This window comes from Pelodiscus sinensis, chromosome 6, assembly GCF_049634645.1.
Source record: "Pelodiscus sinensis isolate JC-2024 chromosome 6, ASM4963464v1, whole genome shotgun sequence".
NCBI classification, from domain to species: Eukaryota; Metazoa; Chordata; order Testudines; family Trionychidae; genus Pelodiscus; species Pelodiscus sinensis.
The window spans coordinates 35,419,469-35,563,647 of NC_134716.1; the positions used below are offsets into that span (position 1 = coordinate 35,419,469).

General features: G+C 40.9%; 1 protein-coding gene and 1 long non-coding RNA gene across 2 annotated transcripts; one reads left to right on the forward strand and one right to left on the reverse strand.

The window, feature by feature from the left end:
- Positions 1-1,846: 1,846 nt before the first annotated feature.
- Positions 1,847-118,708, reverse strand: TRPM6 (transient receptor potential cation channel subfamily M member 6). Its single transcript, XM_075931717.1, has 39 exons — positions 118,659-118,708; positions 111,477-111,556; positions 110,828-110,866; positions 104,724-104,904; positions 98,674-98,887; positions 96,122-96,246; positions 94,546-94,717; positions 92,505-92,679; positions 89,094-89,217; positions 85,792-85,864; positions 85,568-85,668; positions 78,007-78,141; positions 74,138-74,191; positions 71,670-71,810; positions 68,377-68,514; positions 66,758-67,038; positions 63,907-64,135; positions 63,581-63,736; positions 58,009-58,149; positions 56,269-56,397; positions 52,490-52,741; positions 48,906-49,080; positions 48,107-48,221; positions 45,862-46,061; positions 41,489-41,621; positions 38,478-39,634; positions 38,204-38,316; positions 36,103-36,226; positions 34,862-34,959; positions 31,622-31,680; positions 29,446-29,471; positions 27,219-27,269; positions 23,844-23,909; positions 20,920-21,206; positions 20,582-20,664; positions 18,553-18,758; positions 16,313-16,364; positions 6,114-6,220; positions 1,847-4,773 (listed from the first exon to the last, which is right to left on the reverse strand). Exons 1-39 carry the CDS (start codon positions 118,659-118,661, stop codon positions 4,649-4,651), a joined length of 6,120 nt encoding a protein of 2,039 aa, XP_075787832.1. The 5' UTR covers positions 118,662-118,708; the 3' UTR covers positions 1,847-4,648.
- Positions 40,168-44,142, forward strand: LOC142829845 (uncharacterized). Its single transcript, XR_012904688.1, has 3 exons — positions 40,168-40,252; positions 41,458-41,613; positions 43,863-44,142. It is a non-coding gene; the product is annotated as an uncharacterized LOC142829845 (long non-coding RNA).
- Positions 118,709-144,179: the final 25,471 nt, after the last annotated feature.

Sequence of the window (144,179 nt, forward strand, 5' to 3'; positions counted from 1 at the left end):
TGTTGTGTCTGTATGTTATTTGCACTGGTGTTGCAGAGGCTAGCAACCCCACTTCATTCACATGGGCTGCCCACAATGTCTCTGGGACATCTGAGAGGTCCAGGAGGGGTGTATGTCCTGAGGTCTCATCAGATTCCTCTGAGAGTAGTAATGCCATCAAATTTGGAGCCTGATAGGGGGGGAAGGTCAACAAATATCCCTTCCTCTCTACAGAGAAGGTTTGCACCCAATTTACACAACAAGTCATGTCCCATAAGGTTTACAAGAGAACAGGGAGATAACAGGAAAGAATGTTCAGCTGACAAGGGTCCAAAGCGGGTGGGGGTGCAGATGGCACATCTGGGGAATCAAGCTGTTTCTTTAGAGTAGCCAATTCTTGCTGCAGCTTTTCAATAGAATCTTTTTTGCTAGCCATAATGCTCTGATTTTTTTTTTTACTGCCACATCCTCCCAGAGACACCAATATTCCATCTGGTTAGGATGTTTTTCCTCGAGGAAAACTCTAAGATAAGCAAGCTTTTGTAAGTCAAAGTTCTAGTTGCCATTTATTCTGGGAATTCCCCTGAGTATAGCCATTCCAAATGCTCAATAATTCCTTAAGTCTCCTTAGTTTCAAACCTGCAGGCAATACCTAGCTGACTGATCATCTGAGACAAGGGAGTCCCAGGCTGTGAGAAACCTTTCCCCTCAGTAGGAGACAGACTTGAGGGAGCAATCTTATCCATGTTAGCACTGTCTTGTCCAAGGACAGCACAGGAGCCCAACAGTACTACCCTCTCCAAGGATAGCACAGGCGTCCAGCAACACTACCCTCTCCAAGGATAGTGTGGGAGTCCACACAAACTGTCAGCTTCACTCACACTCCTTATGTGCCGGGGGAAACCGCCCTTGCTTTCAGCAGCTGTGCAGTGACACTGACAGCACTGGTGCGGCTGCGGTCCCACTCCGGACTTCACTCACTCAAAACCATGTGCTTGGACTCGCCACCAATCAGTCAGCAACAACAACAACAACAAAATCCAACCCCTATTTGGCTATACCCAGTGTTTTCATTTTAAGTTTCCCTCAAGCCTCTTAACAAAAAATTTTAAGTAAAAGATGACTCTTACCGCCAGCCGGTCCAGCTGGTGACGAGAACAGGGAGGCGGACTGGGGGATTTTAAATGGATCCCTTACCCTCCAGATGCGCGCTGTAGTCCGTTCCCATTCCCCGTCATCAGCCTTTCCAACTGGAGTTCCAAGCCATCCCACTTCTGACACCAAATTGAGGGGGAAATCTCGCTCCTCTGGGGTACAGAGCCCCCAGAAGGGTTCGAGGCCGGAGGTCAAATCAGTGAGGCAGGAAAGAAACTTAGAAGAGAAAACTTTATGATGCATGCATGCAGGCTGTCACTTCCAAGAGTGAAGCAGCAGCCCTGACAGACAGATTCAGGTATCCTTTATACAGAATGCTTAGACAGCTCAGTTGTGGATTGTTCTTCTTTAACATATCAAAGTCTCAGCAGAAGTACTCTGAGACTTCTGTTCACCCCAGGAGTGCTAGAAGTAAGTTTTTACAGTACACAAAGCCACATGAGAACTTGAGTGGAGGAGTCTACAAGGCAAACTGTGACAAAGATAAGGGTTTACATGACAAATTGTGACAGACTAGGAGTCTCCATGAACTTGAGATGGGAGGCATTGTAAGGGTCTTGATTAGAGCTAATTTGATTTCTCTCTGTTACAGGGAGAGAGGTCTGGAAAACTTTTAACCCTTACAGCAGTTTTCTTTAGAGAGTTTTGATTTCCTGCACAGTCCCCCCTTTAGACACAATTGGAGTTATTTGATTTTTCTCCCACAGGCTACATGCTAGAGTCTGGTGGAAAAGCATTTATTTGTAACATGTTTGGATAGGGAACAAATAAGCCAATGCCAGGTAGGTACACCAATAGCTTTGCCTGTGGCTTTCACACTACATTCAAATATTGTGCCCCGCCACAAGTGATTTCTGCTCTTTTGACAACAACAAAAAGCCCCCTGTTTATCTCTACCTTTGAACAGTGGGGAAGAAAAGGTTAAGCCACACTGAGCCTCCTTAGAGAGAGTTCATACGTCCAAGCTCCTCTCCCCATTCCTTGTACTTTCACAGAAGTCTGGTGTTCAAGCCCCTGGCTTAACAAGGCTTTTCAGATGAGGACCACTTCCTCATTCTGGACAGGTTAAGCAGCATTCTGTTCCCCTTTATTTATTTGAAAACCGGACCCCTTACTCCATTCATCTGAAGAAGTGGGCTGCGCCCACAAAAGCTCATGACACCATTTACATTTTTGTTAAGTCTCTAAGGTGCTGCAAGACTATTCATTGTTTTTTAAAGTTTTTTCCAGTTACAGACTAACTCAGCTACCCCTTTGAAAACCTTTTATTCATACAGTAAAGATAATACTGATAACACTTCACTACCCCTGCTTTCAGTACTAAAGCAATTTGTAATCCAACACCAGTCTAAATTGATCACTTTGAGGAGCACCACTATTTGTTGGATATCTAGGCAGAATGGATGTGTCTAAGTAAATGCAGTTTGCTCCTGAAATCTCTCCATCTCCCTGCTAACTTGTAAGGCAGAACTCTTTCAGACCCTGCTAGCATCTACATATACATTATCTAACTGCAAAATTCTTGTAAAGGTGAGGCCCAATGCTGCTCTAAGTGAAATTAATGGGAGTTTTGCCATTAACTGCAATGGCAGCATGGTCAAGCCCCAATTAATAAAAAACACTAGATTCCAGGGTGAAATCTTGAACCTATTGAAGTCAATGGTAAAAGTCCTTTTGATTTCAGTGGAGCTAGAATATTATCCAAAGTATGCTATGCACTGAACTATAATGGTCTGCTACAGTGCATATTTTAAAAGATATGCTGCACAGGAAACACATTACTGGAGCAATCATGTGGTATTTCAATATTGTGCCACAGAGTAAACTAGAGTGTCTTTGTTCACAGCTCCCAGACATTCGAAGTCTCATGGAGACTTCTGCAATGAGTGGTTCACCAGCTATAAAAAATAGATAGTGTAGAGAAAAACATTTGTAAGAGTTGTTATTTTGAAGTTTCCTGTCCGTTGAAGTTTAACATTTTGGCATTCCTAGTACCAGCCATTTAGAAAAAAGAAATCAATTAATGCAAGATTTGGGATTTGACTGAAGAGTTGCTAAAAGTTTTAGGTAGTGCAACACTGATGTCACTACAGCCCCAATCCTGCCAAGACATTCATCCTTGTACCTGCTGAGAGTAGCTCCATTGGAATCACAGTGCACAATTTAAGCATATGCATAAGTCTTTGATCTAACACTGGATCTCAGTAGAAAAGAGTGTAAAGAAAGTGTATCTCTACACCTATTCAATCATACTTCAGGAGAAAAACCAAGTACCTACAATATTCCACAAAACGCCCAAGTGAGCGTAATTTTATATTATTCATTAGGCCTTTTCAATTTTCTAGTGTATCTTAAAACTTAAAGATTTGAGACTTTCTGTTCCAAATTACTGACGTTTTTCAAGAAAGACAAAATCCTAGTTAAAAATTGAAACATTTTCATGAGTATGGTGATTGTGCAGCTAATGAATTCACCTTTTGGAAATTGGAAAGAGGGGCAGTTTCGTTACATTTTTCACTCTAATAGGATTTTGGGATATGAAAAGAATGCAGGAATAGGCCCTTCTTCCACAGTGCAGTCCCCTCCCAAACACTCAGAATGGGGACTCTTGTTTATGTGACTCAAACACATGAGCCCAGATATCGAGAAGTACTTCAGCACTTAAATCCTGCGGGATTTAGGCACCTACATACATTGAAGGTTCTTTCTCTCTGTTTTCAGATGGCCTTTCACGTCATCCAGCTTGTACTACAGAATCACCAAAATATTTTTCCAGTTTTCTCCACACAGAACACAGGAGGGCCACATATACAGCTATAAAATTATACATATGCATACATGCTTTGTTTTACTGAAAACAGGAATCACGTAAAGTAGCAGAGAAATAAGCATCCTATAATTCCTAATTGGGAAAATACATCTTTTAAAAAATAAACATCATTCAGCTTCATACTATATTTCCAGCTAAGGCACTGAAGTATAAATGAACTTTGTTAGCAGGTGAGGCAGCTCCTTGGTCCAGGCTCTTTACTGAGCTGCACTGGAATCAAGTAAAAAAAAACAACAGCAGTGCACTGAGGTGTGTAACTAAGAATTTCCTTTGGAAAACATGTGTCCCACTTGCCCATAGGATATTAAGCGATGGAGCAATTTCACTCTTATGCATTTCTGGGTATGTCTATAATTTAATCAAAGGGAGTGATTGTAGCTTGAGGAGATATACACTCTCCATCTTATCTGGGTGCCAGAATGGTAAACCTATAGTAATGTGGGCTTTCCCCATGAATAACTAGCCAAGGTTCGAGGCAGGCTCATGCAAGCCACATTGAAACTCCTGCTGTCACCGTTTCACTCTTCTGGGACCTGCTAGCTCACAAATGTCTGTTCAACCCACGGTCATACCCTGTGGGTACAGTATAGCTATACCCTACATTTTGTTCTTAGACTGACAGGTGACAAAACTAAGTAAGGAGTGTTTTCAAGGGCTCTAAAGGCCAGACGCCATCCTACTTGCTCATAAACGGGTATAATTTTCCAGAGGCTTGTCTTCAGTAGCAACAGCACTTCTTGCTCCTGCTTGTGTCTCCCCTTTGACAGCTGGATCGAGCCTTGCAGGAGTGTAGTCATTTCTTTTCATATCTGTGGGGGGAAACAAATTCAGTGACATGGGCAAGAGCCAGATTCTGAAGATGAGAGTAAGGGGCATATTAACCCTAGGTTGTGCAGTGGGGAGTGGAAGATGCTGCACTGACCAGAGGCTTCCTAGGAGAGGTCAGAGAAGAATGGGAGGAGATGCACTAGAGTAGGACCCATGGAAAGACAGAAGCAGGTAGGGAATGTGCACACATGTATTCTCCACTGTTCTGCCTTATTAGTCAATCATTGGCAAGCCTTGCCCCTTTCTCCCCCATCCCACCATCCATTGGCCACAAAGGCAAGCGATCTTAAAGGTATTATTATAACTCCTAGAATCATAGAACCATAGAACTGGAAGAGACCTCAGAAGGTCATCAAGTCCAGCCCCCTGCTCTAGGCAGGACCAATCCCAACTAAATCAACCTGGCCAGGGCTTTGTCAAGCCGAGACTTAAACACCTCTAGGGATGGAGGTGATTCAGAATTAGGCAGCTATTGAAAACAAAGTACTTTTCATTAGAAAAAAAATACAGAGATAGCAATTCTCTCTTTCACCTGACATCATATGACACTTTTCACCCACAACTGCAATTATTTTTGACACTCTGAGCCCTGTAAAACTGCATCATATTGAAAAACTGATCAGATCTGCATTACACTGAAAAGTATATTTCTAACAACTATCATTTATGTGATGGATGGTTCCAAATAAGTGGAAAAGCAAAAGCTGTGATGTAGAGAGCCAGGTTTGAAGTCAACATCTGCAAGAAGAGAAAGACTCATGGAGATCTCTCTGGGGGCTGATGCATTGCTGATTTTTATGGAGTTCCTCAGATACTTATTTAAACACTTAAAACGATTGCTTGGGAACTGTACTGATCCCAATAAATATCTATTATTTCACATGGAGAAGAAAATAATTTAATGTGTGTTTTAATGGTAAGTGTTTACATTATGAACTCCAGACCACTGACTGACAGCTTCTAATTTAAAAGCAATGGCAAGACCAAAAAAAAAAAAGGGAGGGGAAAGTAGAATGCCGATCAGTGCAATGCAGCTTCACCTGTACGTAGACAGGGAGCTCCAGATCATCAGCTTTACTTTAAAAAAAAAAAAAAAAAAAAAAAAAAAAGATAACTTGATACTTCATGATAACTCACTAGAGCTCTAAGTAAATACCTATTCTTAGTCATTTCAGGACCTTCATTATTTTGCAGTTAGAAAGGTGGACATAGTCTGGAAATAGGATATGATATTGCCAATATGTCACCCATACCAGTTTCTCCAGGACACTGTTCTTAAGATGAATTTACTTAGGAAAATATAAAATTCCACAGCACATACCAGGAAGTTTCAGCTTCCTGCAGCAGGAGTTACAACGGTGCTTTGCAATGAAGTTTTTAATTGCATGTTCCCCTAGGTTTGCTGGTCCAAACACCATCCCTCCAGATCTGGAAGGAACAATAGAAAATCAGTGAGCTCATAGTTAAAGGAAGGATGTTCTTTATGTGTTATCCCTGGGAATTCTACTCTTTAGAATGAAGTGACCACTGAGAAAAAGGGCGAAAAAGGTGAAATTAAATAGAACTTTGGCCTGATTTAGGAACACATCAGCTTAACAAATACAGTTTCAGCATTTGCAAACAAAAAGAGGTTTCCTAAAATAAGCCAAGCTCTGTTTACACCAACACCTGTTAGAAGTCTAGGACTGTTAAGAATACAGTTCATTGCTGGTAAACAAGGCTCTTTAATTATCTGCTTCCAACTGTACTCGTTTCTTTATTTCTTCACTTTCTGGGCAATTCGGTAGTGTAACCAAATTCAAATGTGGTAACACACCCCATAGTCTACATGAAGCTGACAAAATAACAAATAGAAGTAAGATAAATCAGACATGTATTAGAAGAACTGCATAATTATAACAGATTCTTAATGTAGTCTGAAAGATCAGTGTTCATTAATTTTAATATTTCTCCACCATTATTCTCAAGGATTTAATTGACATGCTAGACATCACGGAACAGAGCACAGAGGGAACACTTCCAAAGAAACTTTATGAAAGCTAATATTTTATTTTAATGACATGCAGTGTGGAAACAACACATTTTAAAAATCTGAAATCAATTATAGCTGAGAAAAGCAGACCTGAAAAAAAAGAATCTGACTCTCACAAATCTCTACTCTCCACACAAAAACATATCAATCATATCCACAGAAAGCAGCTTTCAAAAAAGAGCATGGACAAAAATTGACTTTTCCCATATATATAATGAATCCCCATTTCCCCTGGAGAGAAATACAGTGGGTGTGATAGAAACATGCCAAACTTAGAATGGAAGGCCTGATAACTTGGTGTCTGGCTGATGAGCAATGACTGTTCCCTGGTTCATTCAATGGAAATAACTAAACTAGAACGAATTCTAGTGACCTCTATGGTTCCTTAGTGCCCCAGAAATAGAGTAAACGCTGAGTAGTATTAAAGTGCCATCAAAGCATTTTAAACAACATGACTCTTGGTCATCATTTCTGGCTCTTTGTCCAACCTGGTAAAGTGCCAACAAGCTACAGTCATACACACTCTTCTAAGTAAAGGAGCATGTCTGTGCTAGTGCAGTGTGACTCTGTTCCCGCCCTCTCCCCAGTGCCTAAACCACAAAAAGACTGAGGAATCTGATGCTGCCTCATCAAGTTATACAAGTTAATGCTTTTGGATCTGGAAACCCTATAGTCAATCCATGTAGATGAGCTGTCCAGCAACATGACTGGGAAGCCCAGTTCTGGCCAAGTGTACTAGAAAAGGGTTTTTGGCCCTTCAGAGACATGACAATGAGTCTCTTGAGAAGACAGATAAGCCCGTTTGCTGTTGGTGCCCCCAGCCACCTGCCTGTAGTGAGAGTTCTAACTCTGACTGCCTTTCACCACCACCATCTTCTTTGTCATATCTTTTTATATCCTCCTGTGGCATGATTTTCTTACTACAGTCCTATATGTCAGCTCTCTCCAGATGTAAATTATACCAGGCTGACGCTGCTCATCCTTATCTACTAACTCAAACCTTAAACCCCTATTTACAGCACCTCTGAATCATTTCTGCTGTGCTTGCTCATGCATAGCCTAGTGCTGTTGGCAGTGAAAAATGTGACATCATGTCAACAGTACAAGGAGGCACTATTCATCAGAGAATGCCTCCCAGAGCTCTGGTGTGCAGGAAAACACATGAGACTGCAGGGACTGAAACAGTGTCTGGGACACTGACCCTGTATTTTCCTGGCACTGAGTATCAGCAATTGCTATTTTGGGTTGGAATCCAAACTATACCAATTTTCACACTGCACACTCCATGTACAGCACATGGGTCACATTCTTGGCTGGCTTTGAGAAGTTTAGCTCTATTTGAGTCAATGAAGTTATGCTGATTTATAGCAGCTAAAGATCTGACCCTGGGTTTAGTCCATTAACTACCCTGTCTAAATATTTCTGTACTTTTCATCACTGAACTAGTGTACAGAAAACTATAGTATTCTTGTGAGAAATTGCAGCATATCATCATAAGGGAGCAGGCATTGAAATCCCCCACACAAATTACTTAAAACTAAGCCCTGTAATCAATGGAAACTAAAGAAACAACATATTATAATTATTATGATTTTGGTAGTACTAAATATGCATCAGCCCCATCTGTCAGATGTCATCCACTCTTTTCTGGGTATCTAAGAGAACGTAAGCTCAAAGACATGCCTTTGTGTCTTGCAAGCAACTTTTCAAGCAGTGCACAATTTTTGGAGAAATAAGGTATCATAAATGAAAACCTAAAATAAATCCGGATATTGCTGAAACTTTTCCCTGGTGGGTGAGCGGAGGAGAACATTAAGAGTGTATTTTAAAGTTTGGGTGGGGTTTTTTTTAAAGAAAGAGATCTCTGAAATAATTACTTTGCACAAGTATATTGTTGGCTGCATACAGACTCCATCTATGGCTTCATTGTCATATTCTCTCAGATCACCAAGTCAAAACAATACTTTTTTTTTTTTTTGCATTTCTTAAGATTTCTAGTAACACGTGAAAAGCAAACTGATTTTTTTCCTTCATTAATCAGTGTCTGTTCTAACTTATCTTTAGCTAGCACATCGGATACCTGTCTATTTCTGGAGATGAAAGCACAAACCAAAAAGATTTTATTCATTCTTTAAATACAAAGTATATACTTCATTTTTATTAATCTGGTTGTAATGCTCTAAGTGCCCATTAGTAAAAGAAAGTTTTTACTCTTCATAACTGGAGTTCTTCAAGATGTGTGGTTCCTATCTGTTTTTACCCTTATGGGTGTGTATACATGCATTATATGTGCCTGAGACCACAATATCTATTGGTCCATGTCCTTGCTCATCTCATGCTCTGTGTTGAATGTATAATGGGAAGCAGGGCCAGCTTTAGGAAGTGCGGGGCCCGATTTGCGGGGACGGGGCCATGCACGCACAGCGCACCCGGGGCACAGCGCACACACCACGCAACTGGGAGCGGGGCCCTCTTAGGCCCCCTCTTAGGCCCAGAGCCCGATTCAGGGGAATCAGGGGAATCGGCCTAAAGCCGGCCCTGATGGGAAGGATGGACCAATGTCTCTTCAGTTCCTTTTATTACTACAAATCACACATGATCTTTACGACAGGGGAAGGAGGGTACAAAGAATTCCATATATAAAGAATAAGTAACTTCCCCGTCTCCTTTGATTGTTGGTCCCTATGTCTATTCCATGGTAGGTAACTGACAAGTAGTACTTAAAGAGAAGGAGGGTGTGATGATGAAGGAAATAGAGTTGTTTGTAGAACCATTGTTTCATTCCACGATGGCAACAAACAGCCTCGGTAACACTCTGGTCTGTTTGTGATTCTTCCAGTTACATACATTGACCACTACTGTACACAAGGAAATGGAACTCATTCCTCCCTGTTCACATAGAATACAGTTGTCATATTGTCTGACGATATGGGACATTGTAAGATTGGATTAATGGTAAGATGATTCTCCAGCTGCTCTGAGTTCCACAAGACTGAGAAGCATTCTGGTTCCAGGGCATCCAAGTGTCCCATGCTATGTGACGGTCCATGTGAGTCCTCCAACCTAATAAGCAGACAGCTGTGATTATTGTCCTATTCGTGTAGACAGGGGATAGGAAAGAAATGCCCATGCATACTTCTGCAGAATCTTTCCATCGAATCAGAGAGGCCCTTATCTTATTGGATATTGTCACTGCAGTGTTCCTGCTGTGTTTGCTCTGTTTACATGCTGCTCAAAACCAAGCGTACAGACAGTGAAAGTGGACAAATAGCATTACATAAGTAGCTGTGTTATGTGACCCTAGGAGAATAAGGCAAATCCAAACCAATGTGCAAGGATTATGCACAACCTGCATAGAAAAACTATGGTAGGCATCCACAAAAGGGGATATCAGAACTGGATGAAGATGGCATCAACATTAATTTGTCGTTCCCCATCATCCTATCAAAAGAATCTTTTGTCTGGGAAGGGAGGCTGGGTTATTCCAGTAGAGCTGGATGGGGTAGGGTATCTTGATTTCTACACTTTCTGACATTTGTGAGGTGGCTCGTACCAAGAACTGAAGGTAGAAGGATGTCATCTGCTGCTATGGTTGCTTATGGTACTGCCTCTTCAGGGCTGGTTTATGATGGGCAATCACTTATTGCTGAGTACGATCATCTTCCATGGGAGTTATGGATCCTCTGGTGGCTAATAAGGCTGATCCTTGAACCACAAGTTCTAGTACAGTGAGGAGAGATGTTTTCAGGTTCAGCAGTTTGACTCCTGTTTGAACTTTGAAAGGTTCACTCTGGGAGCCAGTGCTGCTCAAAAAAGTCAGTTTCATGTTGTCATAAAGCAACTTCAGGACACTGATGTATTTATCAAGACATCCAATCTTCAAAAGTACAGCACAGAGCGGCTCATTAAGACAAAGGCTTTAGATCAATAAAAGCCATGTACAATGGTCAATTTTGCTCACGACCCTTCTCTTGCAGCTGCCATGCAATGAAGATCATATCCACAGTTCTGAGACATGGTCGGAAGCCACTCTGTGACTCTGGTAAAATTTCTTCTGACAGGGCAGCAAACGGGTTGCAAGGACCCATGCCAGAACTTTGCCTGCAACAGCACGGAGAGAGATACCATGATAGTTTCCACAGTCCACTTTATCCCCCTTTTTAAAAGAGGGTAACAATCAAGGCATCCCTCATTTCACTGGGTATCACGTGCTTTATCCAGATTTTAAGGATAAACAGGCTAAGCTTCTGAATTAACTTTGGTCCACCCTCTTTAAAGATTTTAGTGGGAATCCCATCTACACCTGCTGCCATGTTGTTCTTCATCTGCTTGATGGCACTGAATACTTCATACAAATTGAAAAGGTTTCTGAGCTCATCCCTAGAAGGTCGTTGGGGGATTTGCTCAAGACCTTCATCTGCAACCATAGAATTATGATTAAGATCTTCAAAATGTTCTTTCCAGCAAAAATTAATGGCTTCAGCTGGTTCCAATGTTCCTCAATTTCTTCCAGAAACTCTGATGGAAACTTTTCTTCTATGGCTTCTTCAAAGTAGTTACGCTTAATGGGTTTCTTCAGATCTTGAACCGTTTTTGGTGCCTGATCTGCTACTTTTACAGCCTCCATTGGGAGTCAATCTTAATTTTCGAAAAAGGGTGTTTCTGATGATAAGTCCATGGTCAGCACTCTTGGTAAGAAGCAGGATTCCATGTGAATTTCTTTTGCCAACTCCTTCTTTCCTGATTGTTCCTTTCCACAGGTCTGAGTCTCATCCAACACATGCATTGAAATCCCCCAGAAGAATAATCTTATCTTCTTTAGAGGTCTTCGATAAAATGGTTTCCAACTGAGAGTAGAAATCTTCCTTTAAATCCTCATCGGCATCCATTGTTGGTGCATAGGCTCTCACAATAGTTACCTGTTAGTTTTTGGAATTGGAAATGTCATAAGCCACTCATTGATGCCTGCTGGCAGCCCAGAGATGCACCTTATGAGTTTGTTCCTTATAGCAAAGCCTACTCCATACAACTGAGGTTCATCTAAAGATTTTCCCTTCCAGAAATAGGTATATTCTCCTTTCTCCTCCCTCCCCTGCCCTTCATCAACTCTTCTAGTTTCAGACAAGGCAGCAATATTGATGCTAAACCAATTCAATTCAAGAGCAATGATAGTTGTACATCACTCTGGTTGGTCACAGCCTGAGTTGTCCATCAGGGTATGTATATTCCAATTTCCAAAGTTGACAAATTTCTCACATTTTTCACTGCTGGGATGGTAATCCTGCAGCTATCCAGCCAGGAGAAACGTAAGAACATAAGAATGGCCATACTAGGTCAGACCAAAGGTCTATCCAGCCTAGTACCCTGTATGCCAACAGTGATCAATGCCAGGTGCCCCAGAGGGAGTGAACTGAACAGGTAATGATCAAGCGATCTCTCTCCTGCCATTCATCTCCACCCTCTGACAAACAGAGGTTAGGGACACTATTCCTTACCTAGTCTGGCTAATAGCCATTAATGAACTTAACCTTCATGAATTTATCTAGTTCTCTTTTAAACTCTGGTATAGTCCTAGCCTTCACAACCTCCTCAGGCAAGGAGTTCCACAAGTTGACTATGCACTGTGTGAAGAACTTCCTTTTATTTGTTTTAAACCTGCTGCCCATTAATTTTATTTGGTGTCCCCTACTTCTTATATTATGGGAAAAGAGACAAGGCTATTTTTAGAGCACATTTTTTGTCCCTACTGAGCGGAATAGGTCTTAAAGAGGACTGCTCAATCGTGGGTACAGCAGCCAAAATGCTCAACCTGCCTCAATCCTTGAGCAAGATGACTGAATCACACACCCACCGCTTTTGTGTCAGTCAGGGTATGTCTACACTACCACCCTAGTTTGAACTAGGTTGGTTAATGTAGGCAACCGGAGTTGCAAATGAAGCCCGGGATTTGAATTTCCCAGGCTTCATTTGCATGTACGAGAAGTACAGGTAGTTTGGAATAGGAAGCATAATCCAAACTACCTAGTTCGTGCCGCGTGCAGCCGCGGGCACAGAGTCCGAACTAGCGGACATTTAAAAATGGCGGCGCCCGGCAACATGCAAATGAAGCCCGGGAAATTCAAATCCCTGGCTTCATTTGCAACTCCGGTTGCCTACATTAACCACCCTAGTTCGAACTAGGGTGGTAGTGTAGACATACCCTCTGTGACTAGAAACTTCCATGGATCCCATTGTCCTACTTCTGTTGCCATTTGCCAATCGCCACTGGACTTTTGACTTGTGCAGGTGTTTTCCCCAAAACTGGAAGATGCCTGTGCAGGCCTTCTTTTAAAGTGGGGAGAATGGTGCACAACAGTCACCACACTGTCCTTGACAGAGGGTTTGAAACCAATGGCATGGACACCATGATGATTGGAAATCCTCTGTCTGCTGCAGCCTTCATCTGCCTTCACAGCTGCTGTAACATTACACAACAGTTTCAACTTTATTGTGCAGTTATCCTCCATCTGGTCTGCCGCTGAAGACACCTGTCTGGAACCTCGCCTTGGACCTTTCTGCCATGGGAATGTACTAATGGAGTACGTGACTCCAGGCAGCATCACTCTTGGGAATCATTGGAACACGCAAGCTTCTCTACCACTACAAGGTGTTGATCCATGGAGAGGGGGCTGATGAATACATACCCAGGGAACAGAGAGTTGCCGCTCTAAAGTCCTCTAGTGAATGGAAAGATTTCTCATTAAAAAGACTGACTTCACTGAAAGGCAAGCCTGTATAGTTTGCTATACTTCCCTGAGGAGCCCAGCAGAATGCTGCCAAGATTCCTGGTTCATCGTTATAGCAGTCACCATGGATTTCAAACCACTGAGCATTGAACACTGCTTGTAACAAGGTTCCTGCAGCTAATCTGACCTCATCAATAAAGGCTTGAAATTGAGCCCTTTTCTTCTGGGATAATTGGTGTTTGCAGTCCAAGAACGAGGAATAGTTCAAAAAAGGCCTGGTAGTTAGAAATTCTGAATTGAAGGCTGGGGGACACCATATTTCCCAAAAGGTCAAAATATATGGCTCCCTAATCAGCTGAGGTGGCCCTTGGACATTTCCATGACCACTTGGATAAACAAGGAGTTCAAGGAAGCATGGGAAAACAACACTTCTGTTCCCTTTTTGATCACGCACTAGAGTTTTTCTGCCATCCTTGCAGAAAGGGGCACAGAAAGCTGACATTTCCCATACAGTTTTTGCTGGTTCCAGTATGGCTTCATTCACTGGGAGCGCTACCGACTGGATCCTATAGTCTGTAGAAGGCCCAGAAGCTTGGATTCCTGAACTTCCTTTAGGGGATGTGCAGCTCATCTACCCCTCTCTGGACTAGTTCCTGGAATTGTCTATAATCATCGGGACAACACAGTGAGACTGAAGCAACCAATTCCTCCATCTCTGCCTCCTCTGGCTCAGGAATTTCCATTTGGCTTCTGGTAGGAGAAGGATGGCAAGACTTTCTGTTGACTCATACAGACTCTGGATACTGTGAATATGGGCCAGTATGAGTAAGGCCAGTATGAGGGGTCAAAAGTAGATTATCTTGTATTTGTTATAAACACCTAGCACATTTTTGCAATAATACATATATAGTATCAATAATCATATAACTACTTACTAATATTGTGCATTTTTAATTAATTATTAATGTTATTGATAATACAAATAGTATTATTAATAATAATGGTTTTGGAAACAGGAGATCAAGTTTTTAATCCTAGTTCTGGAATTGACCTGTTTTGTGTCTAGGACATGTCGTTTAATGTCTCTGAACTTCGGTTTCTCCTTTCATGAAACTGGGTTAGTGATACATACCTCTTACATAGATTATTGTAACATCTAACTGCAGGCAAGATTTGATACAACACTCTGAGATCCATACAAACAGAGTCTTCTGTCTGTGTGAAGCCTCACTGACCTGGAGCCTCCAGCTGAATTAAGAGTTTGTCCACTCAAACACCCAGTTCAGAGGAACCTAGAGTGTGAATCTACTCTTGAATTGGCCTGTTGCACACTAAGGATACGTCTAAACAGCAGTGTTATTTCAGAATAACTGACGTTATTCTGAAATAACAAAGTGTGCGTCTACATAGCAAGCCATTATTTTGAAATAACGACGAGCTGGAAGACTTCTTACTCCAACTTCTGTAACTCTCATTTCATAAGCAGTATGGGAATTTGAAGGAAGAGTGTTCTTCCTTCGCCTTCCTGCTGTGTAGACAGTGCCAAAAGCCAAATTAAGCTATTTTGACTTCAGCTACACAATAGACATAGCTGAAATTGCATATTATAGTTTGACCTTTGCCCTGTAGTGTAGACATGCCCTACGAGAGTGGCAAGCTAGTCTGATGTAGCTTCATGCTCTGACTTGCAGCAGAGTAACAGGCATGTAGACAAGTCCTAACTTTCAGCATCTTCTGTGGACTCTTTGTGATCAATCGTCAATTACACTACATTTATTTATCTCTTTATTTAGAAACCTCTCTCCTGTATTGAGGCATCGTACTTGGCAGGGCACAAATACATAATGGAAAACATCGGACAGTCCTGTGATACCTTTGGCTATGTCCAAACTACTAGGTTATTTTGAAAAGTTATTTTGAAATAATAATTCCCAAAATAAGTATTTTAAAATAAGCTTATTCTTCTTCACAAGCAGGAGTTATTTCAAAATAACAAGCCCATTATTTTGAAACAACAGGCTTGGTAGTTTGGAGGCTCACCTTGTTCTTTTGAAACAAAGGTAGTTATTTTGAAATAACTCCCCAGTGTAGACATGCCCTAACTGTCCCTGAAGACTCTAACAGTACATACGTATGCTCTGATCTACTCCACCTTGAAACACAAGTAGATTAAAGTAAACTAACAAACTTGTGAGCATGTTGGCCGAACCCACATGGAGAGTCAGTATGCAGTATATTCACACCACAGCTTGCTGTGAATTAAACATTTGTGTAGACATGCCCCGAGTTTAAAAGTGTAAAGCCAGAAGGGACTACCAGATCATCTAGTGTGATTTCCTGTATACCCCTAGCCAGAAGTACTAGCCAGCCACTTGTAAATCAAATCTAGCAACAAAAATTATACTTAAGTACCACAAAATGCCAGGAAACAAAACTACTGTCTCCCCCCAAATGGATCAGAGATATCGTATATAAAGTGTTGCATACATAAAAAGAGTCCTGTTGTGAAGCTAGGAATCTTGCATGCCCAGCCCCTTCCCCGTTGTCCTATAATTATCCAGTTGGAACTCCACCATCTGGGAAAGAAACAAAACTACTATGTTCGAATCAGGTATTTAACTCCTGACTACAATAAAAAAGTGAAAGCTCTCACTGTGAATGTAACTGTCCATGTAACTATACCATTAGCTGTAGATCATCTGAAATGAATTACAAATGCACCAAATGTATTAGAAATGACATCTAATAAAATGACAAACTTACTGCTTGCCTTCAGGTTTAATAACAGATGGATCAGTAAGGTCTTCCCCCACACCTACAGTAAATTAGAGAGAATGTTACAAGCAAAAACTTTTTAAAATGTCATGAAATCATAACCAATCTCCATATCAATTTCCTTTGTAGAGTCTAAATGTATACTTTTGGAAAAAATAAAAAGTTGCAGCTATTTGTTAGCAAATGACAGCTAATTGTTCTCATTTCATTCCTCATATTACATGCTCTTAGATTTATCAATGAATAGACTAGAAAATTACCCAAATGGCTCTATACTATGAAACCATGGAAAGAGTTGCCCAAACTATTCTAACTACAGTAAAATGAGGCCAAATTCTGAGTCCTGTACTCATGTTGAATAGCACCTTAGTTCACTATTAAAACCCTACTGATCAATAGGGCTATTCATGTTGAAAGGTACTATTCAAAGTGAGTAAAGGTATCAGAGTATGTCCCCTTATTTAGCCATTGCGCTGTGAGAATTCTGGGATCCATTCTATCCTGACCTTCTGGTGGGGGTTACAGTAAAGTTAGATAGGTAGCTCCTATCAGTGCTAATAGGCATTTTGCAGTAAATCAATGGAAGAACTGGTTCCTTTGTGTTAAATTCCTCTCCCCAAACTAATGCCTCACTGGGGCTTATGGGATTCTATTTTAAAAATCATTGGCTTCTAATGTACAGGAAAACATCCACTAACATTCACATCCAATTATTTTAACTCCTATGGTCCATTAGTGATGAACTCATGTTCTGCAATGGATACAGGTAAATAGTTATATATAGTGTAAGAGATTTTACACACACTCTCTCTCTCTCTCCCTTTAGTTGCAGGTTTCCAACAGATAGGCTGTTCTGCCAGGAATTCCATCAGGACACTGATCAGAGAGCACTCTGATTATTCTGATTAGAGAGCTCCAGTTTAGGGACAGCTAATCTATTATGGACAAATTGAACACTGGCTCGCACCTAACTCAGACCTTTTCTGAGGTTCAAAAGAATTTTGTGCTGTAAATAATTCTATGTGTTTTCACACTTCTGTTTCCTGGTTAGGGATGGAAATGAATACCCCAGTTCTGCAAAGATTTATGCACACGCTTTCCGTTTTCATCTGAAAGTCAGTGGTACTGGTCCATCAATTTTAAAAATAAGGGAGGATGTGTGGTTCGGTTCCATTATGGGTGTGTCTAGACTGCACCCTTCTGTCAGAATAAGCTACACAATTTGCGCTCTGCAAATTGAGTAGCTTATTCTGAGTCAAAGTCGAAAGAGTTTATTTTGAAATTTGGTGCTGTGTAGACCGCGCACTATTCCAACAAATTCCTTAATCCTCATGGAATGAGGGTTACAGGGACGCCGGAATAGCGAACCCTCTATTTCGGGAAATAACAGGCACTTTTAAAGATGCGGTGTTGCTATTTCGGGATACTTCCCAAAACTACTACCCTATATTGTAGCAAAGATACACAGATTTCCTAATTTGCAGATCAAAACCAATGAAGGCAAGCATGGACTTAATGGTTTGTTTTGCTTGACAGGGAAGTCTTACTGTAATTCACCACTTCTGTAAAATATAAACATGATAAACTTATGTCTGGCAGTATATATTGCCCTTGACAAGAATGAGAACCCAGTGATATTTAAACTGCTTGATGGATGGTGTTCATTTTCTGAACATTGTCAAATGATTATTTTAAAATACAGCACATTCCACTATACACATTCATTGTATTGTGATTATGCCACACTCTGCTCTTTTGACTCTGTAAATCATGCTCAGAACTGCAACTTAATTAAACTATTTACAGTTTTATTCATGAAAAAATATAAATAGCTGATACCTGTTTTCAAAGATCTGAGGTGAATGATGTGTGTTTGTCACAAATATTTAACATTCTTACTCAACATCAACATGTGAAGTGTTTTTTATACAGCCAATTGAAATGTTACCATGCATTATTTTAGTTCCTGGTCTTGTACACCTAAACTAGATATATAGGGCTAGATATCATTCTCATTTACAACTATATACATTCAGAGTAACACCAATGATGTCTCTGGAGTTGCTCAGGATTGACATGAATAGAATAGAATAGAATAGAATAGAATAGAATAGAATAGAATAGAATAGAATAGAATAGAATTTGTCTCTCTTTTGCCAAGTCAAATTTAATGTTGTTTTCTTAGTGGCAGCTCTAAAATATATAATAAACTGCATTTTGGCAGTCACCTTGCAAATCCAGAACAAGGAGCTCCCCTCGGGTATACTCGTAGGTCCAATGAGAGAAGGCCAACATCATCTCTTCCAGCAAATTGCTGGGGATTATCTCATCCCCGTTGTTGTTGTTATATTTGCGGAATTCACCCGTCATGTATTTCTCAATGGTCAGCCACTGATTGGCTGAATGGCAATATATTAAGAAAACCTCCAGAAACCTGTGGGTAAAAATGCTGACAGTCAAAAGCTGGCAGAGTGATGAGTGTCCTCACAATAAGATTACAATTATTTCAGAGCAAAGCAGATATACTGAAAAGTTTGAGACCACTCCACCACTTACAAATTTCACACCTCTCAGAAAAATCTCAACAGCAGAAGGTAGCAAATGGTAGGTAGCAGGAAGTCATTCCTGAGAGATATAATATACTGGAGTCAATATTTCAGAGAATGATCTCAAAACAAAGCCCTAATATAAAAAAAAAGTGTCAGCAGACAGGAAGAGTACTCTAAGGAAAGCAGGGAATGCTATTGTTATTCTAGATCTGCCTTCTCCTGAGTACATAGCTAATCTCTATAGCTATATCTAGCTACAAGTTAAAGGTGCTAGCTCTGTTTACATACACATACTTACAGTAGCTCCCATTGATCTAGCGCAACTATAAATAGCTGCATAAGCATGGATAGTGGCAGTCAGAGCTTCTAACAGGGTGGGGGGGAACAAAGAAGGCAGTTGCCCTGGAGCCCAACGCTTGGAGTCCCAGGCCCTTTAAATTGCCACCAGACCCTGTAAAGTTCTGAGTAAAAGAAATGTTATTGAAAGCACTCAGTAGCAAAGTATGGTCCATTTTACTAAATGAATATGGGTCTATGGTGATGTTAAAATAGAAGTGATTTTTTACATGCGCTCTTTCTTCAGCCCCTGAAAACCATAGTTTGCAAACCTGAAAATATTTTCCACTCACACAACACTAAAGCAGCCCTATCGCAGAGCAGCGTGCTCAGAAAATTAGAAGACTGCCTGTTGTCTCACAAACACTTTGCTTTCGAGTTTGCTTAGTAGAGGCCTTTTCCAAAGCCCATTGAAACCAATGGCCGTATTTCCAATTATTTTTCAACGGACTTTGGATCAGGCCCTTCTTTCAGAAGAACTTCTTCAGCATAAACAAGTAACAGATACTACTTCTAGAAAAATTCTGCAATTTTTCTAATTCATATATATCTATTTGATTTATTTGTCTCCCTTTAATTAGTGCCTGGTATAAGCTTTATGCACTTTATAAAGGTTAAAAGCATGGACACAATTTCTTCTAGATTGACACCTCACCAATCTGCCCAAGTTAATGCATACCTTCAAATCCTTTATATGTCCTAAAAATGTTTTGGTTTTTTTGCACATGAAAGCTCATATTATATATATTTATGTTAGTTTCTAAGGTGCCACAGGACCACTTGTTTTTTTACCCACCCAGTTAAATATTATTAACCTACCCTCTCCTAAAAATGACACAGAGAAGAAAACAGACCTTGAAAGACAGTAAAAATGGCCATTTTTCCAGAAAAACAATACTTGCATCTACACTGCCATTGAGTTCTTTCAACAAAGTGGAAAGAACGGAGGGATTTTTCTGACGGCGGTAAACCTCATTCTATGAGGAAGAACCTTTTTCCGAAAAGGAAGAAGAGGGCGTTCTTTCAAAAGAAGAGGCCTCCAGGAAATAACACAGGTGCCCTGATGGCCACTCGGTCCAGACTAATCACAACTGAAATGCGAGATAGTGTCCAATCAATGTGGATGCTATATTTCAAAAAAGTACATTGCTTCATCCTTGTGCTTTTGCTGTGTGGACGCTCTCTTTCTAAATAAGCTTTTCCGGAAGATCTCTTCTAGAAAAGAAGCCTGCAGTCTAGACGTAGCCACAGAAACAGACTAAGTTCCCTAGTTGAGAGGTGCCCCTGAAAAACTCCTGCATCCAGCACTCAACAATTGCAAAAGGTTGTATTTAGAATTTAGTACCGCACTCTTGAAAGGCAGTTTGCCTACCTTGGGGAATATGGAATGCTCTGTGGCTTCACTTGGTTGAAGGTATAGATCAGCTTCTGAGCAGCCCTTTGCTGTTGTATTTCCTAAATAAAAAACAAATTTACAAGTATTGCTTTAACATAAGAAAGGCCGGAATATATAAGGAAAGGGAATCTTCCTTCCTAATCATTAATAGGAAATGGATTTTTTTCAAGCCCCTCTCTCCAAAAAGATAACAATAATTAAACAGTGGGTCACTCCAGGCTGGCGGTGTTTACATGTAGCAAATCTATAGGCTAGAAGGTCTGTATATACCTGCCAAACTGGACTGGACAGTTTCCCTCCAGGTTTAGACTCACCCTCAGGCAAAGATGTAGCACTGTGCCTTCCTGAAAGATTGTCTGCCACGTCCTAACCACCTCAGGAAGAAAAGACTTCACAATGAAGATTTGTCCCAGCTTCAATATATTATTCTCAGACCAGGTACACATGACCTTCATGGCTCTACGGAGGCCTCCATCCATCTCCTCTTGGGACAAGACTTGGATCAGCGCAGCCATCCCACGCTGTGACCAGGATGACATGCTTTTATCTAGGTTCAAAGGCGAGCTCTCTTCTAGCCTATAGATTGTCACCTCCTCTCCAGCTGAAGTCAAAAGAAGTTTTATTTATCAAGATCACAGACCATAGCAACATCATTTTAAAACATTACATTTCTTCCCCTACCATTGCATAGAACTTTCTCACTTGACCGTACCTAGTCATTTGGGTTTCCACTTCACTACCTGAAAAAAAAACCCCTGTATTTCTGAAATATCATCCATGTTTTCTGTTGATTACCAAAAGTCACATTCAACCCTGTTCACAGGGCCAGCTCGAGAGCTATACATTCCTTAAATGACATTGTCTCTCTACTTTGAGGACATACATAGTACAGAGTTTGTATGGCCTTCTTCACTGGGATGAATTCTAGCCTTCACACATGCTTCAACACATACAAACCATGTTGATTTAAACCAGTGGATCTTATCAAACATAGCTGTGATCATTTTCTTTTCTTTAGTGGCTTTTCCCAGTAGCAGCAAGTTCATTGGATTTTTTGGATGATTGGGTCTAATTGTTGTTTTTAAACACCAATCCCTGGTCTATAATTGGTTTTTAAACACCAATCCCTGGTCTATAATTGGTTACACTGAAATTAAAATCAAAATATGCTGAGACTTTTCTCTCCTGCTCTTTGTCTGTATTTATATAAAAGAAGAATCTTTAGCAAGATTTTTTTTATCTTCCAGAAAACAATTAAGATCAATACTACTCATAGCATTTTTCCCTTTTGATCTTGCTTGCCATTAGGAGGTAACACCTTTATCTTCTTGACAACTATAAATGCTAATGGCTGGATTTTGCCACTCTGACACACACTGAGTAGCACTTTGCTCATGACAGTCCCATTGATTTTGGCTGGGTTATTGGAGAAATCAGAGGCTAAACAACAGGAGCAAGAGAAGCAGAATTTGGCTCAAACTAGCACATACATGGTGGGAATCAATGAGTTATCTGAATTGAGAAAAGACAGTAAATTTCCTAAAATATTTAGGGTTCTGTTTTAATATAAACTAGGTGATGAGAAGTAATTAAGACAAATAATCATAGCATTTATTATTTTAAATTAAATGAAGTTTACTATTTTAAATTAAGAATTTGACCTTCCTATCTCTATTGCACAAAATTTCAGTCTCCCACTCAACAGCATCATTTTGCATGCAAAAAGCATCAAGTAAGATTCAGCTCACTCACTCTTCTACACTGTCTCACTATGTAGTTGTGGTGGTATTCTGCCTTTGACCTGTAGTCAGGGGGAAATTATTCATTATTATCTTCCAGAAGCTAATATAATAGGCCAGAGTTTTAAAACCTGCCTTCCCTTTTTGTGTCTGAGATTATTTGCAGAAGCAGTTGCTATAATATAGACATACAAAGTACCCAATCTCAGAATATCTTCAGGTACTTAATATCTTGCATTGTCTGTACACACAAATAATTACAGGTGCTACTAAGTGAGGTTAAGTATGAGCCAGACTGAAAATCTGGCCCACTGTGTACAAATGTTCAAGTTAATAGATTAATGACCAGAATTATTGATAAAATAATTAAACATTTACAGGTACTATTTCTATGTCTTAAGTTCATTTGATACAACATCCAGTGAACATAGTCTGCACTAATGGTCCCAAGATACTAGAGGTCTGATTCGCCACTTCATTACACAGACTTGATATCAGCTGAATCAATTTAAGAGAGTGGAGTTTCAGGCCCTAAGTTTTATCATAAGATGTAGCAATGTCTCAGGGCTGATTACTGTAGAAAGCTGTGCTATTTTTTTAATAAAACCGGAACTGCTAATAAATGGACAAAAATAAAAATCCTTCAAATTATGAATCAATCAGTTTTATTGTTTGGAATTCTCTCCACACAAAATAACTTGACAAGCAGAGGATTAAAAACTTTATAATCAAAGCCATATAAATAATGGGTGAGGGAGAAGTCAAGTGGAAAGGGGCAATAGTAAGAGACACATGAGCTGACACAGTAGATTTCAGTCTCAGAGCACCCTGCACAGGAGAGTCTAGTCTCAAAGTGACATGGAAGAAGGACCTGGATCTACAAAGGAACTTAAGCTTTGCAGCACTCAACAATGCAACGCTTAACTTCCAGGCATCTAGAAAGTCACTGGAATTACACTGCAAACCACAAAGCCTGAGGCCATGTCTTCACTAAATGAAAGATTGAAGCTACCACGATTGATCTTCCAGAGTTCGATTTAGTCTGTCTAGTTAAGACTCACTAAATCAAACTCAGAGGATGCCCATCAGCAGCCAGTACTCCCACTTCTGTGAGGAGTTAGGAAATCCAGTCAGGAGCATTTGTTCCCGTTGGCTTTCTCTGCTGTGGGGACGGCAAGGAAATTCAAAGCAAGATACATTGACTCCAGCAACATAATTCACCTAACTGGAGTTGTGTATCTTGATTTGACTTTCCTTTTTAGTGTAGACATGACCTGAAATAGGCACCTGGGCTCCCTATACAACAAGTGGGGAGCGATATGGGCCTAAAAAAGAAATCCATAATAACCAGTATGATAAGTGTTCCTTTCAGAAAATAAATGTAAGTTAGATCTGCCTAGATTAATCCAACCTAAGAGGTTTCTTAACCACATTCTTTAAAAATAATCCATGCTGTAATTATAATAATTTCAAAACACAGGAGAGAAAATGGCACTCACCAAAGAACTGGACTGGTGTAAATGGTATAGTATGAGCAAGCCTCATTAGGTTGTTCCTTTCAACAGCTGCAGACAAAACAGACAGTTTTGGGCTAGCATTGACCTGGTTGATTTTCAGAGATATTTGATGGTGCTTTATTGTAATATTACAAAACAAGTACATTTTGTGGTGGCCAGCCTTTTCTCTGTATGTGTATATGGCCTTCAGCACTATAACATGTGTGCAACAACCAAATATTTATGGATTTATCCTCGCAGAATCTAAGCGTCAGAGAGGTCCAGTTAGCCAGAGTTTAGAGATGTGTGAGCTGAGGCAAGGAAAGATTTACCCAAAGTCATCCAGGAAGTCTGTGGTAAAATCCTGAACTGAACCCACATTCGCAGAGTCCCACCCACTGCTGCAGACACATCTATTCTCCAAGGCTGCCAAAATAATTGCTGGTCCCCTTGGGAAGCTGAGGGAGTGGTTTCATGCCCTCAGAAGAGGCAGGACCTCTGGTGGAAGGGGCGGGGTTGGAAGCTAGCATCACCAAACCAGCCCTTCAGGAATGCCTGGCCTGTACTGCCAGTGGCCCAAGGTTCCTGCCACTGCCAGTTCCATAGTAGCAGTGGCAGTCCCTCACCTCAGTTGGTGACCCTGCATCCTAGCATTACAAATAAAATACAAAATAACACAGAAGCCTCTGGAAACATCTTATTTTACTCAGCATACAATGGAACCGATTCTAGATTGCATTGAAAAACATCATCTAATTAAATGATATGCACAAATAGACACTGAGGCAGATTTGTCACTGGCATTCAAGTAGAGCTGTGCCTGTCCCTGGAATGAAAATATTGGCTGCTATTCACTGTAACTACAGCACAATCTCTGAACTTCACGTAGCTGTACACTTGCTTCTGTCTTCCTCAAGGGTTCTGGTGAAAAGGTCTAAGGTAGCGTGGTCTACAGGGACATCTGCTGGTAGGTTCTAGATTATTCTCACCAGAAAGTACAGAAACCTGTAGCTTTGTAAGTCTATGCACAATCTAATTTTAGAAATAAAACAGCATAGTGGGCAATCACAGTATCCAGAAGATTTATTCCCTACCAGACCTCCAATGTGTTCATAAGTATATAAACAGAATTTGAGTCCAGTACAAGTTAATTGAAGAAATCCACTCCAGCAGGCAAGAAGAAAGGGAGAAAGTGCAATTAATACTATATTTCATCAAGATTGGAGGGAACAGCTATGAACAAACTATTGCCCCTCTCTTTTCTGGGAAGAATAGCTCAGTTCCTTAAGATTTCATCAATTGTGAAAATAAGTGTTTAATTGTCAGGGCCTATTTTTTTCTTTATCATCATTTGCCAACAAATATCTGAAATGGCCTCACTATATTGCTAGATATGAAATGAATAGACAGCTTGCAGTGGGGTGGAATGCTACAAAGCGGGAACCACAGAAGATGACAGACAAAGACAGTTTTACAGATTCATGGAGTCTGTTGTGCCAAACCCCAAAGAGCCACACAGCTACATAGGGGCAGGCCCGTGGACCACGCGGACTCCAAAACTGGGCCTTTGCTTGCTAGCAGTTCTTGTCTCTCTCTGTGGCTCCCTGCAGTCAGTGTAGTCAACAGTGGAAAATTTGTTCTTTACCCTTTCAGGATGCAATGATCTGAGTAAATATTTGTCATGACACCAGGCAGCCTTTTCAAAGCAAGGTAACAATTTATTAGTCACTTGACATATAGACTCTGAAAGCCCTTAGGACAGGAAAGGTTAAGAAGTAGTCTATATAGTCTAAAGCCAGGGATCCCTTGAGCCATGCTGCTGTAGTAACCATCTCTGCCTCCTTTCTGTCTGTTTCATTGCCTTCAGTCCAGGTGAGAGACCTGTATCCAGGGAGCCAACAGCCATACTGGGCCACTGAGAAGGGGTGCGGGGGGGAAATGACTCTGTGCTCCAGAAAGGAGCAAGGTTGAGGGCCGTAGGGACAGAGCTGAAGGCAGCTGGCCCTTAGCACTACCAGGACTGCAGCATCCTCCCGCCCCACCCCGCCCCGAGCTGCCTGGAGCACACTGTTCAGCACCCCACCTCCTCAGGCAGCCCTAAGAGCTGTCCATAACCCACCTGCATGGCACTCCAGCAGCAATTTAAAGGGTTCTGGGCTCTGGCCACTGCCACTACAGTTGTCGTGGCTGGAGCCCCAGATCCCTTTGAATCACTGAGCCCTGGGAGCAGTTGCCTCCTTTGACTTGCCCCTTTCCGCAGCCGGCCTGCCTGTATCTCTGGGCATACACAGCAATTAGAAACCTGTGGCTGGCCTGTGTCAGCTGACTTAGGCTCACAGTGCTTGGGCTGCCAGGCTCTCTCTCTGCTGTGTAAACATCCAGGCTCAGTTTTCTGTTCAGTGGGAGGATCCCAAAACTCAGGCTCCAGCCAGACCAAGAATGAAGTTACACAGCAATGAAACAGCCCTGCAGCTTGAGGTACGTTGGCTGGGTTGGACCATTTGCAGGTATCTAGATGCTGACTAGCCACACCCAATGAGCTCACTTCCCTGACACTTTTCCCCTGTGCTCCCCAGGCCCTTTGCTCATCTATTAATCCCTAAGGGTAAATCTACACTGCAATGTAAATGCAGAGTGAGTAGAACTTGAGTTAGCAGACTCTGGGTTTGTTAACCTAGGACTTTAGTGTGTACACACATTGGTAACCTCAATTAGGAATTGCTAAACTCTGGAGTGGGAACCAGCCTCTACAATGTAGACCTGTGTCCAACCTCCCATAACCTAGACCTCTTGGTGGTCTTCCAAAATGGGGCTATGTGGAAAAGCTTGACTATCCAGCAAACTATCCAGTTTGCCGGTCCAGAGAACAAAGAAAATCTACCTGTGGGATTGTGGATGATGAATGCTTTTAGTGGACACCAAGAGCATGAGTTCTGTGGGGCTGTATCTATACTGTAAAGCAATAGGGCTTGAACCCTGGGGCCCAGCTTCACTCAGGCTCAGACCCACAACTCACATAGGGTCTCTGGATCCGACCTCTGGGTTAGTACAATTTATATGTAGATGGCAGGAGAGTTAAGCTTGAGCGTGAACCTTGGGTTCACCTTGCAATGTAGACATGTGACTATTCCAGACACTGGGATTTCCATTCTCTCTTCTGGATCCTCTACTGAGTGCATAGCTTTGTTTAGTTTGTTAGGGACTCTGATCTCTAATTAGATAGCTACATGAGTCTAACCCCTTGTCCCTTTCATTGACATTCAGTTCATATTAATACAAAGCACAGAGGTAAATTAAGGCATGCATAAAAATAAAAAAAATATTACCACAATGTTCACAGCTTAATAATGAGCCCAGGAGCTCAGCTGTTATGCTTACCGGAATAATGATGGTGCAGGTCCTGAGGTGTTTTCAAGGAGACTGAGATTTCTGAAATTATTTTAAAAGGATCATTATGTTAATTATTATAGCAGAGATAAATGCATGATTTTGAATTTATTCCCTTCAAGTTTGTCATGAAACAGATTAATCAGAATTACTGGCTCGGCATTCTAAAGAGAGGAATCACTAATTGACTTTAAGTACATTATAATGTATGGTATGTTGGCAGTTTTCAGTCATCAATTTAATATAGCCATACAACTTATTTATAGAAGGAAATGAAGGGAGACTAGCTATATTAACCCCTAGGGCATGTAGTTTTTCTAAGCCAATTACACCTCAGAGATGTTAAAAGCACTTTGCTGTCCATCATGCTTCACAGCATCCCAAAGACATGATTTTTGCAGCTCTATACCCAGTTAGTATGCATTCCATTAACTATACTATTAAACTGATGTTATAATAATACAGGTCCATTAACCCATGACACCTAGAATGGTATAAAATATAAACAAAAAATTATTGGCAAAATTAATTTTAAGAGACACAGTCAGGTCAAATTTGGTCCCAAAATGCATCTTATAAAAATAAGCCTTGTATTATCTAAGACTAATGGAAATATTTCTATCATCTACTTTAAATTATTTTGTTCCAATGGAAAAGGAAGGTTACTTATCTTGTAATAAATGGAGTTCTTTTTGTTCACTGTGGGTGCACCTGCTCTCCATTTACCCAGGAACTGGGGTACTTTGTCTTTGATATAAGGTGGAGGTGTAATAAGTCCCTAATTTGCCTATCTTTCTGTCTCAAGGGGTCTTCATGAGTAGATGATAAACACAATAGGAAACAAGAGGCCACGGTTTAAACAGAACCAGATTCAAACAAGACTGCACTGACCTTGACACCACCAGTGGAAATATTTTCATTATGTATTTTCTAAAATATATATATATATATATAAAGCTGTAGAATAGGTAAAAATTGAACATTTTATTTTTTTTCCACTAGAGGATAGAAGGCATTAATGGCTGTGAGGTGAATTCGGTGAGAAGCCCAAAGATTTAAAAGAGAGAAGATAGTCCAGGATAAGGGGAATCAGGGTTAGATTAAGGAGGGGGTTAGCCAGGCAGCTACCCAGGGTGCCAATATATAGGGGAGCGCCTGATTGAAGTGGTAAGGGGTGCCACGCACCCGGGGGAGGAGCCGCGCATACACCACATGCCCCTTACCACTTCAATCAGAGGCCCCCAATAGATTAGTGCCCGGGGGCGTGGCCACGCATGTGCCGCTCACCCGGGGGCACCCCTTACCATGTCAATCAGGCACTGCGTGCCCAGGGGTGGGGCCGCGCATGTGCCACACGCCTGCTGCCTGGGGTGCAAGTATGGCTCGGTCTGGCACTGAGGGTAATCACAGCGTCTTCTAGGAACAATTGATATTCATGACACCAAAGAGAAAAGAGCTTCCTTTTGGCTATGTAACACATCCACATGGAGGGCTTCCGGCTATTGAGGCAGATGGCTCAGACCTTCTTCAAACAGGATCTTTCTAACTCCATTGCCCAAGCAGAAGGGAGGGTTGGGATGCTGGGTTCTGTCCCCCTTCTGTGACAGTAGCTTTGCTGATGTCCATAAATGAATGCATGGATGTGAGGTCACCTGGATAGCCATCAAAAATCAAAACTGCCTCAGCTGTTAAGATTACTGTCACCTTGATTTTCCTGAGGATGTATGACAGTAGGAAGAAGATGAAGGATCTGCAGCTCCCTATAGTTGCTCATGAAGCTCTTGCCCCTATGCATCTCTAGCCGGGCAGCCTTGGAGCCTCTGCTGCTGTCCTGGTCATAGAAACAGCCTCCCAGGCAGCTGTAGGGAGCCTCAAAGCCTCTGTCTTGCCCTAGGTAGAGGGTCTGCTGGGCAAGAACATGGGCACAAAGCGAGGACATAAGCCAGGAGTGGCTCTTGCCTCCCTCCCCCCCCCCCCCTCCCATGAGCAGATGGATCATGGATGTTGCAAAACCAGAAAATGCTGGACTAGAGAGGTTCAACCTTTAGTAAGCTGTAGAGACACTATTCTTTTTGTTGGGTATAATGATCGTAAACCCTCCTCCTCTTTATCCTCCATGTTTATAATGGAACCACTTCTCCTCTAGTTACGTACTTCAGAATTATGAAAGTAAGATTAACAAAAACAAATTAAAGACAAATAACAATCAAAAACTTACTGTCGACCCCATTTGAACTTCTCGACCTGTTTTAGAATCAAGCATAGAAAATTATGCTTCAAGCTTTTCTGTGGTTAAAAAGCAATGACATGAAAGGATTTGAACTGGTTGAATTCAAACCCACAAAGATTTAAGCTTACTTCATAAAACACATAAAGTTGTTTGTTGTTTTGACATACAACCGACCACTTGTTACTAAGGAACAGCAGTCTCTGCATTTTCCTCCCTCTGATTCGTGCTTACAAATTACAATTCTGGGTCACTGTCTTGTTTATATCATAACAATATTGTTTACAGAGCACTTCAATCAGATATGAGTGGCGGGTGGATTATCTGCTGTTAAATTTTAACCTGGGTTTTTTGTACTGTCTGGTATGCATCCCACTGCTCTCTACTGGATGAAATCAGTAAATCTAAATCTAAAAATGAAATTTAAATTTTGCAGTTGTTTTGCACTTTGTTAGCTGATATATGGGGAAGGTTTATTGTAAACCCTAATGCTACTGTTATGTAAAAATATCTGTGGTCTCAAGGAACTGAAGGTATTTGCTGGAGGGGGTGATAAAAAGATAAAAGATTATTGACATGATTCTTCTCTCATATGGATGTAAATTGAGTAATTCTACTGCAGTCAGACCAGAGTACATGACAGCAGAATCAGGCCCTGTGAGTTAGCTCAGTTTAGCATATCTGAAGATTGGCTATTGCCTGCAAGTATGCCACTATGGATTGTTAAATAAAACAGTATTTTTTCCCTTCCCATGTTGAAATCACATGAAATGCAGCAACTGCTTTATGCTTTTTATTTATTTTATCAGGAATGTCACTAAGGCTGTGTCCAGACTCAGGGGGGCTTTCGGGAAAAGTAGCCTTTTTCCGAAAAAACTTCAGACTGCAGCCGCGTTCTTTCGAAATTAAATCGAAAGAACGCGGCTTTTCTTTCGACGGCGGTAAACCTCATTTCACAAGGAAGAACGCCTTCTTTCGAAAGTGCTTCTTTCGAAAGAAGGCGTTCTTGAATGTAAATAGGGCTTCTTCGAAAGAGAGCATCCAGACTCACTGGGTGCTTTCTTTCGAAAAAGGGGCTTGCTCTTTAGAAAGTTCCGCGTGCAGTCTAGACGCTCTCTTTCGAAAGAGGCTTGCAGTCTAGACATAGCCTAAGTAATAGCGATGTATACTGCAGCGATGAAATCAAGAGACAGGGAAAAAGGTGGAAGAAGAGAGAGAGAGAAGCACACATGAAAGTACCACAAACATTAACATAATTATCAAGCAAGCTCACCCAAGAAGTTTGAAGGAATAAAGAAAACCCAAGACACTTTTCAAGCCAGTATGGTTTTATTTCACTATGATTAGAGATTCACCATCACCAAACATTTCTTTATAGCATGCATGCCAAATATTTTGCAAGTGTAGACAGACATATTGCCAGTGCAGAGTTAAGACAAAGTATTTTAATCAGGAAATGACAGTCTTTCAGCAAAGCTGGATTTTTGTTATTTCAAAAAGAAATACACAATTTATGCAGCAAAAGCAAATGTTGTCTTTTATGCTCAGTAGTGTAGAATAAGTAGTTAAGATGCTGTGGTGACTCTGGTATCCCAGAAAAGCAATGCCACATCCAAGGAATGCATCTGCTTTTTCAGAAAAATTTTCAAAAAAGCGGATGAGCTCTTTCACCATCCCTGTAAACCTTGTTCTATGAGGCATAAGGGTTGCATCAAAAGAGCAGGTTTTTTCTAAAATTTGGTGCCGTGTAGACGTCCCAAATTTTGGAAAAGCCTCTTTCAGCAGTAAAACAAAAAAAGATGTGCAATTTGCATACCGCAAATTGCATTTTTTTTTCCAGTTGAACCTTGCAGCCTAGACATAGTCTGAGTGACTAAATGAAAAAATTAGATAATATTGGTAAAAAAAAATAAAAGCATCTATGTTCCTTCTAAAGCTAGATGTTATATTGCAATTAATTAACTTTTATAATAAACAATAAACCTTTATTTGATTGAAAATGTCTGTTGCCCGAATCCTTTATTTTACATAAACACAAATTCCTCATGCTAAACGTGTTATTGAACTAAAATGGAAATATGCAATATCTACAGAAATGGGCCACAATAGGATCTGCTTTTGTAGTAGGTACAATGGCAAGTATCTTAAAACAGTTAGGAATACATACGAGGAATTCCTGCTCAGATTATTCTTCGTGGTTGTCCCAATTATGCCATTATTCAAATCCTAAAAAGAATTAAAGTGCTGTTATGGCCAGAATCTATATATCACTATTTATGTGCTTAATCAGAACAGCTCACAAAACTTCCAAACCCCACAAACACTTACACTTGTACTGGCTTGCCATTGGTGATCTCACAGAAATTGAAGGATCTCACAGCTCTAGTAAACCTATACTTATTTAGAACATGAAATTGTCATATCAGACTCCATAGTGGAAAAACTCTAAATGTATGTGGAAGGCCTTTCAGTATAAAAACCATTAGGGAACTTCCCCTTATAGAAGAAAAATAAAATGTTGGAAATAAATATTTCATGGATAGGTTCTTTAAAATAAGATGTGTCCTAAAGTGTTACACTGTAACATGGTGTGACTAAGTGAGGGATTTTCTTAATGGCTTGCATGAGTGCGATGTATGTCTCAGTTTTCCCTAAGGGCTACCTGTTTAACGAAAGGCTGTGGGAGGGTATCTGTTGTTGCAGAAGGCCAAACGTGACCTCACCCAGTACCGGGCCCAGGACAATGGCCTGAATACTGTGGAATTTAGCAACTGGTGACTTGGTCCCAGCTGGTTTTGGCCAGTTAGAATAAAGGGCTGAAAAGAGATTTTTACCCAGGAAAAAAAGATAAAGTATGCAGAAGGGGCATCCACAGATAGGTCTGAGAACAGGCCTACTAATGGCAGAGAGGAAGGGGACCAAAGAGAGCAGTTGTCCTTAGAGGACTCAGTGATTTAAAAGGTTCTGAGGCTCTCGGCCAGCCACTGCTACTGCAGGAGCAACGACTGTCAGAGTCCGGGGCCATTTAAATCACCACTAGAGTGCCATGGGACATGCTTTGGGCAGCACTAAGGGCTGATTAGGTGGTGCAGCAAGCTCTGGGCAGAGCTTAGGGGCAGCTGCTCCAGCCCTGCTCCTTCTGCCTGATTCCCTTCGTCTTCGAGGAGCATGAAGCCAGGATGATCCCCCAACACACCTTGCCCAGGGGCCAGGCAATTCTGTTGGCCCCCTATCTGAGAAGCACTGACCCAGGGAAAATTTGTTTTTTAAAAATGTATGGTGTCCAAACCATTGTTATCACATGGCAAATGCAGCAATGTAACTACAATTAGGAGACGTAATTTGATTCCATGACCCCAGTTGAAATCAATGGGAGGAATGGCTACTCAGCACATCTGTAAATCAGACCCCACATTTTCAAATATTAAGTCATTCAAAGCAGGATTTCCCATGTGATTCATGTTGGCCTTGCTCACTCCTGTTGAAGTCAATGGGACTTTTCTTATTTTAAGAAATAACACCTCCCTTGAGTTTTACCTAAACCACCTTAAAATCCTTGCTTTGAAGATTCAGATTATTTAATATTTTAGTACATCATCCCCAAGAAAGCATCTATACATTATGCGTCCAGCTCCATGGCTCCTATTTTAAAGCTTAATTGTCAAATTAATTTAACCCCCAAAATAAGTTTTTACAGAATCGATGATCACTAGAAATGTTTCTATCATTTCTTTTCCTCGATATAAAATTCTCTTGTTTAAAATTAAACTTACTTTGTAGTGTTTGGAACTCAAACTACAACACTGATACTACGCAATAATCAAAAAGTGAAACTGATTAGAAACAAAAGTTCAACTGTCTAGTCTGCTTTCATTGTATAAGGGGGGAAAGATAAGAGTAACAACGAATGGAAATAGCATTTCTAGTGAAAAGCAACTTCTTAAAAAAATCAGCTTAGGAAATGTGCTCCCATCCCTAAAATGAATTGATCCTGAGAAAGGAAGAAAGGACAATTTCCCAACTTCAATACTCAATTTATTTTTTGTTAATTTCCATTTTTACTTCTGGTCTGCTTCCTACAAGGAGTTGAAAGATGCAATTTGTGCTATCACCCAGGCCATTTTAAAACAGATATTCCTGCAAAACCAGCATCTTGCTCACATTCTTTTCTAAACTCTGGCCTAGATTTTTAGCAGATGTAAATTGTCATTGCTCCATTAACATCAATGGAGCCATACCGATTGACACACGCTAAGGATCTGGACTTATATCCTCTAAGGCCACAAATCAAATCTGATAAATCATATTTTTTTAAAAACAGAGGTTAAGAAGACCAAGCTAAGTACAATAAGAAACATCTCTGCACTTGAACAAATATAGAACTCCCACTCAGCATGAAATAAATACTGTCACCAAACAGCTAAAAAGATGAACTTACCAAAGACTGCCTAAGTTCTCTAATCACCTCTGCTCACACATTCAACACCAGGCTATATATTTGCTTAATGGCCTAGAGAATCATATATATAGTAGCCCAGTGTCTGAGAGTCTGTAATGCCGAAATGCTGGCTGTTCCTTCTGGGCGCCGCTGTTGCCTTTAATGCTGGCTGTTCCCTCTGGGCGGCCCATGCTCCATGGGGAGTGCGGGGCCCAAACGGCTGCTTGCTCTCCCGCGGTGGCCCAGCTGAGCGGCACAGAAGTCAGCCGAGCGCCATGGCAGGAGGCGAAGGGGGGCAGTTCAGTGACATGCGGCGTGACAGTGGCTCCAGGCCCTGCCCCCTGGCCGTGAACGTCACCGCCCCACCCCCTTTCACCTCTTGCCGTGGCGCTCGGCTGACTTCTGCGCGTGGGAGTAAATGGCGCAAGCAACCGTTTGGGCTCCGCGCTCCCCATGCAGCACGGAGAGTGAGGTGCTCAAACAGCCATTTAGGCTCCACGGTCCCCCGAGTGAGAGGCAGGAGGGGGAGGAGAAGAGAAAGAGAGAGACAGAGAGAGAGGCAGAAGAGAGCTGAGAGAGAGGCGGGGGGGAAGACAGTAGGAGGAAGAGAGAGAGAGACCGGAGGCTCAGGAGAGAAGACCGACGTGGAGGAAAGACCTGAAAATTCCATCTTATGACGGGCTTGTTGGCTAGTTATTAGTAAATGCTCATCTCTCTTCATACATACTCCCATTTCATGATTCACTAGTTTAATATCCTCCTTTATTAATTATTCTTAAGTGTTGATTGATGTCAAGCATTCATTTACTAACAGGGATGTGCCTGGCCAGCATGAAATGAAATTCGGCATATCAAAAAGGTGTCTCATTAGAGAGAAGCTCAGATGGTGAAAATCACTGTAGCTGTAGGGAAGCTATAATAATTTACATGAATCAAGCATTTGGCCGACGTTACATCCTCAGGTCTTACCTCTTGCCATTGCCTCAGAGAGTCCCAGAATTGCAAAGAGTGTCTACCAGTTTCTTGATTTTTCATTTTCTGGTGCATGTAACGGAGTCGCTCCAAACCTAGCCAAGAAAGCAACCAAAGAATATATATTCCTAAGCCTGAACTGAAAACCTATAAACTAAATATGATAATGTATATGGATTGCATTGCTCTCAATGCCAACGATATAAAAGCAACAGTGGAAACAGAAGCAGAGCCTACAGGTTTCTGCTAGGCTACAGGTTTCACGGTACCCCAAGCCTTTTCATATTGTGATCTGAAGAGCACAAGTCCACTATAGCACTTTTCCTGGTGGCCTGCAAAACGTAGTTTAAGAGTTGTGTAAAGACCTGTGTAGAAGATGAGGCGACCTGTGGGAGAATCTTATTCTTAAAATGAGGACTATATAATGAGAGCCGGGGAATCACTACTACACAAGAGTCCTTAGAACTTGACCTAGATCTGAAGCAGAGCCTTTTGGAGCTCAAAAGCTTGTCTCTCTCACCAACAGAAGTTGGTCCAGTTATAGATATTACCTCACCCAGCTTGTGTCTCTAATGTTCTGGGATCAACATGGCTATGACTACATTGCATGCATTACTTAGAAATTATCCCTCAAATACAAGTGACAGAAATGTACCTCTCCATGAAGAATGTATTTTGAGAAATGACATCTAAGTGATTTAAGAATTTAAGGCCAATTACCCACTGTGCTGCAAATGGAAGGCTGGTACATTAAATGGATGCAAATTACCAAAAAAACCAGCTAATCTACCAACATATACATTATCATAGAAATAACAATGGCCATAAACCCCTTCAAAATTGCTAAGAGTAGTTAAGATTGTGCTCGTACAGTTAGATGCTGAGATACTCCAGAAATTCCCCAGGCCAAGAATCATTCCTCATAGAGACACTGTTCCATTCCTTATCCCTGCATACTCCTGTGAGATAGTAATCGGCTTTTGTACCACAACAGCAGCAAGTTATTAGTGCTCCAACTCCTGGAACTGTTCAGCTGTGGTGGCCAGCACATTGCAGGAAGATGGAACCCAAATTCCACCCACTCCATGTTTCTGTCTGCCCATCTGTTTGCATGGAGGCAATGAGTGTGTGTTCACAATCCGAGCCTATAATTTCCCTAATGAGGCAGTAAAAGTTAGGGACATGTTAGGTTCATGAACTGTCACTGGTTTATTCAGAAGCTGAAGAGAGTTATATACTTAGTGGACTGAAGTTAGATACAGCTAGCCAGTTCTTGTTGTATGTCTCTTCACCCACGAAACAGCTTTCTGCTGGCTCCGAACTCATTTGGGTGCCCTGGGGACAACCATCCACTGTAATCATCTAGCATGAGACAGACAAAATCATACTCAGTAGTATAAGACAAGCAGTTCTGCAGCTCTTCTGTGGCATAGTTCTTAGAATCATTGCAAGAGGAATTCCAACAATAATTATTTTTGCTTGCATAAGGTCTCCAAAGGCTTTACAATGTGAAATAAGTCTCAAAATATTTCCTTGGGAAAGACAAGTGCAGTGTACTCATCCTAACCTAGGAGTTATCCTAACCTCCCTGATCAAAACATCCCTGAAATGCCCCTCATGCCTCGTTTCAGATTACAGAGCTTCAGAAAAAAAATGAGCTCAAGTAATGGACGTGGTTTACAAGCTTGCCTAATGCCAGATAATTCAAAAAGGGGCAGTTCAGGGGCAAGGAAGGTCAGAGCTGTGAGGGAAGAAAACCTGGCTGACATGCTTATATGGTAAAGCAATTCAGCACATAATATTTTGTGGAAGAGCCAAAAGGAACCTGAAGATTTTTGGTGTCCAATAGATCTTTCAGATAACTCATTTTTTTTCAGGTTGCCCTGTATTGTTCTTCCTTTACTGTAGATTGGTAAACTAAGACATAGAAAACAGATCAGTTAGGCCATGTCTACATTAGGAGATTATTTTGAATTTACTAAATTTGTCTTCTGGGCAGCTAATTTTACAAATTCAGATTTCCCTGTTCTCACTATGGGGAAAAATGTAATGTAGCCTAAGGCAAGCTCTGTTAATGTGGACATGTTACCTGGGACTCAGAACCCCAGGAAGCATTCTGGGGGAGCTGTGGGGAGCCTGCCTCTCCCCCTCTTCCCCCCCCCACCCACCCCCCGGGGACCAATTAGTTCAAATTAGCAGCACCGGAGTGTCCACACTAACGTTATTTTGGACTTACAAGTTTGGGAATAACATTATTCCTCATGAAAAGCAGGACTACAGAGTTTTGAATTCTACACCCCCTTATTCTAAAATAATGGGTGTGGTAATGTGGACACTTTGTTTACAAATTCAACCTGGAGCGGGGGGAGGCATTATTTTAGACTAAGGTTCCAATGTAGACCAGGCCTTACACAGATGGCAAGTGATAGGAGAGAGAAGATTAACCTTAGGGTTTTCTCCATTCCAGTCCACAACTCTATTCACTATGAAATACAATAAAGTTGACTTTTTTAATATATTTGTTACACATTGCAAGAAGACACATTCCACACATATAGAAAATGTTAAAAAATTAGTCAATTGATATTTGAAACGAAAGTCCTGTGACTTTTTTCCATGTACAATCTTTAAAATATAATTACTTATCATGTTGTCTAGCGCTAGGAATCAGCACTCCGAGGTTCGATTCATAACTCTCCTAAAGCCACACAATAAGCTAATATTTAATAATGGAATTAAACCTTCCTCTGCTTTAATTTTCTAGTTACTAATAGGGGGGTAACAGTTCTCCAGCTCATGAGGATGTTGGAATCTGTAAAAAAATGATGAACACCATACTCTCATCAAACGCGGTTAGGATTCAGGGAAGGGGACAGTGGATTGCTGCAGGCCAGAGGCAAAAAAAAGGGTTTTTTTTTCTTTTTTCTATGCAGGCTGGCATCTTGACTGTCAGAAGCTAGTGGCATGATTGAAACAGCTCCCCTTCCTATGCCCCAGATGCTATTCAAGTTCCTTATGAGGGTAGAGTTCTTAGCATAAAAAACTGACCTACGGCTTGAGCCTGCACCCTTTGAAATCAATGGTAAACCCCCTATTGACTTCAGTGTGTGTAGGAGTGAGCCCCCTAAACATTATAAAGAAAATTTCAACAAAAACAAAGCAAGACAATAGATTTAGGATTAATTAGCTTGGGGCTTTCCAGGTTAGTCATAACTTCAATACTTTTCCAGGGCTAAAACCCCAGTGGGTATTAAATGCTAACGTTACCATCCCCTACTACAGTACTGCCACTAACAAGACAGATAAAGAACACAGCATTGTGCTTACACCAGGACTTACTGGCACTTGAAGCATTTGTTGTTTCTTCTTGTCCTTCTGCGATTGTCTGTCACTGTTCTGTTGCTTTGCTTCTGTCCACACAGACTGGATCTGCTCAGCCGATTTTGACAGCTCTGAGGGCCAAGGGAAACTCAATTAAATATTGTAATACAGAGGTTTAGAAAGTGAAGGTTCAATAAATAATATTAAAATGAAGAACAGTTTCCTCCCTTTCCTTCCAAGCCGCTCCCAAACCTCAGTGAAAGATGCTGTTGTAATACAATATTCTCACTACCTTTGGTTTTGCAGGTTTTTCCTACTTTCTCTCCTCTGTGAAACTGAAAGCTGCTGCTCTTGCGGAAAGTCCAGTCTCTCCTGAGTGGGTTGATCCAGAAGGAGGTGCTGCGCTGGTGCAAGGGCTCAGGCTCTGAGGTGTCACTCTCATAACCTGATTTGTGGGAGTTGTAAGAGAAGGACTTAGATGCTTTTATCTGGACATGCTGTGAGGTACTGCGGGTGCAATTGCAGTCACTGTTGCAGGTGGAATGCATGCATGATTGCTCCCTTTCATCACTGCATAAAACGCCTTTTTCATCCCCTTCAGAGAATCCCCAGTTCACATAACCACCTCTGGCTTCCTCACTGTGGCTATGTGCGGGCACTGAGCTCTCCTTGCCAATGGCAGAAGGCTGGGGATTCACAGAGAGGTCCACTACCAGCCCATCGTCCTTCTCAGATGGTAACTGAATAATAGAGTCCCATTGTCTCTCTTGGCAATGTTCTGCCTTTTTTTCTGTTTGATTGGTACTCTGCAAACTTTGGTGCAGCACAGTGCTACTGTGGTTATTTTGTGGCTTAGCTGCAAATTCATCTTGTCTATAGTTGGCAGGAGTGCTTGGAAGGGACAAATTCAAGTGGACCTCTTCAGAGAAAGCAGCTCCCTCATGCTCAGTAGGGACCAAAAGGAATTGCCCATATCTAGGGGTTGATTTACACTCTGAGGATACCCCAGAGGTGAGTGTGTCACTTTCTATTTCTTGCTGCTCCTGAATGCCTGCTATCTTCATTTCCTTGATGTCCCTAGATTCAACAACATGACCATGGCTTTCTGATGGCCACTGATTCCTTGCCAAGCTCCTTAGAAGAGAAGGAGGCATGCTGTAGTAGTTATGATTCTTGTCATTCAAACATTCCAAGCTGCTCAAAGCTTTTGAATATATGGCATTATTCCAGCTATGTGGTAGTTTCCTACAGGCTCGATGCTTTGTATCAGCCAGCAGGGCCTCCTCCACTTGCAACGTGTCTACAGCAGAAATGACTTTTAGGGTATCGACAGTTAAGGCAGAAAGGTCCTGCAGGTGTCCTAATTGGCTGTCCAGGGAAAGCAAAGAATCTTTGATGTAGAACACCTTCTCATGCACTTCTTTCAGCAGCGAAAACATCTCCTCCACTCTAAGGGGAAAAAATGCACACAAATTAATATACTAAAACAGAAATCTTTGTATTGTTGTATTCCTTTATTCCATTTGATGAATTAAAACAGAGGAAGAGAAAATCTTTACCATTCTATAATTGAACAATCCACTTCTATTTTTCTATAGTGACTTACATCTTCATAAACACCTCCATGTGATAATAAACTAACCTCATTCTACCATTCATCAGTACTTGGCTAAAAGCTAGAAAACCTAAATAAATTTTACACCAATTTTTCTATTCAAATCAGTCACCACTCCCTGGCACAAAATTAGTGATGATGAAAAACAAGAGACCAGAAAAGGATTGGTGAATTGTTTATGAGCCCTTCTGTCTTCAGAGGTATCTTCCTTCCTTCTTTCCTCCATTCTTATGCAAAACCAAACAACTCTAAAAGAGCTCACTATCTACAGATCTGTTGTTTTCATTTCTTACATGTAGAATCCTAGTAGGGAAAGAATTTTGGTTCATGTATTATATATCTGAATGCTACTTTTTACTTTCTCTCTAGAATTTAGATAGACAAGCAAAGTATGTTCAGGCCTTCAAGCCCCTAATATACATTGTGAGACATTCCCAACCTGAAATGATTCGGTAAGTTAATTTTACTAAACAATTTTCATAATTCTAGTTATAGAAATATCAGATCATATAATCTCTATGTCATCTTACCAATTACGAATGCATTAAACTAGGAACAGGCAGTATACAAGAGCAACTGGATTCTTTTAGCAGCAAAGTATCTAAAGGATGCAATCTATTTGGATATCCCCAAAAAATCTACACCAGCAGCTCTGATTAACTGAAATCATGCTACAAAGAAGCCTTGGTGATTCAAAACTGTTATTGATCTAAGCAGCATCCTTTAAGAATCCTTTAAGAGGGATTCTTTCAATTCTGCTTAATACATTTTCATTTAACTGATATATTCTTTATCAGTTCATATTTCAATAACTCAAATCTTCCTGGTATAACAGTAGTTTACTATTTGGTCAAATGTATTTTGTTATTGGCCATTTTTACAAGACTCGTTCATTTTGTTGTATACATTTTGGTTTGGTATGTGGAAAATGAAGTCCAGGTGTTAAGTGGGATACATTTTGGCAGGCCAAACAGATGTATCCTAATAGCACAATGGTGACACTTCATATGAGATTTTCAGCAGAGCTCAGCAGTGGCCATGTTGCACTACACCTCTGCCATATTCTTAGTGGTACGTAATCTGCAAAGGTAAAATGGTGCAACTCTCTAGCCACATCCTCAACTGTTAATGTACTGAATACGTGTGGGAGTGCATTTCTGCCAGAGGCATTAGGCAGCCACATTTTGCATTTTGTTTAAACCTTATGGGTGCAAGGTGAGAGAAAGGGTTATATAAGCCCGTTCCTTTTTCCCTGCACACACATATTGGAGCAACCCTAATTTGTACCCAAAATATTAGCCCAGTGTTTCTCAATCAGTGGTACAAGTACCCTCGGGGTACTCGAAAGAAGTCTGGGGGGTAAGTCAACGCAACTGAAATTTGGAGAAAACTGAATTTTTAAGTTTTACAGTGCTTTATTATTTTTGTACTTTTTACAACCAAAAATTTCATCGCCCGCTTGGCTACAATTAAGTTGTTTAAACAAATGTGTTGCAATGGTAGAAAAAAATTTTGTGTGTCTGAAAACTGTAGGTACTGGAGATACTTATATTTTGTGTGTGTGTGAGGTAAAGTGGTACTATATATATATATATATAGTTGAGAATCACTGAGCTAGCCAACAGTTTTTTATATGGCTTTGGATATCTTGTTTTAGGTAGGCTTCAGCAGCAGCAAATCCCTCATACCTTTCTTTTGTCACGCGAATCCTTTCACTATCACTGGAATGCAAACTTTCACTCTTTTCATGGAAGTATCTCTCCACACACTGCTCTTCAAATTCGTGAAGTTTCTTTAACTCCTCATCACTCAGGTACAGTTCTAAGCAAATGAGATAATTGTTGGTATGTTTGATGCCAGCTAAGAAATTCATTGCTCCTAGTTTACTAAAAGAGAAAAACTGTTGAAGTACATTGTCATTCCTTTCTTGAAACTGTGCTTCTATATGGAGACTCAAGATGTGTGTAAGCTCAGGACTATGTAGCACTTTAAAGACTAACTGTGTGGAAACTGAGAGTTAATGGATAGATAAGGCTGACACTAAAAATGTATTGTGTCTTTGTAATACATGGTATATCCTCTGCTGGAGTCTTACATCCTTCTTTGCAGGGAATGTATACTCAATAAGCTAATATCGCCTTCCCATGATCTTTGTGCTCCTGCCTGAATTACTCACCACATCTTTGCATATGCACTCCTTTTCCACAGGGTGGCACTGTTTCACTATGTCCTGGTTAGAAACTGCTCTACAAAACTTTGACTTGAGGCAGAAAAAACTTGCCAAGCTGTGGTGGACACAGTTTTGGCTTTATATGCAAATTCAAATACCTGAAATAATGGTACGTCTGGGAAAAGTGTTAATAACCTCTCTATTCAAAGATCCTTCAACTGAGCTAGTTGGCTCTTACATTTTCTGTTACCTCATGTACTTCCAGCCCACTCAATTACCCCCATTAGCACTGGCACAACAATTGACAGGTACATTTTTTTTTCTCCCTCTCCCTTCTTTTTCTGTTATAAATTCTGGGTTCCCTCTTTCCCATTCCAGCTCATCTGAAGAAGTGGGTTTCACCCACGAAAGATCACAATACCATTTTTTTTTAGTCTCTAACCACATCTACACAGCACCGTTATTTCAGAATAACTGACCTTATTTTGAAACAACAAAGTGCGTGTCTACACACAAGCAGCTATTTCAACATAATGTCGAAATAATGTCCAGCTGGAAGACTTCTTACTCCGACTCCTGTAACCCTTATTTTACAAGGATTAAGGAAAATTGGAGGAAAAGTGCTCTATTTCGAAATAAGTGCTGTGTAGACGTGCTCAAATTCAAAATAAGTTATTTCGACTTAATTCGCATAGCTCAAATCACATAGCTTATTTTGAGTTTAAGCCTGCTGTATAGATGTACCCAAAGGTGCCACAGGACGACTCTGTTGTCTTTAAAGTTACAGACTAACATGGCTACCCCTTTGAGACTTTCTGCAAACAAAATTGACCCATGTGCTAGTTTATTCACTTATGCCATGCAAATATTCCACAGGAATGATGCTGCCTTCTTCCACAGCACAGGAGCTGAAACAAAGACTGGCCATGAAGTGGTTACTTTCTGACTAGTTAACCCTGGATTTGGGTTCCGTAATCAGTGCTGACCCAGACTGATATCAACACAGCAAGTCCAGAATAGCCATAGACTGAAACATATTTGCAAAAGACCCCATATAGGCATCAAGAATGCATACTGCAATCCACTGGATTCCAAAAAGCATAACATTGCCAATTACTGTAGAGAAGAGTTTCCTCAAACTGACTAACTTTAACACTGATGTCTAATTTAAAGAGGATATTTTATATATGGGCAGGAAATTAACATGAATTTATATTGTTCATTTATAGAACCAAATCTTTGGCATAGTTCTGTTTTATAGCTCCTTTATATCTATAAGCAGCTATACTCAAGTTGAGATAGCAGTCATCAAATTTTATGCTTCTTGTCATCATTATTTTATTGCTATCGCAGCCAAGAAGGACTTGCTTATAGCACCTGCTTATAGCACTACACCATAGGTCAGGTGCACGAGTCAGAAATTTCATCCCTAAAGAATCAGGCATAGATTCCTGAGCACTATTAACTATTGGACATCCCTGTTTATTTACGTATTTGTAGGGCCTTATCACATAGTACCTTAGCACCTCAATCATTAATGAATTTTATTCTCTCAATACTGAGTATTGTCTCATTGGATTAGGGTGTATGGCTTGCACTATGATGGAGATCACACTACAAGACCTTAATGGCCTTGTCTGATTTTAAAAGTGATGAATGTAGATACAATCCTGTGAAGTAGGGAGATATTTCCCAATATTACAGATGGGGAATTAAACAATTTGTTCGAGATCACTCAGGAAGTCTATGGCTCAAAGATTTTTTTTCCACCCTAAGTTGTTGCCCCTTGTCAAATACTATTATAATACGATTGTGTCTGCAAAATCCCAGATTTGTGCTGCTGTTTGCACCTGTTTTTTAATGTTTACATGTGCATGTGTAATATTTTACAGAATTGCTGGCACGTGCTACAACAGTCTGCGAACTGCACCATATGGATGTGATGCTGGGAAGCTGGCAAAATAAAAGTTATGTATATACTGAGAATGGAAAGTAGTGCATAGTGGCTAAAAGGAACCACTTCCATTATGGACTAAAGGAATGTTATTCGGCCTAAGCCATGTTTCACACCATAGCTTCCTGTGGTAATACAAACTTTCTAACTCTTTTTGTTATAATGTAACTGAAATATAAGCAAAAGGATGCTTTAAAAGAAGTACCCAAGCTTGGAAGCCCTCCCATCAGCCTGGATCTTAAAAGCTTATTGGCCTGAACTGCTGAACACAATAATAAATAAATAAATAATCATATGTCCAAGGCTATTGAATGTGGTTGATACAGTAGTAAATTTGTAATTCATTTGATTCTGTAAATAGCAGAAATAAAATCAGAAATTAGCAGAACACACTTTGGAACAGCTGGTACTCATCACCTAACTCATATACACACACACAATAGTGAGGTGGATATACCATCATTACAACGATAATCAACCTACAGTGCACTTTTCTAAGGGACATTAGCCTCCAATACACGGTTCAAATATGCTGCTGAGTAATACATCTTAAGAACAATCATAAAGAGAATAAAATATGATTAAACTGAATAAGTTATATCTCTAAAAGAAAAAAAGTGTGGAATGTAAGTTTATTCTGAGTAAGGAAGTGCAACAATGAACAAAGTAGGAATTCACAGTAGCCTTGTAAATATGAAAAATATGTAGTTAACAGAAAAGAGATAACAGGGCAATAAGCAATGTGTAACACATAGCATACGTGTGGCGCATGAACAGTTTGTGATCTGTGGAAGAATTGGTTCCCAGAACCCAATGAACCAGTTACAGAGTGTGTGATACAATGTAGAACGGATATATAAGCTGATTAATAATTTTGTACTTGGCATGTGTAGTATAGTCTGTACCCGACCACACATGAGTCTGATCAGCTCCATAGAGTTTGACTGTATGGCAATAAACAAACCTCAACGATGAGTTCAGAGTCAAGATGAGTTCTTGGGAAATTAATGGATAAGGGTTCAAGGGCAAACAAGTGGCAATGGTCTCAGAAACCATCACAGCATACCCTAGTGAATAAGGTGTCAGAGACTAATCTAACACATGTGAATCAGCCAAGGGATAGGATTTTCACAGGATAGTAAGATTAGCAGGAAGCCTTCCTGGCTCTGGGAACAGAGACCATGAACTTTGAGGGTGATATAAGGGAGACAAAAAGACATCTGAGTTGACTATCACTTCAGGGATTCAAGGGTCCAGAGCTTTTGAAACTAGAGAACATTTGATCCTTCAGTCAAGAGGATCCTTCAATCAATCTTTGGGAGCCAAATATAGGCAAGGTAAAGATTGTAACTTGCTTAAATTAATTTTTAGTCTATAAGTGTGTCTTTACCTTGGTTTGCTTGTAACCCTTTCTATCTTTAGCCCTGCAAGAAAAGGTTCGGATTGGCAGAATCCTATTAGGTTGCTGGAGATAAGCTGCTGTGTTAGGGAGTTATCACAACATTTAATAGTAGCAAAAACTCGCACTTGCTTAGGCAAAGTGGGTAACACTGTAACTCACAGTCCTGGGAACCTTAGCAAATTGTCATATCCGCAGACGGTATGGAGAAAATTCAGAACTGTGTGCAATATTGAGGTCACTCTGCAAAAAGTAAATGTATGGTGGAAGCAAGGGTGTAACCTAAATGCTCATATGTGAGCTGTTAGCATCAGCAGCATAGCATTTAAGGACACCCACAGTTGCAAGGTAGATAGTGACACAACTCCTTACTAGTTTGGGTTGATAGCCAAATTACGTGTCACGGTACAAATCTCAACCACATCCCTTTCACTGATAAGCCTACCAAAAAGGCGATGGGAAACTAGCCAAACATCCCTGATCACCTTTTTCTATAGGCCCACCAGCAAAGGCCTGGAAAACCTGCCATCTTGCTTACTTAGTCCAACGTCTCCTTCCTCTTGATCCAGCTCATTTGGGTGACGATGGTGGCAGAGATGGTTTATGAGGAGGCCGATGTGGCTCAGAATGATGAAAGGTGGAGGCAGCCATGGCTTCTGGTGATACATCATGATGTAGCGGTAACGGTTGTATTTCCAGAGCTTGTTTGATATGGATTTCATGTCATAATAAACATTACTGTAAAACAGAAAGAGAGGGGAGGAAAAGGGAGACTTCATCTGAGAAATCTACCTATCAGCAGATACACGGCGCTGTTGAAATAAAGGGCCCGATCCTAAAATGGGGTAAATACCTTCAGCATTTAAATTTAACAAAGCAACAGCAGGTTGATGCAGTTAACACAACAACACACAGAGGGCTGACATTTTCAAAGTTGCTCCAGAGATCTGCATATCCAAAAATTTAAATTAATGGGAATTATATATCAAACCCCACTGAGGTGGCTTTGACAATCTTAAATTCCCTCCTCCCCTGAGAAATAGTTTCATGAATTCAACAGTGCTTGAATATTTGAACAGGATTAAATGTAGGAATTAGGAGCAGTACCCAGGGAAAAGGTTGTCACACAACAATGTAGCAGAATGAAAATTGTTCTTCAGTACTTGTTCCTCCACGTCACTCTCTGTGTCTCCTTCCACCAAGAACCTACCGCAGCTGGCAGCAGTTCAAAAGACTCTCCTTTTCTAAAGGTTCTTTGGGGACAGTGATACTGCTAAGCTTAACAGTGAAAAAACATCCAACAGTTTATTACAGAACAACAGGCCAATGAACTGGAAAGTGACCTTCACTCCAGCGGCCCAGCATTCATTTCAATCTATTTATAATTTCCTGGTCACACTTGGCTTCTGAAGATCCAAAAAGTTCTGCTTTTGAGAGAACAATTAAATATACTGCCAAGCTTGTACTGACGAGAACTAATTTTTGCCTCCCATGAGAAAGAAACCAAGTGCAGAAATGCTGGGTTTAGCACATCTTTGCTACTGAAGACTTAAACATAGAAATAAATCAAAATGTATTTCACAACTGAAGTTTAACAACTATATATAAAAAAGAAATACATGCATTGCCACAGTTTCAGCATGGAAATTTCTGTTTGGGAATGGAAACAAAAGATGGACGTTGATTATTCATTTGCCTTGAACTTCTAATCACTGGATTTCTTCAAGCTGATTTTTAAATCTATGGCTGAAAATAGATTTGAACGATTTCTCCACTGAAATATTGAAACCACAGAAGAAAAAACTAATTGTTTAGAAGGTGTGGATTGTTCTTCACTACCAATGCTCTAGTCATATGCATTGTTCTTTTGCATGATCAGTCAGGAGAAATTGACCTCAGAGTAATGGAGGGGTCTCCAGGGAGCCTCTTATTAAAATTGCACCATCAAACTAGAAGAGAAATTGAAGTGATTACTCTGTCTTTGGCTATGGCACCCCCTCATGTTTGGATGCAGAGGATGCCAGAGTTACATTCATCCTATGATTCATAAAAATGAGGGATGTTAAATATTGGTTAATTGAATAGTCGAACACTTGAGGGAAATTTTATTGGTTAATCAACTATTCTATAGTCCCCACGGGCAGGGCTGGCAGCCACTGTATCAGAAGCAGAACCCAGGGTGCCAGGTGGGAGCTGGTCCATGAGAGGAGTCAGTTTAAAAACCAGCTCCTCTCTGGACCGAGTGCCTTTTGCCCTGTGCTGCTGCTTCTGAGAAAGAGGCAGCATTGAGGGGTGGAAGCAGTCCCGGTCTGGGGGGCCGTCTGAGCTCCCGGACCCAGCGCAAGCCAGAACTGAGCTGGGCTGCCTGCCCACCCAGCTCTTAATACACTTGAAATGCTGAGCTGAAAGGGGGTAGATACCAGGCCCAGCATGAGCCAGGAGTGAGGCAGGTTGCCTGTAAATGCACTGTAAATGCAGAGCCACAGCAGAGGGAGGTCCCAGACCTGTCCCGGAACTGTTGCTGGCTAGCCTACTAAAAAATGTACTGGCAGGGAGAGGCAGAGAGGAAATGTGTGTAGTCTATAGCATTAACCTGTAAGTTTTTGCTTATCGGTTAATCAACTATACTATTACATCCCTAATAAAAATAATTATAAAAATCAGCATTTTTTTTTAGGATGGATGAGATTGCACCAAATGACAGAAACCTCCACCTGACTACAAGCACAATAATTAGCAGTGTATCCCGGGTTTTGGTTTTACAACATTTAATTGGTACTTACTTAAAGAAAGCAATCAGCAAGTTGACCATGATGATGTACTGTACAAAAAGGTATACAGCTTGGAGGAATGGCGTAAGGAAGGACCCAGGAGGGCAGTCTTCATTTAGTTCACATGCTTCACAGAAAGGAAATGAAAACCACAGTTACCATATAAGTCAGTATAGCCATGGTAGGCTAATATTTCAGATGCATTTCTTTCTAGATTGGATAGAAGGATAGATGTCACCTGGTGTAGAGCAGAACCCCCGTGACCTTAGGGGAGCTGTGCTAATTTACACCATCTGAGGAGCTTGCCCACTGTTTTCAAGAGAATTCTTAGACCTCTTCAAATTATAACACTTTTTTGGTTACAGGTTTTTGTGGGGGGCTTTTTGGGTAGATGGGGGAGTTTCAATGTCAATGTAATTCTTGCTATGATGCACAGTCCCTGCAGCATTTATTCAAGAGGGTCAGATTTTAGATTGACTTAATCTTCTCTAGAAATTCATTCCATAGCAGAATCCCTGAGTAACAAAGTCTTTTTCATCAGCTCCTACATGCTCTCTCCTGGGCTTTGGAACTTTTCATTCACAACGTTAAATTTGGAAGCCCTAAAGCTAATTTAATGAAGATTGAAAAGGGAATATTCTTCTTTTGGACCATGAACTATAATGCCAGATAACATTCAATACACACTGAAATCAAAATCCTTTGAGAAAGTATGGACTTTATAGTTGGCCCCAGCTGTATGTCCCGAATCCAGCAAAGCACTTCAGCACATAATTTTAAGCACATTAGTAGTCCCATCAAGATTGCTTACCATCTATTTCTCCAGCATAAACCTCACCAAACATCATCCAATAGGGTTGGAACACAATATCTCGTGCAAGCGTCCAAGTGGGAGGCTCTTCTGGAGAAAGAATTGCCTTTCGTGATACCCCAAAACTCAGCAACACTATTGCCATCATAATCACAATATAAAACATGTTTGCTGTCTGCATGGAAAAATGAAATACAAATAGTGATATTAAAATAGTGACATTCATTATGAATGGGAGTATAAATCACAACTTTCACATCTATGCATTTAAATAATAATACATAAAAGCTATATGAATTCTTTGCATCGGTCTTCATGGTTAAGATTGTGAGAGAGATTTCAAAAACCTGAAATTTCAAAACCTTCATAACTACTAATTGTGGTATCTAACCTACCATTTAAATCAGCTTCTGTGCCAGATTACTGGAGGATAGATAATGTAACACCAAATTTTTTAAAAGGCTCCATAGGTGATCCTGACAATTTCAGGCCAGTAAACTTAACTTCAGTACCAGGCAAACTGGTTGATACTATAGTAAAGAACAGAATTGTCAAACACAGAGATTAACATGATTAGCTAGGGAAGAGTTAACATAGTTTTGTAAAGAAAAATCATGCATAACCAATCTACTAGAATGTGGACAAGGGAGATCCAGTAGATACAGAGCACTTAGATTTTTCAGAAAGCCTTTGACAAGTTCTTTCACCAAACGCTCTTAAGCAAAGTGAGTTGTCATGGGATAAGAGGGAAGAGCATCTCATTGTTCAGTGACTGGTTAAAAGATAGGAAAACAAAGGGTGGGAATAAATGGGCAGTTTTCAGAACGTATCACGACCAGTATGTTCATAAACCAAGTGAGATGGGAAAATTTGCAGTTGATACAAGACTACTCTATATATTTAAGTCCAGTGTTCCCTGTAAGCTGTGTGTTTGTGAGGCCAGTCAGGAGAGATTCAAATGACATCCTGTTGGTTAGCAGAGTGCCTACCACATGGTTTCTATTGGTGGTGCACATTCACACATGCCTCAGTGCACATAAAATTTATTCTGCACATCAATGGAAAAGATTAGCAGGAATGCTGGTTATGTCCAAAGCAGACTGCAAAGAACTTCAAAAGGGTCAACAAAATGTCAGATGAAATTCAATGTTGATAAATGCAAAGTAATGCACATTGGAAAATATAATCCCAACTACACATGTAAAATAATGGAGGGTCTAAATTAGCTGTTATTACTCAAGAAGGAGATCTTAGGAGTCATTGTGAATAGTTCCTTGAAAACATCCACTCAATGGACAGCAGTTGTGAAGAAAAAAAACCCCAGAACTAACAGAATATTGGGAATCATTAAGAAAGGGAGAAAATAACACTTTGCTACTGTATAAATCTATGTTGAAGAACCCCATCTCAAAAAGATATATTGGAATTTTAAAAGGTACAGAAAAGGGCAACAAAAATTATTAGGGGTGTGGAACAGCTTCTATATAAGGAGAGGTTAATAAGACTGGCACTTTTCAGTTTGGAAAAGGGGGGATACGATAGAGATCTATAAAATCAAACCCTGCAGGATTGGCCTGGAGTCTGCAGGAATCAAAGATTAATCTTTAATTTAAAATGATTTCATATCATGTAATTTCCAGTAATACATCCTACTAAAATTGGCAACACTGAAGTAAATATGGTGGTGTTATTTACTCCTTCCCATAACACAAGAAATAGGGGTCACAGACCCATAGTCTCCTCAAGATGATTCTTACCAACAACCACAGGACATACCACACTAATATCAGCCCTTGAACTTTCCCTTGCAACAAACTCCATTGCCAGCTTTGTCCACATATTCACTCTGCTGATACCATTATTGGACTTAACCAATTCAGTTATAAGATCAAGAACACATATTCCTGCTCATCCAGAAATATAATTTATGCTATCATGTGCCAACAGTGTCCATCTGCTATGTACATTGGACAAACATCTCAGACACTTTGCCAAAGAATCAATGCACACAAAACAGATATTAGACAGGATCACAAAGAAAAAACAGTTTCTTGCCATTTCAGCCAGAAAGGGCATTGTCTCAAGGACTTAACTACCTGCATCCTGCTTCAAAGACATTTTAACACCAGACTTGAAAGAGAATCCTCTGAACTGTCATTCATGCTTAAATTTGACACTTTACACCTAGGTCTCAACAAAGACGCTAATTATCTTACCCATTACAAAGATAGCTTCCCCAATTATCACCTCTAATATTACCTCACAGACATTTACCTCCTGTTCTGAAATTTTATTTGTCCTTTTTTCATATGTGTTCATTTTTTTGATTATATCCTTTGGTATATATGGTCATGCCAATTTTCTTCCACTATTTGATCTGAGGAAGTGGGTCCGGCCCACGAAAGCTCATCACCTAATAAACCATCTTGTTAGTCTTTAAAGTGCTACATAGTCCTGTTTTTTGGGTCACCAAATAAAATTGATAGGCAGCAAGTTTAAAACAAACAAAAGGAAATATTTCTTCACACAACACACACACAAAACCAACCTGTGGAACTCCTTGCCAGAGGATGTTGTGAAAGTCAATATTATAAACAGTGTTCAAAAAAGAACTAGATAAATTCTTGGAGAATCTGGGAATGGGCAACAGGAAATGGGTCACTTGACTACTTGTTCTGTTCATTCCCTCTGAAGCTATTGGCATTGGCATTGTCAGAAAACAGAATATTGGGCTAGCTGGATCTTTGCTGTGACCTGTATGGCCACTCTTACATTCTTATGTAATATCATCATTTCTTGGGGGAAGGAAAGTTCAGGTTTTCTTTCCATACATTGACTTGGCCTTACTGTCCTCTAGAGGTGAAATTCATGCCACCTCAGAGAGCCAGTATAAGGCCTACCAAGTCCTGATGTCCTTCTTACAGCATGTAAGTGAGATTTGAACAGTTCACAGGCCATCCGCTGGTCCCCTGCCCAGGGATGAATTTCACCTTCAAACACTGGGCTTGAATTATTATGTGAGACGAAATGTGAAGTATTAACAAGATATTTCCCAATAAGTGAGGGAAATTACAACAGAAGTCCACAGATCTCTCTCAAGAAAATACAGTAGTTCCGTTCAATTCTGATTCAAAAAATAACTTAACTCAGTACAACTTTTGCCTGCTAAACATAGGATAGAATTATTTGAATCTAGATATAAAATAAACATAAGACAGTTTTCACAATCTAGGGGAATTATCTAAGGTAATAAGTCACTGTCTGCCACAATCAAAGAGAGGTTTGTTTGTTTTTTCCTCCGTTTATCAGAACATTCAGCTAAAATGCAACCTGTCTCTGAGGAACCAAGAGAAAATGTCTGCTGTGGATAAATTCAAATAATTAACAAATCACCAAAAACTATGCTCTGATCATGGACAACTCATGAATGGAAAGAGTCACAATTTGTAAGTAAAATACTTAGAAATTATAAGCCCAGTTATAGTCTGGCCACCATTCTGCTTTGTGTCCCTTTCTGAATATTACCCTTCCATCAGTTTTGATGTCATAAGTGCAAAAATGTTACCCTGCAGTCCAATACTTACCATTTTCCCAATCATCATCAGATATGGGCCTGCATGTTGATTTACAGCAAAGAAGTCAAGGAGCCGTGCATACCAGAATATTATATCCAAGCAGTAAATTAGCCTTCCTGCTGTTTGAAAAGGAGGATCCACCCAGCGCAAGCCAAAACCAGTCACAAACAGGATGATAGCTATGGAATCAGTGAAGTTCCAGTACTCATTAATCCACACCTTCACCTTTTGGCTGAACTTTCCTGGCTCTGAAATAAATATCTAAACAGAAATTGGAAAAAATAACAGACGCCAGTAAAATCCTCTCCCCCAACCTGTCAACCATCAGTTGGTACATGAAATATTTTATTTCTGACAAATTTTCACAATTAAAGTTCACAAGGTTAATGCTCTGCGATTTCATGATGGCTGGAATTTGAAATGAAAGAATAATGGTCATATTTCTTAGACACTCCTCCCTCCAAAAGGGTTAGTATTCTGTTGAGAAATGAATTCCACTTCTTAATTCATTCACGAATGAATATATCCCATGGCAGAAAAGAGCAAGCTGTACACAGTTGTTACGCATATGTATTTTTTGTAAACAATATGGGGTTTGTCTGGAGGAGAAATGGTTGTGACCTACTGAAATCATTTTAAATGCCCCCCGGTCATGGAAAGTCCTTGCTCCAACCCTGCTGAGATGAAAGTAATTGTGTTTTCGTTTAGATCTGACATGCAAAGATCTCTGTATTCCAATCCTGAAAAGGGAGTGTTGGAAACTGGGAAGGTAAAGATTGAAATGTTTGCTTCTTGAACTGTAAGGGTGCCCCAAAGGGATTTTCAGCTTCACTAAGCAAATGTGTGAAGTGGAATCTTTGGAAGGCCATAAATAAGACCTTTACACATTACATGATTGAGGCCAATTATGCACTGCTATGGAAGATCCAACTGATAAGGAGCAAATACAAGAGAGATTTTGAAATGTTAGGCCCTGGTCTTGCAAAAATGTATTCATATGAGTAACTTCAGGTAAATCAGTGGGACTACTTGCATATGTACAATTACTTACATGAGTATTTGCAAAGATCAGCCCTCAAGCTTCAATAGCTACTTGATACAATCGAGAAACACTGCTGCAGAGTCAAACATAACAAGGCCCTGAGGAATCAATCAGTTGCACATGTAAGACAGTGTTACTTTCCTGTAGACTAGAACTGGTACTTGGATTTAAGAAATTCTGTAAGTCAAATAGTGATAGAAATGTAGCCGTGTTAGTCTGGTGTAGCTGAAGCAAAATACAGGACTATGTAGCACTTTAAAAACTAACAAGATGGTTTATTAGATGATGGCCCACGAAAGCTCATATCTAATAAACCATCTTGTTAGTCTTTAAAGTGCTACATAGTCCTGTAATAGTAAGTCAAATGTAATAGTCTTGATTGACATGATTCCTGCACCCACAAACAAGACATGCCATATCACACCTATGACTTCTGAGATGTTTGGTGTTTCATGCTGTGATTTTAAAAAACGGATAATCTTTTATGTCCTTTTGCCACTTTAACTTCATATCCAGTCAGACAGCTTCTACCTCTGTTTCAGACTTCGTTTTCTACCCTATATTTCATCTGCCGTTTGAAAACCATAATCTCCTCTTCCTCTTTTTGCAGGGGTCAGACTTCACAGTTACTTCTGTGCTGAGAGATAAAGGTGTTCAAGCAGAATTCCCTACTTTCACTAAAAGAAATTATCTCAAAATGGCAAAGAGTATCCACTCACTGCTAACAATAAATAAAGCATTCCAATGTCATATTAAAAATATGTATGGTACTTATAAATAAACAAATATAAATAAAATAAAAATGTTTGTTTAGCTAACTACCTCAGTTAAATAAAGAGAATTTTCTCTCTCGTCTCATGAAATAACATACACTCCACTGTTTGTGCCACCTAACTCATCCAAGGCTTTGGAGTGCAGATTGTACTTAGCATAGAGGTTCAAATTTCAATGTCACTTGAATGTACCTGACAGTATATTTGTAGACGCGTCTGTATATGTGTGAAGTGCCATGTTGTCAATCTGGGGGGGCTAAAGTCCTCTATTTTTCACAGAGCATAAGGCAACATAGACAGCTGCAGTGAAAGCTTCATGCTCCATAATAAATACCTCCTTAGCAGAAAAAGTACAACATGATAATTTAAAATTGGCTTCTAGGCCATGACATCCACTAGAGTTGCCAGCTGATTTAGTCAATCAATAGCAATTAATTCTGAATACTTTTTTCATGTTTTCAAAAATTAAAATATGTAAAAAAAATCATTAATGTTTCACATTTTACAAAATATCATCTAAAGTTCATTTTTATTACCTGGCCTCTTACCCACAGAGACTGGAAGTAGACCACCTATGTATTTTACATACAATAGATCACCAAACTGCTGTAACTGGTAATAATGTCTAGTCAATGTCACAATCAAAGCAGGGACCTAGAGGTCCAATCCATATTGCATTATCAATGAACTAGTGACCCAAGACAAGATTTTCAAAAATGGGTGCCTTAATTTAGGCCAGCTATGGGCAACCCAGGCTAGTGAGTGGGCCTGCATGAGTGACCCTGCTTCAGCTCAGTGGGCTGCAAATTTGAAATCCAGTGGTGGGCAACCTGCAGCATGCATGCAGCCAACTGGGGTTCCATCTGAGGGCTGTGACCCCTCTTTGCCCCCTTCCCTGACACCTCTCAGGCACTGGAGACCCTTCACTTACCTACTCCTCCCCCTCTTTCCCAGCACTTCCAGAAATCCATGAATCAGCTGATTTGCACTCCGTCAATGCTCCTCCCCCTCACTCCCAGAGCTTGAAGGGCTGTGAATCAGCTGATTTATTGTGTTACAAAAGCACCATAAGGGGAGGACAAATAGGTAAATGTGGGGCTTCATTGCCCCAGGCATAGAGGAAGGGAGCAGAGACTGGGTGGGTGGGCCGCGGGTGGAACTCCAATGGACCGCATGCAGCCCACAGATCTCAAGTTCCCCACCACTGATTTAGGCTCTTGCACATCCACATTTAGTCATCTAAATAAGATAGATTAATTTTCAGATATGCAGGCACCTACCAGTATCTATTATAACTGATCAGAAATTTGACAGCTGTTTTCATAGAAAAAGTCAGTTTGTCATAACCAAAATAACTGCCAAAACAAGGTTGGTATCCCTAAATCTCATGACTTGGCAGCTGGTGGGTTTTTTTGTTTTTTGTTTTTAACAATTTCAGAATAATTGAAATGTTTAATTTCAACATTTTAAACAAAAAAAATCCAAATTTCCAGTTTGAAATGACTTTTTGTATTGAAATTTAAGCTAATTAGACTGAACAGTGGGCTGTTAAAAAAAGTCATAATTGAAAAGATTCTTTTTAAAATAATCACAATGAAACAACTGACTAAAATCAAAAAAGTTTTCTGTTTTTGGTTTGTGGAAAATTTCAAGACTGACTTTATAACCTAATTTGGGAAAGTAAATATGTTTAAATTCTCAAAAATATTTGAGAAGCAAGAAAACTGTTTCTTGCCCCATGATTGCTCCTACTGGCTTAGATTCCTAAACAAGGATTTAGGAAACAAAGATTAGGCACCTTCCCTTAGAAAAACAGTCCTTAGTTTTTAATTAACTAGGACCACTGAAAAGTAAAGGTCATGCATATTTCTTCTCGTGGATCCCTTGGAACAGAATTTAAGAATCTGCAGCCATTATTTATAATTTGTCTTCTAGAAATGTAGAGTAGAGAAAGTGGAAAAGGAAGAGCTCACCTCCCTGATTTTTTCCATGGCAGTCGTGAAAATGTAGATTATTACAAGCCACTCTTGCACACTAGGCCTGGATTCCATTTTGACCAACACAGTGTAGGTGAAGAGCATGAGAAATGCCAAGTACGCCATCTGCAGAACACATAATACACATTCTATATGCATTGGCAGCTGTGACAAAGAAATTAGAAACTTACTAGAAAGGGGAAAAACAAGTGCACTATTCAATTAAACAAAATTTTGTCACATTAATGGGATACTATTAAGAGCTTCAGTCCAAAAATTTCCTGTCAGCCCTTTAGATTGCTATGTCCCTTCCAGAAAATGTCCGCCAGAGCTTAAACATCATTTGTTTTTATTATCTGTATGACCATTGCTGCTAGAACTCCATTCATGAACATGGACCCCGATACAGTTAAGTGTTGTATAAACAGAAAAAAAAGACAGTCCCTACCCCAAAAAAGCTTAGAATCCTAGTATAAGAGAAGAGACAAGAGATGGGTACAGGCAGACTGATGGGAAAATACAAGGAAATAATGGGTTGATACTGTCTAAACAAGCCAAATAGACACAGAGCAAGGGAAGGAGTGAACAATGGGATGGCAGCAACTGTCATGTTAGTCCTCTCTTTTTTTTTTTTTTTTTGGTATAGCGGGGGAGGAGAATTAGTTGGAAGAGGATCAGCTACATGGATAGAAAAGTGAAGGGGAAAGGGAACTGGTCGGGGTGAGGGCAGTTTTGGAGTGAAGCTGAGGTAACAAGACTGTGGTTACACCTACACTTGAAGCTGGGGGTGTGATTGCCAGCTAGAGAACAGGAAGAAACACTCATACAAGGTCTCATTGAGCTGGCACACTAACAATAGTGAAGCTGCCATACAAATGCAATGGGTGGCTAGTCCATGCTGTCCCCTCACCGCTGCCTGAGCTACTGGGGCTATCACAGATATTTTTAGCACACTAGCTTGTGTCTACACAGGCTAGCTCCAGATGTAGACAAAGCCTATGAGGGAAGAGAAAGGTCAGAGCAAACAGATAATCAGCATAGAGGAAAGAAAGTTAGGGAATATGGTACAGATCTGACTGGTACGTCCAGGGGGTCCTGACTTAGGCTGCTTCTGTTCCTACAAGCTGGTATTTCCAGACAGCTGCTCTCTGCAGTTGTCCCCCAAGGCAACCTGGTGAGGGAAAGAGAGGCATTGCCAAGGTTCAACTGCCCCAAGGTGCATGGGTGGGTTGTCTCCCATGCACAGATCTATGTCCAGGATGGGGTTGAGGTGAGAGATGCCCCCCCCCCCACACTACGCTTCATTTTACTCCTTCCCCAACCATATTTTGAGAGTCTCTGCTTCGGCTACATCTTTAAAAAAAATCCCACTGATTTATTGTCAAAACAGAAAACATGGTAAAAAGTTTTCTGGGGCATATGCAGCACATATTCAAAAAACACGAAGGCTGCAATTTACAATGTTCAGGCAAAATGTTGCACCTGGTCAGAGCCCCACTGAAGTCAAGCCAAAGTTATGAGCTCATCCTACTGGTTCTCCAGAGCGAGAATTGCACCTACAATTAAATTGTGAGGATGAAAAATGGAGGCAGTGGCCTTTTTGGCCACCCTAAAAGTGGCTGCATTTCAGTGGTAGGTGAAGTCATTATCTCTCTCTCTCTCTCTTTCTTCCTTTAAAGGTTTAACAGATGCTTTCAACAATATTAATATCTAGTTAATCTTATTTCAATGACTAACCGTATGAAACCAGAACTTGACAATTGGAGCATTGTAGAATTCATAGACTTTTCTAATCCCAGGAAGGCTTCCATGTCCACTGTTGATGGAAAAGGTCTGGCTTTTGTCTGGCTTCTCGGGTCCCTTTTCTGCATCATAATTCTTTTCCAAAAGGAAACAGTTTTCAAGTCAGACAACAGGCTATACAAATATAACAATTCGGTACATTAGCAGAAACATGGGTAAAATTTGGAAAGGCAACTCTACAGTAAACAATGTGTGGTACATGCAGAAACAATTAGCATGTCGCAGTTACAACTGTCTTTTGCAAAAAGCAACACCAAATAATATTCTTAGCACCACACTTATCTGTAAATACACAAGATTCTTTTGAGTTTCAAAAGGATGGTCTTACAGTTAAGGACTGGGTTGAGAATCAGGAGATCTGGATCTATTTCCAGCTTTGACACAGACTTCCTGTGGGACCTTGAGCAAGTCCCTAAATAGTTTTGTACCTCACCCAATAGGTGAAATGGGGATAGCAATCATTCTAAATCTGAAAAAAAATGCAGTGACTATAAAACCACTGATGTTCACATAAAATCACTGTGATGTTCACCAGACATTACACTGGTAAGCACTGTGGTAGAAATGTAGCCGTCTTAGTCTGGTGTAGCTGAAGCAAAAGACAGGACTATGTAGCACTTTAAAGACTAACAAGATGATGAGCTTTCGTGGGCCAGACCCACTTCCTAAGATCAAATAGTGGAAGAAAATAATCACAACCATATATACCAAAGGATACAATTTTAAAAAATGAACACATATGAAAAGGACAAATCAAATTTCAGAACAGAAGGGGGATGCGGGGGAGGGGGGAAGGTAAATGTCTGTGAGCTAATGATATTAGAGGTGATAATTGGGGAAGCTATCTTTGTAATGGGTAAGATAACTAGAGTGCTTGTTGAGACCCACGCGTAAAGTGTTGAATTTTAGCATGAATGACAGTTCAGAGGATTCCCTTTCAAGTGCAGATTTAAAAGGTCTTTGAAGCAGGATGCAGGTAATTAAGTCGTTGAGACAGTGTCCTTTCTGGTTGAAATGGGTAAGCACTGTTCTTAGAAAATTTGTTATAGAAAGAAAAACTAAAGGACTGTGAAATTGTTATCTTAAGGGATTTATTGTGATTTGGATGATGTGTCTAATTAAGGGATTATGAGTGAGTCAGCACTACTCTTACATGCTTCTGGGCACACAGGCATTTTGAGGTACATCTAAACAGCACTGTAACTCGAAATAGGATACACAATTTAAGCTACGCAAATTGCATATCTTATTTTGATGCTATTTCAAAATGGCTTATTTTGTCATTTGGTGCTGTCTACACAGTGCCAAATTTTGAAATAAAGCACTATTCCGAAATGTCCCTTACTCCTTGTAGGATGAGGTTTATAGGGATGTCAGAATAGCGAGCCCAAAATAACAGGCTTGCTGTGAAGACACAGGATAGCTATTTCAGGATACTCTGGCCTCTCGAAATAGCATTGCAGTATAGACGTAGCCTTGGTGTTTACTTTGCTATTTCCAAGGAACAATAGACAAAGCCCTCCATTCACTAACCAGTGCAGATGAGCTGGCACAGGAAGGAAGTCATAATTTGCTCTTGGTATTGGCCATTGATATTTTACTACTCACCATCTGCAGTACAAGAATGAAGCAGGGGAGGAATTGTGACATACAGGGTTATCTCAGAAGTGCAATGCTTCTCAGGGCTACTGATGGCATTGTGCAGTTTAGACACAACCCATACAATTTTCTTAAAAGTCTTAATAATGGCTTCTGCCAACAGAAGAGAAAACTGTCCCACTAGAGGATATAATTTCTAGTTTCAGCAGGCTGAAGTATAATTTACAACCACATGTGAAAAACGCACTAGTACTGAATCTATATATCCTGGAACACTTCTGTAGCTTTTATATACTGTTGTTCATCTCAACTCACTTCCAGAAAATTCATAGCTAATTTTTATAGTTTATGGGAAAAGAATGAACACTCAAACCTTGATAAATTATTAAGCTAACAATATGCTACTCTAGAAAAGAAGCCACCATCCTGTCTCATACAGATCAGATAACATTCATTGTACTTTGTCCTCTTACATACCTGCAAGGGGTCCTGGCTGCCCATAATTAGAATTGGCCTTACTTCTGTATCCTAGCTGTTATCTATCCTATAAAAGGCCTTTTTGAATTTACTGTATTAGTCAGACACTACAGGCCACAAGCGCATCTAGCATTCTTCTGCCTCAGAGAGAAACACTTCAAAATTGGCATTGCCATGTCTATTGTGTTTCTAAGGAAGTTCTGGAGAAATTTATTTTATTTTAGAAAAATTGAAAGTTAATTGTGAAAGAACTGTCCCAAACTTTTATTTATTTGTATTTATTATAGGTAAGGCTAGTAGCAAGGTTGCCTTAATAACTTCTGATTATAAGTTGATTTTCATTTTGCCAAACCTGAAAATGTTCCATGTGAGATACCTGCTTCAAGCTGGAATATTCTGGAAATTTTCAGGCAAAATGGTTCAGCCATTTCAAAAAATAAGGTGGGGGGGGGGGGGGGGGATTACCAATGATAAAAAAACTGGTAATATTTTCTTTGAAGAGCTCTAAGGGCATGTCTACACAGCAGCGTTATTTCAAAATAACATGAGTTATTTTGAAATAACAGCGTGCATCTACACAGCAAGCCCATTATTTTGAAATAATTTCAAAATAACGAGCTTCTTATGCCGAATTCTGTAACCTCATTTCATGTGGAGTAAGGGAAGAAGAAGAAAGAGTGTTCTTCCTTTGACTTCCTGCAGTGTAGACCGTGCCAAAAACTGAGTTAAGCTATTTCAACTTCAGCTACACAATTAACATAGCTGAAGTTAATTTGACTTTAGCCCGCAGTGTAGAAGTACTCTAAGACTCCCATGCATTGGAGCAGAAATTTGAAATTTGGCTGGAGGTGGTCTTTGTGCCAAGGATATGACTTTCACTGCCCCTGTGAAAAACTGCCTAAATGTGGCGAAATTATAAACATGTGCTCAGTAGCAACTTCCTAGATTTATCACAGCAAAATTTCCTGAAGAGTCTGTTCACACTGGGCATGCTACAGCCACAGGATTTTCTTCCATTTGCAGCTTTGGGCTGCTGTGAAATGTGCTGGATCAGAGCACCTAAAGGAAGAACGACTGTCTCTGCTGTGCTGTCAATCATTCAATCCCTGCCAGGCTGTGGAAGTGTGGAGGAAGATGTTCCCTGATTCAACAAGGCCTGTAAAGAGAGCAGATTGGTACAAGTAGGTTGGGAAAGATTGGGACTGACTCGGCAAAGATACTTGGATTGTGAGCAGGGAAGGAAATGGGGGATGAAAAACAAGGAGTCATAGGTAGAAGGCAGGAAACTGAGACTGAAGGAGGTCATGTAATTACAGCCTGTATTGTGATGCAGTTGCATAAGCAGACAAAATTAAAGTTGCACAGGCAACCTTAACAATGGTATTTCCTAACTTTTGAGCACTTGACTTCAACAATGTTCTTCTAATATCTTTATCTGTGTGAAACACTCACACATTAGCGATTTAAATATACATACATTTTATTTATCTATATTCTTATATAGCTACTCTCAGCATATAATCACCCTAACCATCTCACAATCATTGAAGGATCTTATTCTCACAATACTGCTGTGATGTAAGGTGGTATTACCTTAGTACTGCAGATGGTGAAGTGATACACAAGATACATTCAGTGCTTTGATCAAGGTCACATAAGAAGTGTGTGCCTAAGTTTCTACTAGTACCCATGTCTCCTGAGTTCCAGACCAATGCCCCAACCAATAGCTAAACCTTCCAAATTTTTCAATGAATATATACATATTGTTTTAACAGATTATGCCAGACTCACCAAAAGCTGGGCCCTGCCATGGTGTGGGAAGGGGTAACCTGATTTAAAATTGCCTACTTGTTTAATAGCTTGTAAATCCCACTCCAGCACCAGCTAGCCATGCAGCACCTTTCATTAGATGAAGGTTTCTAACCATTAGAGGAGTGAAGTACTGGAACGGCCTTCCAAGGGAAGTAGTGGGGGCAAAAGATCTATCTGGTTTCAAGATTAAGCTAGATGGGTTTATGAAGGGAATAGTTTGATGAGATAACATGATCTTGGTAACTAATTGATCATTCATTATCAGTGGGAAATAGGTCAATGGAGAGATGATAGGAGTTACTATAGAGAACTTTCTGAGTGTCTGGCTGGTGAGTCTTGCCCACATGCTCAGGGTTTAGCTGATCACCATATTTGGGGTCGGGAAGGAATTTTCCTCCAGGGTAGATTGGCAGAGACCCTGGAGGTTTTTCGCCTTCCTCTGTAGCATGGGGTACAGATCACAGCTGGAGGATTCTCTGCATCTTGTGGTCTTCAAAGTATTTGACGGCTTCAATATCTGAGATATAGGTGAGAGGATTATTCTAGGAGGGGTGGGTGAGATTCTGTGGCCTGTACTGTGCAGGGGGTCAGACTAGATGATCATAATGGTCCCTTCTGACCTTAAAGTCTATGAGTCTATTCCAGTGTGTTGAGATACCAGTTCTCTGCTAGTATCCTCCCACCACATGCCCAAAGTTATTGTACAATGTGGATAAAGTCTGAAAATGTTAAAGCTCATTTCAAGACTGGGAAGAGTTTTTGGGGAATAAATTCCAAAACTGAAATCACCTGGACATATGTCCCCTCCCCTCTGCTAAACTCACATCCATGCCTTATCCTCTCTGATCCATACTCTGCTTAAGGGGACATGTCGGGGAGATGAGTGTGTGGAAAATCTTTTAAACTCTAAACTCAGGAACAGGCTTCCAATTCAGGTTGTCTGTCCTTGGAGTTGGGCAAACACCTGTCAAGGTCTCTGACCACGGTGCAGGCTAGATGGCCTCTCAATGTCCCTTCCAGCCCTGTATTTCTATGATCCCACTGTGACACCAGTGTGCATGAGTTTGGTGATTATATTAAAAGTCACACTGTGTCAAATTTACTTATAATGAATAGTATCTTAACAACAAATAATCCCAGTGTTTTCAATGAGGCTAGTTGAAGAATAATCAAGTAAGGAGATGGTAATATTTTTTTAAAATCTAAGGCCGTGTCTCCACTTACCAGAGGATATACAATCTGACGATTGATTTTTCCAGAGTTCAATTTAGTGGGTCTAGTAAAGACCCATTAAATCGAATGCAGAGAGCACCCTTGTCAGTACTAGTACTCCTTGCTGTCAGGAGTAAGGAAAGTCAACAGGAATATTTCTCCCATCAGTCTTCCACTGTGGAGATAGTGCTGAGCTCAGCTTAAGATATGTCAACTCCCGCTACATTATTTACATAGCTCAAACTGTGTACCTTAAGCCAACCTGCCGGATTTAGAATAGACCTGGCCGAAGTTTTCTAACCATTGCAACATTTTAAGACAAAAAGTTTTCAATGGACAACTACCACCCCAGATGTTATCCCTGTTATGTGAAAATAATAAATGGTAAAGGCGATGCCAAACTAACCAGAGAAAACTCATCTTTAGTAGTGGATGGGCTCTGATCACTGTGATGCCATGTGAACTGATGAAAGTCCTGGAGCTGCGGCACATGAGACATTTCTGCCTTGCTTTTAAATTCCAGCATCAAGATGGTAGGAGGCAGAAGAATACTTAGAATGACCTAAAAGAGAAACACAAGTCTAAGGAGGTGCATTCAGCATGCATGCTGGCTTTAATGGGCTACTTGTGTCAGCATTAAATGAGGGCAAAACCTAGCTATGTGTAAGGGCAGCATATGCTTCAGCATAAGCTTCCTCTTCAGGTTTAGATGTGGCACTACTGTGAGTTTACCTTAAACCAGGAGTTCTTCCGCATCTTCAGGCGTCCCATCCACATATCAGTTAGTAACATCTGTGTGCAAGTGTGCGACACAAAGGGCCGCAGCCCCACTGACACGGCCAGTTTCAGGCAAGTTGAGTTGCTCCAGTTTTTCAGCTCATAGGTCAGTAGTTTCATGGCCATCTGCTCATTCTGTTTGAATGCCTTATCCAGCACATCTAAAGCAAGCTGTCCAAATTCACTAGGACAGACAGAGCAACACAGAAAAACAAAATCACTCTTTTGCAGTAAGGAGGAACAATCACCCCTGAAAACGATCATGGGTCATGTCTCTAATTCAGAAGCTTCTTTCATATATGGCAAGATACAAAATTGTATTAACTATGACTTCCCCATCTCTTCACACGGTCTCAGCACTGCACCCAGATTACAAGTAATTTGGGCAGTAAAGCTAAATCTCTCCTATCAGAGGGGTAGCTGTGTTAGTCTGAATCTGTAAAAGCGGCAAGGAGTCCTGTGGCACCTTATAGACTAACTGAAGTGTAGGAGCATAAGCTTTCAGGGGTAAAGACCCACTTCGTCAGATGCATGTCAACATGCATCTGACGAAGTGGGTCTTTGCCCACGAAAGCTTATGCTCCTAAATCTCTCCTGTTAACCACAGGACTTACTATACATTCCTGGTCCCTGACCTTTAATTATCCTCATTGGGTGATTTCACACACATGCCATAGAGTTCAGCCTATTATTTCATGCAGTAATGCACTTGCCAGCACAGTAGAGAGGCACCCTGTATAAGCAGCCTTAGACTGAGTTTAATCCTGAGTACTTTTCAATTGGAGTTTGAAGATGCTTAGCACCTTAATGAATAAACTTTGCTTTAAACAGAGCCCTATAATTGCATGTAAACAAAGATACTTTGTCCTTGAGCTCTGAATCTGCTCCATTATGGCTCTGAAAGTACAGTACATTACATCAATAAACTTCAAGGTGCACCGCCTGATAAGGGAGCAGTTGTACATTTCCTGATTTCATGACACAGAAACCTAAATACTGAATGTTCAATAGTTATTCAAAGAGTGAAACTAAAATTTAAAAATTGAAGGACACAATAAAATCGCTTGGACTATTCTACAAAGTAACTTCTTTGATTCTTTCCACTATGATATCAACACTTTTCTCCCTTCAGCCTTACAGAGACTAGGATTTAAGGTGGGATATTAGTACATGATAAGTAACACACATACACTATTAGAAGATTTACCCAGTGTTGCTCAAATCTGTAATTCAATGTTTGTTTCATGGAAAATAAAATGAAATATAAAATATCTTCATTGAAATCATTGCTCTGGGGTGGGGTTGACGGGTCAGCATGCAGGCTGCCCTGGGGAGAGCCCCACCCTCTCTCATCAAAGCAGCTTAGAGCCAGGTGAGAAGCACTTCTCCATGGCTGCTGCAGCTCCAGCAGGCACAGATGGGGAATGGGTGCATGTGCCCCAGTTAGGGCAGGTCTAGGTTCATCTCCCCCTGTGCTCCACAACCTGAAAGAGGAATGCAGCAAACTGTGCACTTTCCCTTTGCGTCCTGAGGGAAGGCTACAGCCCATAATGTTCCCGTATGAATTGTGGGAGAGTGTCAGCCTCCCCCCTGCCCTCCCTAAAAAGTGCCGGGGGGCAGGATGGGAGGCTGAGGGCTGGGGCAGTCCCAGCAGAGGAGGTGCCCCCAGCCAGCCTCTTTTACCTGCCTGTGATTCTGTCTCTTTTCTGGATAGTTTTATGAGAAGCAATCCCATTACAGGCACATCCCATTTTCCTGGCACAACCAAACCCTTATGTTACTTTAAATTATGGCAGCTGCATACCAAATTTGGTGGTCCAAGCTATTACTATTTAGGAAGAGTTCTTCGACAGATAGACAGAAAAGCCTTATGTAGACATGGCATATGGCCTTAATGCATGCTAAACTGGTAAAGTTAAATCCTAAAGGGCAGTGTAGGCTTTAATTTCACCAGTTTAGCTTGATGCTACAGACAATTGTCCTTTTCAACTTTAGATATTTCACACCTGCTAGTTAGCTAATATATGCCTACAACACTCCTTTAAATTCACATGTAGACAGGCCTTTCTGTGTGTTCTTTGTATATTAACCTGAGCAGGTAGCAAAAAGTGCTTCTTGTATATTTCACAGCACACGCTGCCACTAATCTTATAGGTTAGCTGATGGAAAGAAGAATGTCTCATTCAGGCTATGTCTACACTACGAGTTTTGCTTCAAGAGCCTATGCAAACGAAGCACAGATTAGCATCTTCTCGCACTTCATTTGCATACTCTCTTCCGATCCGTTTTTGCGCTAGGAGTTTTTGAGCAAAAACAAGCAGTGTGGATGTTTCCTTTTTGTGCAAGATCCTTATGCCTCAAACACGACCTCAGTGGCCACCAACCAGTAGATCAGGATCTACTGGTAGTTCCTGGAGCCTCTGATAAGTGATCCTGACTGGTTTGGTTGGGAGGCTGTCTTCAGCTGCCTCTCCCCACATTGCTGGGCTGCTCCTGTCCTGCCTTTCTTCCACCCTGCCCTGCTTGCTGTGCAAGGTGGAAGAAGTGGAGGAAGGGGGCACGAAAGTCAATGTTTCCATGTCCCCTATCTACACAGAGTGAGCATGGTGGGGCCTCAGAGAAGGGGTGGTGTAGGTGCAGGGCCTCAGGGAAGGAGGCAGAGCAAGGGTATTTGGGTTTGAGGTAGATCCTGGATTGACATAAATTCAAAACATGATCTTGTGCTTAAAAAGGTTGGAAACCACTGGCTCTAACTACTCTAAACACTGTAGATTTTTATTAATTGTAGAAAAGGGAGAACTCCTACTCTGAGTACTTCTTCAGTTCTTCTGAGGTGTCATCCACCATGTTGCTCTGTTTGGCTTCACGTGCCATTGCTCTGTAGAGTTTGCAAGCCACGACTGCCTTGATCATGGCTTCTTCTCCATGCTGCCAGAAGAACATTGCCATCTTCTGTCTTTTCATTAACACTGCCCAAACCAAGAGGTCATTATAGGGGTACACAAAGCCAGCTGACTCGTGGTCCTCTAAGAAACTGAGTTCATCTTTTGACTTCTTCCTAGACTTATGAAAAGCAGTTGTCTTTTCCTGTAAAATAGCAGAAAAAATCAGAGCAAGTTGCCGCATCCTTTAAATCCATGTAATGCATTAGCAATTTGATTGGTCCTCAGCCATTATATAGATGAACACTAGAAGAATGGCTAAGATAATATTTAGACTATGAAGGTAAGTAACTGCTTTTATCAACAAAAGCACAAAGTGCACTGAGGTATTCAGTGTAATTTCAAAATTCTGAAGCTGTGTCCCAGCTTTTAGATACTGATCCTGATGTTCAGCTCCTCTACTCCTATTGATTTCATTAACCTAATTTTGCTAGTGCGCTAGTTTACTTGTCACTAGCTAGTCTCACTGATGGAAGAAAATGGACTAGCAAAAATCAAATCATTTTTAATGTGTGTATCACATTTACAGTAAGTTGTATATTTGTGGTGTGGTGCGTTTCAGCTTGAACTGTTGCACATTCAAGTTGGGGGGAAATTCCTGTTGGCTTCCATGACACTACTCTGATGAATAACTGCTCCCTGATGAGGTTCACTAGAATTACTGGGGGCAGTTTGTGAAGTCCCATGGACTCAATTACTTTAACACCAGATGAGACCATCATGATCATCTAGTATGACCTGCACATAACAGACCACAGAATCTCATCCACATCTCAAGTACCCCCATCATCTCTGGCTTGGTTTCTGAAATCCTCAAATCATGATTTAAAGACTTCCAGTTACAGAGACTCCACCGTCTACTCTTGTTCATACCAGCAAGTGACTCAGGACCCCATGCTGAAGAAGAAGGTGAAAATGTCCAAATTTTCTACCAATCTGACCTGGGGAGGGGGGAGAGGGAGGATTCTAGTTTTATGTTCAGTTACCTGAGAGAAAAACATTATTCTTTGTTATTTGTACCTGGCATAGTTACTTTCACGAGAAAATATTTGGCCATCTGCTTGCAATTTACAAGATCGGCTCTTTTCTCAAGGGGATCATTATTACCACTTACACAAAAGTTTCTGAGAGGTTTGGAGCAATGAATGCCTACTCCTGCATCCAAATAAGAGAGTTTTTCATCTGTGCCTCATACTAGATTTCGGCAATGTGATATTTCAAAGGATAAAAGCCCTTATTAGCAGAGGGATGGAAGTTGATGAGTTTCATTGAAACAACTGGAGATTTACCTTGGTATTGTAAAAGAGCAGTAATGTACTTCTTGAGCTGTGTGCAATACAACCTGGTGTTTAGGGAGAGTTAAGCTTGACAAGCACCTAGCCTGCCTCTCACATGTTTACAATAACTGTCTTGACAAACTGATCTATTTTTCCATCTATTGTACCCCTAACAAATTCCCAGCACAAGCAAGCAATGACAGTACCTTGTATTTGTATGGCTGTGCTGTTCTGATGAACTGAGAATGCAAGGTGTTTTCAGCAGATCCAACTCTGCTACCCATCTGGTTATTATGGCAAAAGGAGTGACAAGAAAGGCTCTGAGCAAAGCTGGAGACCACGCTCTGGTTCCAAAGACATCCCACCGAACACAAAGAGAGAAATACAAATTAGGGATTAAAGTTGCTCCTCTTGGTGATCTACCCGCCAGCTTAATAATTACTGGGGAGTTTCTAGAAACTATGACAACAAAGAAAAATGACCTCTTTCTCATCTTACTCTAAGAGAATACACCCAAGCTGGAATTTGCTCAGAACTCTTGTTGATAATACCCATAATGTATGTAAGAACCTCTATTTGATAGGCCCTCCTATTTACATTCCTTTGGACAGGAAATGTCTCTACAGATTTGAGCTCTGTGGTCTGGACTTCTGTAGTCTGGAACTCTCCATGGTCCAGCATTCCCATGGGTACTCCTGAGATGGAGCCAGGCCTGCTGGCAGAGGGAGGGGGGTAAGGAGGGTAACTGCCCGGGGGCCCGGTGATTCAAAAAGGCCTGAGGTGCCTAGATGCCACCGCTGCTACAATAGCATCAGCATCAACTGGAAACTCAGGCCATTTAAATCTCCTCTGGGAGGTGCTAACCGCTGGTGGAGGGGGCACGGCATGGTCTGGGTGGCACTGAAGGCTGCCTGGCCCTTCTGCTCAAGGCCCCACCCCTTATGGGAGCACATAGCTGGGACCCGCACAAACACGTACCCTAGGCACCCAGCAATTCTGTCAGCCTTCCGGGCGGGAGCATTTACAGGGAAAAGCTAGTCCCGTGCTCAGCAACTCTTCCCCCCACCCTCCCAGAGCTTCTGGAGCATTGCAAATAGCTCATTTGCAGCGCTCAAGCTCAAGGAGGAAGAGAGAAGGAGGACAGGAGATAGGGAACACTAAGGGGAAGAGGCAGGGTGACTGCAGAAACCCCTTGGTCCAGGCCAAAGAGCTGCTCTGCAGGTGGCAGTAGGGCTAAAAGTGCAACCTGGCTGCTGTGGAGTTCAGTGTGCTCCTGCAGGGCTGTGCTCCTGGGGCTCTGGATCCACCAACTCTCCCCCCGAGCGACTCCTCAGTCCCTGCTTGGTCAATGCTGGCCCCTCTGCTGCCACCAAAGCAGGCCCCACAGCTGGCAGCAGCAGAGAGGCCACCACTGACTGAGCAGGGATTGCAGGATACTTGGGAGAAGAGGCAGGGTGCTGTGGAGCCCCGTAGTTAGCAGCCAAGAGCACAGCCCCATGGCCAGTGGTGAGGGTTGAGGGCATAGCCTGGTGGCCGTAGGCTTGGTGTACTCTTTCAGGACCACGCTCCTGGCCCCTGGTTGGGGGTTCTACAGCTACCCTCCCTTCCCCTCCTACCCCCTCGCCCCCGAAAGCCTCCTAGTCCTCACTCACTCACTCAATGTCAGCCCCTCTGCTGTGCCAGAGCAGAGCCCCATAGCCAATGGCAGCAGAAGCTCTCCTGGTACAGCAGATTCCCTGGTTCGGAAGATGCTGAATTAGGGAGGTACAACCTGTACCATCTCTGGGGATTTCATTCAAAATTATTCCAAGGCAAGATGACCACCCAAGTGAATTGTTAATACCATTTCCATCAGCTCCTATGTTTGTTTGGGTTTTTTTGAAGATCTGGTTCCACTTAACTCTATTAAAAACTTGTAATATTTGAGTGCTCCAGGTGTTTTGCAGTCAGCCAGCACTTCCAATATTTTTGATTAATTAAATTAATTGGGTAACTATCTTTTCCCATTCATTCTCTAATTGTATTCTATAGTTTTCCTCTAATTTCCTCATACCAGTTTTAGCTTTTCCATTAATTCTGATGGCAATGCAGTGGGAGTTTGGCAGTACTGCTCCTAAAGTTCTACTCTGAAAACTGAGTATGGAAAAAAAGGCACCTTCTTAGTCAATTGATTTTTTTTTTTTTTTTTTGGTGTAGTCAGAGTTATACAGATTAAATATCCCTGGCCCAGCACCCTTGGGGCCTGACCAGTCCTGAACCAGGGAATTTGCTGGATCAGGGGAGCCAGTGCTGGCCCCTTTACTCTTGGCTGAGGTCCCAGCTTTGCTCCCGGGAGCTGCACACCAGGGCTCCACTAGAACTCTTGTGCTTGGGCCGTAGGACTCCATGATAGGGCAACAAAATGGCAAATTAATTTTAATATTGATAAATGCAAAGTAATGCACATTGGAAAAAACAATCACAACTATACATACAAAATGATAGGGACTAATTTAGCTATAATCACTCAAGAGAGAGATGTTGGAGTCCTTGTGAATGGTTCTCTGAAAACACCTACTCAATGTGCAGTGGCAAGCAAAAAAAGCAAAAATGAAGTTAGGAATCGTTAAAAAAAAGAGATAGAGAATAAGAGAGAGAACGTCTTATTGCCTCTATATAAAAGCATGGTATGCCCACATCTTGAATACTGCATACAGATGTAGTCGCCTCATCTCAAAAGAGATATATCACACTGGAAAAGTTTCTGAAAAGGGCAACAAAAAATGATTAGGGGTTTGAAATGGGCGCTTATGAAGAGAGATTAAAAAGACTGGGAATTTCAGCTTAAAAAAGGAGGTGACTAAGGAAGGATATGATAGAGGTCTATAAAATCATGTCGGGTATGGAGAAAGTAAATGAAGAAAAGTTATTTACTTGTTCCCATAACATAAGTACTAGGGGTCGCCAAATGAAATTAATAGGTGCAGATTTAAAGCAAACAAAATGAAGTTTTTCTTATACAGAACATAGCCTACTTGTGACACTCCTTGCCAGAGGATATTATGAAGACAAGGACTTTAACAAGGTTCAAAAAAGAACTAGATAAATTCATGGAGGTTAGGTCCATCAATACGTATTAACCAGGATGGGTAGGGATGATGTCCCTAGTCCTTGTTTGTCAGAGACTGGAAATGGATGATAGGAGAGGCATCACTTGATGATTACCTGTTCTGTTCACTCCCTCTGGGGTATCTGGCATTGGTAACTACCGGAAGACAGGATAGATGGGCTAGATAGACATTTGGTCTGTCCAAGTATGGCCATTCTTATGTTCTTAAGATTGATATGGAAATTAGTGAAATAGATCGAATGCCATTTTACTATTAATGCCATTTTAGCCGTTACTTTTTAGAATAAAACCACACTTGAAGTGAAAAGCGTTATAATTCTTATTAGACAAGCATGAGTGTTATATTTTGGCAATTCCCAATGACATGAATTGCCATTACGCTAACATTACCTTGCGTTTTCTGTAAAGACTGTTGTACAGAATTCTGAAATGTTTCCTTGTGTAGCTGCTTCGATAAGCTCCACCTATCAGATTTTCTATCACCAGCCCGATATCAATCAATGATATTTTATAATCCAAAGGAAGGGTGCTCTGTAAGACAAACATTTACAACATTTTATAATGCCATTGTTTATGGTAACCTACATATCCAGTGTGAAGCCCTGACCCCAGTGAGTGGGTCGCTGCTACATTCACACCACCGACTGATGGCTCTACTTATGACTGAAGAATTGGGACCCCTAAACCTTACTCTTAACTAAAGATACCACCCATAAGGAGCTGATGGAGGAGCTCCAGAGTCCCTAATTGGTTCAAGTGGACTATTTAATCCAGAAGGAGACTTAGGCAGTTGTTTGTATACAAAGTGAATTCTACATTGTAGCTACTACCATCCACTACCTGAATCCTGGCCTTGTCCCTAATTCCTGGCATCAACTGTGTCCTGTTCCCAACCTCATTCCAGTCTCTGAACTTTATTACGCTGGTTTCTGACAACTCCAGTTACAATCCTAGGCTATCGTTGACTTCCAACTCAGTACTGGCCCTCAGCTGCCTTCAACTCCTGTGTTCTGTCTGGCTCCAGACCCAACTTTCAGTTCTGACACCTGGCAGCTGACTCCAGACCCATCTGTGGGCCTCTGCTTCCTGAACAACATGCTGACCTTCAAGCCAGACCACCCAAGACTTGGTCACTGCTACCAAACTTCTACAGACCATCACACTCCGCTAGCATGAAGTAAGTTGTGAAATCTTGTAACATAAACCCCGTAAGTCTGATAAAAAATACATACAGCGAGATCAACAGCCACCGTGGGCCCCAGAGCAAGGTGTGGGGGGAAGGAGCTTGCTCTGTGACCCCTGAAGGGGCAGGGCCTTGGGACAAGGGGCAGAGCGGAGGCAGCCAGTCTGTGGCATAGCCCAGATCATATTATCACCCTCCTCAGCCTTCAACAGCCTAGCAGCAGTGGCCATAGCCCTGGGCCCGAGGCAGTGGCCCCCTTTGTTCTGCTGTTGGCAGGCCTGAACACATAGATTCTTCAGACATATGACTCTGCTATAAAGTAAGATAATGAAATACCTGTCAACATGTTATGTACCAAAATTGGTAAAATGATGTGTACTATCCACTGCACTGTAAAGTTTATAGGGATGTATATTACAGTAACGGCATTTTGTAGTATAATTCAAAACATAGGCAAAACCAAACTGCATTGCAACAGTCGGGAGGTGACATGTTAAAAAATAATAATAAACATGCACAAAAAATTTTAAAATTCTATAGGCCCTCAGATAAATAGGATCCAGGAGAAAAAAAAAGATTTGAAGTAAGCTACTCACTGGATTAATTTAAATTACTTACTTAAGGCCTTTTCTATACTTACCCTGAGGTTCAATTTCGCAGGTCTAGTAAGTACCTGCTAAACCAAACACTGAGAGTACCCAAGTCAGCTCCAGTACTCTACGGGGTCATGAGGAGTAAAGAAGTTGATAGAAGAACTTTTCCCATCGATCTCCCACAGTGGGGATTCTGGAGCAATTCAATTTAAGTTATGTTGATTCCAGTTATGCTATTCTCGTAGCTGGAGTTGTGCATCTTAAAATCTAATTTCTCACATAGCGTAGACCTGGCCTAAGAGAGGTGATCTTGAAGGCCTGGTTTACCCTTGAAATCTGATCGGCCTATGGGTTAGATAGAGCACCTTACTTAATCCAACCTAATTCCTAGGGTATATGTGAGTAGGTTGTCAGAAGACTTCCTTTTACTCTAGGATGCATAAGCTTGGCACAGAGAGCAAAATTAATCCAGTTTAAATCTGATCATCTCTCGTCCTTGCCATCAGATGAAAAAGAACAATGTCAGCCCTTCCTGTGTTTGCAGTGTCACAAGATACAACATATAACAAAAGTTTGAAACAGACTAGATCTGTTTCAAGGCTGTTGCTAATTCCACTCTAAGCAATAATTATTCACCATCACCTTCTGTTCTTCTATCTAAACACTGCAGTATACAGAAAGTGTATTAAATCCTGTCAAAATATTTTGATGTCACTATTGAACAAAGCAATCGTTTTGACTGAAAAAAATGCTTAGATTATGAACTGTAGCAAAATTATAGCAACAGTTCCTTAAATCCTTGATGCTATGTAATAATGTTACTTTTGTAATTTAAGTTAAGGGGAATTTGAACTGTTGTCAATGTAAGCTGTACCATTAAGGTACAGAACACTGGAGAGCATTCCATAGCAGTACAACAGATCAACTGCTATGGGGAATTAATGGGCTAGAGACAATTCATTCAGTAGATATAAAAATGTAATAACTAAACCATCATTTCTAATTCTAAACATGCTACAGTATTGATAGCAATTTGTGTCACTAGATAGTCTGTGAAGCCCAGAATTTCAGTTTTAGATTACCTGTTTTACATCTCGAACAAGATGATGCAAAAGTAGATTTGTTGGTCCTTGTTTCTGTCATGTTAATCAAAAGAAAAAGAAATAAACAAATGTGCATGTTTATGTGTTAATTTCAAAATCAATGAAACAGATGGAGAGAGATTTCCCCCAGATAATTAGTATTTATTCCTGCACAAATGCCTTTCAATCCAAAACTGCACCTGGCAACTTATCACAGTCCTGGACCTCTCCTAAGAAGAAACTAAATGTCTTCTCAATTCAATTGCATGACAATTTTTAATATGCAGAAAATTCACTAGCGTAGAAAAAAATCTAAACTAACCTCTCATGAAATTCAGCTTGAAACATGCTGCCCAGAAGTGAAAGACTGATACATAGACCCAATCATCACCAGCCCCAAAATCATAACATAATAGTTACACCTAATCAAAATTTTTCATTTACAATTTTCTGAGGAACTACAGCCTTTCTTCAAAAATGAAAAATGTAATTTGTTTTTTCAGATCAGATTTTATTGAGGGAGCTCCTTCTTCTTCTCCCTCTACCCATCCTTTTTTTTCTCTCTCAATTAAAAAATTGTAACAAAGAATTTTTTTCAAACAGGTTCACCATTTTTGATCAGCTCAAGCATTAATACTTCTTGTGAAATTGAAAACATGTTGTGTTCTGTTATCCTTTGTTAAATATGCTGAGTACCTTTTATTCAGACATGAATGAAAACAAGTTACAATAGATTTCACCACCTAGGCATAGTGCAGAAAGGGCTTAGGGGTATCCGTCCCTTCACACTCCTGAGTAGGACCTCTTCATATTCCATCTCTCTTTTTGTCCTCTTTATAGACTGCATTAATCCACAGAAAACTAAAACAGAAGCAGGGTCTTCAAAATCTGCATGCATTGTGAAGCTGGAGGTCTTTCAGTTCCCCTCCTTCAACCCCATGAGTCCAAGACAAAGAAGTGGATTTTGCCCTTAGGCAGAGGGTATGGCTTGGTGATTGAAAAAAGGGCTTTGAAACTACTCAGCAAGTGTATAATGATTCATCCTAGCAGGACATAAAATGATCAATCCTTTGGGCTGGATTGCAATTCCCTTAGGCTGTGTCTACACTACAAAGAAAAGTCAGAAAAATATACCCAAATTGAGAACCGTAGTTTGCATATCTTTTTTCTGCTTTTCTTCCGAAAGAGGTTTTTCCAACATTTGGCCCATCTACACGGGGCCAAATGTCAGAAAAAAACCCTTCTTTTCGAACACTCCTTCTTCCTCATAAAACGAGGTTTACAGGGTTGCCGAAAAACACGTATGCTTTTCTGACATTTTTTTCGAAAAAGCAGACACGTTCCTTGGTATTTATTTATTTATGTATTTATTCCTGCACAGTTGTACAAATGCCTTTTAATCCAAAACTGCACCTGGCAACTTATCACAGTCCTGGGCCTCTCCTAAGAAGAAACTAAATGTTTTCTCAATTCAATTGTATGACAATGTTTAATATGCAGAATATTTACTAGCATAGATAAAAATCTAAACGCATCTCTCACGATACCTCCGGTATCCCAGAAAAACTCTGTAGACTAGATATACCTCATTTTAACCAGTCTAGTCTGGCACTCTTTGGACCTGATGAATGCTGAACCAGAGAATTTGCTGAACCAGAGAACCACGGAAGGTCAATGTTATTCTAGCAGCATTACCATCATTTCCTCTGCCTACTGGGCTCTTAGAAGACATTTAGGAGTAAATTAGCGCTAAATAACAACACAGAACACTGAGGACCAGGACTGATGGCTATAAACAAACTTTATGAGACACAGGAAACTTAGCCTGACCCATGAGAAGTGGACATCTGGCTATCTAAAATCATGCTGGACCACAGCTGTTGTTGGACCAGAGATGTTCAACCTGTACCTTACTCCAACAGTACCACAGATTGTAATACAACTCAGTACAAGCCATAGTTCCTCAGATTTGTGACCAATTTCATAAAATGACAGGAGATGTAAAATAGGCTGCCCTTCTGGAACTGGTGAAGAAAATGGCTATATTTGTGGGATTTCAAATACAAATGAAAATTTAATATAAGTGAGCCAGCTTCTTGCTATTTTGGAAAAAAAATCTCTCCATATGGTAGTTGCAAAATTAGTCTTGGCCTAGGAAGCACTAAATTAGTTGATATTATTTAGGTGCAATACTTTTTAAAACATCTTTATGGACCCCATATTGCAAGATGACAGCGCTGCAGGAGACTAGACATGCATCTGTGATATTTACATGCTTGCACTTTCTGTAGCCACTTATACCTTATATTCTGATCTGGCAGCTTTATAGGCCTACTTTGTCTGGACGTAACTGGCTATGCAAAGGATGGAGCAGCAGAGAGCCAGGTCCTATGAGCTAAATTTTCAAAGAGGTTGTGCTTCTGAATTCAGCATCATATATATAGTAGGCCAATGTCTCTGAGTCTGTAACGCTGAAATGCTGGCTGTTCCCTCTGGGCGGCCCATGATGCATGGGGAGTGCAGGGCCCAAATGGCCGCTTGCTCCACTTGCTCCCCTGTGGCGTCCCAGCTGAGCAGCGCAGAAGTCAGCCAAGCGCCATGGCAGGAGGGGAAGGCAGGTGGGGCGGTGTCATGCAGCGTGACAGTGGCTCCAGGCCCCGTGTAGCACAGGGAGTACGGAGTTCAAACGGCCGTTGGGACTCCACGGTCCCCCGAGTGAGAGGCGGGGGGGCGGAGGAGAAGAGACAGAGAGAGAGAGAAAGGCAGGAGGCGGACAAGAGCTGGGGGGGAGGAGAGAGGCAGGAGGAGGAGGAGAGAGAAAGAGAGAGAGAGAGAGAGAGACCAGAGGCTCAGGAGAAAAGACTGACGTGGGGGAGAGACCTGAAAATCCCGTTTTATGACGGGCTAATTGGCTAGTTAGTTAATAAAAACAAACACTTATTTCAAACAGGATAGGAACTGAGAGTCTGTTGGGTTGTCCTTGTTCAGACAAGTTTACACCAGTACAACAAGGCTACGTCTACACTGGCCCCTTTTCCGAAAGGGGCATGTTAATTTCACAGGTCGTAATAGGGAAATCCGCGGGGGATTTAAATATCCCCCACGGCATTTAAATAAAAATGTCTGACGCTTTTTTCCGGCTTTTAGAAAAGCCGGAAAAGAGCATCTACACTGGCCCCGATCCTCCGGAAAAAAGCCCTTTTCCGGAGGATCTCTTATTCCTACTTCAAAGTCCTACTTCAAAGTAGGAATAAAAGATCCTCCAGAAAAGGGCTTTTTTCCGGAGGATCGGGGCCAGTGTAGATGCTCTTTTCCGGCTTTTCTAAAAGCCGGAAAAAAGTGGCGGACATTTTTATTTAAATGCCGCGGGGGATATTTAAATCCCCCGCGGATTTCCCTATTACGACCTGTGAAATTAACATGCCCCTTTCGGAAAAGGGGCCAGTGTAGACGAGCCCCAAGAGTATAAAATATTATGTCTCACAGATTGCAATGTAAATGGTAGCATTTCCACTCACTTTATACAACAGGGACCTTCCATCCCTGCCGTTTCTAGCTACAGCTTCTCTCCAAGTTACAAATGAGTTACCGACCAAACACTTGGCCGTAACTCGATCCATTCGTAACTCGGACCCCACTGAGTTACACGCGACCGCACTGTTCGTAAGCATGGGTCGCGTTCATAATTCAGGAACCGCCTTTACAACCGCTCCATGGAAGCTTTGGTTCTAAGCGTGAATGGTCGTAACTCGACCATTTGCAACTTGGGGAGCAGCTGTACTTTGTCTTTCTATCCATCCAATAACTAACTATCTAGGTATTTTACATCTAGTTAGAAGTTATTTTGCAATGGGGTTTGAAGCACTCACTGTATTATAGAGTTCTTCTAGTCGACAGATAGTAAGGAAACGGTGCAGATTCACTCCGTGCTCTATCAACAACTTTACAAAGTCCACTCGGTCCATCACTAAAGCATCCAGCATTGCTTGTTCCAGGGAGCCAACCTTCAAAGGATGAGGGAGATGGGGAGGAAAAGAAGAGAATGTAAAAAAATGCTTCTTCATAAAATAAAACAAATCCTGAACAGGCATTAAAGATCTCTCTCTCAATGCTCTGGCCTTGTATTTCCTGTGCACTGTAGAAAATAAAAATATGTAAGAAGATGCATCTATGTAAAAATCTAGTGTAGAAAACCAAATCTGAACAAAAACTTCTTTTAATTTGTCTTTATACCATTGCACTGGACAGTTCATTTGTTATTGTCCTTGTTTTCAAGTCACTTCAGCTCCAACATTTAATCTGTTATAATGAAAAGATTGTCTTGTTTGACACATAACAAAAAAGAGAGGAACTATATGAAACCAAGGTATTTAAAAGAAGGGCTACATTAAAGGAAAGAACAAATGTATGGAAAGATAAACTTTCAGATGATTATATTTGAAGATGGTAAAAAAGAAAAGCATGTAACACAGAACAGTATCTACATTAAAATGGAGGACCCAATGTTAAAAGTGCTCCAGGTATAGGACTTTCATTTAACTCAGCGGGATTTTCTATGGTGGGCTCCAATTTCAAAAATACCCACTTTGCTGCTACAAAATATACACATATAAATATCCACACAAACAGGCAACTATGTGCACAAAATGCATGTTTTGGTGTGCAAACTGGGAAACAATACATACCTATTTTGCGCACACAGGTACTTTTTCCAATGTGCAGGTTTATGCTCTGTGGATGTAATGTGTGTTAAAATTTGTCACGCTGTGGCTGTGCACTTTGTGTAATGTTATTAAATTACTGTGGTTTCAAACATTTTTCCAAGTGGCCATGCTAGGATTAGATTTCCATTAGCAGTTATTCAGTGTGGTGACAGTGTATCTAAAAAGGGTTAGACAGCCATGTGGTTAAGAGTTAGAGTTACAGTCTTTACAGTCTATTTAATGCTGAGCTGACATGTACGCAGAAATGTAGTGACAGCTGCTTATAATCATTACATACTGAATTTTGAAAACATTTTAAAAAGGAAATAGCCCAGAATCCATGCATAAGTGTGCACTTTTGTTTGTGTTATGTCGTGGGGAGTTTCACAGCATAGGAAGAAATCAGTGGAAAGGCAGAGAGCTGGAGTAGGTGCAAGTGTCCATTTTATTGCATAGCACAGAACTCACTAGAACAAGCCCAGAATAGCTGGGCTGACCCCAGTGACCTACTCAGTTACCATAACAACAAGATCTATATCTACAACCCAATATACAACATATGCCTCCCCCCTTAATAAAAATGTCCCTTTAAGAAAACAAAAACTAACTATGAAATGAGGGTAGAACGCTTCAAGTTCCCAGCTAACCCTGGGGATTATTTTGCCCCATCTGTGAGTTAATCTCAACTAAAGGTCCAGCCGTTGAGGAGGCCTCCGTTGATTACGGCGGACATCTGGCATTCTCACACCCGAAGATGTTATGGGTACAGGCCTGACACTGGGCTGGGAACTTGAAGTGTGAACAGGTGAGGCTGTTGGATCAGCCTGCTCTGGGAGGAGGTTATTGTTCGCCGCTGGTGGTGATGGAGGAGGAGAGTCAGGAGAAGGTGATTCTTGACACGGTAGCTCACCAGCAGTGGGAAGAACGGGCAACTCAACTGGAGATGTGCCTTGGGGGCAGGAATAACCTGTCAATAACTGATCTACATGCCGCCGCCAGATGAGATCTTTCGCAGTCCGGACAGTATAGGAAACAGGTCCTGTTTGAGCAATAATAGTGGCAGGGACCCATTTAGGAACATAGCTCTGAGCCAAAACTGTCTGTCCAGGACTAAAGGTTCGGTCTTTTGCTCTGGATGCACGCCTGATGACTTGACCTTCCTGCTGACGTTGCACAATTTGTCGTGGTTCTGAAGGTTTCAGCAAATCAAAGCACGTGCGTAGCTGATGTCCCATCATTAGAAAAGCCGGGGACACTTTGGTTGTAGCGTGAGGAGTGTTTCTATAGGATAGTAAGAAGGTGTCCAGACTCTTTTGTACGAGTGAATGTCCTCTAACCGATTTCAAAGCTTGTTTCATTGTCTGGACAAACCTTTCAGCCAATCCATTTGTGGCCGTGTGATACGGTGCTGAAGTGATATGATGGATCCCGTTTGCTTTCATAAAATTTCCAAACTCCTGAGAGACAAACTGTGTACCATTGTCACTCACAAGTTGTTCAGGAATACCCAAATGACAGAAGATTCCCTGTAATTTTTGGATAGTACTCTCAGAAGTGTGGAAGCAGTCCTCAGCCCCAGCTCTTCCACCAAAGGCCCTGCCCCGTCTGGGAGCACAAAGCGACTCCTACTCCCCTCCCCCCCACACCTTCCCCAGGGGCCCATCAAGCTGTCAGCTCCCCTGGTTTATGTTGTCACCCTCTGAGGCATGGCAAATGGAACTCCTGCCCACTCATTACAGCTCCAGGTCCTCCAAAAAAAATAATTAATAATACAGTTTCATGCTGGATATCATTCAAAAGCCCTTCCCCTTCCTCCCCCCTCTCCTCCCAAATGCAATGGTGGCATACATGACTAACTTTGAAACATTATGTAAATAATATATTGGAAAAAATATTTAAAGATATTTTTTTCTACCGTTGTACTTTAACATGGGTACCCATTGTTTATCCTAGGGAAGTTAATTTTGGCACATAAGACTGAAAACATTTATTCCAGGTGGGAGGGAGGGGGGCCAAGCATCCCTCATGGTCCCAATTAATGCTGGGCTGGGGAAGGCTGGGGCAGCACATTGCTCCAACCTCCCTCCCCCATGCTCTGACCAGCCGGTCAAAAGCTGGGACTGATTCTCCCCTCAAGCGGGACCCAGCCCCACCACCGGCCTCATTCCTGGGAGATGGGGGAGGGAGGGAGAAATCAGCCCAAACCTTCCCTCGGCTAGCCGTGGGCTTTTTAATTATCATGCACGTACCCCAAATGACAGCTGGGTCCCTAGGAGCACACAGACATGAGCCATCACACATCCCATCCCTGCTCACATGCACCATGGGCACTCCCACTCTGCACTCCGCCTGTTTCTGACTCCATAGAAGTCATGGTCATCTGAAGAAGTGGGCTGTGCCCACAAAAGCTCATGATCCCATCTACATATTTTGTTAGATTTTAAAGTGCTACCAGACCATTTGTTGTTGTTTAATCCATAGAAGAGTCAGGTTGGTGGGGGGGTTGATTGCCCAACTAGCCCCCCAGCTCAGGTAGCTGTGTTCTCCTGTCTCCCTTTCATTCATCTATTGACACCTCTTGTGTGTGTGTGGGGGGGGGGGGGGGATGGGATTAACAGCACTGCATTGTTCTGGGTGATGAGCAACTTTGCATATTTAAAGAGACAGGACAAGACCCAGGTTGCAGGGGGTGATGTGGGGAGAGGGTCACAGCCTTGGATTCATCCCTGCAGCAGGATCAGCATAGACCCCAGCCCACAAAAGCAAAGTCATGATACAATGCAATTTGTCCACTGCTTGCTCTGCTGGGCCTGTCCACACTGGGGGGCTCACAGCTGCTCAGGCCTGGTGCATGGGGAGCCCACAGCAAGGTGGCTGCCCCATGTGAGTGGACAAACACTGGCAGTCTCTGCTCATGCTAGCATGCTAGCAGGGTGGCACATGTGGGCATTCCCTGTCTGTGACTAATGGGCGCTGCCTTTTCAAGGGAAAGAGCAATCATGCCCACCTAAGGATTACAAAGCATTCTACAAGGGGGAGAGCTGTCACTACCCCTGCTGTAAAGAAGGAGAAACTCAGACACACAGAGGCTAACAGCCTGATTTTTCAGATGCTCCCAATGGGAGTGCTGCAGTCCGCCAACTGGATCCACAGAGAGAGATCCACTAAAAACCATGGCAACTAGACAATGTCTGAGTTAGGAGTAGGCCCAGGAACCCCAACACCTGTTTCACTACTGAGCTAGGAGTAGGCCCAGGAACCCCAATACCTGTTTCACTACTCTAACCACTAGATACACTGCCTGACAGAGGGGATAAAAGCCAGAGTCCCGCTCACTCCCCAGCAAGGGAAATGTAATCAAAGGCCATGGCTTTGCTCTGCCAACAATGGCAACATTAGCCCTGCCCCACACAACGCAGCCTGGTCGCCTACTGCTAGTTCCAGCACCATGTTTGTATGTCAAATTCTCAGAATAACATTTCTGTCCCTGAAGCCTCCATCTCCCCGTTGCGTTAGAGGGGCTGTCTCCAGCAGGGCCACTAATGCTCCATTTTTACCTGGGCCTTTTGGGGCTCCAGCATTGGTAAGGCTGAAACAGGATGGAACCACGTCCTTCATTACCTACCCTTAAGAGTTATCTTTGGTTAGAGCAAGGAGGAGGAGGTGCCAGGACAGTCAGGCCCTATTCCTAGCCCTGTCAGGAGAGTGGAGTTAAGCTAGACAAGAGGGACTGGGAGCAGGACTCCTGAGTCCTAGTCCTAGCTCTGGCAGGGAAATGGGCTCTGATGGTCAGAACAGAAACATCTGGATTCCCAAATCCTTTTCATCTCTGCCATAGACTTCCTGGGTGGCCTTGGGCAAGTCCAATAGCCCCAGTGGCTCAGCTGTCCCAGCTCCGAGATGAGGGAAATGGTCCTACCCTGCATCCCAAGGCCTAAGCTAGCTCAGTGCTGCCTTAGAAACTGGCCTGAACTAAAAGCCAAGCTTGTAACAGCCCTCAGCCTGGCAGAAGCTCATTTCTGGCCACTGTGTGGACTGCTTTCTCCCCAAGGCACCAGGCCGTGACTGACGGGCGGCCAGAGCTCCCAGGTTCCCCCCACCGAATAGGTGAGAGATGGGAGCCAGTTAAACCTCGCCTGCTTCCAGGAGTGGGGTTTTGCCTGTTGATAGTGTGGCATTCTAACGAGTGCCCCAGGTCTCTGCCAAGCTGTCTGGAAAGCCAATAATGACACAAATACAATGTATGCTTCACCCCCTCTTGCCTTGCAGAACCCGGCTCCACAATTCACCACTTCGGACTACTGTTTGTGCGATTGGGGTTGGAGGGATTCCCCCGCCCCTTATGCAGGGGGGTTGTGAAGGGTGTGAACGCACCCCGGGTGGTCCCCCAAGTAAGCTGGGGCTGATTTCCCCTTTCCCCAGGAGTGAAGCTGGGGGCAGGCTTTGGCCTTGCTTCTGGGGGGGCAGAATCAGTCCCAGCCTTCCCCCAACTGGCTGGAGCATGCTTACTTGTGGGACCATGGAGGGATGAGTTCACACCCTTGTGGTCCATATTTACGCAAAAAGCATCCCCCGCAGAAACACCTGCGTACGGGCCTGTATTCATCATTGTCATTATCACTGTTCTCTTTAGTTAGGGCACCACAGCCAGACATGCTGTCACACTGGTCCTCAGCCACACTGTACTCACATAACGCCATCCAAGGCAGGGTGAAGGCCAAATATTTGCAGGGTGGTGAGAATCTGATCTTTGCACAGGAGCATTTCATTTGCTGAAAGATTGATTTGGGAGTGCATGGCATTTCACACATAACTAGTGTGCCTAGTCCCTTCTCCAAAACCCATCTGTGACAATAAGGAAGGAAAGCTTTTGATGCACTCTGTCATCATGGATCTTTTTCATTGCTTTATAATTTCCCTATTGACAACAGATATACATGTATCTTATGTCAGTGGCAATTTTTCTCAATTTGTCTGTTTCTTGGAAAACAGCCACCAATGTAGCTCTACAAGTGTCATAATGTTGATCTTAAAATAGTAAACTTGGCATATGAACAACAGTGCACAGCAGTGACTGCCTCAGCCGTACTGACACTTTTAGAGTGAGGGGAGAGTTGTAGGAGGCTAAATCAAATCCCTTTGCGTAAGCCTTTCCAGCCAATCTTCCAGGAGCCAGGACTGGTTACAGAACTATCGTATACACACCAGGTTGTGTTCATCACAAGATCCTTTCATGCTCTGCCAGATCTGGCTAAGAATTATTGCAGTAAGGTATTTTATACATAATGCCACCTGGTGACTGAATAGTATAATACAGTTTAATATTCTATTATGCAAAAGATCCTACCAAATTCTCGGTTCACTTTGATCAATTTCACAGCCATGGGGTCTTTACATTTCACAATTTCAGACTTTTATATCTGAAACGTCTTGGTGTTGTAACCATGGGGGTCCTGGCCCAAAGGTGGATTTTACGGGATGTCAAAGCTGTTTTGTAAGGGCGTTGCAGGATTGCCATATTCACTTCTGTGCTGCCTGCAGAGCCCAGCTCTGAAAGCAGCAGCTGCAGTTTCCTGCAGGTGGAGGAGGTTCTCAGAGGTGGAGGCGGGTGAGTTCTCCCCGGTGCTGCTAGGAGCCACTATTTGGGGCATTCTCAACTGCTAGTCAGGCTTAGGGCAAGAGGTGAATTGAGTCATGGGCCCAAGAGGCCTATGCCCAGGGCCCGAAACAACTTTAAAAAATGGGTCTCTCAACCTGGACAGGAGCCATGAAGTGGAAGGTGTTGTGTGGGCTTAAGTCCAGAGCTCAGATGCCCTGAATCTCAACAGAAGCCATGGAGGCTGAAGCACCAGTCCTGGGCATCCCAAGTCCCAGCTAGAGACATGGCAAGAAAGGGAGTAGAAACTTGGAGCTCAGTCAGCAGCTGGGGGCCGGAGCGGTGAACCCAGGAAGGAGCCACATGGGGTGGAAGCCCTGAGTCCCATCTAGAACCCGGGCACCGTTGCGGCATGAGGAGAAGGAGGCAGCAGCAGTGCCCAGAGCCTGGGCAGGAACTGCAGCAGAGAAGAGGGGAGGAGAGGGGGTAACGGCAGCAGCAATCCCAGACATCCTGAGCCCAAGCAGAAGCCATGAGGTGAAGAGAACATAAAGAACAGAAGAACAGCCATACTGGGTCAGACCAAAGGTCCATCTAGCCCAGTATCCTGTCTGCTGCCAACGTAATATAGCACCGTTGACTGGCCATCTAGTGACAGTTATAGCAGACACCAGAGGGAGATATGTTCAGCAGTATGTCCAGCAAGAGAGGGGGGAAAAGATTGTCAAAGAAAAATATGGCAATTTCAGATGACATTCAAGAAACCTCTGTCCACTGGATGGATAAAACATCTGTAAGATTTTTATACCCCATTCCTCATTATTGTCTCTGCGGGTGGGATGTTCCAAAGGAGTTTGGCTCCTCCCTTCTACTGAAATCAGTGTATATTAGGAACCTAAACAGAAATTAGGAACAAAACTTAGAGCATTCCACCTTGAATGCTCCCTAAGAAAACTTTGCATTTTGCAAAATTAAAAATGCTTGTGCCAACAGATAGGTATCCGAACTCAAACTACAAGTTCCTCATCAGACAGAGTCTGACAAATGCAAAGCAATGGTGAAAACCCAAGGAGAATAAAAGCCTTGCTATAAAAAACAAATACTTGCTGGGAAATAAAATGTAAGAAGTACCTTCCAGTCTTGTCCACAAACCAAAATATGTTTCTTGGCAATGTCCAGTCTATTCCATGCCAATGCCAAATTTAGCTGATCTGATGCAGACATATTTGTACCTAGAGAACAGGAAAAGGCATCATTAACTTTCATACATGAACTTCTTTTCCCTCCTTTTTTTGAAAGGGCATGTCAATGAATCTGTAGATCATAGGAAAACAGAAGTATTGTTAGAGAAGTACCTTTCAAGAGTGCTGTCAGGATTGCCAAATCAATGTCCTGCTGCTCCTCTGACTCTGCATCAAATATGGTTATCTGTCAGTGTTGCAAAAGCACATTATTGGGAGGGGGAAGGTGGAAAAGCCCTTCCAGAGAAACATACGGGGGTTCGTTCTTGATCTAGTGTGCAATGAAATAAGTTGCACAACTTTCAGCAATGTTAACACAGGGATCTATCTATACATCAATGTATCTCCTTGTGCACCACAATGAAAATGTACCATTTAGGGAACATCTACACAGCAACATTATTTCAAAATAACTTAGTCCATGTCCACACAACAGGTAGGTATTTCAAAATAACGTCAAAATACTCTCAAGCTAGAGGACTTCTTACTCCGACTCCTGTAACCCTCATTTTATGAGGAATAAGGGAAGTGGAAGGAAGAGTGCTCTGTTTTGAAATAAGTGCTGTGTAGACACTCCCAATTTCAAAATGAGCTATTTTGAAATGGAGCTACATCAACTGCATAGCTTATTTGTGTAGCTTATTTCAAGTTAAGCCCTGCTGTGTAGATGCTCCCTTAAGGTATGTCTACAATGCCATTAAAAACCCATGGCTAGTCTATGCCAGCTGACTCAAGCTCACGGGGCTGTTTAATTGCAGTGTAGATGTTCAGGCTCTGGCTAGTGCCTGGACAATATGACCCTACAAATCAGGAGGGTCCCAGAACTCAGAGTGCTTCCTGACCCCTAACAGCTATGCTCCCTGAGACCGAGTCTAATTACAGTATAGACATAAACATAGACTCTTAGTACAAGAAAATTAGTGTGCAAATCCTCATATTGCTAATCATGTAGCACTGAATCTCACACTGTTTGGATGGCCTGGAAAGCAGAGACATTAAGATTTGTACAATGACACCTACCTACTTACCACTCACATAATGGAAGATCTTAATACTCTGTAATATGGTGGCCTGCCCGTTTAGGGACCAAGTGTCTTGGGGCTAGCCAGACCAGTTCAATCAGCCCCTCTTGCTCCAGAATTAGCTGCCTTTCAACCTAAGCTGGTTGACTAATGGGGTCAAGTAACAACCTGAAGGGCCTCATAGAAGGACTGAGAAAACTCAGTTTGGGGGAGGAACACCACAAGGAATAAGATGGGCTTACGTGGAGAGCCCTGAAATAGGGTCTGGAAGGACTCTAGGGAAGCAGCATTTTCTCCCAGAGAAGAGACGCATAGGGGACATTTACACTGAAATTAAAAACCCAAGGTCGGCCCATGCCAGCTCACTCAGGCTCATAGGGCTTGGTCTAAGGGGCTGTTTAATTGTGGTGTAGATGTTTGGGCTTGAGCCAGATTCCAAGCTCTTAGACTCCCACTCCCTCCCTCCCCCGCTGCCCAGGGTCCCAAACCTCCAGCTCAAGTGTCAACACCACAATTAAGTGGTGTCTAATTGCCCTTTAAGGTAGCCCAGAAGCCCACAGGATGGGTTGAAGAAGAATCCAAACAGGGCCAAAAAAAACCTCGTTTGTCTAAACATTACCTCAAACGAAGACTGAGCTCAGAGTGATTTAGCAGGAGATTTTAGCCATGTTTCTCCCCAGGAGAAACAAAAAATAACCCTGGTGAGGGGAAATTGAGGCAGGCAATGCCTGCAGTGTTATGCTCACTATCATGAGTACTACTGGGCAGGCATGGCCTGTGACAACTTGGTACTAGAAGTTGGAGTCATGACATGCAGTCCAATCAAGGAAGGATTATGGGGCAGAGAGATACAGACATCCTCTCAGCTGGGGAACAGCTACCTTGACAAAAATAATATATGGAGGGGCCTGGTGAACCCCTTTTTGCAATAGGGAAAGGAGTGGAAAACATCCTCCTTCCTCCTCGTGACAACACAAGCAAACACAGACATTCCTCCTGCAGCTGTCAGAAGGCCAACAAAAGCAACAGTGGCTACAAGAACCCCAGCACTGGTCAGGAAGAAATGCTCTGGTGTGCTTCACAAGTGAAAATTGGAGCACAAAAGGGTTGCCTTCTCCTTAAAGAGGAAAGAGGGTAAGTCCTTGGAATGGTGATATGTTTTACATGTGAGGCAACAGAAGATACTAAAAGGCTCTGTCACACAAAGAACTTCAAAAAGTGGGGAGAGGGATTGTAGCAAGGGCAGGAGCCCAAGAATAGTGAGCAGGAGTAAAAACTGCAGAAGCAGACCCTCAAGACCCATTTAAGGCCAACAGAGGCATAAAGGAATTTCTTGGTAAAACAGCTGACACAAGAGGGACAGGCAAACAGGAATCTGTAGAATCTAGTTTCTGCCCTTCAGCAACAGCTATCAGTTCTGGAGAAAAAGTTCAAGGCTGTGAACACAGGAAAACATTGTGAAGATAGCAGGGCAAACACAGAGGCTGAAGAAGCAATGGACTGCAGTCACAGAAGAGATAGGAACCTATGCAGTACCAGAGGGTGTGCCCATGAAGGCCCTCATCTCTATAGCCGAGAGACAATGGACAAAGTTGAAGGAGATGCTCCATTTAAAGAGATGCACTCCTATGTGAATGTTGGAAGACTGGAAGAGATGCACTCCTATGTGAATGTTGTGGTACAAGCCATAAAGCAGGAGCAAGAGCTCACCTGTCTCACTCAGGAAGGAGAATCCATGTGTGAAATTGGCTGCCTTGGAAAAAGCCACGCAGCAGACTATGAAAGAGGAGTTAGCTGAAGGAAAACATGGAATTACAAGTAATGGCACTGGAAGATGACGAGAAGGGGTTTTATCTCCAGATCTACAACATGAAGAAAAGGTGCTGGGAAAAAGACCAATTGGTCTCAGAAAATAGCCAGCTAAGAGAAGAGCTAGAAGTATGGCAGCTAGGAAAACAGCCTGTCCAGGCTTGATGTATGGTTATAAATGGTAAAACTTGCACAGGGAGCACACAAAGCTCTAGGGAAGGAGGGAAGATGTGTAAAAAGGTGGCCTGCCTCTTTAAGGGCCAGGGGGGCTGGGGCTTGCTAGCCAGCCCTGGTCAATCAGTCTGCATGTGCCAGCATGAGCTGCTTCCCAGCCTAAGGACTCTGGACGAATGGGTCTGAAACATTTGGGCCTCCTAAAAGGGCTGGGAAAAGTCAGTTTGGGACAGGAACCACTTATGAAACCTCCATTTAACCCAATCAGCGTGTATAAGGGTAACTGAGGACAAACTTTGGCCTGCTACCTTTACTGTGCCTAAGCCAATATATTCCATAAACAACAACAAAATTGTTGTTTTACAACAAAATAAGTGACAATAATACAAATCAACAGTCTGTCATACTCACAGATTCTCTGTATGCCATACACTCCATCAACATTTGTAGTAAATGAATGGACTGTTGCTGCCCAAAATTAAAGGTGTTCTGAATCATTATTGAGATCTCCTCCTTCAGCTGTGGGGCTAAGTCTCTGAGGAACAAAACACAGAGACAAGAATTAATTGTACCACTGGATGCCTCATCTCTTTCTCAGATGTTACTCCAATGGAAGAAACTTGTGAGAACAGAGTAGACTAGTGCATACAACAAAGCATACTTTTGTCTCCAGGACCATATTGCCTTCACCTTCTACTGCATGACCTATGAAAACAAAGACAGGGCATAACCAATATACAGATTTGTGTAATACTGAATGTAAATGTTGTGAACCAATGTAAATGCAATCATGAGAAAGCTAACTGTTTTGAAAAGAATTGTGAATGAAGTTGGTAAAAAATTAACCCAATTTCAATTTCTTGAAAAACATTTCAAACTTGCATTTGCAATATTTTTCTATCTTTTTAATTAAATTTTGTGAAAATAATTTAAGTTGCTTGGTATTATACTTTCCATTTACTGTTTCCTCCCCCCCCCCCCTTATTATCTTTTTTCTAATTTCTCCTTTCTTTTAATTTACAGTAAGCTTTTTAAATTTATTTCTTTTAAACAACAAGAAAAATAATGGAAAAAAGTAAAAGGTGGAAGAAAATTAAAAGAAGTGGGCAAAAAAAAAGGTATAAAAAATTACCAAAATACATAAAAATTACATTCTAAAAAGTTAAGCAGCAACATCAACAGAAGGTACTGAACAAAATATATACAGTATCGCAAATTTTTAAATAACGGCAATGTTGTGAATAAAGGTCCATGACATTTTTTTTTTTAAATTGACAATTTTTTATCAACACTTTTACTTATTAAAAACACCATTTCCCATGGAAAAAAAAGTAATTCAAAAATGTTCACATGTATTGAGATTTGAGGTGCATCGCTGGCTCTGAGATTAGTTTGAGGTTGAGCATAAATGTGGGACTTAGTTAATGTTAGGGCCTATAGATTTCCATAGGATTAGGGATCCTAGATTTCCATTGCAATAGAGCTCATAGGTCCCTTGGGATAAGATGCAGGCTGACACCTACAAGCATCCCTTGAAATAATGTTGTGGCTGAAATGAGTTGATCATTTTGGAATAGAGTAGAAGTTGGGGCCCACCAGAAGACCCAGACTAGTGTCAGGACTGGAAGCTATAGCAGTTGTGGGCTAGCACCTGGGACAAGACTGATCTGTGATTCTCGGCTTAGGCTAGAGTTGAGACCCATGAAGAGCCAGGGACACAGGTAAGGTTTAGGCCATACGGAGACCCAGGAAAAGATTAAGAATCAAGTAGGCGGCTGGCCCCAGGACAGTAGAGCTCCTTAGCCTAAGGTTCTAGCTCAGAAATCAGACCTAAGATTGAAGATAGGGTTGTATTAGTGTCCTAACACTGGCCTGAAGCCCTGCCACTGACCACAAATACTGGAGCTCAAGGAAGACTACAGGTTTATAGCAACCACAAGTCTTAGGCCTAGGATTAGAGTTGGGATAGCCAGAGGGACCGGGGTAGGATTATGGTCAGTGACCTAACACTGGCCCCCACTAACCACAAAAACTGCTCTAGCCTAAGGAAGGCTACAGACTCCAGTCACAACTCTAACCTAGAAAGGACAACAGGCACCACGCCTGACCCTGGAATGGTGAGGACTACAAGACTGAATCATAACCATAGGCCAGTGAGACATTCAGGACCCAAATATAAACCTAGCGCGGCAAGCCATATGGAAGCCAACCTTAACAATAGCCTGGAGATGCCTCCAACTCCAACTCTAGCTGGGGGTGGGGGAAGACTTCTGACTTCCAACTTCCAACTCAAACCCAATACAAGGAGAATTATGCCCTCCAATCCTAATGCTATTCTAACAACACCTTAAGACTACAAGACCTAACTGTGCATGGGGAGACTTCCAGTCCATAATGCTAGCTTAGACATAACTATGCGGCTAATAATAATAGCATAGGGAGTGTGCTACAGCCTTCAACCCTAAACCATACCACAAGCCTAGTCCCAACCATAGCAATATCTCAGACAGAAGGATACAAACTCTAAGCCTAGAGAAAGGACTCTGAGGCTACGTCTACACTGCAGTGCTATTTCGGGCTCTTCCGCGTCTTTTGAGTGCGCCCATTATTTCAAAATATAACGGGTTCACTATTCCAACATCCCTAGAAACCTCATTCCACGAGGAGTAAGGGACATTTCAGAACAGTGATTTATTTTGAAATAAGTGCTGTGTAGACAGCTTTTTACGAAATGTGGTGCTATTTCGTAAATTAATTTGAAATAAACTACGCAGTTTGCATCACTCAAAATGTGTCACTTATTTTGAGCTTCAGGTACAGTGTAGATATACCCTGACTGTTCTAAACAACATTCTAACTAAAGGAACCTATAGACCCAGACCTTAACATTAACATAGTGACACCTAGGATCACAAACTAACTATAGACTGGACAGTGCTATGGGCCCAAGGTCTTAATGTTGACCCACTGATGCCTAGGGGTCTCAAAACTAACCCAAACTTATGGATATCTATGGTCTCCGACTTGATCCCTCACCCAGAGAGGCCACCATGCCACAACCCTAACTTTGGAAAAATCTATGGTTTCCAGTCCTAGCTCTAGATTACTGCAGTCAGAGGTCTCCAACCTAAACTTATGCCAGGGAAAAGCATGGATCCAAACTTTATCCATAGCACATGGAGACCTACACATCCAAACACTAACTCTAGAATAAGAAGCCCTCCAAACTTAACCCCGTCCCAGAAAGGGCTATACATAACAATATGAAGAACCCCAGAAGAAGCAAATGTGAGACTGGGGGGAGCTGAACTGGCATGGGGCAAACTGAGAGGCTAAGTGATGGGAAATGAAGTTATGGGGTCTGGGTAGAAGGACAGAATTAATTGCTTTGCAAGGGACAAGCAGATATGTGAATGAGTGCTCCTTCACAGCAGCAGCCAGAAATCACTTTGCCCAATATATTTAGGATGGTGTGCAATGCTAGTTGTCTCAAATAAACCAACTCTGGAGATGTGCAAGGGGATTCCAAAATTTAAAAATTTAAAAAATTTAAAAAATTTAAAGACTGATCCTCAAAAAATAATCTAATGATTTTTTGTGCAAATCTCATTATTTTTAAACAAAAGGGAAATCAGAAAGAGAGATTAGATCAAAGAAAAGGCCACAGAGGGTAGAGAGGTTGTCATTGGGGTGGTATCAGAACTCTGGAGTTCCTGGCACACACTACTTCAATGTATTTCTCACCATTGTCTTTGATTTGGAGACAGGCGTTTTCACTACCACCACACAATAAAAAAAGTGGTTCAGCTGGCAGCTACTCACCCAGTATCTGCTGTGTGCTTATGAATAAAAGCCAGAAGATCTGCAGCTCTGCCAGTGCCCTCGCAAACCACCACAGGGACCGCAGGAGTATCTCTCACATACTCCCAAACCATTAAGATCACGTTTGGGCCTCCTTCCACCACTAGTCCAACCACTGGAACACCTTGGCCCATTCCTGTTTCAATCCACACATAACCAGTTATTAACAGCAAAGTTATCACTCCCATAGAACATATCATAAGCATAGGTCTGTCAACCTGGACTCACACAAAAAAAATCTCAGAAACCATGCGAGAGATGTCTTAATTCATAAAAACAATAAAAACAGAGGCATTACAAGGCTGTCTCTCAAGGGAACTCTGCCATTAATACAAAAGATTATTGAGAATCTTTAGGTAAGATTACAAGTATGGGCCCACGAGGAAGGAAATGGAGCTCAGACTACCTGCCCTTCCCTTGCATGGCCTGCCTTAGCAAGTACTGTGGGTTATGGTTGCAAAATTTGTGCATGCATATACAAAAAATTATGCATATAAATATTTGTGCACACACTGAAGAGCAAGTTGGTGGGTTTTTCTAAATTGTCTATATGGTATGTATTTTGGGGAGAGGTGATTTTAATAGTTTGAAATAGCTGATAGTTGAGCATTACAGAATATTACAGAAAACAGCAATGGACATGTCAAATAAAAACCCAATAGGCAATAGTTACTAATTTTCTGTTTTTAATATTGAAAACTGAACAGGAAACAAAAAACATGAATGAATTTAAGAGATTCTTGGATATGTTTCTATGCTTACAAGATATAATAAGTAAAAGGAAGCAAGGAACTAAATAGTACAGTTCACCTAATGGTGTTTCTTTCTAGCAAACCCTCTGGTTTGATGATTAGACCAATATGACTGATGATGGTCTTATTACGTAAAGAAAAAAGTATTTTCACAGGCTATAAATACATATTTTATGGTTTGTTATAACTCAGACATAACTGAGGGATTATATGTGCAAACAACTCTATAATGGAAATTAAAGCTGCAAAACTTGCCTTTGGTTTATTTAACAGACACAAAAGATTGATTGGACATTTGTCAATTCCTCTTTGCAACCATTACTGCACTGTTTGCCAACTGTGGAAATGACAGCTGTGCAAGACAGAAGAGTTGCACAGAAAAACTCTAAAACATGGATACATTTCTCTGAATTTCACTGTATTTGACAATTTTTTCTGGTGGATAACAGAGCAAGTTTCTGGTGCTGTCACAGGCTATGTCTAGACTACAGGCTTCTTTTGAAAGAAGCTTTTTTTGGAAGAGATCTTCCAGAAAAATGTCTTCCAAAAAAGAGTGTCCACACTGCAAAAGTGAATAAAAAAAGTGATCTGCTTTTTTGAAAAAGATCTTCCAGACTGAATGGATACCCTCTCGCATGTAAGCTGTGATTGCTATGAACGGAATGGCCACCAGGGTACTTGTGCTTTTTCCTCTTTCCTCTTCTTGCAAAAGAACTCCCTCTTCCCCGTCCAAGAGTTCTTTTGCAAAAATGCTTCTTCCTCATAGAATGAGGATTACCAATACCAGAAAAAACCCTCTGTTCTTTCGATTTTCTTGCAGAAGAATAGTTGCAGTGTGGACATTCCTCAAACTTTGTCGGAAAAACAACTGTTTTTCCAACAAAATTCTGTAGTGTAGACATACCCACAGAGAGCTCTGAAATGGAAGCCATGCTTTACTCTGGCTTTCTAGAACTCCAGGTTACCATTTTCAATGTTTGGATGCCCAACTTGATCAACCTTAAATGAGTCTGATTTTCAGTGTGTGGAAATCAGACTCCTCATAGAGGTCTCATACTGGGAATTCAAAAACGAAGGCGTGTGTTCCTTTCCTTCTCTTTTTCTTTTTTCCCCCGTGAATATTTATTGCTCCATCCTTCAAGATGCCAAGCCATCTCCCTTCCCATTGAAAGTCAAGACATTGAAGGCATAGGAAGTACTCAGCATCTTAATCTTTTAACCTGTAACAAATTTGACATTGCAATACTCACTGGTGTGTATTTTCTGAAGGTTTAAGTATGTCTCCAGATTCCTTCTGAGCTTCATCTCATTGCCATATTTGCCCACAGTGCCATCATCTGCTAGTACAAAATGGGAATGCATGCTATTGAGGGTGCTCAGCTTGCTAAGAGGATTGCTGAGAGTCTGATATAGGCAAATTACCTAAGAAAAATCAAGAGAGGCCGAAGTAAGTCATCTGACTTTTATATACTTCATTGTTACATTGCAAACTTCTGTAACTATCACCCCAGTGGGAAAATTCCCCTGGTCATCCTATGGGGGACTACAACAGGTCTATACTCTCAGCATTCATGGAACTCCAGTGGAAAGTATATTGTAGTCAAGAGTTAGAAGATAGTGTCCAAAAGAATTTTTTCTGTGTACCACAGCTTGGCCTCACTATGTACTGGTATATTTATTCACAGTATATTGTTCCATGTGAAGTCAATCTGAGGATTAAGAAACTACCAAAATGTGAGCAACAGTATCAGCATCTGGCCCTATATTGTGAAAGACAACTATGCAATCTTACTATGTTTTAGAGAATATATACATGATCCCAGATTATTTATTCATTCATGGCCATTTTTTACATTCTGAATTCCAGAAGAATGGAAATCTTTAAAAAAAGGTATTAAACCTTCACCTCTGTGCAATATATATTAAGAACTCCTGCAATTTGTAAATTTTAGTGTTACACACCAAATTACAGACATTTTATATTTCAGCCATTGACATCTCTAACCTTCTCTCTTTGACCCAGGGGTTAACCCACTGAGATACACCAATCCTGTATAAAAAAATCCATAGGAAATTAATACAAAAAATTCTCTTAGTGATAGCTCAGTGATAGCTTTCTCTCTAGCATAACATTTTAATGGTAGCCTTAGCAAAGCTTTCATTATTATCATCATTAATTTGTATTTCTATAGCACTTAGAAAGCCTATTCATACTCTCAAGTGCACAACTGAGGAAGTTTGCATACATATTGCTTTTGTATCCATCGGAAATGGAAGAGAAAAGCCTTATGAAATGCTGGAGTGAATTATCAAGAGTTTTGCAGACAGTATGAAAGCAGGAAGAAATGCAGGAGAATTTCCCCTTAATTTGTTATTTACATATTTTTTAGGGTTTGAGTTGGTGGGACATTCCAAGTCATCCTTTATTGTCATTAAACAAAGTTTGTGTGAATTTAATACTATTTGCATTGATTAGGACTTGTGTGACAACATTTCTTTTAAGGGGAAATGTAGTTTTTACAAAACTGAACTTGTTTACAGGAAAAAAGTCAGGTTTTTTTCAATTTTTCTATTAGAAAAAACTGATACAAAATTTCATTTCAGGTTTGTATTTGATTGAGTTGCTGAAGTGCCTTATGGGAGCTTGTAATATGGGTGTTTTATGCCTTTATGCCCCCCATGGGCTGGACAAGATCTTCCATAATGCATGGTAATGTCCCATCTGGCCACCAAAAATTACAATACACTATAAAGGAATCCAACAAATGGATAGAAAAGCTGACAGACTCTTGTACAATTGACTGAACAAAAAGTTAATTAACTCACATCTTTTCCAATCAGGTCCCTCTGGTTCTCAATGATACCCCAGGAAGGGATTCCAATGGCACAGATCTTTCTCAAATGCTGAGAGGCATGAGCTTTCAAGGCATCCCCCACATGCCTGGATACTCCTAAACAGACAATCATTATTGTTATTCTACATTTGAATTCCTGATCCACCACTGTGACCAGCGCTTCCAAAGTTGTTTGCAAAACGTAATTTTACTCTGTAGTTACTTAGAGTGCAATTATAATTATACACTTTATGGCTATACTTCATATGGATTATAGGAATAGTGAGGTTTAATTAATTGAAACAATGATATGGTGCGCCATTTTTCCAAACTTGCTCATGTTTAACATCACCCATCTGTGTAACCAATGGAACTAGTTACATGCATAATGCTAAGCATAAGTGTTTTCAGAAATAACATCAAAATGGATATCTTCTTTAAGGTTTACTTTTAAAAGTACTGACTATAATTTTAATTTTTTGCTGTTAAATAACTTTGAATGGATTTTTGTGAATCTTTTTTTCAAAAATAACTAATTATTTTTGTGTATTTTCAGACAGAATAAATCTATTATTTTATAAAAGTCCTCCATATATATATTCATTGCCTCACTCTCAGGAGAAATTTTACATTAACAAAATAACTTAAGTTAAAAAAAAAAGAAAAAAATTGTAAGGAATCATTTACATTTCAAATTTCCAAGTGGTTATTACAACCAACAATTACAATTATTTTAATATTATAAAAAAATAATTTGATTGTGACCTTCTCATTTTTTAATCTTAAAATAGCTAAGAGAACTAATACATCTTTCTTTCTCTTATCTATTACCTCTTTCCAACCTATCCCAATAGACAATGAAACAGTAATTTCAAAACTGAGTTCCTCAGGCCACAGTAGGATGAATACCAGCCAGTTATTTATGGCCTGATCCTGATCAATGGCGAACACCTACACCAGAAAATTGGTATAAAAATGTATGAGAGTATAAAGATCACCAATTCTCTTTGTCAGTATTCCTGTCCTTCCTCTAATGTATTCAAAACAGGGGACTTAATGTGGGTTAAATTCATATCTTTAGTTAATCTAGATTAATTTGCCTGAATGTCACTATGCAGACAAGCCCTTCCTGACCCTCAATTGGTGCAAATCAGCATTGTTTCATGCATTTTCACGATGCTATACTAATTTACATGAGTTGAGGATCTGGCCCATTGTGAATAGATTGCAAACAACTCAACTGAAATCTGCGTGCTTATAAAGTGTCTCAACAATTTTGAACAAGCTTTTTTAAAAGTGTTTGCAGAGCATTTAGAAATAACAGTAAAATTATTAAATTCATCTAATAATTTATATATTATGAACAGTTCTTCTATGGTAATCTCACTAAGTAAGTCAAGACCAAGAGCTTAGTGATATGGCAAAGTCCCTCCCACAGATTTTATAATCTTAACCTACATCTACACTGGTGCATTCTCACGCAAAAACTCTTTTGCGGAAGAGTTCTTCTGCAAAAGCTCTTCCAGAAGAGAGCGTCTACACTGGCATGTGCTTTTGCGCAAGAGATGTGCTTTTGTGCAAGAGCATCCATGGCAGTATAGATGCTCTCTTGCGCAAGAAAGCTCTGATGGCCATTTTAACCATAGGGCTTTCTTGCACAAGAAATTCATGTTGTCTGTCTACACTGGCCTCTTCTGGAAGAGCTCTTGCACAAGAGGGCTTATTCCTGAGCGGGAGCATCAGAGTTGTGGCACAAGAAGCCCTGATTTTATACATTAGAACGTCAGTTTACTTGCGCAAGAACACGTGGCCAGTATAGACAGGCAGCAAGCTTTTGCGCAAGAGCGGCCGCTTTTGCACGAGATCGTGCCAGTGTAGACACAGACTAATTGTTATCACCATTTCCATTAGGGATATTGCACTATAGCAGAGTAGCATATGTTATTTGTAAGCTTCTCTTAGATCCATCATAATCAGAATGTTCCCTAAGTGGGAGGATTACACTGAATACAACAAAAAATACAAGATTAGTTCAATATTTGAGGAATATAAAGAGTGAAGGGAAGTTTCAGTGCATTCACAGGTTAAAGTGAGTGCCATAATTTAAAATGCACTCAACTAAAAATTGAAATGAAATCTAAATGAAATGTTGTTTAAAACACTTGACCAAAATAGCTGCCAGTTGATACAGTAACAGTGTTCAAACTACTTTACAAAAATAGATCAAAGTCCATTCTAAAACAAGCACTCCAGCCAGCTCTAGCTGATCTGCAGTTTGCTTCTTATTTCACGTATAACATGGTCAGGTCTTTATTAACAAAATGTACTAAGAATATTGATCAAAGCTGGAGCAGCCTGATGACACACCTGTGTCTACTATATCCTCAAAAATATCTGTTTTTTTTAAATTTCCAAATTATTGTTTCTTATTTTGTATTATAAATACCCTAAATGATTGCATTCCATAAGTACCTTAAATCTGTACATATAAGAAATACAAAGAGCAAGGATTAGATGAAGAGGCAGACAGATAAAAAGAATTACCACTATTGATGCCTTCTGTTATTATCCATGCTCCTGTTGTCTCGGCTGCTTTGACCAATCCTTTGCTGAAAACCTGCTTGATCTTGGATGGAAGTTTGAAGTTTTGGATGCCTCCATGAACAGAGATCACTAGCTTTGGCAGCTCCATCTGCCATTCCTTCACCATCAGATGTAATAGCTGGTCCATCTTGGTATCATAAGAGGTTCTAATATACTGGAAGAAATACACTTGTGTATATTGCATCTTAGAAAGTTCTCAGTTCTAAAGTCTTCAAGACCTTGTTGTGAAAGTTCTTGTGTGTCACTAAAAAGGGATTTTTTTAAATGAGACCTGCTAAGAATAATGTAAAAGTGTCCAACTCATTGAGACATATTCATAGCCATTTCAATCTCCCTAGTTTGCAAGGTCTCACTGATATTCTATAGCTGCTCCTGTGGTATGAAAAAGAAAAGCATACAAATTGGGCCCTAATACCAAAATACTAAACTTCAACAAACTCATACCAGGAAATATATCCACACCTCACCTACAAATTTTCCTGGGTTTTTGCTCTGTGCAGTCTTGGCACAGACAAACCTATCAGAGGCAGGGGAGGTATGGCTCCACCCGTGAGAAACTGCCATTTGAATCACTTCCACAGCCTAGGAGAATTAATTACTATATCAGTAAGGAAAAATAAGCATTAAGGCTAAATAGAACAATACTGCTGCAAAGCAAGGAATTCAATAAACAATAAAACTTTGAGTGCCAGTTAATAATCCCAAATCTTTTCCAGTTAACAACCCATTCAGGATGGGTTCAATCTCTCAACCTCATTATTTCAAAATAGGAAAATTTCATATAAGGCCCCGATAAATTTCCCTATTATTATTTATAATGAGGTCCTCAAATACATGACGTTAGGATTTTGCCATGTCCACTTGAGAGAGACAATGGGGGAGAGGGGAACCACTATATACAATTATGTATAGATGTAAAAGGACAATAATCCTTTCCTAATAATTACTGGGATGCTATAGCAAGGAGAAGCTGTCTACCAAAGGCAGCATCAACTCAACTGATGTCCATTCTGTACAATTTGAAAGCAGTTTGGACAGATGACCAGGTGGCTGCTTTGCTGATTTCTTTGTAGGAGGCGTAAGAGCGCAGACTCCCAAGATTCTAATACACGACCAGTCTTAGCAATCTCATATCCTCTCTGGATGGAAAGGGAATGACCCAGTAGCAAGAAGTGGCCCAGTAGCAGCGGAAATCTCTGCTATCTCTTCTGCCATACTCAGGGGTGATTTGTGCCTGCTGAAGGAGGGAGTGCAAGGAGGGCCACCTAGAGAGGGGTATGGGAGGGCACCCCATTTTACAGTTATAATTTTGGCAGGGCGCAGGGGTGCAGTGCATCTCCCAGTGCTACCAGAGAATCAGCTGTGGCCACACTAAGAGCTAAGGCAAGGTACCCTGACATTTATAGGCTGAGAAACAAACTATATACCACTGTACTTGTTTCATGACATCTGTTTGTTACTTTGCTCCTGCTGTCTCTCTGATCATTATTCTGTCAAACCATCTTCTTCTGTGTTAGATTGAGGAGCAGCTGCACAAGCCTTCTGGAATGTATTTAGTGAATCTTTAGTGCCTACGACTTATTAGGAGTGCCTATATTCTAGCAGCCCTAGCAGCAACTTTGCCAAGTTCATGTACTGGGCAGTGAACTTGTAAGTACCTGCTTTAATCCATGGCCTGTCTTTGGTTCACAAACTCTGGGGCCTCTTTCTCTCTCTGTACTACACTTCACATTTAGTGATGTCATGCAGTCATCTTTTCTGATGGCAGATATTAAAATCCACGCTCCATCCTGAATTTTGATGATACTTGACTTGAGAGCTCCTCGTGTGTGTGTGAGAGACAGAGAGAGATTTGACTTGAGAGCTCCGTGTGTGAGAGACAGAGAGGCTACGTCTAGACTGGCATGATTTTCCGCAAATGCTTTTAACGGAAACGTTTTTCCATTAAAAGCATTTGAGGAAAAGAGCATCTAGATTGGCACGGATGCTTTTCCCAAAAGCAATTTTTGCGGAAAAGTGTCCTTGCCAATCTAGACGCGGTTTTGTGCAAGAAAGCCCCGATCGCCATTATCCCGATCGGGGATTTTTTGTGCAAAACAGTTTTTAGCTGTCTACACTGGCCCTCTTGCACAAAAGCATTTGCGCAAGAGGGCTTTTGCCCAAATGGGAGCAGCATAGCATTTCTGCAAGAACACTGACAATCTTACATGAGATCGCCAGTGTTCTTGTGGAAATTCAAGCGGCCAGTGTAGACAGTTGCTTTTGCGGAAAAACTTGCCAGTCTAGACGCAGCCAGAGAGAGAGATTTGAGGTAAAGGCATCATTATGTGAGTGACAGGTTTTATTGCTCCCATATCTGTCTGTCTGTCCTAACCTCTCGCCAAGGAGAAGCTCTAAAGCTTCTCTTTTCTTTTTTTAAATGGATTGAGGGGGAGGCCAACCATGTTAGCATTGCTTGTGAAAATGTGCTAGGGCTCATAGGGTGAGATGCCAGTTCTTTGTTCATCTATATTGGCTTTGTCCCCTGATAGTTTTTGTGTCCAAAGGAGGGGGTAGAAAGAAACAGCAGTCATAGGACAAGAGGGCTATTATAGCCTGCCAGTCATGGGCTGCAGTCCTTCCCATCTCTCCAGAGCCATTGCTGGGGAAGGATGTGGAGATGAGGTGATCATGGGACTGTGGCATAGCAACCTGCAATAGGACATTAGGAGATAGTGATCCTCAGCAGCAAGATGATAACCCAATGGTTTTTCTAGTCCTTTAAGTGTGGTAGGAAAATCCCTATTCTACCCTCACAGGGTGCAGGAGGAAGGGCAGATAGTTTATCTAAGGCATCTGAAGACCTTCATGTCTGAGAATGCCCAGCACAGACTTGCTTGAAAGTCCATCCTTTTATTTCTTCTGGGTTTTTAAAAATATTTTATTATTTGGGAATTTAGCTCTGAGTTGGATTGCTGGTCTTCCTGCCCTAAACAGGAAAAATTCCCTTTGTGAGGCTGTGAATATGGCCCACTGAGAAGAAACAGACAGGTCTGATTTGCCAGACTGCACTTTGTGAGGGTGAGTTGGGGACGCCAGTATTGATTATCCCATGTGAAGTGGAGCAGGAGAACAAGACGCTGACAAAAATCCCATGTGCTACACTCCATGAAGGTGAGGAACAAAGTGCTGAGGAATGTCTTCCCTGTTGCACCCTGCTGATTTAAGGCAGCTTGGGGGAAGAACACATTTCATGGTTGCTTTGTTCTTCTCAGAGCAGCTCCTACAGAAATTCCCCGAGTCAGAATCTTCAGGAGATGAAGGAGACCGAGGAGGTGGTTGTTTTTTTTGTTTTTTGTTTTTTTGCTGTGCTGTATGTTGGGATGACTCATTTGCACAGTGATATTTCAGTTTGACAGTCCAGTAAAGAGGGAACCTATGGTTACTTTTCGAGTAGCCCTCTTATCCTGAGGTACGGGAGGAAGGTTTGTGCTAGACTGGGTTCAGAAGACGGTTCTTAGGGTCCCATGTACAACAGAGAGTCCCACATGTGGCGTGGAGACAGGTTGACCCCACTCGAGTGCCAGAGTAGGGAACAGCCTTGACACTGCTATTTCAAAATAACTATTTTGAAATAAGTGTTATTCCTCATGGAAAATAGGAGCCATTATTTCAAAATAACCAGCCCATTATTTTGAAGTAACAGGTTTGGTAGTATGAATGCTCTGCTTGTTATTTTGAAATAAGGGGAGTTATTTCGAAATAACTCCCTAATGTAGACCAGGGCCTAGATAGCACTATGTCAGAGGGGCTGACGTATAAAAGTGAAGAGCAAAGACCCCCAACGTCTCTCTCCCCTGGTCCCTCTCCCTTCTTCCACCTAAGGCAACAAAAGAAACAGCTGTTGGGTCTTAGGGAAGAGACCCTGACCTGAAGATTTTCATCAGGGATACTGTTGGAAGGGTATGGTAAGGACTTTATCTTGAACCAAGGACAGTTTGTAAAGTTAGATACTAGGAACTGTTATATCTTTATCCTTATAACTATTTCTGAGTTTTATGCCTTATTACTTATACTCATTTAAAATCCTATCTTTTTTATTAATAAATTTGTGTTATTGTTTAATCCAATGTGTTTGAATTAAATTGCTTTTTAAGGTGCAAGTTGTATATTGTCCCCTTAAAGGGACAACAGATTTAATAGCTCTGATCTGTCCAGGACATCTAATAGCTGTCTAATAGCTCTGATCTGTCTGTTGCTGGACAGAACAAAACGTACATTTTAAGGGACAAATTTGGGACTGGAAGTGTATTGGAATCACCCTGTAGAACTAACCATGCCAGGTGAGAGACAGAGTGTGGCTGGCATGCTGCCAGACAATCAGGAATTTGAATGCTGGTGACTGTGAGGGATCCAGGGTGGTAGCAATAACAGCAAGGCATTGCAGGGCACCCCAGGTAAAAGGACAAGTGCTGATACAGCTCCTCACCGATCTAGATAACACTATCGTATATGTCACGCACAACATGTGTTTTGAGAAGCATTCTATAGGAAGCGAGAAGCCTAGAGACATCCATTAAGCACCATTCAACACATAAGACAGGTGAAAAATGGTATGAGGCAGACACTCTGAGGGAGAACGCTGAATAGAAAGTAAAGTTGAATAGATGCACGGGCCCAAAAGGCATCCATGCATATGACATTGTGTATCACCTTGAGTGCTTCACCAAAAATAAACATAATGTGTTGCATTCAAAAGGTAAAAGCAACTAAAACAAACACTGATTTTACTGATGCAAACTGCACAGCTCAGCTGGAATTCATGAGTTGCATCAACTTTATTGAATGGCATTTAGTTCAATTTCCCAAAGCTCTCCTCACTCTAGAAGTGCTAGGAACAGCTGAGATCATTACTGCTGGAGTCATAAATGCACTGGAAGCATTCATATGTCAAGTCCAGTATTTGAAGACCAATTTTGCAAAAATTGCAGTGCTACATTGGTGGATATTTTCCAAGAAACAAACAAGAAAAAAATGGCCACCCATAAGGATATGTTTCTGCCTGCTATTAAGAGGGCAAATCAGCAAGAAATGCAATGGCTCCAGAATGACTAGGTGCATCCAAAACTACCCTCCTCTATAGAGCATGGATATATCTTAAAGGATGGACTGGTCACAGTTATCTGTGAAATACCATGCACTCTCAAAACAGTCCTTCAGCTAATTAAATACCTGTGTGCAAAGATCAGATATTCATTACCCTGAAAATATTTGGACATCCACCTGCTTTGTTTGGAAAAGTAGAAGGATAGCCCAGAAAGGAAGCACTGTAATAATGCATCTAGGAGTGGTGCCTTAGACTGAGAAAATAATAATTCTGGTGAATAAATGTTTTGAATCCTACTCGTCAAAGCTAACTTCCCTAGTATTACCAAAGTTCAGTATCTTTCTGTGAAAGCAACACACCCTTGTGTTAATATTAGAATTTTAAAAAGTTGATTTGTAAATATTTTCTTAAATATAAATGTACATATTTGTCTATATTTTTCAGGTTTGGTACTATGGGAGAAAGGGCTTTTGAATGATAACCTAATCAACCCAATTCTGATGACATAGTTTGATAATACAAACTACTGGAGGACCCAGGGCTGAACACCTGGGGCTCAGTCATTTTCTCCTATCATGACACAGGGTGACATCATTAAAATAATGACTTCATAGCTTTTTACAAATCTAATGACAGCTCCTTTACCTCTACATCATTAACTTGTCTACAGAATGAGATTTGACTACATTATGCTCTTAGACCTACAGTGTAACATGAAGGCACTGTATGCATGTTTTATTGGGCTCTTTTGAACTTGGTCTGCTTTCTTGTTTGAACCAAACAGATTTAGGTTCTCCTAATGCTAATTTTAACTTGTCCCATTTCTTTAGCATTAGCATAGTGAAAAAAAAAATGTTAAATCAGCATTGTTAAAATCAAGTAAAATTGTAGTTGATAGGCAAACCTTGGCATGGTAAGTGTGATCTCCATCCTGGAAATTGATTGTTCCAAATGAGTCAGTAGGACTTGTATGTGTATGCTTTTGGACAGACCATTCTTCATTCCCCTGGTCTCTGCTAGACTGGTAGACAGGCAAACTACAATCTATCCCAGGATGATCTCCAATCAGCCGTCCACAGCAACATCTCAAATTAAAAATAAAATCATGCGTTAAGTAGCTTATCCTAAATACCACTTTCTATATCTGCAAAGACGGAATCACACCATATATCAATCTAACTATTAATAAGAACAAAGAGACATGTCATAAACACACCACTACATGGTGATTCATATGCTGGAAAAATTATAGCAGCTACCTCCGGAACTTATCTCTTTCTTATACTTTGCAAATGGTTGTATAGCTTGCCAAGTCCAGAAACTAATATTGAATTAAATAGAAAACCAAATTTCAGGCTTGCTGTGCTCAACCGTGTAGATTTCTGGACAGCAGTTAAGGTAAGTACTGGGATATTAAGATGGATGATAATTAATTTATTTGTATTGTTTGCACCCAGGAACCCCCATTACAAGGACAGAGATTGCCCTTTAACAGCATAGAGATTAAGAAGAACCTATATATTATTTAATCTCTTGGCTATTACTTAACTGAATGTAAAGTATGCCCACTGAAGTACAATAGAATGTTAATTAGACATTAGAAGAATTGTACTTGGCATAGAAAACCCACAGCAGAAGTCACTGATTTATTGATATTCAACAAGTTCCTAATCTCACCTTCTAGCTTAATTCATTAATACACCTGGCATCTTCTCTGAGAGCATTTCAGGTTTTAAAATATTCTTGTGATATTCTAAAATCAGCCATGCCCTTGGCAACATTCTCCCTCTAAATGGGTCTAGTTCTATAGAAAAAATCTTGCCAGTCTACCTGCATTAAAGATAAGAGTATTTTTAGTGCCCCAAAAATCATGAATAAGCAAACCAATTAATTGAAAGGACAAACTAGTCTGAATAACAATTATTTCCCTGAATGAACCTCAAATGTTAAAGATTCAGGCTGCTTTGATAAATCTCAATCCCACCATACCCCCTCAGTTTTGCCTTCCCCTGGCCTCACTCCTCAGTTAGTACTCTAGTAGCATCCAATATTTGCCCTCAGTGCTTGAGCACCTTTGAAACAGAGCACATACAACTTTTAAATCAATAGCTGATCCAAAGTCCACAGTAAAGACTAGACCTGGAGAACCAAACAGTGGGATCATAGATAAGAGATTTATGGTAGTCTTCCAGAGAGATAGGAACTCTTGCAAGTGAAGTCCTGAACAGATACAAAATGTGTAGCCGCATCCAATCCACATGTATGGTACATGGATACCTGCAGATTTTCCAGATTCTGCTTGTGAAGAATTGAACATGGGAAGTTGGCACTATAGAATAACTTGTACCTGTTGCAAAAGGGAGGGATGGGAGAAGAAGAGAAGTGGCAGGAGCTGGAATGAATAGTTCAGACAAATATCTCAAATTTTTGCCATTTTTCTGAGCCAAACCCCTAAATCTTTTAAGATTTGCCCCACACTGTTAAAAATAGATCTGATTATTACAAATAGAGATGGTTTGTTAATGAGAAAAAATAGCTATAAAAAGAAGCATATGTATCAAATATAGGGAGCAAGAAAAAAACATGAACGATAAAAAATATCTAACCAAGTGAAGGAGGAAATAGCAAGAAATAAGAATAAACATAAAAGCAATATAGAACTGAAAAAAATTAAATGATTGTAGACTTTTTTATATATATCTCACAAAAGAGAATTGTCAATGTTTAAAATAGTGTCATTCTGCACAATAGAAGTGTAATTTTACACAAAACTTAGGACAATCATCTCCTTGTGCAGATGCTGAGAAATCTGAAATGCAGGTCCTGGTGTCTCTAACACAAAGAATGATGCATCGTAAGGTTTGAAATAACCAATCCATTTTAACCTTCTCTTTTTATACTGTGACAGACTTAGTACTATATGAGGGAAGTCATGTTTGAAATACATGACTAGCTGATTAACTAATAATTCAGCAAGGGAAAACAGTTGTCACAGAAAGAGTGCAGTGGTAAGATTATTGCCATGCAGTGAAATGAATTTTCCCTGTAGTCCTTGGGGCTTAGCTCTTCCTCACACTGTTCTGGCTTCTCTGATTCTGAATTATATATTCTTTACTTCTTGGAAATGTTACTGACACATCTGTAAGTTGTAGCACAATTTTTGTGACTCTTTAATGGAAAGGAAGAAAAAGGGACATATCTGGACATATTTCTGTTCTCTTGTGGTCCTGAAAAACCCCTATTGGCTCTGGTACATAGGTCTGATGGGATTCACATTAACACACTTATGTTATTATTGATGCAGGCATCATACTGAATAACAGAGCCAACAGCAATCCCAATTAAACAATCCAGTAGCCAAGGCCTGTAGGAACCAGTTATTGCAAGCACTTGCTATGGTTAAGCAGGCATAGGCAAGAAATGGAATCATAGCACTGAGAAGTAATCAGGTTCATCAAAGCTTAACTGTGTTTTGCAAAGGCTGGGGACAATTTCATCCAACACAATAAACCACCATACACTAATCATCTTACACATTACAGAATTATGCCAGCAGCTATTTCTCTTGCTGCAGGTGCTTAAATACTTAGCCTGCCCAAAGAGAGGGTGACTCATTATCTGCCACCATAAATTACTCTAATGGAAGCTCATGGATCCAGTAAAAACTGAGTGGCTCTACTAACAACAATCACACCATATATTAAGGGTATATTTATAAACATTTTTAAATGGCTAATAAATTATATGAGTTAGTATGTGGCACAGACTATTATAAATAATTCCATGGATGTTATAGATGCTTATAAGCAACCTATCGGACACTAGGAATATATGGTTAAATACCTATTATGCAGTTATTTACTGTATGCCAACTGATTGTAAATGTGCATGTAACAGAAAGTGTTCTAATAACAATAATAATGTATTTCAAAGGAGCTACTTTGTCGTGTTTAGGCGAGAGCTCAAGCTAGCACACAGAAGGATAGCAAGTCGCAGTTTGGGAAATCCTGCCTTGCAGGAACAAAGGAGTCAAAGAGGAGCCCTCAACACTTTAAATGATGCAGCTGCAAAACCCAGTTGTAATAGTAGGAGAAAGCTGGGAACTTCAGAGCAGTCAGTGAGTTTGCAAAGTAGGGCTCTCAATGTAATGCTGACAGTATCACATTCCCCATTGTGATAACTTAGTCTTTTTTAAAAAAAAACCCTCCGTTTCAGAATGACTGAAGTATTCTTGCGACAAAGACCCTTTCTACAAGGTCACTGCAAAGCAGGGAAATCGGCACTCCTCCTGCAAAATGGGAAAGCCTCAGCAGCAGCACTGAACGGAAAGATTTTTCCTGAAGAGAGAAATTAAATGAGAGAGGCACCAGACCCAGCCAGATCAGACTGACCCTCTCAAGGAGCTTTCCTCCTTCTCGGTGCCCTTTTTAATGCTATATTTAGGAAACGGTGTCATGTAAACTGCAGTTTACACAGTCTACAATCCTTTGACAATTATAGTGACAGTCTGTCATTGCTTCATAAATGTTGCCTGAGTGGGAGCCAATTTCCAGAAAAGGAAATGGCTGCATAACACACGCACTATAAACATAAGAAATGTTCCACAGATAAGGAGTGCTGCAAGTGCCTAGGTTAGACAGACACTCTGTGATATGTCTGTACATGGATATATATTAATTAAACCCTACTGTGCTTTGCATACACAGTGTTAATTATAAAACGTGCTATGTCTTCACTTCTGCACTGCAGCCCCCCCCCCATCTTGAACTGAAATACCCATGTGGTGTTGGGGAAATTCTTGCACTTAGCAGATAAGAATAGAGGATAATCAAAAGAGTCAACCTGAAGGGATTTATGGAAGCTTTCTAGAACAGTGAACAGGCTGTTGTCCACAGGAACCAGTTTTCCAAGTCTGATCTTCAAGTTGGTAATGAACCACTTGAAAAGAGACCTGGAGCTCACAGAGGGGTCATTTGATAGAAGGGATGTGAACTTCATTAAAGGCCAAGTTCTGCTCGGACAGATTCCCTGGAAGGACACTGACTACAATCATAAGAGCTCTCAGGAGGAGAGTGGGAAACTGAGGCAGGGTCTTGCATGCAGTCCCCCTTCTGCCCACCCCAAATAGCTCTCTATATCTATTGTGCTGTATCTGTGTTTAAAAGTCTGTGAGTTATTTCCTTTGACAGTCGCAAACTCCCGGATGGGTGAGGCAGTAAACCAGAGTACCCACAAGGGTGAAGTTGTGCAGAAGGTATACTTACATTTCTGGGGAAATTTGGTATCTAGGGCAGCTACTCCAGGAGTTGGACTTTATATTTCATGAGTGTATCTAAGAGCCAGACCTGGAGACAGTTCCTGAATTCTGCTCAGATTAGTAAACTTAAAAGCATATGGGATCCAAAGCTTTGGATCCAATACAGCAGCCTGCTGAGCATCCATGAGAGTCAGGCAGGGCTCTAAGAGTACATCTACACTGAACAGTTATTTTGGAATAAGCTATTCTGGAAGATATATTCCGAAATAGCTTATTTCAAAATAGAGCACACACACTACAGGAAAGCCTCAAAATTAGTCCGAGGCAGGCTCCCCTAATGTGAATGTGCCATCCTGATTTACAGCCCCAAGAAGCACTGGGAAGAAATTACTTAGAATGGCCTGGTGAGGAGCTATTTCAAAATCCATACTGCAGCTATTTCGAAATAGCTATTTCAGAAGAAGAGTTTTTCCTCATAGAATGAGGTTTACAGAAGTCAGAATAAGCCGTCTGTTATTTCAATATTATTTCAAAATAACAGAATTACTGGGTAGATGCTCACATTGTTATTTAGGAATAATACTAGTTATTCCAAATAGCAGTGTAGTGTAGATGCTAACAGAGCTGTTCTAGTGTTATTTGAAAATTGATGCTGCTCAGAAGTCTGTGTCAGCCTTTCCAATGTATTTAGTAAAGTTGGTAGACTAATAGACAGACTCACCTATATATTTTACAATTAAACAACTAAGATTTGATTAGCAGATATCTGTGGGGTGATGCTATTCATTATTTGCAAATATTTGTATAACCACCAGCACTCTCAGAAATGTTTGCCAACTTTTAATGATCCTTCTGAGACCAGACAGCAGTTTGAAAAGTAATTTGCCCAAAACTATAAGGCCAATGTTTACAAATATCAAATATAACTAGTACCATCTGGAATGATTTGTGAATAATTTCTAAACCAAAATAGACCTTGGTTGTATTTCTGTCCCAATAAATCCTGTTTAATCCGTTGCAATATTTATGCCTATTTGAAGTTTGCCAGAAATATCCTTTAGAATTAACCTTTGTGCACAACTTGTAGCAAAACAAAAAATATTTTGTTTTGAAATTTTTAATTAGTTGGAATATATATATATATATATATATATATATATATATATATATATATACACACACACACACACACACATTTGAACACTAAAGGTTGTACAGTAAAACAAAAAGCAGCCAATCATTGAACTCAGTTTTTATTTTTACCCTTTTGTTAGCCATTGGTTTAACAGTAACTCTTAGCTGTTTTGTTTCTGTTTCCAGATTCAGCAAACATCATAGTAGGAGAACTGGGAAGCAGACTTTCAATACTGAGAAAGTGTCAAGGAAGGTCAACTTTCTAATCTAACTGCCCTTTACAATAACATTTTAAATGCACATTTATGAGAGCTCTGCATGGTATTAATGTTAATTTCAAAGGTGGGATCAAAAATCTAATGATGAACCTAAGTAGCATGACTATCAGCTGCCTACAACAGCACCCTGTTAAAAACCACAAAGCTAGATGAAGACCAGTGTGTTCTCCTTCTCCATAATAATAGATCAAAAGAAAACAGACCAAAAAAAAAACCCCTTTCCTAATGGCCTGACATCCTTTACATCTCCATGCTGGTTTCTACAAAGCAAGATTAAGAAACCCAATTGTTTCTTCAGCTCATTTTAGAAAGCATAGCTTCATATAGATAAGGCCTTACCTGATTAAGTTCTGGCATATCTGGCATCCTGCAGGACATCTGGAGGAATATGTCAATAAAACAGGGTATTACTGCATACAAAAATCATTTGATTTGCCAAATTATTAAATACTGGGTAAAAAAAAGATATGTACAAATTTTAGGAAATGGCATTGAAACTTGTCTATTTCTGCATTCATCAGCTGAAGATCTAGTCCAAAGGTTCAGTGTTATATTTAGAATGTTCACTGTTACCTTATTAATACTTGTAGCTGGTGTTATCAGTTTTACAAGGCATTACACATTTTAGTTTCTTGAGCACTGAAATGCTTTAAGCTAACACTAGTTATTGGGCTTAATACAGGGGTAACTGGTTGAAATCTCATGTCCTGTGACATACAGGAGGCAAGACACCATGATCAAATGGTTACTTCTGGTTTTAAATTCTATGAACCACAAACGATCGTTATGTATTGATAAATGCACTAATAGTCATCATATGACATATTGATGCAAGTGTCTGCATGACCACAGTGGCTATGCAGTACTCATGTAAATGTGGCATTGCAAAAAATTATAAGAAGAGCATCCAAACTACTCAAGTATCCCTATAACTCTATTGACTCTCTTTAAAACATAACAAAAAGAAAATCAAAACCCACAACTATACCTGTGTGGGTCTTTTGAGCTGGGAATGACTTTTGCACACTCTCTTTTACTGAAGACTCCTTCAATCCAAGATTTCTGGGACTGAAAAATAATACCAAACATAATTACAGTCCTGTGCCTCAGAAAGCGAAATAAACAATCAATCACTGCATATTTTCTATAGTACAGGATATGTAAAAGATCTCAGAATACTTTACACTATGATATGTATGCGGTATAACTGAAGCAGTTTTGGTTCCTGGATATTAGAGATACTAGGTCATAAGAACATAAGAACGGCCGTACTGGGTCAGACCAAAGGTCCATCTAGCCCAGTATCCTGTCTACCGAAGGTGGCCAGCACCAGGTGCCCCAGAGAGGGTGGACCGAAGACAATGATCAAGCGATTTGTCTCCTGCCATCCCTCTCCATCCTCTGACAAACAGAGGCCAAGGACACCATTTTAACCCCTGGCTAATAGCCTTTTATGGACCTAACCTCCATGAAATTATCTAGCTTCTCTTTAAACTCTATTATAGTCCTAGCCTTCACAGCCTCCTCTGCCAAGGAGTTCCACAGGTTGACTACACGCTGTGTGAAGAAGAACTTTCTTTTATTAGTTTTAAACCTGCTCCCTATTAATTTCCTTTGGTGTCCTCTAGTTCTTCTATTATGGGAACTAATAAATAACTTTTCTTTATCGGCCCTCTCCACACCACTCATGATTTTATAGACCTCTATCATATCCCCCCTCAGTCTCCTCTTTTCTAAACTGAAAAGTCCCAGTTGCTTTAACCTCTCCTCATATGGGACCTGTTACAAACCCCTAATCATTTTAGTTGCCCTTTTCTGAACCCTTTCCAAGGCCAAAATATCTTTTTTGAGGTGAGGAGACCACATATGTACACAGTATTCAAGATGTGGGCATACCATAGTTTTATACAGGGGCAGTAAGATATTCTGGGTCTTACTGGGTTTTAGGTCGGTGAAGTAATAACATCTTTTATGGGACCAATAGAAATTATTACCTCACCTTCCTTATCTCTCTGTTATTCTATGACAGTGATTCTCAAACTTTTTTGCCCATGGACCACCAGGCTCAACGCAAATCTTTCTACGGACCACCAGTTGCTAATGGAAACTCACCATTAATTACATAATTACGCCCGAGCCATTTTGCTAGTGCTGCAGCTAGGGAGAATGGTTTAATTTAAATTATTAAACAGATTAAGTGTTTTAACTTTTGCATGTTAGGTTCTCAGACTTCATTTTAAATAAAGTAAAATATTTATGTCCAACAAAAAGGGTTTCCATGTTTTTTTTACTTATGGCAGGGGTGGGGAACCTTTTTTGGGTTGGGGGCCACTGACCCACAGAAAAATCAGTTGGGGATCACACAAGTAAAAAGCAAAAAACACCTCCAAAAACCCCTAAGCTTCACTGATGTGCCCCCCCAACTGAGACACCTCACTCCTTTGGCACCCCAGCCCCACGAGGAAAGAACAAAGAGGACTGAGGTTCAGGACTTCCCATAGGCCAGATTTACTTTTCTGGGGTTCTGGAGTTAGTAGGTTTTGTGGACCCCCGCTTAAGCTCTGGGTTGGGGACAAAAATGAGGGGTTCAGTGTGTGGGACAGGGTTGCCAGCGAATGAGATAGAGATGGGTATGCACAACCTGGGTGGGAGGTAGGGTTCAAGAGGGGATGAGTGTGCTAGGTCTGGGAGAGGGAGGGTGTAGAAGCAGGCTGGGAGTAGGGTGTCTGGCCAGGGGGAGGGAGTAAGAGCAAGGGAGGATATAGTGTGCAGCCAGGAGGAAAGATGCAGGAACAATGGTGGATGCAGGAGCAGGGTGTCTGGCCAAGGAGGAGGTGCAGAAGCAAAGGAAGGTGCAGGAGGGGGCTTGGCAGAGGATGTCTAGCCAGAAGTGAGGGTGCCTGTCCATGAAGGAGGGTGCTGGAGCAGGCTGTGAGGCGGGAAGCACAGAGGGGTTGTGTGGCCAGGAGGAAGGTTGTCTGACCAGGAGGGAGGGAGCATGAACGGACTGGGGGTAGGGTGTCTGGCCAGGAGGGACGTAGGAGCAAGGGAGGGTGCAGAGTGTGGCCAGGAAGGAGAAGGAGCAAGCTGGGGGTGCAAGGTCTTGGTGGGGGAAGGAAGTGAGTGAGGGGATTGGAGTGCAGAGGTCTGGTCGTGAGGAGGGATGCTTATTTGGCTTTGCTCCCCCCCCCCCCCTTTTCCCATTGGCCAGTGGTTTGTAGAGAGATTGTGCTACTGGTAGCAGGAACTGCTCCTATGATATATTGCTACCAGAAGTAGCACAATCCTACAGGCTATTGTTTCTAAACCGAAAACCAAATGTTTAGAATTGCTACTCATTTCAGCACGGGCGGGGGAGCTCCTCTGTTGCCCTCTGCACTGGCTTTGTGTTTATGGCAACCCAAATGGTCCCTTGTCAGCACAGGAATTCTGAGATTCCAGATAGTTTTTTGTGATGGTATAGAGCAAGCCAGGGGGTGGGGTGCACTGGGCACAATGCAAGACAGAAGCATTTCTCCAGCTCTTTGGTGAAGGGTGACCTTGCTCCTTCTGACTGCACCCCCCCAACCTACTGGGGAGACAGGCATCCCCCTCTGCTGGCAACTGGAAGAGCCCCACTCAGCATGGCTCCCCTACAGAGCAGCCCTCCCCACCTTGGAAATGCAGCTGCCTGCACCACTGAGCAGAATGCAGGATGGGCAGGTTCTGTTGGGGAAAGACCTCCAGGTTCCTCTGGATGTTTTCCCAGCCTTGTAGCATGTGGAGCAAGCCCTGCCGCTTCCAGGGCTTCTTCAGTGGCTGGCATGGCGCCTTTCTTGGGCAGTATCTGGAGGCGGGGGGCCTACAGGCAAGTGCCACAGCACAGCATGGGGAGGCGGATGCTGATCTCCCATCTAATGAAGCTGGTTCCCCATGGGGCTGGATGCAGGGCTGCAGCAGCAGGAGAGGGCACCGCCAAGACCTCTGCCCAGGTAGCAGCAACCAATTGCAGCAGCTGGGAAAGCCTTGCTGCTGTTCCCCCAGCAGGGTGGGGTGGGGAGCACAGCCCCCTTTTTCCACCACACAGTGAAGAGGCAGCGCAGGCTCCCCATCTCATGGGGGGGGGGGGGCTGAGCTCAAACCATGGACCACCGGGGAGGTGGTGAAGTCCATGGACCGCACTTTGCGAACCACTACTCTAAGATGGCAGGAAACCAAATACCAATCAATAGTACCAATTAGTCTAAACCAGAACCCTGCATCAGAACAACTTCAGAACTACTCTAGAATTGGCAGTGAGGTCCTATCTAAATCTGAACTTGATTGTTTGAGTCCATTTCTTTTTAATACACATGAAAGTTCATACAGAGGAGACTTAAGACTTAACATCTAGAACAACTCAGAACCAGGGTGAGATTAGAAATTTATGCTTATCTGTAACATTCCACCTTCTTGTATATGGCTATCTGCAGTAACCCTGGAAAAGTGAAGGCTTTCAATAATCATAATAAACTTTTTTGAAGGCGAGAATTGCAATTTCTCAATTTATAGGTGGATATTAAGACTTGTGTCTGCCCCAGTTAAACATTTACTGATCTGAAACTAGAGACACGCTGAAAAAAGGCCACTCCCAGGAGTTGATCCAAGTTCTACTGAGGTCATCCTGAGCATTTCCATTGTATAAGGCCCCTAGAGAAGGGCTACAGAATTGAGTGAGTTTGATATGCACTGCACTGTTTTTTTCAATCACACAATTTCTTGCAAGACCATAATTGTCATCATCTCATGCTGAACTTCACTCTTGTCACTTTGCTTTTTTACTTCTAGTTCCCTGTCTGCACAGTATCTATTTAGATCGAGGTGAGGAACCTTCATACTTACAGTATTGGCAAAGGGGCTATCACACTACGAGCTATGTAAAACAGTAGTTAATAAAAACAAATGAGAATGCCAGTAATTTGATTATTGTACTAGAGTATACTGTTTGTAGCCTTATATAGGCAGAGTTCTGTTATAACTCAGATTAAACTTCCTCAATTTGGTAAGTAGAAATATGATGCTTAATCAGGCAGGTTTTTTTAATTCACCTCCAAATCCTTTAATATTATCATTCCAAACACAAATCTATGGCTGTTGATTTGTCTGATGTACAGAACGCCAAGAACTGGGTGAACTTATCTAAAAAGTTCCCATTTGACTCCCATTGAAAGCAATGGGAATCTTTCCTTTGATGTTAGTAGGTGCTAAATCAGAAACTTACGAATTGAGTTTGTAGAAAAATAGATGTATTGTATTGATGTGTATACATATTCATCTGGGATCTGCTACATTTAATTGAGCCGAGTTATATCTTGGAAAATTGATGAAGCAATATGATCCCCAGAGTTTGACAAGAGCTCAGAGGTACACAGGAACATTAATAATCTCAAAGAAATTTGATTATAAAACTTTAAAAAGAAGGCACAGAAATACAGTTCAAGGAACAGGTTGAATAGGAGTTGCATGGACTAGTTTAATTATTTGATAGCAGGTTTTGTAAATGCAATTCTCAGAAACCATTTGGACACATTCCTATTAGGAACCATTACACCTTCATGCCTCCCAAATAACTCCATCCTTATTTCTTGAGCAGTGAAGCAAAAAATTGAATCAACACCATTATAATATAGGGGAATTCCAAAAATCCACCACTAATTCCTGTAAATAAAATTCTAAGCCTATCAAAAGTGGCAGAGAACAGCATGTTCATTTATTTTACTTATTGCCTTGAGGAAGAACTCATTTTGCTGAATTCATTAATTAAAATGACTGTGTTAGAATGACTCAGTAGCTCCTTGATTAGTGTTGTACTATACCACATGAGATATCTGGGCTCAATCTCGTTTCCTTGGTAGGCTGTACCTGAAAGCATCTAAGAAAATCTAAGTCTGCACTACCCAGCTTTGTCACAGTCTTGTTGCTAGAAGTCAGCTTGCATGCACACTGTTTGTCAACACTTTTCCAGACAAAATACTTCTACCCTAGTTTTGCTTTGTCAGCAGGAAAGCATTCACACTTTGTGTTCACACTTTCACTTGCCATGGCAAAACTTCGTTGTCCTGAGGCAGGAGTGTTAATCACACATGTCAAAACCTTTTGCGTTCAATCAAGTACCAGTGTTTACACGCCATAAAAGAAAAAGGAATTCAGGGGAGCTGGCAGTTTCTCAATGACACAATATAGAGGGCCACACAGTAAGCTATTCTGATGCAAAGGAAAGATAGGACCAATAGTAATCGTCCAATATGGGTCTATTAGGAACTCGTTAAATGACCTGACATCAAAAAGGAATCCTACTAAAAGTGGAAACGTGGTCAAATTGCTAAGGATTATACAAAAGAAAAGCATGAGCACTTACAGACAAAATCAGAAAGGCTAAGCCACAAAATGAGTTATATCTAGCAAGGGTCAAATGGCAATAAAGAGGTTTTATAAATTCATTAGTAGCAAGAGAAGGATGGGTTCCATACTTTTCAATAATTTTTATAACAACTTGGATAATGGAGTGAAAAATATGCTTATAAAATTGGTAGAAGATACCAAGCTATGAGAGGTTGCAAGCATTTTGGAGGACAAGATTAGAATTAAAAATGAGAACTAGCGTGAAATAAACAAGATACAATTTACTAAAAACGAGTGCAAAGTGGTACTCTTAGGAAGGAAAAAATCAAAACACACAAATACAAAATTGAGAATAATTGTGTAGGCAGTAGTACTGCAGAAAATGGTCTGGGGGTTATAGTGGATCACAAATTGAGTATAAGCCAACAACATGATGCACTTGCAAAAAAAAAAACACCCTACCATTCTGGGGTGTGTTATTAGAGCTGTTGTGTCTAAGACAAGGTGGCAACTGTTCCTCTCTACTCAACACTGATGAGGCCTCACAGAAGCGTCACACCCAGTTTTGGAAGCCATGCTTTGGAAAAAATGTGGACAAACTGGGAGGGTCCACAAGAGAGCAACAAACATTATCAAAGATTTAGAAAAACTGACCTATGAGGAAAGATTAAAAATACTAGCCATGTCCAGTCTTAAAGAAAGATTACTGAGGGGAAAACTGATAAAAGTTTTCCATACATTAAAAAGGATAGTGATCAATTGTTCTCCAGGTCCACTGAAGGCAGGAAAATAGATAATCAACTTAACCTGCAGCAAGAGAGATTTAGGTTAGCTATTAGGGAAAATATTAAGATAGTTTGGAGCTGCAATAGGTTATGATGGAAGGTTGTGGAATCTCCATCACTGCAGCTTTTTAAGGTCATGTTAGATGAAACAAGTTGGAAAAGCCTAGATATACTTAGTACTGCCTCAACACAAGGGGATGTAGTAGATAATTGAGATGCCTTCCACCCCTATATTTCTTTGCTCAGCCCTGAGAGACAGGCAAGATCCTAATCTGATTTCACATCTATCTATGAGCAGCACTAATAGGTCACAGGAATAACTTTCCTTTTCAAGATCAAGAGATCAGTAACTCAAGGTGTCCGGTGACTTTCCTTAGGCTTTTCCAGAGGCACTCCTTTAGTTGAAATAATATGCTGCAGCTGTCATATCCAGTTCTGTAGCATGTAGTTTAGTGGAGAACAAGCGTACTCAAATCATCCATATAAGGATCACTGGCAGAGCCATGAATGCTGTATACTTGGTCAACCACTCAGGAGAAATTCAAATGTTTCTCAGCTGATTATCAGAGCACGCACAGCTAGGTTTTTTTGTGTCTACTACTGGTGATACACATTCAAACATGCCTCAGTGCACATTAAACAACCCTTTATTTCACATATGGATGGAAAAATCTGCATATGGATTGAAAAGATTAAAGAGAACATTGGTCCTTGCCCCCTAAAAATCATAATATTCAAAATCAGAAGCTTTGGATTAAGGCTGGGGCCCAAAAGAGAATAGAATTAAGAGAAATTTGTTTACTTAACTTTAAATCTTCTTCATCATCTGACAGTGCAAATGATAACATACACTATTAAGTTTAAAAGGGTAGGAAAAAAATCAAACAACACGTCATAGCCATTTGGTCAAATGTTCAACACCAAAAGACAATGTTTAATTTCATGTTATCCAGAAGCATAGAAAGAAAAAGAATTCAACAAGATAACACATATAGAAAGGAAGGTTTGAAATCTGTATTCCTTACCATCAGCTTTTAGTACCATCAACCCACTCTGAGGTAGCATTGGACATATATAGCTCTCAAAAAAATAAAAGATAAAAATAGACACCAGATGTTCTGAGTACTTTCCATGACGTATCTGCATTCCATTATTGCATGACCATTTATTTTTCAATGATTAAATAACTCATAAAACTGTTAATCTTCAGGTAGCTGACCACATTAATTGTAATCAAAATGAGTCAAAACTGAAGAAATTAATAGAAAATTCTTATTGAGTTCAATGGGTTTTGGATCATGCTCTAAAGACATAATCGTATATCAATTAAGATCAATGGCACAATTCCCATTTGCTTCAATGGTGCAGGATCAATTAATTTCCTTTTAAAGCTGGGGAAAGGGTCAGAAGGTCCTAGAGTACCTACCAACCCTACAGCAGCATTCAAGTATCTTGTGTAATTCCTCTTCAGAACTCTTACTAGGCTTGTCCTAAGCCATTCACTAGTACTCTCAATAGTGCATTTAAAATTCTAAAAATTTCAAAGCTCAGTTGATGGAATAAAGTTTCCCTTTGCACCAAAAAGGAGGAGGAAAGAACTAAAAATTCATCCCTATGAATATTTCTATACACATTATTTTTATGGGTAGAAATGGTCAAGTCTTTCTACAGAATATAAAACATATACATATTTTGTGGTTGCCTTATTTCCATGTTAGACACAGCAGGCAACAATTGAAAGTTTGGGTTTCAGGATCATCTGAATTCAGTTTTAAGAAGTGTGGTTAAAACACAATGCAATAAATCTGAACTTGTGAAATTACTATTTTGACATCAAACTAAAACAAGTTTAATGACATACATTACAGGTTCTGTGATGTTATGATACTCGTGAGACACTGTCTAGATCCTTAGACATGGAACAAAAAGAACCAAATAAACCAAATAAACATAACTATACAAAAATTAGGAGAAATAAAACACAGGTTTGAAACTGTCCCCGTCAACTAAGGTTAGCACTCTAGTTCCTGCATTAAAGGAAGTGGAAAATACTGATATATTTTCATTTACATATATAGCCAGATCCTCAGCTGGTATTAATGGTATATAACAACTAAGGATCTGGCCCCTAACATTTATGGAGACCTGCTTCTTAAGTTAATGCTTTGATGAGGCATCCAGACTTGCATTCCATGATCAGCCAAAAAGATTAGCTAGAAGAATACTGCGTATTTTACAAATGAGAAAGGGACTACAGAATTCGGCAGCTAGAATTTAAAACAGATTGTAATAAATTAGTTTCATTCTTTCCTGTTGCTAACCGTACAAAAATCAACCTTTATGTGTTCTCACCTTTTACAATCTGCTCGCTTAAATTTCACAACGCTGTGGTCAACATTACAAAGTTGTGTGGCCCAGTAAGGACAATATATTTTGATTAACAATTGTTAGTCAAGAATCTAATCCTTTGCTTCAGTAGGGCTATTTAAAGTACACAGCTTATATATGGTCAAGCTCTAAATAAGGCAAAAATAATCAATATGGCAGATTCCTCTTTGATTGTTAGTTATCCTAGTCAGATGTCGCTGGAAGGGCAATCATTGTGCTGAATACATATTTCAGAAAAATAAACTTCCTCTTGAATGGGCTCATTTGGTCTGGCTGGCTAGGAAAAGGCTGGTCCCATTCCATCCCTACTTCCCTTTGGAGAGATTCAACACCGGCTCAAGTCCTGGATTCTCTGGGGAAGTTACCTTTTTGCTTTGTCTCACCTGAGCAAGAAAGCACAGCCAGGAACAAGGCAGAACTGAAATATATCTATGGAGGAGTTTTCTTTCAGGAAAAAATAGTCAGGGACTTTATAGGGAGTTTTATCTTCTCACACCTGGCCAGACTCAGGATTAGGTTTGGTCCTCATACTTACGATTTCCCCACCTCAGAAGAGGCTTTGGAGAGTTTCGACTAGGTTAAATCAAGAATTGGAAGAGTTTGGGTCAGATATTTCAGACACATGAGTAGAGTTTAAAAAACTGCACTTTGCTTTTAATCAAGCCTCTAATATCTTTATTGCCTGATATTGTTATATAATATGACTTCCAGGGATATGGTCAGGTCAAACTTGGTCAAAAAATAGGTTTTTCTTAAATCAAATAGGCACAAAGTATAAAACATGGTCACACCACTCCGTTTGTTCCAAGACTTGGTTAACATGGAGTGACGACAAATAAAATAAAATAAAATAAAATAAAATAAAATAAAATAAAAAAATCTGTTCCCAGTAAGATTTAATATCAACACTGAGGGGCTGTTGTGCCCCTACATCACCACGCTATGTCAAAAGCTTCTCTTCCCAAAGCTTTAGTATGGGGTCAGACCAGGGCCGGATTAAGACCTTTAGAGGCCCTAAGCACTGAAAACATTATGGTGCCCCCCATATGTAATTCAAAATAAAAACAATACATGCAGTCCCCGGGTTATGTACAAGATAGGGACTATAGGTTTGTTCTTAAGTTGAATTTGTATGTAAGTCGGAACTGGCTCCAGATTCAGCTGCTGCCACTGAAACTGACCAGGGGCTGACTACAGGAAGCCAGAGGCAGAGTTGCTCTGCCCCCAGCTTCCTGGAATCAGCCTGATCAGTTTCAACAGCTGCTGAATCTGGAGCCTGGGACAGAACAGCTGGGGTGCTGCCCGGTAGGTTCCCACAGGACCAACCCGGCAGCACCCCAGCTGCTCTACCTGAGGCGTCCCACAACAAAAGCCTGGTCTGCTGGGGGGGGGGGCGCACTAGCTGCGCCCCTTCCCCCCCCACAGCAGACCAGGGAGACCCAAGCAAAGCCGCACAGGCGGAGGGACCCCGCTGCCCGTGTGGCTTTGTTCCTGTCTCCCTGGTCTGCTGGGGGGGTCCAGCAAAGCTGCTGGACCCCCCCAGCAGACCAGGGACACCCGAGCAAAGCTGCCGCCTGAACGGCTTTGCTCGTAAAGCCGCCCAGGCGTCCACTTTGCTCAGGTGTCCCTGGTCTGCTGGGGGGGTCCAGCAGCTTTGCTGGACCCCCCCAGCAGACCAGGAAGACCGGGAGAAGCTTTTCTCGCCCCGGAGGACACGGGTGGCGACCCGCCGCCCGTGAGCTCCGGGGTGAGAAAAGCCCCGCTAATAAGTGCGGATCCGACATAAGTCGGATCCGCGTAAGTCGGGGACTGCCTGTACTGTGCCGTAAAATCTTCTTTTCTTTTTTTTTTTATTGCCCCTGCTTTGCTGGTGCCCTAAGCACATGCTTAGTCTGCCTATTGGGCAATCCAGCCCTGGAGACAGTGTGAAACAGAAGCCACCACACCGTCACAGGAGTCCTAGCCATGAGCTGCAATGCTGTTCCAGATATGCAAGGGATCACTGAGGAGGCGTGGAGTAATGGGTTTATAAGGAATGGAGCTACTGTGTGACTACAGTCATTAATGTATTGGCAGCTGTTTGACAATGACTGAATTAATATTGAGCTCACTACTCACCGTACCATGTGTCAAATGATCATTTGGGTTATCTATTTTACTCCCACCTTTTTACTGATTAACATAAATCCAAGATTGGCCAGAGAATCCAAACTTTCCACCAGACTGCACCAATTAAATACTAATAAGCAAGAGATAACATGCATTTGCCCTGCTCTCAATCAAGCTTTCTAAACAAAGGTCTGCAGAAAATATTCAGCTCCATAAAGACGAGGCAGTAAGCATTATTCACTGATTGAATAAGAAACTCAGGAAAAGTAGGTAACACCAGAAGTGCCAATCACCAGGATATGTCAGCACAATTAAGTATACAAATGTCCCTTCTGAGGTGAAAAGCCACATCATACCATTTTTCTGTAACATATTGCACTTGGAAGCGGTCAAAGCACTTTAAAAATATGAATTAACTTGTCATCAAGACACAATTCTGCCTCTTTCTAAATGCTAACCTTGCAAACTCAGACTGGGTTTCGAGATTCAAGCTAGATTCTTTTCTTCCCAACCATCACCACTGGTAAGAAAAGTTTTATGCTCCAAATAAGACTCTTAATAACAACTGTCCATTCCCAATGCCCATTACTAATTTCTTTCCAACTCTGGTTTCAGCATATTTGTTTTTCCCTTTTGTGTCATTCATTATAGAATGAATGTCTATTATTACCTATACATTTTGTTGTTTTGATCACTCCCATTCATACCTTACCTCAGGACAGTGTACAACGGTAAAATATAACGTGATAAGCAATAGAGCTCTTCAGAAAAATCTCCATATAAACAAAATGTAAACAACACTGAAGAAAAAATAATTAGCAAAAATATTCATGAAAAATACTTTCATTTTTCTAACTTCTCCAATGAGCAACACTCTAAAACCGTAACTTTCAGTTAATATACGAAACTGTCATTATAAACCTGATTATCTCCTGCAATTCCCTTTGGCTTTCATGTTTTTTGTTCATTTTGTTCTACATTTCCTTCCATTAAAGTTAAAATGACAGAACTGTTTCAAGATACAAGATTATTTCAAGATTATTTCTTAGCAATTTTTTTGAATATATACACTCTCAAAAGTATTTCTCCTGCCTTCTTAGATGCCTGTGGCACGGGTTTGGCCACCAGGATTCCTTTGGAGTTGTCCCCCCATGTGTGGGTCATGCCACTGAGCCCATCTATCTAGGCTCTGGGGCACCCCACCATCCTGTCCTGCTGGGCCAGAAGCTCTGTTCTCTCCCAGATAAGGCACAGAATTGGGGTAACAGTCACCAGCACAGCAACACAAGCACTGAACCAGCTCAGCCCTGGGAGGGCTTAACTATAAGGCCATTGTCAGCACCCAGGAACATAGCCCCAAAGAGGATCAACACTCCTAGAAGATCCATCTTACTCTGTATAAAAGTCTTACACAGAGAAAGCTCATAAAGTCAGTCCTCTACCAACTAAAGAAAGATTTGCATAGTGGTTGCTGCCCCCCAGTAGCAAGTTTTTACATGGGGTTTAATAATAAAAACACTTGTGTATTATAGATAACACTAGGATTTAAGTGATTGCAAGTGAAAACAGATCAAAATAAGTTATTAAGCCAAAATAAAGCACCAGCTAATTATAATACACTAAGAAACTTATTACATGCAAATTTTTACCTCTAACTGTTCTAATCATCTCTTTCACAAGCTAGACAGCCTTCTAGCTTGCACCCAATCCCTCTCCCTATTCAGTCTCAGATGTTTCCAGCAGTCATCTTGGGTGTTAAGTGGAGGTCATCTGGCAACCACCACTATTGTTTGTTTTCCCATCTTTATATCCTTTTTGCCCAAGGTGGGAATGCTTTGTGTTCAGTTCAAACGTTCCTCACATTGAGTGGAAAAGTACAAGATCCAAAATGGGTTCCAGAATCAAGTGGCCTGGCCACATGTCTTTGCAGGGTTAAATGTCATCACTCTCCACAGACAGCAGAACTCTTCTACCAATTCAATCTTATCCCAGGATAAAAGAATTGTTGTTATTTACTACTATGCCCTGCACCGGGCCCAGCATCATTACCAAGGGAGGGGTGGCTTTAGACTCTCAGCAGGGGAGGACCCTCAAGTGGAAGGGACAGGGCTGGGGATAGACCTCACCCCTTCAGCCAGTCCTTCATGGTCAGTGACCGAGAGCCACAGGGCTGCTACAGTGTATAAAAAGAAAAATAAATTGATAGTTTCCCAAGACTACCGTGTTAGGGATTAAATTAAAATGTCTATCATACTGGTCTTCCTAATAATGGTGTGGAGTATGTACAGGCTACAATTAAAAACTTGCATATTAGGTATATAATAAAAATATGCTCAAACCCTGAAACAAATGTCTGGCCAAAGGAATTTTGATTTGTCTGTCTGGATTGTAACAGCAGGGTAGGCCAAAGCCAACCAGAACTACATTTGCATCTGAAAATCAGTAGGAAAAGCAAATTAACAAGAGGAAGACTCCCACCCCAAAATAAGGTTATTGACATTCACATTGAGGGGAACAAATCGCAAGGTCACATTTCAATTAATTACTAAACTATAAGAAAGGGAAGCGGAGACGTTGTGGTTATCCATCACTGAAAGAAGAAAGAGGTCAGCATCTTCTATCTATACCCATGAATGGTGGATCTCCAGTCATGTGGGTTGGTGATGGTGAGAGGTGGCTGTGTGTGGAAAATTGCCTTAGACAAGGATTGTCACCTGTTAAGCATGTGTCACTAGACAGGTTATAGTTTTGTTTTATTTGTAACTATTATCTGTTTCCATTACTTTTACTTGGTATCTCTTCATCTTTTAGTAAACGTATTGAACATACTGCTGTTTTAATAAGTTCATCTCACTGCAATATATAAAAGTGTGGCTCCCCAGCTGATCTAACAGGGTGGTATGTATATTGTCTCTTTGTAGATGGCAGATTTCTGAGGGGGCTGGGGTATTTCTGAGGAATTATTTTTAAAGTTTGGGATCTGAGTGCTTCTAAGATTAACCTGAAAGGTAAAACAGAGACTGGCAGAGCTTTTTGAGATGATTGGGAGGGGAGCTAAAGAGACTGGAGGGTCAGGAAGATGAGTGCTTCATTCCAGAAAATCCTTCCTCCCTGAGGCAGGGGTTGGTGAGAGTCACCTTGTAACCCCCTTACACATAAAACCAAAGACAGTTACCCAGGTGCCCCAGTGATATGCACTATTTTATAACCAGTCCACTGTCCTGTTGACTAACAGTAGAATATGCAGGAGTCCTGGTTATACAACAGCCTCACTAAGACATTCCAGTATTTAGGAAGAAAAAAAAATATTTGTTTACTTAAATATCAAGATCAATATTATATCATTAATCATCTCACATTGATCTTGTTTTCTATGCTCCTTCCATCTTTTTTTTTTTTGTCTCCGCCTTGTGACCTCTTGTCATACCATAAGCTCCTTGGGGCAAGGACAGTCGTTTTGTATTCTGTTTGTACAGTGGCCGGCACACTAGGGTAGAGATGGAAGAATAAGAATGGGGAGCAGTTCCCCAGATCTGACAAGTACAAAAAATGCATCTTGGCCCCACTCCGAACTATCTAGTTCCTACTCCGAGCTATCTAGTTCGTGCCGCGTGAAGCCGCGGGCACGGAGTCCGCACTAGCGGACATTTAAAAATGGCAGCACCCGAAAATTCAAATCCCGGGCTTCATTTGCAAGTTCGTATGACTACATTAACCACCCTAGTTCGAACTAGGGTGGTAGTGTAGACATACCCCAAGACACCCACCAATCCTTGGATGTAGCCTTGCAAGGACTTTGCCTTTCATAGCCCCTTCCTCCTACCCACTTGCCACTTTGTTGTCTGCAATGGTCAGTCCCCACTGGCTTTTTCTCCCAGACTCCCTTTCAGGGTTTTCTGTGACTCAGCCAAATCCTACAATCATTCACTCTCCTTCTGGAATAAGAAAAAAAGTCCCACTTCAAGTCCCAATCAAATACCCACACTAGTTCTTCTGCCCCTCAGGTGCTACTCAAGTCCCGTGCTTCTTGGCCCCTTCTCCTAGTCCCTTCAAGCTTCTCTTACCTTGTTTCTTCCCCAGAAGCATTCTCCTACTACTTCTTCTTATCCCAGCAGTTTAGCTCTGAGACTTAGGCCCTAAGGTGCCATTGACTAGAGGCATAAGTATTACTTCTGAAAATAGGGTTTAGATACTTTTTAGAAATGCTAAAGTGACTTAGGAGACAAAGTCTCATTTTCAAGAGGATTTAGAAGTTTTACTCAAGGCTAAATAAGTCCTGTAAGTACTTTGCAATAGCATGCACATGGCACTCAGAGATAGATATAGTGAAATCAGATTTTGTTTATGGACAGAGGGAATGTTGACCTGTATACTTTGGTTATCCTCTAGTGTCTAGTCTCTAAAACTAATATTAGACTTCCACCTGAATTGTCACATACATATAAATCAGAAAATATTTTAAACTGCTATTGTCTTCAGGTACATCTACACTTGCTCCCTAGTTCAAACTAGGGATGCAAATGTAGTCAACCAAAATTGCTAATGAAGCGGGGATTTAAATATTCCACACTTCATTAGCATAATCTCGCCCGCGCGCTATTGTGCTCGCCAGCTGATTTGAACCAGGAAGTGTGCTTTGGGATGCGTTAAGGGGTTTGATTCAAACTAACATGTCCCGGAGCGCACTTCCTGGTTCAAATCAACTGGCGAGCGCAATAGCGCGCAGGTGAGATTATGCTAATGAAGCGTGGGATATTTAAATCCCCGCTTCATTAGCAATTTTGGTTGGCTACATGTGCATCCCTATTTCGAACTAGGAAGCAAGTGTAGACGTACCCTTCCCTTGTTTTCCTTGACAGATGGGTTGCACCTAACCAAGAAGGGGACTAGCATCTTTGAACACTGACTTGCCAGCCTAGTGAGGATAGCTTTACACTAGATTCAAAAGGGGCAGGTCACAAAAGCATAAGCATAAAACAGATTACTTTAAAAGAGAACTGGATGTTGGGGAAACCTGAAAAATTACAACAGGATCATAAGAGCACCAAGAGGGAAAGCAGTGGGGGAGTCTGCTCAACATCTTAGGTGTCTTATGCACAAATGCAAGGAGTATGGAGAATAAACAAGAATTGGAAATATTAGTATATAAGCTAAATTATGACTTAACTGGCATCACACAGGCTTAGTGGAATAAATCGTATAACTGAAATATTGTTGTAAAAGTGTGGCTTTTTCAGGTATTACAGACAGTAGGATATGTTGCATTATACATCAGACTATATTAATTTGTTCTGGGGTCCAGAATGAGGTTAGAGGCAGACCAGTTGAAAGGATAACAATAATATGGGTAAAAATAAGGATGACATCATGGGAGGAGTCTACTATAGACCATCAAATCAAGAAGAAGCAATTACTTTAATCACTATTTCTTTCTGGTGCATGCTCCAGCCACACAGCACCTACAGAGTCAGCACACATGATACTAAGGAAAAACCTATTAGGATGGTTAATTTGTAGAATAATGTTCTAAAGGAGACTGCGGAATCACAGTTTTTTTAAGAATACATTGGACAAATGCTTGCTAAGGATAATCTAGGTATAATTGGTCCTGTTTCAGCACAGGAGGCTGACCATGATGACTTCTCCAGGTTATTTCAGCCCTACATTTCTATTATTTTATAAAATTAACTGAGAGAGAGAGAGAGAGAGAGAGAGAGAGAGAGAGTGTGTTACGGGGAAAAAACTCCACCTAAATACAAGATACCTACACTTTCCTCTTTAGCATCTGGTACCTATTCTGCATAAGCCCAAAACCTTGGTCTCTTTCGTCAACAGAAGTTGATCCAGTAAAAAATATTACCTCATCAACCTTGTCTCTCCACATACTGCACTAAACTGACCCTGGACAGCTTCTATTTTTCTGAATATAACAGTTATAAGGACTTCAATAACAATTTCTTATCAATGAACAAGACCATTACAGAAACTCAGTATCAAACCTCAACTAGCTAATTGCTGCTTGCAGTACTATTGTAGGTGTGTTGGACCCACAACATTAGAGAGAAATAAGGTTGTTGAGATAATATATTTTATTGGACAACTTCTGTTAATAAGAGGGATGTTTTCCAGTTTACAGAGAGCTCTTCCTCAAGACTAGGAAATGTACTCAGAGTGTTTCAGCTAACTAGGAGGTGAAAGAGATTTAGAATAGTAAATATTTCAAGGAACCATTCAAGGTAAAGTGGTCTCAAAAAGGTATACCTCTTGTTGGTATAACCATGAGTGGGATCTGTGGATCTTGAAAGGAATGGTGGATATTGATCATTGTAGCAGAGAAGATGTGTCTGAGGGTTTGTTCTGGTACGGTCTGGTGCTGCTTTAAGTTGGCATGTCCTGGTCCATGGGAAGTTTGTTTCTATGATGATGCTAATGACTGTGATTCTCAAACTTTTGCATTAGTGCCCATTTTTGTGCAGTAAGACTCAAAGTGCGACCTTCCCTTATAAATTAAAAACACTTTTTTATATTGAACACTATTATAAATGCTGAAGGCAAATCAAAGTTTAAGGAAGGAGGCTGATAGCTCACAACCTCTACGTAATAACTTTGTGACCGAGAACTCCTGTATTAGAGAGGCTGGGGGGGGGGGGGGGGGAGAGGCGAGGTTGTTTGAAAACTAGAAAGGGGACTTCAGGAAAGATGTTTCAGGATATGGTCCCCATAGGTTGTAGTTGTTCAACAATGCCCCATATAGATTTCAGTGTGAGATTTTATTTCAGTACAGGCCATCCTCACTATAAGTCCAAGATACATTCCAAAAAACTTAGACTTATAGTGAAACAACTTAAAGTGGGGAATTTTTTCCCCATGGCTGACTTCCATTTGCACAAATTTGTTTTTATGAGACTCAAGAGTGCGGAATGAGAGGATTTATAACGCATCAGTTCCTACAAGTGTCAACGACTTTAGTGTAAAATGAATATATATCAAGGCAACTTATAGCAGGGACACCCTGTATTGAAACAGATTCTCTTGATGTATGATGGCCCATTCAATGATGTGATCTACTTTTCTGGTGGAGTGTCTTAGTTTGGTAAAGGCAATTTTAAGTGCAGTAAAGTGTATCCTGGACTTCCTTTTCAGAAAATATTTTGTGGCATCTGAGAGCCTTCTTGTAGATGACAAATTGCTAGATGTGTCTGGCATGGGTACTTGATCTGTGAAAGTAGATGTTCTAGTATCTAGTTGCCTGTAGAGTTCCATTGTTGAAGTTGATTGTGATGTCTAGGAAGTTGAGCTAAGTTGGGAGTGTTCTAGAGAGAGTTTATTGATGGTTTGGCGCTGTGGTGAAAAATCCATAAAGTTTAACAACATGATAAGCAGCAAATGACCTCAAGTACCACTACTTGGATCTTTAATCACTTCAGATAAACACAGTAGGCTCCCAGTTTGTTGTAATACACCACAAGCAATTCAAAAGGGAATCCAGTAAATTGATTTGAACACACCAAATGTTTTTACATTTAAAAAATAATAATTAAACCATAGCTAATAATTCCAGTCTTAGAATTCTAAAAGTTAGGTCCTTAAAGCCATATTTAAACTCCTAAATAAAAGTAAGCTGATTGTAGCAATGCTGAGCACTGCAACTCCCATTGACTTCCATGAGAGCTGTACCACACGGTACCACTGAAAATCAGCCCTCTTTTCAGATGCCCAGATATGGATATAGTATACTAACTTTAGAGACACAAGATGTAAAGTGCTGGCCCCTCTTTTTATTGGTGCTCAGGATTATTTTTAATACTTTTAAAATTATAATCATACATATAATTCTTTGCACAGAGGCATCATATTTCACTTCAGATACGTATCAGTGGCTACCAACAATACTGAATTTCATGAACTGATTCTGTTTTGCATCCTTCAGCAATAGATCACAAGCATTGTCCCTTCAGATGGGTCTGTATAAAGCATGCCACCAACTCTTGTGACCATCTCAAACTGCAGAATGTGAAAAAACTTAAACAACAAATAGTCTTTCAGCACCTTAGAGACTAACAAAAAAGTAGATGGTATCATGAGCTTTTCCCACTTGGCTTATCTCTTATTTTTAAATGTAATTTCTAAAGATCACAGTTGCACAGAAAAGTGAAATCTTAATGGTTAAAAAATAGAAGGCAAATGTATATAGCGAAAAATCACAAGCTGTTTTGGGTTCCTGACTCGGAATATTTGAATGTTTGGGATTGGCAATACCATTGTACAGTAGTAGTGTAATGAACATTGATTTTGCTTGAGGCCTTTGGCTATTACCACAAATATTACATAAAAATTAAATTAAAAATGGGAATCTGATGGTACAAGTCCATATCCACACAAATATCTGCAAATATGTTAGCTCCACAAACATAACACAAAACTGTTTTAGAAAATCATGCAAAAATGACCAGATTGAAATAGGTTAGCGTTTGACTTTCCTCTTTCAGCATGGAGACCCAAGGGGCCTATTCTCTCCATGTTATTTTTCACTTTCAAGCTAAACGTGTGGTTGGCTACAAATGAATGTAAACGTTATTCATTAAACACAGCTACTCAGTAAACACTGGGGGTATTAGCCACACTAGCAAAAAAAAAAGAAAAAAAAGTCTTATCTAAAAGCACTGAAGATCCATTAGGTCAACTGCTCTAGGGAAACCATAGTCTTTGCTTACTCAGAGGATAGTACCATTTAGGTCAATGGAAGGTTTGCCTGATCAAAGACCGTGTTTGTTCAGAAACCTTTCAGAGACGTCCCCATCTCCATTTTTGCCACTGGCCGCAACCCCCAGGGTTCAGTCTGGGTAACTACACTGCACTTTACACCCGCACATCCCTACCGCCACGCAGAGCAATGATAGAAATCCCCCGCCCCGCGCCCCAGAAAACGAAATAAAACGAAGCCGTGGAGAACCAGACTCGCGCATCCACCCACACTCCTGGGCTGCACGGCCTAGAACAACTTTACCGCGCGTGGAAAGACGGGTACAGCTTGCGATGGAGTAAATGCAGCGGTGACAGCCGCGGAGCCGGGAGGAAGGAAGCCCCGAGCCCTGGGACCAGGGAGGAGAAGCTGCAATAGATAGAGCGATTGAGGATCGCAGCCTAAAGTGCCCCCTCCCGAGGTGACGGCGGGGCTTGCTTTACCTTCAGCGGGACTTTCATCTCGTCCTGCTTCCTCCTACTCGCCCAGGGCTGAGAAGCTGGACTGGTTTGCCGATCTCTTTGCTCATCCCCCTCTGAAAGCCCTTCGTGAGCACGGTGTCGCCATCCCCCTGCCTGCCTGCTGCTCCTGCACACCGAGTCTAGCTGCGAGAAGAGGAGGTCCCTCCAAGTGGGTATCTCCATCTCCTGCTGGGCTCCATAAAGACGTGATCCTTGGACCACTGATGGAGATGAGGTGGTTAATGTTCCACTTCTCTTGTTACTGACTCAATCTGTCTTTATGGCTTATTATCTTCTTCAATCAGAGGGCTCTGCAGGGCGCTCACAGGACAAGCTGTGGCTCATTTGCACACCAGATTAGCAATGAGTCACTGCAAGGTGTGCGTCCAAGCTGAAGTGTCTTTGCTGCACCTCCTGCCACAACTGCCCCATCCCAGCACGATACACTTTGAAGCTTCCAGTTGCTTTTATGAAGTATAAGCAGAAGGGTGTGTGGGGGACAGTGTTTGAAAGAGCGAGGCAGGGTATAAAGCTAAATTTGGAGGGTCCCCCCCAAAAAAATTCCATTTAGCCCTTGGTTTGAGCATGCCCCATGAAAAGGATGGAATTTGAGCTGTTATTAATTTTCTTTTGAGCATGTGCAAGCTACATTTTTGAAAGGCTTACAGGTTGACCGAAATTTGGTGGATTTTCAGGGGGACAACAAAAACCATGCCCCCTAATGCAAAAGCAATCCCTTGCCAAATTTCTGACTACTAAACATGAGGGTACTAAAGTTTCCCAAAGGAAAAGATCACCATAACTTTTTACTATGGGCAAAATAAGGCATTTTTCTTTTACCCCATTCTCAGAACCAGATGAACCATTCTGGTTGATATTTTCAAATAAATAAAAAGATACATTCAGCCTGAGGCAGACACTCAGCATGGAAATTTTCAGCCCAAACCTAATTTTTGCCAGACTATAAGCATCTAAAACCTGGATATTACAGCGGGAAGCGTTGCACAGCATGTATACCTTAGCACCCCATAAAGACCCACAAGCTTCATTGTGAGTCTTCCTAGGAACACACATCTGCCTGTGTTCATGTCAGTGAAGGGACAAGAGCATTTGGCACTTTTACAGTTTCATGCTTTTCACATCTCATTACAAACTATATGATTTTTTTCAGTCATAACAGATATTCATTTTCCCTGGCATTAGACAGAGTTCAGTGTGGGTTACCTCTAGTATTAATTGCATACAAATAAAAATTGTCAGTATATTCCATCAACTTCACGCAGTTACAAACTTCAGCACTGTGCTCACCAATATCTAATACAAAGATTTCTAAAGTCCGGATATTTGGTATGACACAATGTATCTAACCTCACATCAGCTAACTTGAGCTTGGGCTGCAATATAGGGGTTGGGGTGGAGCTCAGACTTTGTGTCAGTCCACACCTGAACAGGGACACTACAATTTTACAACCTTGCAGTGTGAGCCCTGTGAGCATGAGTCAGCTGACACAGGCCAGCTACAAGTGTTTATTGCAGCTTGGACTACTCGCAAAGACCACTTAAAAATCATGGTAATCATCGGGAATCTATGTAGATTCTTCCCCTTTACCACATTATCTCCTTGTGCGTGAATTAATGAGACAACCCTTTTACTGATTTTTCTAGAAAAATTGAGTTATTCTCATGGGACTCACCTTAAGACCAGACAATCCATTTACCCATCCTTTGTCTTTAATGTATCATTTATCTTTAAGCAGCAACATCCACAAACTGCGGCGATATAGAGGAGAAAAAGAGCAGGAAAATCCCATCAAAGGGTTTGTGCTAAATGAGGCAAATCTTAGTGGGCTGTACATGCCCCATACTTAGCTTTTGATGTCATTTGGGTGTTGCATATAATGACCCATTCAGTTCATGTCTTTATTCAAGCCATGAGAGAGAGTATCAAATTTGCATGAAGGCCAGTTCCGCAGACTCTCTCTAGTTGATTCCTAAAATTACTTTGTAAGAGAATAGCCATCTTTAAATTAATTAATGAGTGCCATTTATTAACATTTATTAAAACTTTGACAGATTTTTTCTCCTCCCACTCTACCCTCTTTTTCTGCTTTATAATTGAACTCTTGCTCCATATTTGTCATCTGAAGAAGTGGGTTGTGCCCAGAAACCTCATGATACTATCTATATATTTTTGGTTAGTCTCTAAGGTGCCACAGGATCAGTGTTATTTTTAAAGTTTTTTTTTTCCAGTTACAGACTAACACGGCTGCCCTCTGAGACTTTTAATAATGTTTACTGTAACTTTTGAGCATCCAACAGATTATTAGTTATGTCTGTATGGAAAGCTAGAAGAAATAAGTAATAAGTTTTAATAAAATATTTTTCAAATTATTTCATAGCCAAAAAGTATTCAGTCTATCCTAAAATGTCATTTTTCAGTAATCAGAATATGTACCAAATGTAATATTTTTAGCTTAAGAGTGCACTCAATTAAAAAAGCTAAAGACCATTTAGTGAAAAGTTCTATTTAAAATATTTCCTAGAGTCAATAGCCATAATCAGTGAGTTTGCCAAATTTCAGTATTCGAGGCTAGTAAGTCAGCCTACTACAAGTATTACATTTCAATAGAAATATTTCACCCTTAAAAAACTGCAGCTTACCACCGCCAAAATGATTGTGCTATTTTAAAATATACAGCAATATTCTACAATAGTTTAGATCAGGAGTTAATGATAATTTCATAACATTAAAACTACAGGTAGAATTCTAAAATAATTATGATTGTTCATAATGAAATTTGTACAGGCCACAAATTGACACCAATAGTACGATAAATGTGGTCTATTAATTGTATATATGTAATGGTAATTATATTTATAAGCTTTTCACAATGCAGTATACCTTATACACTCAATTTTTTAATCATCTGAATGCATTACTCAATTTTAATGTAATGCAAAAAGCTGTTATGATGGGAATAGAAATAGAACTGGTAAAAAAATTAATCAAAATATATTTTTCCCATACATTTCTTGATAAATAATTTTTAGATCCTCATTTATAGAAGTACTACAGTGCATGACAAATCAGATAAGAGATCTTGGAGTTATCGTGGACAGTTCTCTGAAAACTTCCACACAGTGTGCAGCGACGGTCAAAAAGGCAAATAGGATGCTAGGAATTATTAGGAAAGGGATAGAAAATAAGACCCAGAACATCTTACTGCCCCTGTATAAAACTATGGTACGCCCACATCTTGAATACTGTGTACAGATGTGGTCTCCTCACCTCAAAAAAGATATTTTGGCCTTGGAAAGGGTTCAGAAAAGGGCAACTAAAACGATTAGGGGTTTGGAACAGGTCCCATATGAGGAGAGGCTAAAGAGACTGGGACTTTTCAGTTTAGAAAAGAGGAGACTGAGGGGGGATATGATAGAGGTCTATAAAATCATGAGTGGTGTGGAGAGGGCTGATAAAGAAAAGTTATTTATTAGTTCCCATAATAGAAGAACTAGAGGACACCAAATGAAATTAATGGGTAGCAGGTTTAAAACTAATAAAAGGAAGTTCTTCTTCACACAGCGTGTTGTCAACCTGTGGAACTCCTTGCCAGAGGAGGCTGTGAAGGCTAGGACTATAATAGAGTTTAAAGAGAAGCTGGATAAATTCATGGAGGTTAGGTCCATAAAAGGCTATTAGCCAGGGGATAAAATGGTGTCCTTGGCCTCTGTTTGTCAGAGGCTGGAGAGGGATGGCAGGAGACAAATCACTTGATCATTGTCTTCGGTCAACCCTCTCTGGGGTACCTGGTGCTGGCCACTGTCGGTAGACAGGATAATGGGCTAGATGGACCTTTGGTCTGACCCAGTACGGCCATTCTTATGTTCTTATGTTCATGCTTCAGCTTTGATTTGAATAACATTTAGCACACGCTTAAGAGTTTTGATGCATCAGGGTCTTCTAGCCAGGTGAAAAATTAAAAAAAATATTTGTGTATATGAATTTTACAAAATTTACAAATATTTGCAGCTTTTTCTTCAATATTTACCAGATCTAATTTTGAATATTTAAAAAAAACCTGAATTCACTTTGTCTTTCCTTGTGTTACCTAGAACTTTTATTTTACATTAGATTTTAATTCGCTCTTCTGTTAACCTAGCAGCTGACACAGTAAATATAACCAAATATATTAGGTGAAAATTCAGCTAACACAACAGTAAACACAATTTTGCTGACAGACATCTCTACATGGTCTGAGGACCATCCAAAATGTAACACTGATCAGCAGCAATTTCAATTTTTGTCATGAGCCTCAGCCCAGACTTCCCTGGGAGGGGGGAAAGCCAGGGCTGCCACATCATGACCTTGGCTCGGTGGCCAGGGGGAGAGCTGGGGCTCAGCCCTCCCCAGCAGCTGGGGGAAACGGTGGGGGGGGGGGGAAGCTGGGGCTAGCATGGCCTCAGCCTAGCAGCCAGCAGTGGGGGGCAGAGAGCCTGAGGAGAGTCGTGGCTGGAGTGGCCTTGGCTCAGGTGGGAGAGCAGGGGCTGGTAGCGCTTCTGCACCAATATCCCCTTTATTCACCACCCTGCTGAGATCTCACACTCCCATCCCCCTCACGCACACCCTCCACGAAGACCCTGCATCCCTAGCCTGCTCCTGCCCCTTTTCCCCCTTGCAAAACACCCTGCCCCCAGCCTGCTCTTGCACCCTCCCCTCGGCCAGACACCTACTGCCAGATGGGGGAGGTTGGTGAGAATAGCGTGCAGGGGATGCAGCCGCCTAGTTAGGGCTAAAAAGTTTTGAGTTTACAAAATCTTTTGGCATTCGTTTAAACAAAAAATCAAAAAAATCATTTCTTTACAAAAATAAAGTTACCTAAAAATTATGACGGTTGCCCAGGCAAATCCTGACATAAGAGGGCAAACTTTAAAGTACCTTTAACTCCTGAATACAAAGGCACAGCCACCTTGTTCTCACCAGCTTAGATTCTGCACTGAGTTCAATTCAGTCAGACCGAAGGACCAAATACTTTAGTCCTTCAAGCACTTATATATGTGTGCTACTTTTCTCACTTGAGTAATCCCACTGATTAAAATGAAATTACTTAAGTACTAAATTCATGCAAATTTGAAGTATCTGGGCCTTAGTAAAGTGCAACATTTTTCTGATCCCATGTATTGGTGTAGGTAGGAATATAACATGTTTGGGAGTCAGAGGATGGTAGCTACAGATATTTCATATTTCTATGGTGGGTAGACTATTTATGAACAATCCATTCATGTTTTAAATTGTAAAATTAAAATTTAACACTTATAACTTTGCTTTCTGCAACTATCCTTTCTCTAATAAATATACAGTTCTAGTACCTCTCCATGGTTCTGATCCTTCAAACCTATGCTCATGGGAATGAACAGTCTTTACTCATAAGAGGAAGAATTTGCAAGATCAAACTCCATGAGATGGATAATGTAGATCTGTCCTACTATCTAGATGCTTTGTAGGATCAAGTCCATATTCCTTGAATAGCTCTAGTGCAGCTATGTAAAAAAACAAGTGCTGAAGCATGGACATTAAGTTTTTCCAACAATGGTAATGTATTTATCATGACCTACAGAGTCTGTAAATTCAAGTTGCTCTCCATTCAGCAGCAAAGTAATGAAATGTCATATTGTGTTGTACCTATTGTCAATGACTATATTGTAATAATTTCTAGTGTCGAGTGGCACAGAAATATTTGGTTTTAGTAACTATGTCACAGATATAACACAAAAATGAACTTGAATCTGTACCAAGGACTGATAATAATACAAAGGATCAAGGTGATAAAAATATTTTAATTTGGATTAAAACGATCTAGAATAGAAAAAAAGATACATCAACAACCAGACAAACCCCCTAAAATTCGACTTCCTCATCAATATTTAACAAGCAATTTAGAGCTTAATCCTGAGATACTGAGTAAACAACCTACTATAATCTTAAATATTTACTTTTAAGTTTTTTAGGTGCGCAGAAAGTTACCATTATGGTAGGTGTCCCAGTGGTATTTATGCTCATTGTTTTTGAGAAAGCTATTTAAGTTTTCCTGCTCTTAGGAACGTATTGAATCCCCTGAGTGAAATCCTGGCTATATCTTGCCACTAACTTTAAGGAGACCATGATTTAACCCAATGAATTCAAAATAGAATACAGTATCTGTTGAAGCATTATTTTTCTTTTTTCCTGACTTTAAATAGAAATTGTAACACACACGCTCCAAGTCAAATTCTACTCTTTGCTATGCAAATGGTGCTCCTATGAACAGATAAAAGGGAGCAATATGCTTGCATATTAATTGTGTATTTGAATAGTGGTATTGATTTCTAGTACTGGTATTTTGATTTGTTATGGTGAACTAAAAATTATCTTTATAAATAAATAACAAGAGCCCCCCCCCCAAAAAATACAAAGTTTGTATAGATTTGGAGAGTACAAATAAATATATATTTAAAATAATTGGAAGTTGTCTCCTTGATTACTTATCTGCGGAGACTAAAGGGCTTAATCCCGCAACAACTTGTTACTATGTTTAGTGTTTATTACTGTGAATTGCCTTACTGAAGTCACTATTGTGTGCAAGTCTCATGGCAGTAAAGTATTACTCTCTTAATTTCTGCAGGATTGAGCTGTAAATTAGAATACTGTATTTCCCTTGTAAAAACTGATGCTATTGCTATCAATTATAGTAGAATAAAACAAAAACAAAACACACATACCTTTAAATTCAGATTTTAAAAGATTAAATGTCTCTGATTTTTATCAATGGCAAGTCTGAATACATATATTCACACCACCACAAAAAATACAAAAACCAAACAACAAAAAATCCGACTACATGAGTTAAGATTGAGCGTAGTATTCTGTAATTTAAGGGCAAAAACCAACAGAAAACATCAACCAATCAAAACTACCACATTCCCCCTCTCACATACATATTACAGAATGTTCTAATAATCTAACACTAAACATTATAAAACCAGGAAATTCAAAGATAAAGCCACACTTAAAACAAATCAAATTAAATTGAATGATAATGCACAGTTAAGGTGTCAAAGAAACCTTAATCTTACCTCCTAATTACACCGTGCAATCATATCTCCTGTGATTAAGGCATTTTAGTATTTGGGTTTCCGTTCAAGCTAGTTTTTAAAGTAATTGCAATTTAGATATTATTCATTTTTAAGGGTTTTTTTGGGGGGATATCACTACAGAGTATAACTGAAAGCGCAATGTAGCTTTAAACATTGAAGGAAATTGATGTACATGATTACTAAAAAAGCTGCAAATTTTCCTCCTTCATGTCATATATTTGTCCCTTAAGTTGCATGTTAACTACAAGGAAGTACAAAGTTTTCTCCAAAGTATAGTGCTCCACCATTTAACCATAGGTTTTCCACAGTTCATAAAAATTAGTGTTTAAAAAGCACATTAATCATTCTCTAACATGAGCATAGTAACAAGATTTTATTGTACTGTCTGGTCAATTGTACTGTCTGGTTAACTGACAATTGTAAATCTGTGTGGCATTTAGTCTATATCTTTTATTTATCAAATTAATGTTTAAAGCATTTACATAATCAGAAGCAAAATTATCAGTCTGAGATCCCAGAAGAAAAGGGAGAGGAAAAAATCATCAAAAATGTACAGAATCCGGAGTATAAAAGTTCAGAAAATAAATGCATTTTCACTTTCCCTTTATAACGAAACAGGAGTTTTTATACTTAAGGTTTGATTCAAGGTTTTGTATCTTTCAATGTAATTAGAAACGTATTATGAATTGTTCCAAACAAGAGCATTACAAAATTCATTTGTGTAGTGTCATATATTGTGTAAAAGTGTCTAGTTCATGTGTATGATCCTCTATATAAAAGCAGAGATAATTAACATTTTCCCTCAAGTTTTTATAGAACTTTCTTTTAATTTCTTTTCCACGGCCTAATATTTTTCATCCAGTTTTCTTTCCACCATATTAAAATCAGATGCCTAAAAATTCTGACATAAAACACAAAAAAGTGATGCAGTACTTCACAGGCCCCCATTCTCACTTTCATCAGTTCAGTCACTCCAAGAAAATCCAAAGGTTAACAGTCCTATTGCTCACACAGTCTCAGTTATGAACCGATATTATCAGAAAACAATTTTTCAGCTTTTCAGACGCTAACAAGAAATAGCAACTGTTTTTATTGCAGCCAAGAAACAATCCATAACACTCAAGAATGATTTACTATAGGATGATTTGCACGGTCTTAATCTAGGAAGAATAGTTTTAAGTATATTTGTTCAAAATTTTGCATACCATTTCACTGCACAAGTGTTCAAATCATCTTCATATTAACAGTTCAATAAGAGAAACACTGATGATTAAAAATTGCATTACTTGCTGTACTAAAATCAACTTCTATAATAAAAAAATGCACTTTTAATTCAAGATCATTTTAATTAAGCAAACACTAGTTACTTAAAAGCAGAACCATATATTAAAGCCATACATAAGTTTCATCATAAATTTCAAATGCCTGTTATCTATATTCAAATTCTTAAATATTGCTCCTCACAACAACCTTCATTCTTATGAGTTAACATACTTACCTTCTTCATCCCTATGACTAACGAATAAACTTCATGTAGCCTTCAGCCACTGAATTTTAGACTGAAGTTTCCATTCACCACACAATCAGATAAAGCTTGCTTTGCAATTGCAACTAATGGAAACAGTGCTAAGAAATAATTACTACAAATTTCCATGTGCTTAAACTGAAAAGCTTTGAGAGCGAAAGAAACAGGATGAGGGACTCTGAAAACTCTGGTGAAATGTTTTTACTGTAATAAAACTGAAATGCTTGTGTTACCTTCTAATCAGGAACTTGTGACTTGATCTGGCTTCAGTTGTGAATCACAATAAAGAAATGATTAACATTCACGATGTCACTTACTTGAATTTTCAGCAGCAGTTCAGAATAACATTCCAATGAAAACAAAATTTTCCATTTTACAATAGTTTGTGTATGTATACTGCCACCTACAGTATCATGGTAATAACTTTGCTCTGAAAAAATTAACCCAGCCAAACATACAGGTTGGTCAAAAAGTTATTTAACATCACCTCAGTAACATAAGAATTGCTATATTGCACAAGCAGTCCATCCAATCTGATATGCCATAACAGATGCTTCAAGAAAACTTGCAAGAACTATGGGCTAACATGCCCCTACCATAATTGTCTTCCCACATCATTTCCCTCATGAATTCACCCCAGGGATCTTCTACATACTTTGCTCCTGGGGGAATTCTGTGTTAAAAAAAATAAAAATTTTGTGCGCAATATTTTGAGCTAAGAAATTATCTGAGCTATTAGCAATTATCTTCAAAAAGTAATGGAAGATGGGAGATTCCAGAGGACTAGAAAAAGATAAAAAGGGGAATAAAGGCAACCAGAATTACAGACCAGTCAGCTTATCATCTGTATCAGGAAAGATAATGGAGCTAATAATCAAACATTGTAAAAACACCTAGAAGACAATAAAGTAAGTAGCTAAGTCCATGCTGACTTGACAAAAACAAATTGTGTTAAACCAACCTAGCTTTTTTGACAGTGTAACAAGTCTTGTGTATTGGGGAAAGCGGTAGATGTGGAATATCTTGACCTTAGTAAGGCTTTTGGTACCTTTTTAATGCCCACATTAATGCCCACAAAACAGATATCAGACAAGATCACAAAGAGAAAACAGTTTCTTGCCACTTTAACCAGAAAGGACACTCTCTAAGGGTATGTCTACACTACAAAGTTAGTTCGAACTAACGGACGTTAGTTCGAACTAACTTTAATAGGTGCTACACTAGCGCTCCGCTAGTTCGAATTTGAATCGAACTAGCGGAGCGCTTAGTTCGAACTAGGAAAACCTCATTTTACGAGGACTAACGCCTAGTTCGAACTAGCTAGTTCGAACTAAGGGCTGTGTAGCCCTTTAGTTCGAACTAGTGGGAGGCTAGCCCTCCCCAGGTTTCCCTGGTGGCCACTCTGGCCAACACCAGGGAAACTCTATGCCCCCCTCCCGGCCCCGGACCCCTTAAAGGGGCACGGGCTGGCTACGGTGCCCGTGCCAGGTGCAAGCCTGCCAGCACCCAGCTAGCAGACCCTGCACCTGGCACGGCACAGAGCCACCCACCCGATGCCCCCCAGCCCACCCCCTCTTGCCGGGACCAGGCTGGCGGCTCCCAGGAGCTTGCCCTGGACCGCAAGAGGCGGGCACCTTCCTGGGCTAGTGCGGACATCGTGGACCTCGTCCACGATCTCCGCACTAGGCACAGGAAAGTGGCCGTCTAGGGCAGGAGAGCTGCCAGCCTGGCCACCCAGGACCAGGTGTGCATGAAAATCAAGGGGGTCCACTGAGACCCCCGACACTGAGCCCTGAGCTTACAATGGCCGTACTGGGTCAGACCAAAGGTCCATCTAGCCCAGTAGCCTGTCTGCCAACAGCGGCCAACCCTAGGGACCCTGGAGGGGATGGACCGAAGACAATGACCAAGCCATTTGTCTCGTGCCATCCCTCTCCAGCCTTCCACAAACTTTGGGCAGGGATACCACTCCTACCCTCTGGCTAATAGGACTCCATGGACCCAACCTCCATCACTTTATCTCACTTCCCTTTCAACTCTGTTCTAGTTCTAGCCTTCACAGCCTCCTGCAGCAAGGAGTTCCACAGGTTAACTATTTGCTTTGTCAAGAACAACAACTTTCTCTTACTAGTTTCAAGCCTGCTACCCATTCCTTTCCTTTGGTGTCCTCTAGTCCTTCTTTATGGGAACTCAGGAAGAACTTTTCTGAATGCACCCTCTCCACCCAACCCCTGCTTTTAGAGACCTCTATCCTGTCCCCCCTCCGTCTCCTCTTTTCTAAGCTGAACAGTCCCAGTCTCTGTAGCCTCTCTTCATCTGGGACCTGTTCCCAACCCCTGATCATGTTAGTTGCCCTCCCCTCTCCCAGCCTTTCTCTTCCCCTCTCCCACCTCCTTTTCCCAGTCTCCCCCAGTTTTGTTCAATAAAGACAGAGTCAATGTTGGAAGAAACGTTATCTTTATTTTGTACATCAATAAGAAGGGGGGCTAGGGAAGGGCAAGTGGAAGGAGGTGAGGGAGGAATGGGGTACGAGCCCCCGATGGGGAGGACTGGGCTGGCTCTGCGGGCTTCTGGGGGTGGAAGCTCTCCTGCAGCCCCCCAATTACTCCCTCTCCCCAGATGGCAGCCTGCGGCAAGTGCAGCCGGGCTGATGGCCGAGTGGTGTGATGTGCCCAGTGTGGGCACTCAGGGCACTCCAAGCCAGAACTTCTTTGCAAGCGGGGCACCCCTTAGAACTGTGTGTCCGGGGTGGGGGTCGGGACCCTTTAAGCGCAGCCCTCGGCTAGCCTGAGACAGCATCTCCATGCTCTAAGTCCTCCTTTTATGCCCTGCCGGCACTGCTTCCGGCCATCATTAAGCCCTGTTCAGAGTCCACTCAATGTGGACTTACTAGTTCGAACTAGCAAAACGCTAGTTCGAACTAGTTTTTAGTTCTAGATGCGTTAGTTCGAACTAGCTTAGTTCGAATTAACTAATTCGAACTAAGTTAGTTCGAACTAGCGCTGTAGTGTAGACGTACCCTAAATGACTTAGCCACCTGCATTCTGCTACAAAGACCTTTTACATCTGCACTTGAAAGGGAATCCTCTGAACTGTCATTCATGTTAAAATTCGACACTTACCAACAAGGACTTAACAAGTCTTTGAACTTTCTCACCCATTACCAAGACAGTTTCCCCAATTATCACCTGTAATACCATTAACTCACAAACATCCCACTCTCCCTACCTTTAATATCAGCAATTCACAGACACTTACCTTCCTTCCTCCCCCTTCCCACCCCCCCGCATCTCCCTTCTGTTCTGCAATGTGATTTGTCCTTTTCATATTTGTTCATTTTTTTTAAATTGTATCCTTTGGTATATATGGTTGTGACTACTTTCTTCCACTATTTGATCTGAGGAAGTGGGTCTGGCCCACGAAAGCTCATCATCTAATAAACCATCTTGTTAGTCTTTAAAGTGCTACATTGAGATTCAAGCTAGATTCTTTTCTTCCCAACCATCACCACTGGTAAGAAAAGTTTTATGCTCCAAATCAGACTCTTAATAACAACTGTCCATTCCCAATGCCCATTACTAATTTCTTTCCAACTCTGGTCTCAGCATATTTGTTTTTCCCTTTTGTGTCATTCATTATAGAATGAATGTCTATTATTACCTATACATTTTGTTGTTTTGATCACTCCCATTCATACCTTACCCCAGGACAGTGTACAACGGTAAAATATAACGTGATAAGCAATAGAGCTCTTCAGAAAAATCTCCATATAAACAAAATGTAAACAACACTGAAGAAAAAATAATTAGCAAAAATATTCATGAAAAATACTTTCATTTTTCTAACTTCTCCAATGAGCAACACTCTAAAACTGTAACTTTCAGTTAATATACGAAACTGTCATTATAAACCTGATTATCTCCTGCAATTCCCTTTGGCTTTCATGTTTTTTGTTCATTTTGTTCTACATTTCCTTCCATTAAAGTTAAAATGACAGAACTGTTTCAAGATACAAGATTATTTCAAGATTATTTCTTAGCATTTTTTTTGAATATATACACTCTCAAAAGTATTTCTCCTGCCTTCTTAGATGCCTGTGGCACGGGTTTGGCCACCAGGATTCCTTTGGAGTTGTCCCCCCATGTGTGGGTCATGCCACTGAGCCCATCTATCTAGGCTCTGGGGCACC

What these genes read in the sequence shown, in the direction of transcription:
- TRPM6 (XM_075931717.1), bottom strand. An exon ending in ATATGCCAGAACTTAATCAG is followed by an intron (nt 104,905 to 110,827) that starts GTAAGGCCTTAT and finishes TTTTAATTTGAG; the next exon opens with ATGTTGCTGTGGACGGCTGA. An exon ending in ATTAAACCTGAAGGCAAGCA is followed by an intron (nt 6,221 to 16,312) that starts GTAAGTTTGTCA and finishes TGTTCCTTCCAG; the next exon opens with ATCTGGAGGGATGGTGTTTG.